This window comes from Urocampus carinirostris, chromosome 1 (genome assembly GCF_059441175.1).
Source record: "Urocampus carinirostris isolate Australia breed hairy pipefish chromosome 1, RoL_Ucar_1.0, whole genome shotgun sequence".
NCBI lineage: Eukaryota > Metazoa > Chordata > Actinopteri > Syngnathiformes > Syngnathidae > Urocampus > Urocampus carinirostris.
This window is the reverse complement of record NC_142349.1, coordinates 14,759,268-14,883,707: the sequence shown is the minus strand read 5'-3', so window position 1 is coordinate 14,883,707 and position 124,440 is coordinate 14,759,268. Positions and strand designations below refer to the sequence as shown.

The window sequence follows — 124,440 nt, the reverse complement described above, 5'->3', positions numbered from 1 at the left end:
TGACAATTGTTATTTTTTCGCTGTACATAAGATACAATTTATTACATTTTCTTCATTCTTGTCCTGTAAAACGAGTCAAAATGTTATATGATCTCTTGTCAAGTTGGTTAACTGAACAATCTGCCATAACTCTTGTACAATTGGACATGAGAGCAGCATATGGTCGGTGGTTTCAACATTAATTTTGCAAAATCAGCAGATATTATCTTCAATTGAAATTGTATATTTCTAATATTACCTATTGTGTAATCTAAGCGTATACGATTAATAAACATCATGAATTAACAGGCATGTAAAGGAAGAAAAACATTTTTATTCACCTTGCCTTCATGTAGGTTTTAGATCAGGCGATGGTGTAATAATAGTCCGTAGTTTGCAATAATATGTGGTCTGTGCTACCCTTTGAGACTCCTTGTGATAAAGGGCTATACAAATAAACATGACTTCACTTGACTTCAATTTCAAAACGTGCTTTTAATAAATATACGTATTATTCATGTTTTTAAAGTGTTTTTCTTTAACTTAAGGGGCTGTATGTTTTTTAAAGATATATTTCTCAATTTATTTATCACATTGTCATCAAATTTATTATGAGTGTAATTTTTGTTTTATTTTCCAGAAAATGTCAATTTTTTTTTAAGCATTGTTTTATGAGGTTACGATGACATTTATTGTCCAGAATTGACATCCCTTGTATACAATTTGGAGGTATGAAGGGGATTATTTGTTGGTATTTCAGACTCTCAGCTTTTAAAGAGATGAACTGCTTTGGAATGGGGCTAAGGCGCAGTTGTCAGAGCGAAAGAGCCACAGATACGGTATGTATTGAAGACCAGATACGACACGCCCCTTTGATTGGCGTGGCTACTGCAAGCCTAAGCTAGTCGGGTCAAACTATTAGACTACTCAGTACATGTGGACGGGGGGAGGGGGAAGAGAATACCGGCTCATTGTGCTGCCTAAACATCCACTCAGTCTTGCACCGTAGAGTCCAAGAAAGCTGAAGTCACCTTTTATACGTGAAAACGTTTTTGGTTCGATTTTTTTTCATTATCTATTCTTGTTAAAAGCTTCAGTAGCACCAGTAGCTCCAGTTCATCTTAGTGGCCCACATTGTTTCAATGTATTAAAAAAAAATAAGGCTGCACCACATCGACAGACTCACTACCCTTGATTTAAAAGGTGGAACCCCCACCAACCCCCTGCCACCCAAAAAAACTGAATATGGTCAGTCACTTCAGTAGACATCAAAACTAGATGAATAACTTTCTTTAACCTCGTGTTTTTCCTTTTTCAATATTTTTCTACATATGTAACCGCGGTGTACGTGTCCCACCAAAGATCCACATTCACGCTGGACTGGATGATGAGGTTTTTATTATTACAGTTTCTGCAAATGGATGAGTCACAACATTAGCTTTTTCTGCTGGGTCTGATCTCTTTGTAGTTCTCTCTGATAAGACTAACAACAAAGCATATCAAAGAGCTTTCTTTTCACTTTACAGAAAATACATTTTAGACTATCACAATACATTTTTACATCTTTACATTTTAACAAGATACTTTTAACAAGAGATCGTATAGTGGATTTTTAACGTTTACAATGAATTCAACATGTTTTTCTTTAGTCTGAATTTTAACCAACATCATCCTTTTTTAATGTATATGAGAAAATAGGAATAAAAACAATAATGAGTATAAAAATGGGTACAATTTACCTGCAAATGGATGAGTCACAACATTAGCTTTTTCTGCTGGGTCTGATCTCTTTGATCTCTACAAGGGGAATTAATATTCAGTAAAACAGAAACAAAACGAAAATAAACGTAAACAGCTTGACAATATCAATCACATTACCCTGGGTCGGACCTCTTTGCTCTGTACACTCTGCACGTTGCACTTGACCTCCTCTGCATTGGGCAGGTCTTCCGCTGCGATACAAGGAGACACATCTGCAATTTTCCTGTTTCTCCTCAGCACCACAACTCTGTCCGTGGGATTAAAGACTTTAACAGGCACCCATCCATCTCCCCAGAGTGGAGTAACAACTCGTCCGACAAGGACTTGTCTGGGCCCAGCCTTTGATTGGGTTGGCTCAACGACCACTGTACTTCCCGCAGACGTCCCGGCCAACTCAGGTAACTTGCCCCAAATAACGTACTCGGTCCGTGGATTCAGCATCACGCAACTCTTGATTTTTACTGTCCCTACCTTGTCTGGAATGCAATCACCTCTCCATCTCTCTGTGTTGGAAAGCATTGACAGGAATTGACTGTGGTTATCGGACAGACCGTTGTCAGGAGTGGAAACTAATCTCCAATAGCCATCAGTACTTTTCAATTGAGTCAAAATATATTTGATGGCATTGCTGCCAAGGATCATCTGTTCTGTCTGGCCTGGCACCACCATTACTGGTATTATCATTTGGCACCCGTAAACTGTGACGTGAATGTCGTACATATCTCTGGGAGAAACTTGGTGTCCACCGCAGCCTACAATGACATAATCATCGGCCGTGTAACTCATCATATCAGGGAATTGCTGCAGGAGGGACTTAGCCGTGTCCTCACTTACTGTACAAGCCATCGACCCACTGTCCAACAGCGCTCTGAAAGTGGGGCCTTCTTGCACAAGTACAGGTGTGTAAAACAGTTCGTCAGTCTCCGCTATTCTCTGAAACCCCTGAAAGATCAGCTTCTTCGATGGAGGTATCTTGTTGCTATACATGTCATAAATTGATTTATTATCTTGCATGTCAGGCTTCACATTAGTGGTGGGAGGTATACTCAGTTGATCTGCACTGTTCTCCCCTAAGCGCAGATCAGTTAGTTTCCCTGAGGCAGCGGGACAACTTTCGTCACTGGACAATCATGTCGAGAATGCCCTGGGGCATGGCAGTGAAAGCAAAGGCTTTTGTCTCGGCAATGAGAGAGAGCACTGTGTTCGACCTCTTTGCAAATGATACATGGCTTGGCAGTGAAACCATTGATTCTGGCTCCAGGTCGCCTGGTTGGAGCTCCCCCTCTCTCTTGAAACTGGTTCGAGGTAACACGTATCAGAACTTTCTCCAACATACTAATAACGTCCGTTAGAAAGACATACTGTGGGCTCGAAGTCTGAGGTGGCTCGTGCACGAGGGTTGGACCATGGTTCACCTCAGCTTTGTGTACTGCAATTTCCGCTCTATTCGCAGGTTGTTGTAGGGAATTTGCTTTGTAGCTCTTCTCAGCGTGGTATTCATTCAGCACCTCTAGTACCTCACATGCTGACCACTTTTCGATGGTTTTTGATCTGTAAGTGAGTGCCAGTTCCTTGCATGGGCAGTTCCTAATAAACATGCGAGTAACCTCTATTTCAGGGTTGTCAAATGTTTTGCCCTGCTCACTCAAGCACTCAGAGGCAAGGTCAGCTGCTCTGTTTAGTCTCAGCCAGTAGTCATAGGGGTCTTCCTGGTCTTTGGGCAAAGTTGAATAAAAGTCAGCTAAAGGGACAGCAGAGTACTTGGTACAGCTAAAGTATTTCCTGAGAAGACTATAAATCATGTCAGGGCGGGTATAGACGTCTATATTACTGTTTCTAATGCCAAACCTAACTACATCTTTAGCTTTTCCTCTCAAATGTATAAGGATTTCCTCTGCTTGCTCTTCAAGTCTCACATTACTCCTTTTAATAAATGTCCTCATTAGATCTTCCCACTCATGTATTGTTATTGAGTCTGAGCCATCCCCAATAAATGACGGCGGTTCCTTAACCTTTCTCTGCGTAACCACCTGACTCAATCTGTTTGCTACATCTTGTGTGGCAGCAGCGTTAGGAGCTACTATATTATGTGACTGAATATTTGAGAATATGCTATCAGCCAATTTATGTCCTATCTCCTGAATAATATTTTTCATCTGATCAGAACCCTTCCCCCTCAGCCCAAAGCAAAGTGGCCACAAATGCTGCAGCAGCTCACATTCTGCTATAACTGCACAGAGCATGAGACAACAGGGTTTGCACCGTTTTACCTAGTGTTTGGTAGGATCCCTCGTCTCCCTGTCGATGTCATGTTTCAACATGCTAATACCAATGATGCTGTTGTCAGCTACTCTGACTTTGTACGCCATCTGAAGAAAGATCTACATGAAGCTGCTCAGATTGTACAGAGGAATACTCTCAGAGAACAGACTCGTCATGCCAAGCTGTACAACCGTAGGGCCAAAGGATCACCCCTCGTCGTGGGAGACCGGGTGTTGATCGCCAACAGAGGTGTCCCGGGGAAACGCAAAGTTGCAGACAAGTGGGAGTCGACCCCGTATGAAGTCATATCACTCAAGCCTGATCTCAATGTCTATAGAGTCAAGGATTGTCTGACGGGCAAAGAAAAGGTAGTTCACAGGAATTTGCTGCTCTCTGTTAGCTTCTTGCCCTTAGAGGATGATCTGGCCAGCGAATCTGAACACTCAGAGTCTGACGCTGCTATGCATGGAAGTGATGTATGCCCTGATTTACCTGACGCGGTTGAAGACACTGATGTCCGTACAGTAAACTGGGTGATACAGGCAGGTGAAGAGCAAGTTCATCCAGAGGTAGAGGATAACTCACTAGACAGCAGATCTGATGCCCAGTCCGACTCTCGCAGTGTTGATACATCCAGTCGAGGAAGTCAGCACATCCCCGAACAAGATGTTGACCATACTTCAAGTGACAATACGGAAAGCCCATCACAGTGCTCTGAAAACATGATCCCTTTGGGTATGGGTCTCCCAGACGAGACCCCATTGAACACTGACCATCTGGACGCAGACTCCCCTGATACTGACTGTTTAGACTTGACTGCCCCAGACCTTCAAGCTCAGGTTATTTGTGCTCAACCTAACCGTTATGGTCTTAGGGTCCGCCAGTCCATCAGGCCTCCTAGTCGTCTTATTTGTCAGATGAATGACCATGTGGTAGGTGACAATCCTCTGTCCGCAATATCTGCAAGTTCCTAGTTTAAGTTCAGTAGAGATGCACTTTCAGTTTGAGTAACAAAGCTTGAGTAAGAAACAAGAATTGTGCCTATGTGAGCACTTACAACTACAGGAACAATGTTTGATATTTCAGAGATGTAACAGGCATCTTTGAGTCTGTGCTTAGTTAGGAGTTTGATCGCCTCCTTTCTTTTCACACTCCTTTTTGGGAGAGTTTTAGAACTGACATGCACTTCAGTTTGTTCCTTGTAATACTGTACCAGTTTTCGTGTCCTCTTTTTCATCAGTATTTGCCTTTTTGGCATGTGATTTTTTTTTCTGTTTAGTGTAGCACTCCCATATTTAGCAGAATTTCAGGGGGGTGTATGTAACGGGTGTAATAATAACTTTTATTTTATTGAAATTCCTGCTAAAATATGTGTATAGTTTTTGGTAAATGTCCTGCAATGCTGAGTCCAACAGTGCCATCTGCTGGTATGGGGTGGGGTTTGGTTTTGGCTTCTAACATGTGACCAGGAGGCGGGGTTTTGTCAGTTTTACCAGAGTACTACAAAGAGATCAAAGAGATCAAACCCAGCAGAAAAAGCTAATGTTGTGACTCATCCATTTGCAGAAACTGTAATAATAAAAACCTCATCATCCAGTCCAGCGTGAATGTGGATCTTTGGTGGGACACGTACACCGCGGTTACATATGCATGGTGAGAGATTTGTCAGCTGGGGTTATAATGTTTAAAATTAACTTCTTTTGTGGAGCACCAAAAGATAGGTCTTACCTTTGTAGTTCTCTCTGATAAGACTAACAACAAACCCCGCCTCCTGGTCACATGTTAGAATCCAAAACCAAACCCCACCCCATACCAGCAGATGGCACTGTTGGACTCAGCATTGCAGGACATTTACCAAAAACTATACCCATATTTCAGCAGGAATTTCAATAAAACAAAAGTTATTATTACACCCGTTACATACACCCTCCTGAAATTCTGCTAAATATGGGAGTGCTACACTAAACAGAAAAAAAAAATCACATGCCAAAAAGGCAAATACTGATGAAAAAGAGGACACGAAAACTGGTACAGTATTACAAGGAACAAACTGAAGTGCATGTCAGTTCTAAAACTCTCCCAAAAAGGAGTGTGAAAAGAAAGGAGGCGATCAAACTCCTAACTAAGCACAGACTCAAAGATGCCTGTTACATCTCTGAAATATCAAACATTGTTCCTGTAGTTGTAAGTGCTCACATAGGCACAATTCTTGTTTCTTACTCAAGCTTTGTTACTCAAACTGAAAGTGCATCTCTAATGAACTTAAACTAGGAACTAGCAGATATTGCAGACAGAGAATTGTCACCTACCAACTGGTCATTCATCTGACAAATAAGACGACTAGGAGGCCTGATGGACTGGCGGACTGTTAGGATTGTATAATTATATTTATCCTACAGTTGATATTTAAAATGTTATATGTGTTCTCAGCCATTTTGAAGAGTTCTCAGCCTGTAAACTACGCTCCAAGGCCATGAGTTGTGTTTTGATATACAGACTGTGTTTTGTTCTCACATACCAACGGATGTACCCTGACCTATGACCTCTTCATGCCATAACTCAAGATTGTTTTTCACCAAAGAGCCGTGAGAAGAAGGAAATGAAGTCTCTCCCAAAACAAAAGGAAACCAGGCTTTCCAAAGAAGACTGATTAACTCTACGTAGCAAAAGTTAGAATACAGTCTCCTTTGTTAGATAGAATCCCCGCCCCTCAGTAAAGAGACTCATGTATTACAGGGCAAAAAACATAATAAAAAGAAGGAGATTCGAAGATTTCTTCAGAGCCCAGCTAGCGAGCAAGCGAGGCGGAGATTCGTAACAGCTCGATCTCCGGGGCTCTCAATATGATGATTAATAAAGTAACGAATTCTAAATAACCGATTCTCTATGTCTTCTTTTATTACAGAGCGTTTTATTATAAATGTTGGAAACGTGAACCTAACATTTAATTGGTCCTTCGAAACCGGATTCCAAGATACCAGACGATTCCAGGACGCGAGAGGAAAATCCAGCAAAGACTGTGGCCACAGCATAAAGACCCTTTTTCCGGGACTGGACCTTCCCTCGCGGGCTGGGATCTGACGGTTGACGGAAAGCCAAGGACTTAGAGAATCGTGAGTAAAATTTATTCATAACATTGTGTAGATAACCGGTAAAAGAAATTGACTCGCGAGCGCGGGGGGTAGATTCTTAAGGTTTAAGGATCCCCCGTCGAAAAGATTAAGAATTCTCTGTAGAAAAGGAAAATCTTAACAGAGACAAAGTTTAAGAATCCTCCGTTGAAAAAGAAATTACGGGGGGCAGATTCTTAACAGAAAAACCCTGACAATTCTAGACTCTATCAGGTAAATAGTTTTCAGACAGTTAAAATTCCGCGGGAGGTGTGGACTCCCCTAACCCAGCGCTTTAAAGTTAGTTAAATTTCACAAGGATGTGCGGAGTCCTCTGTCAACTGAAAATAAGTGGAAAAAGAACAAGGGATGTAAGAACGTGATCACGATAAAAAACAAGACGTCTGTGTGATTGAGAAAGAGCGAATGAAATATAAAGTTGCCCCTGGGCAATTGTATTTTATAAAAAAAATAAATAATAATAATAATAATAATAAATACTCGATGAACTCATAGGTGAAGAGTCATTTATAGGGAAGACACGACCGCAATCGAGCCTCTGTGTTACTGGATAAAAGTGAGAAATTTTGGAAAAATATAAATGAGCTATTTAGATGCGTTAAATCAAAAGAATGCCAGAATAATACCGAAAAAGATAAAATATTCCTGTTTTCGGTTCAAAAAATTGGTAAAAAAGGACTAGGAAGACTAGGAAAAATCTAATTGAGTGAATTGGAATACATTAATTTGAGATAAGGGCATTTTTATACCAAAAAAATATTGGAAAAATTGTTTATAAATACTTTTTTTCAATGAAAATGGAAAAAATTGATTGAGTGGAATTCAAATGAGTAAGATAACTCGTAGATCAATACATGCCATTTTCACATTAAATAGGTGAAGCTAAAATAGTAGATTTAATTGGTTTAAAGAAAAAAAAAAAAAAAAAAAAGGAGAGAGAAACATAAAGGGGAAAGTTAATTAAATATTAAGAGAGATAATTTGGTGAAAATTAAGTGAGACTAACCTTAATACAATAGATTGGAAAAAAAACCTTACTTTTTCAACATTGAACTGTTTTAAATCTAGAGTAAGTAAATGGGTAGAGTGGAGCACATTATAGAGTGCTTTTGAAGATCTTCATTGACTTGAAATGCGTTGTTTAGATGCAAACCATTTGCGATTTATGGCATTACCTTTGTGGAAATACCGTAATGTATCCTAAAAAGGAGGATAACGAATATACAGGGCCATATAGTGAACCGCGTCGATTAATGGCTGCTGCCTCTTTACTGAGGGAGAAAGAGCAGGCACACAGTAATACGCCTCGCTCCACGCCGCCCCCACAATATGCCAGATATCATTCACATGCGCTAACACCCCCCAGGCCATTTACCCGCTTCCGAGGAGAAGCCGGAGCCTGGTCACATAGCATGTCAGGAGAACTAAAGAAGAGAAAAGGGAGTTATTTTTCTGGGTTGAATAATGGTTTTAAATCTAGAAGGGGGATTCACACGTGACACCGAGCAAGCTGTGAATAATTAAAAAAAAAAAAAGAGGTGAATATGAGGACGCAGGAATTAAGTGGACACTAAATTAAGGAAAAGATAAGGTTATAGTTCTAATTGATACAATATTTACACAAAAATATTTGCATGTAAGATGTTACATACAGTTGAGATTTGTGTAAATATGCATTTGGTGAGAAACAGCCACTGTAGTAGTAAAAAAAAAGAAAAAAAAAAAAAAAGGGTTGTCAGCATTGTGCAAAACATGTGACAGTAATTTTATAGATAAGCTATAAAAATAAAAGAGAACTATATAAAGGATGAAAATCTATTTGAAGGCAAATGAACATAGACATAACATATTGTTTTGCTTTAGAACAAGAAATGAGAGAATTGCAAAGTATTACAATAATAAATTCGACTACAAAAATACTGTAGTGATACAAAAACTACACTATTTTGTTGCCATAATGAGAAATATTATAGACTAAAAAAAAAAAAAAAATATATATATATATATATAAGGAAGGAAAAGTTTGATTTTACAGCAAAAGTGTTGCTCTAACGATGTTTTTGAGATTCAGAATTTTGGTTCTTGTCTCATTTGGACTCAACAATCCGCTGAGGAGAAAATGGAAGAACGGTGAGGGGGAAAAAAAGTAGCATTACTAACGATGATGAAGATATTTGAATGGGATGAACGATGGTAAGTGAAAAACCAATTTTTATGATATTAAAGGAATATGTCAACAATAAAGGCGTTACAGGTGGGAACCAGAAAAGTTTTGTGTTCATATTCGGCCGGTATGAACCATAACTATGATAAGTAGATCTCATCTTGTTGGAATCCATCACAGCGATCATCGAGCAGCGATTGGAGGACACCCTGAACTGGTTGCAAGCCAATTGCAGGGCACACAAAGATAGACAATTCACTAGCTCATTCACACATAGGGACAATTTGGACCAGTCAGTCCACTTGAAATGCATGTTTTTTGAAAGAGGAAAGTAAACCGTAACAATGAGAGCATGCAGGCTGGCTTGGAACACACACACCTGTTCCCAGGTCCTTAGTAATGCCGCACACGTGCTGGCCACTGCGCCACCGTGCTGCACACACATATATAATATATATCTCATCTCATCTCAGCAGCTGCACCGCTTATCCTCAGTAGGGTCGCAGGGGTGCTGGAGCCCATCCCAGCAATCATCAGGCAGTGGGCAGGGGACACCCTGGTATATATGATTTTTTTTTTTAAACTGAACTATCAATAATGATAATATGATAGGAATTTTGAATTCCGTGTACTAGGTTGCTAAAAGATTTATAGATCTTGGCAGAACCCCTGAAATTTAGTGATACAAAGATCGAACTTATAAATCGGTGACAAATATAGTAGATATCTGCGTATTCATTCAGTTTTGATCATCGAATTATTAATTTATTTTCTGCATTTGTTGATGGTAATTGCGAATAACAGGCTTGTCTTTTTCCATTTTTCTACTTACTGTACTTTTCTTTAACATCTTAGTACAACATAATTCGTGATATCGATCATCAAAGCAAATGAGCCGTTTGAAAGCAAGCTCTTTTTGATGAATTGAACAAGGAAAAAAGCCGTTTGTCTAATAAAAAGACTGACCTTCGCTCGACAAGAATTACCAACAACAATGACGTAATATCGAAGCGACAAGATCTCATTAGTGAAGATCGGCGTGCAGGAAAATAAAAAAAAAAAACTCGTACAGCAAATTCAAAATAACGACAAAAGCTTGTAATGCGTTAAATCTTTGTTAAAGAGTAAACTAAATGATAATGAAAATTTAAAGGAAAAAAAAAAGTTGCGTACCCAGCATAAATGATGCGTCTTGGACAGGTAAGCGGGAAAATGAAAACACTGAGTGTATAATACAAGATAATTATACAGAATAGTATAAAAAGAAAGAATATTTGAGTGAACAACTAATCATTTTTCGTTGAAAATGCGAATAGCAAAGGGTAATAACTTTAAGACGTGTAGTTTTGCTCTTAATAAAGAAAGGACGATTAAAGCAATGAAGCTGACTAAAAATGGTCCATAATTTTAGTGTCAATCTTCTTGTTCGTAAATGGACAAATTCAAAAGAGGCGTAAGACGTAAAAAGATTATTTCCTTAGTTGTTCTCGTATTACAGAAAAGAAAATTCGAGACTAGAAATAATTAATAACGTAGCTGAAGCTATTTCAGTCAATGAATGAAATGATTCTTTTAAACAAAGGAAAAAAAGAAAGGTATTAATAGTCGGACCAGATCATGTTGATCTGTATAGCCTTGATCACAAGGGATCTCGAAGGGCTGCATAGAACATAGACTAATGCGTAGAAGCAAAGATTGTTGCGCAGAATAAAAGATAATGAATAAACAAAATAAATACACTCAACAAGATGGTTCATGAGTGACGGGTATGTATTGCTGTATATTGAATCAATAACAAAAGATTGATTATGATTACAGAGAGAAGAAAATACAATTAGAAAAGTTATGACATTAAGTTCGATTTGGCATTTTTAGAGATTTTTTAGATCTTTTGAGATTTTTGATGTTTAGATAGTGTGTGGGTTTGGAATTTTGACAAGTTTAGCCCAAAGGACAATTGGGAGGACAATTGATTACACACTGAATTTTTTTTAGAATGAGTGTTACGATTGACAAGTGATAAACAAATGTGTAACAAATACTGACTTATGGTTTGGTTAAGTTAAAAGGAAACGGTTTCTATGGAAGAGAATTTTTAGAAGACAATGAGAAATAGATTGAACAATCTTGAAGAGGTTCATAAGAAATGAAAATAACGGATTAATTGATTTTGAGACATATCATGCTAATTTAAAAATAATTGCATGGGAAATAAATGGGTAGAAATTGATTAAACTAAGATAATGTCTACTAGTACTTAAATTTAGAGAAAAATTTAAGACATAGAGTAATCCGGCCAATTTACTAAAAAAAAAAATCCCACTACGTAAGCACAGTGGAATTAACGAGACTCTCAAGTGCCAGTGAATTCCGCAAAAAGACTCTTTCTAAGTCTCCAAAGGACATATAAATCTGTCAAAAAGAGGCCATGGACTAATTTGCTGAAAGAGCCAAAGACATCAGTCATCCATTGTCTGCGCCGCTTATCAACAGCGAGGCCAAGGGAGTGATATGGAGCACATCCCAGCTACGCTCATAAACAACGAGCTCACGGGAGTGTGGGGGTAACACACACGGCGAGACGTAAAGTGTTGGGCCTGCGGTCGAAAGGTCACATGTCCTTTGAATGTGAAGAAGAAAGCTCTGCTGAGCAACACCAAACAGCGTGACTAGGCCAAGATAGTATTCAGACAAAGTCAAATAGATAGATAGATAGATAGATAGATACTTTGTTCATCCCCGAAGGGAAATTCACATTTCCAGCAGCATCCCTGAGCTGAGAACAAACAATCGAAAATAACACGGGAGCTGCTGGAGTGGCTGCCATTCGTGACGGCGCCGGAAGAAACGATTCAATTTGAATCATGTACAAACAAACAAACAAAATATTATTGCATATGGTAGCAGTTCTTTTATCGAGCAAAATATAGAGTGGTTTTCGAGTGCCCTCTTGGAAACAAATGAAAATCATGGAACTTCAATGGACGCTCAGATGCCAATTTTTGAACGATCATTGCAAATCCTGTTGCGTTTTTGCTTTGGAAAATAATTGTTCATAAGTATGAAACTGATTGTGCTTACTTGAATAATGATTTGTGTTTATGGTAACTGTGTGCACAAAATAATGTATGCCATAGCAGCAGTATTCTTACCTGACCCACTCAAGTCACTGTTTAAACAGCATAACTGGCTTATGGATAGATGCGTACCGCATATCTCGTTGTGCAAAAAGAAGAGCATCAAATGGCAAGACTTGGAAAAATTAGTGTACAAAGGAGAAAGGCTCTTTTCTAGTCGGTGACAGTGCAGTCAGAAGTACACTTAATAGAAGAACAAGAATGACAAATCTTTTTAACCGGAGAGGACGAGGAATTGTTGACCAGATTCCCGAGAAATTATGGTCTCAGGGGCCTACTGACGTGGGCCTTGTAAAAGGGGCATCCCCTGTAGTAGTCAGACCAAAAACAGAGCATCGCCCTAGAATAAAACAATATCCACTCAAGCCAGATGCTATGGCTGGGATACAACCAGTGATTGAAAATTTAATAAAAGCAGGGGTGTTAGTGGAATGTGCCGACTCCCCAGTAAACACGCCACAACATGCACTCTTGGTTAATATTGTGGACCTATAACAACTCTGTGACAGTGACTGTGCCACCAAATGCCACCATTGTGATGTCCATACCGATAACCTCTTTAAAAGGGTTCCAGTGAGGCAGTCTAGGGAGACAGCCAACACATATTACTGGGCAAGGGTGGGAGGAGTACTGGTGGTACGTGTTTGGACACGGAGCGTTCCAAGGGTGGGAGTATTTGGTTATAACGGAAGCAGGGGAGTACTGGACCCCAGGGGACAGCTCTGAGGCCCAGTATTTCAAAAAATCGGGTTAAATTGCAGCATCAAGGAAGCAATTTACAACTGACTATAACCGTTACAAACCAGACAATTCGACCTCCGGGATCAGATTTTTTTTTAACAGCACGTGCTGGGGTTTCACGTTATGGGCCTGGTCCTCGGGCATGGACCCCTTTTTTCCCGGTCGTAGTGTGTGTAAATGACAGTATGAAACCGACTGATCAGCCAAAATTAAGTAACTACTCTGTAACGACAAATATCACATCAGTAAGCATGTCAGTCGAAGACATTGATGGGTGGTTCAAAGTTACCACAGGAATTTCAAGGATAGATAACAACTGGTTGCTAATGGCTGAGCAGGCGGCACATGCTGTCATGACTGATTGTGTTGTGTGTAGTCTGAAGGGTATACAATGTCACCAAATGTTGACAGTCAATATAACATTTAAACCACTCTCCCGGAGTGACATCTGGTGGTGGTGTGGAGAAGACAAGTTGTATGATAGACTACCGTACAATACCACGGGATTGTGTGCATCTGTGTCTCTTATTTTACCTGTGTCTATAACCGCCACCACAATCCCTGAATTGCTAACATCTGTGAAGAGCTTGTTACCACATGCATGGAAAAGTAAAGGTCTACCTATGCCTGGAGTGACAATGATCCTACATACATCGACAGCATCGGTGTTCCAAGAGGCGTACCAGATGAATACAAATTAGCAGATCAAGTAGCAGCGGGTTTTGAATCTTTGATTTGTTATTGGTGTACAATTAATAAAAATGTTGACAGAATAAACTATATCCATTTCAATGTGCAGAAGTTAGGAAACAAAACAGAACAAGGTTTCTCCGCCATACACGAGCAACTCTCTGCTACCTCCCTCATGGCTTTCCAGAACCGGATTGCTGTTGATATGCTACTGGCTGAAAAGGGAGGGGTCTGTTCTATCTTTGGTGACCAATGTTGCACGTTCATACCGAACAACACGGCAGCAGACGGAAGTCTGACAAAGGCCCTGGAAGGCCTCAGGTCACTTAACAACAAGATGAAAGACCACTCAGGAGTTGACACATCAATGTGGGATGGTTTTGGAGATACGTTTGGGAAATATAAAAAATATTAATATATGGCTATAGCCGTTTTTGCGGCAATTCTCACATTGTGTGGATGTTGTTGTATTCCGTGCATAAGAACATTGCTAACGAGACTAATTACAACAGCTCTTGCCCCAATGCAGGCAAAGATGGTACCTTTGTATGCTCTGTTGCCCTCGGACACCGATGCTGATGATGACTCTGGCAATTACCATAAAAATGACGATGGTGAAAATTGTAATGACACAAATGTTGATGATGATTGCCTGTCTCTGCATTTTCATGATTTTTACTCAGATCCTGGTCATTATGACGACAACCTCTAAGTGTAACAACTGTTGTTGTGTTCATGATTTCTCTGTTGAAAATCTTAATGCAAAGTGACAGTTGAATGAAGTATTAATATCACCAGTTGGATAAACAGGAGGGAAATGTTAGGATTGTATAATTATATTTATCCTACAGTTGATATTTAAAATGTTATATGTGTTCTCAGCCATTTTGAAGAGTTCTCAGCCTGTAAACTACGCTCCAAGGCCATGAGTTGTGTTTTGATATACAGACTGTGTTTTGTTCTCACATACCAACGGATGTACCCTGACCTATGACCTCTTCATGCCATAACTCAAGATTGTTTTTCACCAAAGAGCCGTGAGAAGAAGGAAATGAAGTCTCTCCCAAAACAAAAGGAAACCAGGCTTTCCAAAGAAGACTGATTAACTCTACGTAGCAAAAGTTAGAATACAGTCTCCTTTGTTAGATAGAATCCCCGCCCCTCAGTAAAGAGACTCATGTATTACAGGGCAAAAAACATAATAAAAAGAAGGAGATTCGGAGATTTCTTCAGAGCCCAGCTAGCGAGCAAGCGAGGCGGAGATTCGTAACAGCTCGATCTCCGGGGCTCTCAATATGATGATTAATAAAGTAACGAATTCTAAATAACCGATTCTCTATGTCTTCTTTTATTACAGAGCGTTTTATTAAAAATGTTGGGGATATGAACCTAACACGGACCCTAAGACCATAACGGTTGGGTTGAGCACAAATAACCTGAGCTTGAGGGTCTGGGACAGTCAAGTCTAAACAGTCAGTATCAGGGGAGTCTGTGTCCGAATGATCAGTGTTCAATGGGGTCTCGTCTGGGAGGACAGTGTGTGGTGGGCCCATACCCAAAGGGATCATGTTTTCAGAGCACTGTGATGGGCTTTCCGTATTGTCACTTGAAGTATGGTCAACATCCTGTTCAGGGATGTGCTGACTTCCTCGACTGGATGTATCGACTGTGAGAGAGTCAGACTGGGCATCAGATCTGCTGTCTAGTGAGTTATCCTCCACCTCTGGATGAACTTGCTCTTCACCTGCCTGTATCACCCAGTTTACTGTACGGACATCACTGTCTTCAACCGCGTCAGGTAAATCAGGGCATACATCACTTCCATGCATAGCAGCGTCACACCCTGAGTGTTCAGATTCGCTGGCCAGATCATCCTCACAGGGCAAGAAGCTAACAGAGAGCAGCAAATTCCTGTGAACTACCTTCTCTTTGCCCGTCAGGCAATCCTTGACTCTACAGACATTGAGATCAGGCTTGACTGATATGACTTCATACGGGGTCGACTCCCACTTATCTGCAACTTTGCGTTTCCCCGGGACACCTCTGTTGGCGATCAACACCCGATCTCCCACGACGAGGGGTGATCCTTTGGCCCTACGGTTGTACAGCTTGGCATGGCGAGTCTGTTCTCTGAGAGTATTCCTCTGTACAATCTGAGCAGCTTCATGTAGATCTTTCTTCAGATGGCTTACAAAGTCAGAGTAGCTGACAACAGCATCATTGGTATTAGCATGTTGAAACATGACATCGACAGGGAGACGAGGGATCCTACCAAACACTAGGTAAAACGGTGCAAACCCTGTTGTCTCATGCTCTGTGCAGTTATAGCAGAATGTGAGCTGCTGCAGCATTTGTGGCCACTTTGCTTTGGGCTGAGGGGGAAGGGTTCTGATCATATCTCCCAATGTTCGGTTAAATCGTTCTGCGATACCATTTCCCATGGGGTGGTACGGAGTCGTATGGGATTTCTGCACCCCTGCCATCTCTAGAAGCTCTTTGATCAGTTTGCTCTCAAAATTGGCTCCCTGATCAGAGTGGATACGCCGAGGGAAACCATAGACAGGGAAGAAATCCTGCCACAGACGGCGAGCAACTTGTTTGGTGGTTTGATTCCTGCAAGGGAAGGCGTGCGCCATTTTGGAGAAATGATCAGTTACGACCAGGACATCTACAGACTTGTTCTCTTGCTCAGCAGTCCAAAAGTCTATACAGACCAACTCCATAGGCTCAGAGGTGACTATGTTCTTGAGTGGTGCATGGTTGTGTGGTTCCGGTGTTTTCCCTACTACACAACGCTGACAGGATTTGACATAATTCACAACATCACGTTCCATGCCATTCCAGAAGAATCGTTGCCTCACCAGAGACAAAGTACGGTTCTGGCCTTGGTGACCTGCTGAGTCATGTAAATCGTGAAGGACTTTCTGTTTCAATGAATCAGGCACCACAAACTGGAAGATTTTCTTGGCCATGTGAGGATCTTTCCTTATTTTGTACAGCATGCCATTCTGTATGGTGAGTCTGCTCCAATGCTTCAGTAGTTTCATCACACTAGGCGACTCGACAGCTCTCTCACGCCTGGTTGGTCTCTTGTGTCTATGCACAAAGTACATGGTTCTGCTTATTGTGTTGTCCTGTTCTTGTAAACCAACAAGCTGACTCTGTGGGAGTGCCGTTGACTGATCTCCCTTCTGCAGAAGATTGAAGTTGGCATCCGTTCCCAGCACTTGACCCACGCCACCAGTGGACTGAGCACTGAGGACAGCAGCAACTTCTTCTGATGTCACAGAACCATTGGAGCTTGATGGAATTGCCCTTTTTACTGACTCATCTGATGTCCCAGCACTCTCGTCTACAACAGCGTGACAATTGTTGGATACTCTGAACACCTCTTGCACAGTACTGTTGTTCACCCCGTTGACTTGGTCCAAGAGCGAGGTATAGGGCTCGTTAACAAGGCGATGACCCACACATGACCGCACAAATGGCTCATGTCAGGGCGGGTATAGACGTCTATATTACTGTTTCTAATGCCAAACCTAACTACATCTTTAGCTTTTCCTCTCAAATGCATAAGGATTTCCTCTGCTTGCTCTTCAAGTCTCACATTACTCTTTTAAGAAATGTCCGCATTAGATCTTCCCACTCATGTATTTTTATTGAGTCTGAGCCATCCCCAATAAATGACGGCGGTTCCTTAACCTTTCTCTGCGTAACCACCTGAACCTGTGATCCATCTGACACATGACTAGGCTGACTCAATCTGTTTGCTACATCTTGTGTGGCAGCAGCGTTAGGAGCTACTATATTATGTGACTGTATATTTGAGAAAATGCTATCAGCCAATTTATGTCCTATCTCCTGAATAATATTTGTCATGTGATCAGCTAAACCCTCAGAAATTTCACTCGTGGAATTTGGCGTAGATGTGGGTCTGACCTGAGGTGAAGGTAGGCTAGCATGTTGGTCAGCTGCATTATAGGTGCTGACACTGGAAACTGCCTCTACTCTATGTGTAACACCAAGTGGGGTAGAACTATCATCAGAGGGGATGGGGGTAAACATGCCCCTGCCCCTGCCAAAGTGAATAGGTGTGTCAAATTGTGGAGCTAACACATTGCTCTGATTAAACATGTTTCAAATATTAACAGAAAAAAATGTAAATAAGTCAAAATCACAAAATAAATCCGCAGCCTGTGACACTGCACTGCAATGAGCTAAACAATATCGCTCATGTAACTAAAATTTCAAATACTGTAAATTGATGTCGCAGGTAGGACAGTCCTCGGTTCGGCGAGTTTGATAGAAATCCGGGTCACGGCACCAATGTAACCGCGGTGTACGTGTCCCACCAAAGATCCACATTCACGCTGGACTGGATGATGAGGTTTTTATTATTACAGTTTCTGCAAATGGATGAGTCACAACATTAGCTTTTTCTGCTGGGTCTGATCTCTTTGATCTCTTTGTAGTTCTCTCTGATAAGACTAACAACAAAGCATATCAAAGAGCTTTCTTTTCACTTTACAGAAAATACATTTTAGACTATCACAATACATTTTTACATCTTTACATTTTAACAAGATACTTTTAACAAGAGATCGTATAGTGGATTTTTAACGTTTACAATGAATTCAACATGTTTTTCTTTAGTCTGAATTTTAACCAACATCATCCTTTTTTAATGTATATGAGAAAATAGGGGGCAGCACGGCGGCGCAGTGGTTAGCGCTTGTGCGGCACAGTTCATGTCATGGGAACCTGTCGTGGGTTCAAATCCAGCTCCAGACTTTCTGTGCGGAGTTTGTATGTTCTCCCCGTGCTTGCGTGGGTTTCCTCCGGGCACTCCGGTTTCCTCCCACATTCCAAAGACATGCATTTCAGGTGAATTGGCCGGTCCAAATTGTCCCTAGGTGTGAATGAGCGAATGAGTTGTCTGTCCCTGTGTGCCCTGCGATTGGCTGGCAACCAGTTCAGGGTGTCCCCTGCCCACTGCCCGATGATTGCTGGGATGTGCTCCAGCCCCCCCGCGACCCTACTGAGGATAAGCGGTACGGCTAATGAGATGAGATGAGATGAGAAAATAGGAATAAAAACAATAATGAGTATAAAAATGGGTACAATTTACCTGCAAATGGATGAGTCACAACATTAGCTTTTTCTGCTGGGTCTGATCTCTTTGATCTCTACAAGGGGAATTAATATTTAGTAAAACAGAAACAAAACGAAAATAAACGTAAACAGCTTGACAATATCAATCACATTACTATGCATGGTGAGAGATTTGTCAGCTGGGGTTATAATGTTTAAAATTAACTTCTTTTGTGGAGCACCAAAAGATAGGTCTTACCTTTGTAGTTCTCTCTGATAAGACTAACAACAAACCCCGCCTCCTGGTCACATGTTAGAAGCCAAAACCAAACCCCACCCCATACCAGCAGATGGCACTGTTGGACTCAGCATTGCAGGACATTTACCAAAAACTATACCCATATTTCAGCAGGAATTTCAATAAAACAAAAGTTATTATTACACCCGTTACACATACAGTTCAGCATTTTTATTTTTTTAAATTCATTTTTAGCCTAGATTTACAGTAATAATTATTGGCACTGCGGTTTCCTGCCACATTTCAAAAACATGCATGTCAGGTGATTTGGCTAGTCCGAATTTTCCATAGGTATGAGAGTGTATGAATGGTTGTCTGTCTCTGTGTGCCCTGCAATTGGCTGGCCTTTCTCCGTTTCTTTATTTTAAAATTAAATGTCCGTACCCACATGAAAATCGGTTGTAAAATGACCAAGCTATTATTTATTTTCAATGTACATACATTACAATGAAGGGAACGTTGACCCCACCAATGTGGCCGCTACTTGGCGCGCTCGCTAGCGAGCTGCTACGGCGTGCTGACGTCTCTAGTGTTCTATAGATAGCCGTGTAAGCCGCCACACGAGGGCCCCCCATACACCGAATGAGCATGTGTAAGTACCTGGCTTGGGACACAGCATGTGTGCGTCTGTGCAAGCGTGGTTTTGCGGTTGCATGCTGCGTGTGCGTGGTATTGACCCTTTGCACACATGTGACCTAACCACTTGACGACACCATGACGGGCGGCGGCAAACCGCAGGGAATACTGTAGTTGGTGAGGCCAGTAAACAGTAGATGACAACAACAACAACAACAAAAAAGGCAATACTAATCAACACTATTGGCAATGATTGGTCAAAGGAATATTGTGCAGCTGCCACTTTGTCGGAAATTGCAAAAAGCGCTATTAGAAAAACAGAGGATAACATTAGCAATGTTAGCTAGCGAGCGATGCTGTCCTCCTCCTGACATATTTACACATCTAAACAAATTGTCTACTCTGACTTTAGTCCACACCATCTGTAACACAATATTGTAAATGCAGTACCAGTGCTTACCAGTTTTTCGTAGCTGGTACGCGTGACTGTGCTTTGTTTTGATGACAAATGCATTCCCGGCGTTCCCCTGGCGCCAACGTTTCTAAAATGACTTTGACTTTTCTAAATTTTGGTGGAAAGTAATAGAACAGTAAAGCACGGGGCATTTGCACCTTGTATAGAAATCACTTTTGAGCATGTTGAAAATATTTATTTTTGAGAAATGACGTTTCTCTTCTAAATGTTTGTCTATCATTTTATCCTTCGATAATTTGGCAGTTCATTTTGGTGTAATAAGTTTAATTGTATAACTGCTTTCAGTACATGTGATATTTGGAAGATTATTGTCTTTTGAATCCCTGTTTAATCACCAAAGTAGAAGGTAATGGCAACAGCAAGACGCTAACATAGCTAGTTAGCACTAGCTAACCCCATATTTTGAGGGTATTTGGCATGACTTGTGCCTACTTAACATACGATTGCCCTGAAATAAATTCTGAGGTATTGTGTCACAGGTGGATGCAGTAATGTACAACAAAAGAGGAGCAGCTAAAATGGGGCTTACTGGCAAAAATATGCACATGGAGAGCTAACGGAGGCTAACAGCAACGAATAACGATAGGTGGCCGAAGCCTCGGCGGGAAAAAAATGCAATTGCTGGCCGACCAAAAACACACAGTCGGCAGCCAGTCTTGAAATATGGAGCGTCGACCACAAGGGTGTGATAGTGTCATCAAAATGACAAGATGTCCGACATAAATATTTGACAGAAAATATGGAAACAATAGCAAGGATCCTAACATATGCCTGTCTGCAGTAATGGGACAAGTAAAGGAGTTCTCAAAACCCTCAGTGCTGTTCTATAGAATGAAGTATTACACCTATTTAAGAAAATGGCAAAGAAAAAAATAATCACATGATTTTTAGATGAAGAATCCAATATTTAGCTTTACATGTATAATTATTAGTCACTCAGTGTTGACAGGTATGCCTCTAAAATATCTCCTATATCCCCAAATATCTTGTCAATCAATTAACGTAAAGAAGATGTCCTGTACCACTTTGTATAAAATCAAGTAGAATTTTTGTTAGTCCACCACCCTCCGCCAGAGGGCGCCAGTCGGGTTTGGAACTGGTAACAGGTGTGTCCAATCACCATACACCCAGGGTTGGGTGGGGTTACTTTAACTGGATTACTTTCAATTACTTTTGGATTACTCCAATACCAAATATGCTAATAAAAGACAAAAGAAACTAAATATGAGTAAAATGACTAACTTGTGTGCAGGCTTGGGTAGTAACGGAATACATGGAACGGCAAAAATTATGTTGGCAAGCTGTTTGGATTTATTTTCATTTTGTTTCTGTCGCTTTTTATGTTAGTTTTGCCGGGGATCAAAGAGATCAAAGCCAGAAGAGAAAGCTTACCACGTGTTGTGAGTCATCATTTTATTCATATTTAGTTTCTTTTGTCTTTTATTAGCATATTTGGTTGGTATTGGAGTAATCCAAAAGTAATTGAAAGTAATCAAGTTAAAGTAACCCTACCCAACCCTGCATACACCTGTATCTTATTATTCTGACCATTTAAAATGACATTTTTGACAGCACACGTCGTGGGTCATTTTCATTTCCACTGCCATTGCTATAGCTGATTTGTCTTTTGGTTTCTGTTCTAGTTTGGACACTCCATTATTTGTATGGTGCCCACTTGTTGGTTGGTTACTTGGTTCCTTGCATTCTACATTTACGATTTCGGTCTTTGTTTCTGGCTTAGACTTTGTCAGGTTTGATTTTTTTGGGTCCTCTTGTTCGTTTGTTACTTTGTTCCTGGTTTTGTCAATAAATACCATCCTTATTATGAGCACCCCTGCCTCCACCAGGGCTTCCTCATATTTGGTTCCACCCACACCTTTTCCATCAAAATTGAAACCTAATTTATACTTCACACAAATAATTTATGACAATGATAATGGTTCTCAGCGAGGAATTTGTCTCAATCAGGGTGCAGCTCAGCCTCTGCTCTGTGAATGTCATAGCTAACAAAACACCTCTGGCGGTATGCCAAACTCATTTGAAACATATTTTTAAAATGTAGCTGTACGTGTTCAGACTTTTCAGAAGCAATGTGGAACAAATGAGAAACTTTTGTCGCTAACAAACTGGGCATGATTCGGCTTAAAAGTAACAATGCCAGTGGCTTTTTCAAATTCATTAGTTAATGTCGGTATCTACAGTAGGGATTCACTCAAAAAAAAAAAATCAATAAAGATAATGACCACCACCTCAAAACATTTTTATTTATTTTTTATTCATCAAATACACAAGCTTAAGCCTAAAAAACAGTGCAATCAATTATTATTCATACATTAAGCATTAACACTTACATATTCACATCATAAAATATATACATTTATTATTTAATTTAAAAAATGCATTGTCATCAGTCATAACTGTATTGCATTGGTCTTTAGAAAAATCAACAAAAATTCACATTTGTACTGTACAAATTTTGTGTGGAACAGTGCACGTATTGAACACTTCAGCCTTAGAATGCATGGGAACGAGATGCCGACTTGTTTTTACCCATGCTTAATTTGGTTTTCTCATGTATCTTGGTTCATGAACACTCTTTACTGTGCAAGTGTAACTTGTTGATCTTGTCATTAATTAATTAGTGATTATTAGAAGATATACAAAAAAAAACTTCCCCCATTTTTCTCCTTCAGAGTCGGCGGGCTCAAGCTCCAACTACACTCTGATCGCAAACAGTGGCCGTGGTATACTTACTGTGGATCATGTACACCATGGCCTGGCCACAGACTGCTAACAGTCTGCATAAAAAGACTGAATTAAAAAATTGTACATAACATCTTACATTCTTCAAAAAGTTCTGATTTGTACACAAGTAGGTGCATGATATATACTGTAAACAACAGTACACTGTAAAGAGGAGATTCCACAAGCTACCAAAAATGAGTTAAAGCAAATTTCCTCTTTAGAAAGAAGGCAGAGTGAGTACTCAGAAAAAAAGGGTCTGCAGTCATTCTTAATGTATGACTTTGCAGTTACCATTAAGATGACACATTACGCCGTTTAGTACACGGTAACAGTCTGGCAATTAAGCCAATTCAGAATAGTCAAAAGCTCATTGATCTTGCTTTTTACTAGTTTTCTTTTATTAAAGGGCATTTTTTTTTGCAACACAGCTCACCTTAAACAAATTTTGGTGCAGACTGAACATAAGTAGTTTTACTTAAAAATGGTACCAGCACCAGCAACTGCGAAGATTGCTCCCGATGGTAAGTTGTATTGTTATCACTTATTTCTTACTTGTTTTATGCCAGTGTTTCAAGAGAAAGTGTAACCAATCTCCCCAAAAAGTCGTGGCCACAGCTTTACAATAAAAACAAATGAAGAAAGGGATCGACTTATGAGATAACAAACACTTCAACAAGGGCGGCCACAGAATGCATACGGTAAAAAATGGCAAAAGGTAATCCAATGTTGACGATTGCGGCCCAGATGTTGAAGTCGTAGAATTCAGTTTCTGCTGGGTGGTCAAATTGAGGGCGAGCACCAAATGCCGGCATGATCCATAACTGGTGAAATGGACAAAGTTTAATAGTTGGCTTCATAGCACAGGCTTAAGTAGCACAATTTCTTGCAGTAATTTTAAAAACTATGGATGGAAAAATAATTTCCTTCTATAACTACTTTATGTTTTGTATTTAATTACATGCACAGTTGTGTAGCCAAATTATATTCAAAGGATACTCACAATGATGTTGGCCAGCAGCAGAAAGACAGAAACTTCCTTCAAGAGCCTTCTCTTCCATGAGAGTTTACTTGGGTAGTGCACTATATTTCTGTGCTGTATCACTGGAGGGACCTCTAGGTCCGGTTTAAACCTGATTTCCGACCCCTCCAAGTGGTTCACTTCTTTGCTATAGTGTTCCACTGCGTAGATGTTGGTCACTGTGGTTACTGACTCATGGTGCTCCTCGTGAAAAGGCTCCCGGTGGAGACCTTCAACTATGAAGAAGTTCTGTAAGGCGATCTGGAGCACCATCAGAATAGCCCACGTAAGGTTAAGCCTGTTAAGATGGCCTTTGGCCCCGGATGCCACCATGGCGACGATCGTGAAGTAGCTTATAATGAACTGCCCCATGGAAGTTCCCACCAGCAGCCCCACATCCAAGCTACGTGTTGGATTCTTCTCTGAGTCATGCTCCCGACGATCCAGCTTATAGATAGTCACGCCAACCAAAGTGGCCACCAACATCAGGCTTACAATCACAATGTTGATAATAAAGTGGATCATCAGCGCTTGGTCTCTCTTGCTGTGGTCATTTTCTTCATTCTCTTTCATGTCCATTTCGTAGACAATAAAGGTGGCTAGGCCGGCGAAGACCAGGAGCACTCCCACCAGGGGGCCCACCACTGCGTCTCTGAGGTGGAACTTGTGAGCGTGGCCGTGGCTGTGCGGGTCGTGGGCCTCGCCTAGACGGCCCACATTTTTCCACATGACATAGGCCATTGCAGAAGCGAAGAGGCTGTACTCGATGTTGAACGGGTACAGGTAGAAGTAGGCCTCTTTGAACAGGCTGCAGGACGAGTGGCTGCACTTGCAGTCGTCCTCGCCGTAATTTGCTGTGGGTGTTTAAGAGAATGAATCGGGGGTTATCGTCTTGCCTTTTCAAATTGCTTCTTGGTTACCTTTGTTGATGTACATCATCCGTCCCCAAAACTTATGGGAGCTGTTGTCGTGGTGGTCGTCCGTGTCATGTGTGTCGTTGCCGTGGTGGTCACTGCCGTGGTCACCACCGTGGTCACCGCCGTGGTCGTCACCATGTCCACCATCTGGGTGGCCCGTTTGATGGAGGGACTCGTCAGTGACCGCAGCCATCCACAAAACCAGATTGATGGAGAGAGTGAGCATCAGGCCACACCTGCACCATGCACAGGAAATTAATTGTTTTGATTTGATTAAAAATAAACTTTTTGTTCACTGGTCATGCTAACAAACGTTTAACAGCACCCAAGGGTTTAATTAAAACAAAACATTAGATAATCTTTTGTTTCACAAATGTGATGTTTCTGCGTTATCTTGGTCTATCAATAAGGACAGGCAAAACATTTGCATTGTCTTCCGGTATATAGCGGATGTCAGAGGGGTTTTTGTGTACTGAAAAGTATGTGCCTTAACCGGAATTAAATGAGTCTATATGCTACTTCCTGGTTCCAGGGGAACACAAAATAGAAAGATGGTGCCAAGAAATCTGTTGACGTCATCGTGACACAAAAAAGTTTTCTGTGGTTGCCTCAACAGTGCGACCAAAGTGGACCGTATATACAGAATCAACGATTTTTAACCCAATTGCTGAATATCATTAACCGTTATTGAATGGTCGACCTCTCACACAAAACCACAAAAAGGTATATAATTTAATATGTAATTAAAAACATTTAGGCTCTAATCTGATTTCTCCATTTTCCTCACTTAAGGATGACTATATTTAAGGATGACTTCATAAGACCACAACCCAATTTTTTAAAAACCTTTTTGTGTTGCGTTTTGAAAATATAAATAAGAACAGTTTTATTTTAACTTGTTGAACATAATGAACAGCAGAGCTTAAACCTCTGCACTGCAATTTAGCCGTCTGTTCCTCACTGAGAAGATATGTATAATTGGCACTTACACTTGAGCTTTAAACTTCACATAAAGCACATCATGTCAGAGTGAACAATGACATTGGGCAATAGTGATGTAGAATATCCTATATATTATGGAATACATCCAAGTATTTAAATAGTGTTTTTTTGTTTGTTTGACCACATGGTTCTGCTTGGCTAAGATTTGGAGGACTACCGGAATTCGTAGTCACTCTTTTGTCCAAGTAGTTGGAACTTGAGTCTATTTTCAACTTCCCGAGATGATTCAGAGAAAAAAATTCTGGGGAAATTACAGTACAGCAATGGAGTAGCAAAACCAGTTCATAACAACTTTTTTAGCATCTATCTATCTATCTATCTATCTATCTATCTATCTATCTATCTATCTATCTATCTATCTATCTATCTATCTATCTATCTATCTATCTATCTATCTATCTATCTATCTATCTATCTATCTATCTATCTATCTATCTATCTATCTATCTATCTATCTATCTATCTATCTATCTAAGTTTTTTAACCAGAATTTGAGCCCATTTTCTAAGGTCAAAGATTGCAACTTCTTTTACCGTGTAAGGTTCCTTTGGAGCTGTACACAGTCCTTTGCATGGACCCACATGAAATACGTCTGCAAACAAATATACCAGTTTAAAATTTTGACGATATTTAAGAAAAACTTTTGCCCATATATACCTGCACAAAAACGAAAACAAGCTGGATCACGGGAAAAACTATATTAATGGCCGACTCGCATTCTAGGTAGCCGACATAGCTGGCAATCTTGAAAATATCCATGATGATACTGAGGAGGCCAAATAGCACCATTCCTCCTGCAGAGCAAGTGGGTGGACATTGTTAGGACTTATACATAAGGACATTGTCACCCACAACCCCAAGCTACATACCCCTCAGCCACACAGGTCCGGCATGTTGGTCCCTGTAAACCACGGCGTTTTCCATCCTGGCCGTGTAAATGATGTAGTAGATCATCCATATGCAGGTGATGATGACGATGATGACCAGAAAAACTTGGAGATCAGACAAGTTGATGTCGACGTGCTCGTAGGCACTACCGCTCACCAGCGCGATGCCCAGCATCAAGATGTTGATGAAGATGACCCCGGACAGAATCCATCCCCAGTTTCTGTCTCTTTCCTTACTGTGAGGTCCGACTTTGGTGTCGGGATGGTCGGGTTCATCCGTGTTTTCCGCGACGCCGCTTTGCAAGGGGCTGTCGTGGCCCTGTACTTCCCCGTCTTTGCTCATTCTGCAGGGTTCACAGGGGTTTCCGTCCGCTAGGCAGTTGCATCGGTAGCTGGTGTTCAAGCACATAATGGATCCTGACGACAAAATTAAGGTTAAGGCGGTCCTGTGTAATGACGTGACTGGTTTGACAAGCCGGACCACAGTTTGCCATTCCCACAAAAGACCCGCCCAAGTTCAAACTTTTCCGTGAATGCAATAGGCATAATTATCACGTTGACATTGCAAAAAAATGAAGCAGTTGAGTTATTCGGCTAATGGCCCACAGTTTTCACCACTTACCAAACTTGTCATGCTCCTCACACTCCAAACATTGGTTAAATTGAAGATTCAGTTCTTTCATCCAAATTAAAGTTAAAAAATTACAGGCTTCGGATTAGGGTTTTGATTACCAGTGGGAAAAACAACTAAACTTCTATAATAAATTAAAAAGAATAGTGAACTGGAAAAAAATCTAAATAGTTTAAAATTTAGCATCTAAAATATTTTTAATCAAATTTTTTTCAGTTTAAAAGTTTTCATTTTCAACACGACAACATTTTGAAATGTGAACTAACAAGAAAGAAAATGGTCGACAACATGAGAACTACAGATTTCTCGTATATAGATAAAACACAAATGGAAATTTTGTTCTTCCGGTTTTGTTGGGTCATTCTTTGAGATTTCTCAGTCTCCAAATATAAATGAATTGTTCAAACAATTCAAAAAATTGTACTTGGACTGTACTTAACGTTTCATTTTACCTTTGAAAACAGTTTAAGTAGTTTATCTTTCTTAAAACCGATACCTATTATTTAAATTTGTGTGGTTCTCTTAGATATCATTTTCATGAACCTTATTAATTTAATGACATTTGTTTACTCATGCATTTGTGACACCTGTTTTAATCATGCTTATGTATTACTTTTAACTATTCGTACATTTATTTGATCATATATACAGCACATTTTATACAATAATGCTATGGCCTGGGTTATATATTTAGTTTTTCCTACTGTAACAAGTCTATTTGGTAGTAAATGAGTAAATATCCTTTTTTAAATACTGCTTAACAATTAAAAGCTGTCGAAGTAATGACAGTAGCAAATATGTGCATGCTGTTGGTTGGTTCTAAGCAGTGCCATGCACTTGCACTCATTTAAAACAACGGAAATTAAATGTGGTGGGAGGTTGGACCTTACCTGTTGGCTGACCTGGCCGCAAGTGTAAGTTGCAGAGGAGTTCATCCCCCTTTTATAGCATCCCAAACACAGCCGGAGGGGCCATGAATGTTCAATAAATCTGATGTGAGCAGAAAAGCATATTATGGCCAAACAAGGCATGTTTTGCTCAAAATATTCCCTAAAGTTCAACACCTGATCCCTGGTAAGATGTTTTCTCACACATACTAGAGAACACAGAAACCGGTTTCTTCCAAGAACACTTACTATGAATTCTGAAAGTATATATTTGGTAGTAGAGGGCCTACATTTACCTTTAAAATGGCTTTTTATAACAAATGAATGAATATTTCTTTTGCGTGAGTTTATATTCACTTTATATTCACTCATGCTTATGATGCATTGCATACATAAATTGTCCATTTACTGGGGTTTGGTTGCCACATTCACTACTGATAACAATTTAGTGATCCTTGAGATTTGTTTTCCCATATTATTTTAATTGAGAATTACTAGGTCAATAAATTGATGCACGAAGGGTTTTCCGATAGATTTATTATTATATTTTTTTTGCTAAATACAATGCTGCTATATTGTTCATGCTGTTTATGTTTTATGCTCACCAGTCAGTATCCACATTTCGCTATCTTAATAAATCTTTTTTTGGTGGAGGGGGGGATACAGAAGTGATACAACAATACAGGGTACAGGTACTTCATTTTTTATTGTACATATTTTCTTATTCCTATTTATGCGTGCACTTGTGGTGAAGCTCAAATTTCGTTATACTTGTATGATGACAATAAAGCATTCAATTCAATTCAATTTAATTGACCTGTATGTAATATTTTGCAGCTAGCAGGTGAGCGGCAAACCCAAAAATCCAAAGATCTTTGAATTGTGCGGTCTAAATCTCAACACAATGGGGATTTTCCAACAGGCGTGATGGGCAAGTGCGTTTGCTTATCTTTTATTTCCCACCTGAAGGGAATACTTTCGGGGTTTTAAGGTTATTCAAGACCCCAAGAAAGAAATATGTGTCGTGCATATGCGTGTAGCCTGGAGGGTGAGTCGCGTTAACCTGTTGCCCTCCCAAGTCAACATCTTATCCACTCCTTTGTCATGCTGGTTTCAATTGGGCGCCATGTGAGAACAGTAACTTTTTATTTATCTATTATCCTTTAATTAGCTGCTGCGCAAGATGCTTGTTAGGGTGAGGCTCATTTAGGTGCTTTTTAATCATCGCAATGAGATGTACGAAAAAAAACTTTCCTTTTGCACGCCTGAGCTTCAGGTCGGAAGTGAAGTTAATAATAACGATGTAGCGCGCACCAAGCACATGACAAATGCTTTTTCCACCCGTGAGTCTGTTGCAATGAGGAAATCTATCTAAATAGCAGTAAAGGCATTTTCCTTCATTCAATTGTTTCTGAATAGAGGCCAACATTTTCCATCTTAGATTCGATGACTCAGAAAGCATGATTTGCCCATACACATTCTGCTTCTTGAGACACCCTCGCTTGAGCCGCCAAGCAATATATATATCCATCCATCCATTATATGCACTGCTTATCCTCAGTAGGGTCGCGTGGGTGCTGGAGCCCATCCCAGCTATCTTCAGCCAGTGGGCAGGGGACACCCTGAACTAGTTGCCAGCCAGTCGGAGGGCACATAGAGAAAGACAATTCGCTCGCTCATTCACACCTAAGGACAAATTGGACTAGCCAATTTATCTAACATGCATGTTTTTGGAAAGTGGGAAAAAACCGGAGTGCCCGGAGGAAACCCACGCAAGCACGGGGAGAACATGCAAACCCTAAACAGTAGGGTCGCGGGGTGCCGGAGCCCATCCCAGTATCAGCATCATCGGGCAGTAGGCAGGAAACAAACCCAAATGCACAATGTTTTCACACCAACAAACTGGTTGCCAGCCAATCGTAGGGCACACAGGGACAGACAACTCGCTCATTCACACCTATGGACAATTTGGACTGGCCAATCCACCTGAAATGCATATCTTTGGAATGTGGGAGGAAACCGTAGTGCCCGGAACATACAAACTCTGCACAGGAAGTCCGGTAGCTGGATTTGAACCCACACAGGAGGTTCCCAAGACCTTAGAACTGTGCCGCACACACGCTAACCACTGCGCTGCCGTGCGGAGTTTGTATGTCCTCCCCGTGCTTGCGTGGGTTTCCTCCGGGCACTCCGGTTTCCTCCCACATTCCGAAAACATACACTTCAGGTGAATTGGCCGGTCCAAATTGTCCCTAGGTGTGAATGAGCGAATGAGTTGTCTGTCCCTGTGTGCCCTGCGATTGGCTGGCAACCAGTTCAGGGTGTCCCCTGCCCACTGCCCGCAGATGGCTGGGATGGGCTCCAGCCCCCCCGCGACCCTAATGAGGATAAGCGGTACGGCTAATGAGATGAGATGAGATGAGATATATGAGAGAGAGAGATAGCACAGTTCTGAAGTCATGGGATCGAATCCAGCTACCAGCCTTTCTATGCGAAGTTTGCATGTTTTTCCCGTGCTTGCGCGGGTTTCCTCGGGGAACTCCGGTTTCCTCCCACATTCCAAAAACATGCATATCGGCTTAATTGGCCTGTCCAAATCGTCCCTAGGTGTGAATGAGCGAGTGAGTTGTCTTTCACCTGTGTGTGTGTATATATATATATATATATATATATATATATATATATATATATATATATATATATATAACTTCCAGGAAATTCTTAACTGCTCTGAATAAATTCCCGTGTTAATAAACCCAAGATAGTTCACCCTTTTGTTTGTAGAACATATACTAGACTTTGTTTAAGCTATTATTTAAACTATATTATATATTTATCTAAGATTATAAGGCCACAGTCTATCGTAATTACTGTGTATATTTTAAAAACACATCAATGCAGTTTTGAAACTTGTTTGAGAAGTCATTGGTGTTGCAGAATACTACAGGTACTTCTTCTTTTGCTTATCGTATTTTTGCTTCTTTTGTTCTTGTTGGGGTTTTTTATCAATGAAATTGTCTATCATGCCAGTTGTTTTCAACTCGTACAATTTTCATTGAAAATTACTGAAAGAGCCAGAAAATATTAATTTGCCTGCGACTGGCTGGCAACCAGCACCCCCGCGACCCTTCTGAGGATAAGCGGTGCAGATAATAGATGGATGAAAATAAAGAAAAGAAAAAAGACAGAATAAATGAATGAAATGATAAAAAAGGTTAAGAGAGAACAGGGAAAAGGCAAAACTAAAGAAAATAAAGACAAAAAAAGAACAACAGAGGGTATGAAATAAATAAGCGAAGACCGAGGGAAAGGGAAAATGAATAGAAAGAATAAAAAAGACATGCAGTGCATAAACATATGCATACATACACAATACAGATAAAAGAAGAAAAAAGAAGGAAATCAAGCAAACAAGAAGAAAAAATGAATGAAATAAAAGTCAAGGAAAATAAGAAAGTGAAGTCAAGTCACATATATTTGTATGGCCCTTAATCACAAGAAAGAAAGAACAAAATAAATAAATAAATAAAGAAAGAAATAGCAGGAAAAAAGGAACATATAAGAAGACAGTTTTTATGGTTTTTGGTGGGCAGTAAAATGGTGGATAATCATCTAAGTGAGCCTTATGTATAATAATTTGTGTATTTTGGCCAATTATTTCAATCATAATTCTTTTCTTATGAATGACATTTTAGCACTAGAACACACTTTCTTTTCAAATGAAGCCAGTGTTTTTCTGAATATTGTATTCCTGATTGACAATAAATATCAAAATCAATACATGTTTTTTTTAAACCTATTAAAAAGGGGGGAAACCAAAACTCTTAGCATCTTGTTTTGTCTGAAGAATTTTTAAAAACGACATTTGAGAACAGCGGAACATTTTAATTCGAATTTTATTGTGGAAAAAACGGTTTGGCCCAACCTTGTCCACAAACTAGCTCCGGCAGCCCCCAGGTAAATTGAGTTCGAGACCCCTGATGTTGAGGGTCCCCACCGTGTGTGAATTTGTGCTCAGGAGCAAGTCGGCCACGGGGGAGCAGTGTTCAGGCGGCTCCGAGGAACATTGAGCGCGTCGACGCTTCCCTGGATACCAGGGACGCGCATATCCCTCACAAGTCCGGACTCGGGAGCGGGTACACCGAAGCTCCGCCGCGGTGGGTCGGCAATCGCCAATTGGACTTCCGCTATGAGGACAACGACAAGGACTCGCGACGGCGGTAGCGGAGGCGGCGGTACCGGCGGAGTCGATGAAGCCAGACGGACGAGAACGGACTAACGGGGCGCCATGAATGACAGGTACCACAAGGCAGCCCGGGACGGCTACTTGGACCTGCTGAGGGAGGCCACCCGCAAGGACCTGAACGCACCCGATGAAGATGGCATGACACCGACGCTATGGGCGGCCTACCACGGGAATCTGGAGGCTTTGCGGCTCATCGTGGCGAGGGGGTGAGCAAAAAAAAAAAAAAAAGCCACATTTGTGCACTTGAAACTGTTTCTGAATTAGCGAAGCACAGGCATGGCGAACTCAGTTTGGCACTTGGGCAGACTTTATGTTCTCAGGTGGGCCAGATCCATACCTGTCAAGCTCCAGGGCTCCATGCCCTTACAAACTGTCGTATTTTCCCTTACAAAATACAAAATAATCTTACACCATATTTTTTTTTCAAACGTGCTTACTTATGTAGTTTAACATGTTATATTGTACATGTGTTTCGTTTCATCATATATATTGTTGATTAACATTTTGTTGTGAGATACTGAGTTGCTCGACATGAATGAGGTTTATTATAAAAAAGTTCAAAAATTAAGTCACTTGGACGTTCACTGTAGAAAGAAAAAATACATGCAAATATAATTAAGTAGAATAATACATTTTCTTATTCAAATTATGAATTCATTTTCTGCATTAAATTATTGTTGGTAACATACTGATTAAAGGGATAACCACAAACCTTTTTTTTCATTTTCTCCTTTTCTACTTCCTTTTTTTCTTAACTTCTTTGTACAACATAATAATTCCTAATATAATGCATCAAAGCAAGTGAGCCGTTTGAGAGCCGACTCTCTTTAATGAGTTGAACTGAATTGGCCGGTTCTCTAAAAAGAGACGGACTTCCTTTCACTACATCAAATCGCTTACTTCGGTTTGCAACGAAAAAAACATACCGAGATAGAGGTTACCGCGGCGAATTGTTTGACTTGATTGATTTGCAGTTTCGTGATAGTCTGTGTATACCGGAAGGTGCCCATCATTGACAAATTTGCGTTTTTCCGTACAGATTTTCTCGTACGTCGTACACGTCTTAAAATGCATAATAAACGTACTTTGTACGGCAAAAACGTACAGGTTGACAGGTATGCAGATCAGTAAAACAAACGTCAACGCCAAATATTTAAACATTTCAATACTATGTGTCTTGTTTCTAATGGCACATAAAACAACTATGCTTTATCATTTAGCCTTCAATTGTAGCCTATCCTACAATACAGAGATTGGTAACCTATGGCTCCCAATCCACATAATGGCTCTTCTCATGAGTACATCTGGCTCAGAGATAAAATGGAACTTGCACAATTAATGATTGAATTGACTTGTTGGAAATTGATTGTAGCTTGCGGACGACACTAAATATGAATAAGGTTCAGTCCAGATTATATAGGGCACAATCTCAACTACAGTTTACAGTCAATGTGTCACACCAAAACACCCCGTTTTGGTTGTACTTTGCCTAACAATCCGTTATACGGAAGCTCTATAAACAATCCATCTTCACTGTAAAGACACTTTATGATGAGAACCCACAGAAGAAATTGTAAACGGCCAAAAACTTTAGCATAGCACCCTGAGCAATTTGATTAGGTGAGCGGTAGGATTGGGTGGAGCTATACACACAGTAGTTGTTGTGTCTGCAAAAGAGGTGAATACGTTGGTATCACCGTTTGCAGTATTTTTTGACATTTTTTCAGATGAACTTTGCTCGCGCCTTTTTTTGGAACTATTATGTAGGACAAAAATGATGGTTAAAATGAGCCTCAACACTGTGGGAGGGAGACACATTTTAAGTTGTTATATTTATATTGATATGGGACACAGGCTCTGGAATTATTATTATTTAATAGATTTGATCAAACTATCAAAATTCACACTGTGAAATAAAATGTGCTAAAGAATTAGCTTTGGTCTGTAGAGCGGGTTTGGCTATTTTGTCGATTTTTATATTAATGTATGGCTCTTAAAAAAATGAAGAAAATATAAAGTGTAGGGTGGGAATTCCCTCCTCTGTATCAATCTCACAGAAAGAGTCAGAAATGACTCTAGCCACCTCCCACTAGTGCACAGGTGTCAAACAGGCGGGGTGGGGGGTGAAACCTGGCCAAAACTTGTCTTGTTTGGATCCTTCATCTATTGTGACTCACAAAAAGGGTGGTGAGACTTGTTTTTTTCAAGCAATGTCCTGTTAACAGTTGCTATTGATAATCCCAGGTCCTGTCTGTGGTCTACGCTGATGTGTCATTTCTGTCTGCAGCGAGCAATGACGAAAGACATGCTATCGGTTCTTGCTATGATGTGAAGTCAAGTCACATTTATTTATATAGCCCTTAATCACAAAAATCTCTCAAAGGACTGCACAGGATTACAATTACAAAATTGCACAATTACCTGATCTTAAACCAAGGAATAATTGATGTTAACTAATTAAAATGATTTATTTCGTTTGATAATATAGTTCAATGTTGAAATATTTACTAGAATGTTTCCCATCAGGGCAGCATGGCGGCTAAGTAGTTAGTGCGTCCGCGGCACAGTTTTGAGGTCATGGGATCAAACCTTCCTGTGTGGAGTTTGCATGTTCTTCCTGTGCGTGGGTTTAGTCTGCGCACTCCGGTTTCCTCCAACATTGTGGATAAACGGTACAGATAATGGATGGATGCATGTTTCCTATCAAATGTCCATGTTCTATTAAAATTTTGAACCATCCTTTTATTTAAGTATGTATTCATTTATGTATTCATCTATTTATTTATAACTAGCTTTTTAAAAAGAGTAACATTGGCGCCCATCAATGTTAGCCCTTTAAACTACCTTAAAACACAACCGAGGGGGTAACTGCGATGGGCTCCAGCACCCCCGCAAACCTACTGAGGATAAGCGGTGCAGATAATGGATGGATGGAAGGGAAAATGCTTCCTTTTCCTCTCAAATGTGAATGCTTTTCCATTACGTTGTCTTCAATGTTGTTAACTTGTTGATATCAAGAAAAGGGACATTTATGAAAAGAAGCTCCTCACATAGCACCTGAAGTTGTTTTTAGCTAAATCTGGTTTGGTCCCTTATAAACCTTTTCATCCCCCAAATATAGGTTTCTAAATTTGAGCTATGTTTAGCCCACACATTTTAGTCTAAATTTGGGCAAAATTTGTCACTGTTGGCCTTCTAATACCTTTAAAACACGTTGTTGTATTTTTGATCAAATTTCCACAAAATAAAGACATATTTTGGACAGAACTCTGGCATATTTTCAATATATTTGCCAAGACCTTTTAACCAGTCATTGCTGATTGGGTTACTTGTGAGAACTGACAACATATCTTTGAAACTAAGCCATTTTCTCCTTTTGTTAATGATTGCAATTGCCCTTATTTAGCGATAATATAATATAACATATAATACTCTTCCCCTATCCTCTCTTTAAACTCTCTTTCCGTTTCTGCCTTATTCAACTCTGACATTTTCACCTCTTCCATCAGACTCTTATAAGTAGCCCTCCACGAGCCATCTATTCTCAGTTTTCCTTCCACATAAGAATGATCAGACATAGCAATCATTTCGCCTCTGTAAACATGCACATCCAACAATCTACTTTACATCCTTTTCCAAAACCACCACATAATCCATCAGTGCTATGACCACCATTTCCCCACCATCCACTCTGACAAAAGTATACTTATTTACATCCCTCTTTTTAAACAATGTATTTGCAATCACCAACTCATTTTCACGCATAACTCAATCAATTTCTTCCCACTCTCATTTCTTCCTGGTACTCCATATCTACCAAACACATTTTCAACCATTCCATCACCCACTCTAGCATTCAGGTCACCTAATATGACCCCTTTCCAGCCCTCTTTCGCACTTGCCACACATTTGGACAAATCCTTCCAGAACTCCTCTCTCTCCCCAGCACTTCTTTCTGAACCAGGTCATATGCACTTATACACATCCATACTTCTACTCCCCACTTTAACCTCACCCACATCAATCTCGAAGATATCTCTTTTCACTCCACCAGTTTTTCCTTTGCTTTCTCATTCACAAGCACAGCCACTCCTTCTCTAGCATGTCCACCCGAAACTCCACACTTATTATTATTATTGTTGTTGTTGTTGTTGTTGTTGTTGTTGTTGTTATTATTATTATTATTATTATTATTATTATTATTAGTAGTAGTAGTAGTAGTAGCAGTAGTAATTTTTAGTCTTTACTAGAGCATTGACATTCAATTTTGATGCTGTCACTCTTTCACTATAACTTGTACTCAAGCTAATTCAAAGTCTGCTATTCAAAAAAAAGTTGGCTCCACAGAAAGAGAATCTTTCATGTGAATGCTTAAAGATGTAAATGTAGCCCGGAGGGAGATAAAGACAAGTGACTCGAAGCTTTCTAGCTGGCTGCAAATAAACCATTGTGAACAAAATTTTAACAGAACTCCTCATTTGGTCTTTTTAATGGGAGTCTTCATTCTGAGTATTTTATCGTAAAGTGGCTAAACATTTGCAATGATCAAGTTATTATACTTGTAAAGGTATTACTCTCCAGAATTGTCAACAATACTCTTACGTTTAAACTTTAGTAGACACTTAAAGTAAGGCAAGAAGACATCAATGGATTTTGCTTTGCAAGGAGGGCTGGTAGAACAGCTCCCAGATAAGAAAATTTCATTCCTTTCCAAAGCTTTCCTTAAAGCCCCCTCTTATTCATGATATATTCAAGGTTACAAAAAACAGATAAGCCTTTAAGGGTGTGGAAAACTCAAAGAACAGCAGCATGATTGGCCTAGAGTGACACTGACGCAATAGTGAAAACAAAAACGAACAGTGAGTCCAAATAAGAAACTAGCGTCCCATGAAATCTCCTTTGCACTTCTCCAATTGTAACCCACTTATCAGATTCCAACACAGTGTAACAATACCAGTTTGTATACTGTATGCAGTGTCTGAAACTCGTGACAAAAAGTTACCGGACACCAGGGCAGACAACGCTGAAAAGTTGCCTACCCACCCATAAAATTCCCTGCCCCATTTTTGACAACTTGAAACACAATAAGACTACGAATCGCAAAAAAAAAACAAAAACATTGTTGCAAAGTATTAAGGATTGATAATCAGAATATATAACAGAACAACACTTTAAAATTAAGTTTATTATAAATCTACTTATAACATTTATTGCATGTATATGAAATCGCTGTTTTCCATCTGCCATCAGTATGTACCTGTATTTACTCATCTTCATTCATGCAATGTTTGCGTTGCTTCGTCTGCTGCAAGCCACGTGAACTCCTTTTTCCACGATGCTTTTAATGTACGTTTACGTTTTGTAGCATCATAAATTTTGTTAGCTTCTGTTGAATATTTCTTCTGGGGCTGAGGTTTTGACTTGATTCCAGGTAAGGATATGTCAGAGTGTGCAGTTTCCTCAGGCGTGAGAATATAAGCAGGACATTGTGGTTCAGCTTTTAAGCATATTTATTCCTCAACAGCAAGCAAACAACAACACAGCTCCATTCAATACAACATGGCGATCAACAATTTGCCAAACGAAAAATGCATGCGTAATGACGTCACACAATGGAAAACATCTTACCGCAATATCACGAATAAGAGCGCTATTAAATTGACAAATCTTAACAATTCTTAACCACTTATCAATTTTTCTTGTGTTCTCTGTGCGTTTTCTTTATAAAATGATATGCAAATGCGCGACCTTATAACGCTCAGGAAAGTCCGGAAGCACAAAGTTATTTGACGCAGGCTTCTGATCGGCTGCCGAGTATGCAATTTGCTAAACCAACCAAAATTACGAAATTTCCAAACCGATTAAAGATTTTGAAATCGGACTAAAGCAAACGTTTGATTTACAAAAAAAAATTGTCAGCCACTCGGGCGGAGATGTTTTGTAAGTTGAACGTCCGACGTAAAAGATGCACGCCCCGGCGTCTGGGCAGACGTTATTTCAAACACTGCTGTATGCCACACAAACCCCCCAAATAACAATGGCATGTTGTTTTAAAATTTGATCAACATACAGCATTTTTCACTCACGAATTAACATTACTGATAATTTCATACTCTCATTTCTATTTTTTCATTGTAAAATAGACACAAAAGGGACATAACCTGTCCTGGTCTTAAAGTAATAATACTTCAAACTCCGGTTCAGCCAGTAAGTAAAACCAGTACTCGTGTATCCCAATCACACATACAACATTTGCATTTACCTGTTTATTTCATTTTCCTTAATCTGCTGTACAAATGACTTGTTCTTTTATGAAAAAAAACAAAAAACATTTCTGCCCTTGAGCACCAACAAACCTTCCCATCTGCATTATATCAGAATGGTTTATTTTTAAATATGAGCAATTGAAGATGACCAGAAGATAGTTAGTCAATTTTAACGCCTAGCAGGGTGGTTTAATGACAAGTCTGAAATGTCAATACTGCAAGGTCATATGCGAGTTATCCCGTTTCATTAAATGCTCTTCAGCCATGCGTTCCCTCTTCAATATTTTACTGCGCACTCGCCAGAACGTTCACGTTGTGGCCCGTTAATGAGTGAGTTATGACGCCTCTCTTAAATGGCTGCACTGTTATCTGTGCAGTTGCTCTGACACTTTAACAAGAGCCGGTGCCCATCCTTGTGACTTTTACAACGTGGCTGTTATTACAAAAGATCACGCTTAATTAAATAAGAGTTGGATTGTCTGTTACTATATAAAGCAGCGTGGTGCTCCATGTGTCTTTTTTTACATTTGACTTAAAGTTAGCTCCTTTTCAAAGCAACAATTGGCGGCCAGGATGAAAATTAGCACATCCGGGTCCGAGACGATGGTTCTCATCCGGAAAAGGGTGGGATGCTTTATTTTTTGGTTGGGGACAAGATCTTGGGTTGGAGGTCTGGGCTTCCCTTATTATGCTGATACCCCCACTACGAGACCCATGATAAGCGAAAGATAATTAATGAATGGATGGATGGATAAATAGTACCCTAAAAGGTCATGGTGCCAGTGTCCTGATTCAACGAGTTTTACTTCAAGGGATGCCAACACTCCAAAAAGCTGTTTAATAATATACAATTATCCTGCCCATCACTATCCCAACACATGATAGAAACTGCCACTGGCTGCTTTTCTGTTTCCACTCTCTATAGGTAATATTAGAGCTATAGAAGTGCCTCAACTCTATTTGATTTATGAAAGTATGCATAGTTGGGGACAAGATCGACAGTGGCTGATGTTTTTTACCCCCCAATCCCCTATTTAGGCTCTATCGCAAATATTTTGCCATATTTTCGTTTAAAACAAACACAACAAAAAAGCTGTTCTGACTTCTAATCACTGTTCCAACAAATAAAGGCTAAAAAATTGTCAGTTCAGTTAAATTATTCTAACAAGAAAGGAGTGGAGAGGTGTTGTGAAAGGATAGTGGGGTTGTGGACACGTTCTTAAGGATGGGCTGGGCACCCGTATGATGCGGCAGGGGTAAACCAATGAAAGCTGTCGGGCCCTGCTGTTGAACAAAAGAGTGTGTTGTGTCACCCTGACCCGAGTGACATGGCCACTTTCTGGTGTCCCATTTCATCTGGAGGGACGAAAGCATGACCGACTTGGGTGCCGAGGTGCCTAACTTGTTTGGGTGTTTGGGCAATTGGGTTGGCCATGGTCCAAAATTTTGTGTGTGTTTTTTTTGCTATTTATTTCCCTTTTATTTTCTTTGATATTGTATGTGTGTGTCTTGCTGTCGGTCACCCCTCTTGAGGGATATGACCAAGGTAGATAAATAGATAGAGTCTAACAAGATCCCCGTATTAGTGCTGTTTATACAAAACTCTGTCCAGGGAGAGAAAAAGAGGCCATAGCGTGAGTTACTGCTGGGATGGTGAAGAACAAAACAGGCTCAGTGTTAACGGCTGACCTGTTTTCTTGCATGTCTGAAAAATGGGCCCATTATGAAGTTTTTTTTAAAATAAAAGACTGGAAAGTGCAAAAATCAGATAAATAGGCTTTCCACTAGGTCTTTCACATGTACCTAATCTAATCCTAAATTTAATGCAGGTAACCAACCTTTTCAAAGGCAATGATACAACTAGAAGCTAGCAAATTATGTGCTATACTAAACAAAATCCAGCATTTCCCACAGAACCCATGCGAACCTGCCCTTACGTGGTAAGGATATGCCATTCTTCTAATGACACAAGCCTGTCATAAAGGTACTAACATGGACTATAAATAACTGCAACGGAGTGATAATGAGGCTGTGTCACAGGAAGATGCCTGATCTCTGAAAGTCTGTCATTTAAAGCAAACATCCCGTTATATGATAACACTGGAAGGGTAAACGAATGGAAGACCCATGTTTTACATTCAGCGTTTGACAAAGTGATACTGTACATAAATTATCACACTATCATAAGCTTTTTCCCCGCAACATATAAGCTGAGATAGGAACGTCATAAATAACTTTTTGAAAACATTGGTAATTACATGCCATCTTTTGGCATTTATTTATTGCACATTGATAAAGGTTTTGTAATCCATCGGTCAAAATATATCACAACCACTATTTCCAATTTACTCAGGGCATGTCTAAAAGAGACAGACTTATACAATATCACCTGTAGAACACATCTCATACAGAGTGTTATTACGTCCTCAACATTGAATGCAGTTTCCAGGTTATTTGATTTAATTTAGTTTTTAGGTGGTACTTGGTGTTGAAGCTCGCGTTAGGGAATCACTATAATTATGAACGTAAAGCTAAAGCTGTAGAATTTAAAATCTAAAACAACAAGTTCATTTTTGCGACACATTCATAAACTGCCAGGCCCCTGCCCCCAAAACAACTTCACAGAACATTACCCATTCGGCTCTTTGAATTTGTTTGGTTTGAACCATTTTTATTGACACTTTTAACAGCAAATAAACAATGTGAGGTTTGAACAATTTTTATCGACACTTTTAACAGCAATTAAACATTTCATTATATTATTTTCTAACAATATGAGGTTTGAACAATTTTTGTTGACATTTTTAACAGCAATTAAACACGTTTCCTCAATACAACCAACACCAGGGATATGTGGAAAGGCATTCAGGCCATTACCAAATACAAGCCAACCACCGCCCCAGTGCAGGACACTAGCATGGACTTTCTGAATGACCTCAACAAATTCTTTGGAAGGTTCGAGGCACAAAACGGCACCCCTGCAGCAAAAGCGGTTCCAAATCAGGACGAAAGAGCACTCCACCTGGACTCAACCGACGTGAGAAAGACCCTGAGAGGTGTCAACACAAGGAAGGCTCCAGGCCCGGACAACATTCCGGGGCGGGTACTTAGGGAGTGCGCCGATCAGCTGGCTTGTGTACTAACAGACATTTTCAACACCTCGCTAGACCAAGCCAAAGTACCATCATGCTTCAAAATTGCCAACATCATCCCTGTGCCAAAGAAACCCCAGATCTTATCATTCAACGATTACCGGCCCGTTGCACTGACTCCTATCATAATGAAGTGCTTTGAGAGACTGGTTAAAGAGCACATCACCTCCAGTCTCCCCTCCTCATTCGACCCCTTTCAGTTTGCCTACCGGACAAACCGCTCCACCAGGGATGCCATCTCCTCTGCGCTTCACCTGAGCCTGACACACCTAGAGGAGAAGAACACCCATGTGCGGATGCTGTTCCTGGACTTCAGTTCAGCATTCAACACCATCATCCCACAACATCTGGTAGACAAAATGAGACTCCTGGGTTTCAACACCCTTCTGCGGAACTGGCTGCTGGACTTCCTCAGTGACAGACCCCAATCAGTGCGGATAGGTCAGAACATCTCAGATGTCATCTACCTCAGCATGGGCTCCCCCCAAGGCTGTGTCCTGAGCCCCTTGCTGTTCACCTTGATGACACACGACTGCGTCCCTAGGTCTGCCACAAACCACATCGTGAAGTATGCTGACGACACAACAGTGGTGGGCCTCATCAGGGACGACAACGACCTGGCCTACAGAGAGGAGGTGGAGCAGTTGGTGGCCTGGTGCAGGGACAACAGCCTGGTCCTGAATGTTGACAAAACTAAAGAGATCATTGTCGACTTTAGGAAAAACCAGCCCAACCATGCCCCACTTTGCATCAACAACAAGGCTGTGGAGGTTGTCAGCAGTATCAAGTTCCTAGAGGTGCACATTACAAACAAACTCACCTGGTCCGTGAACACTGCATCACTGGTTAAGAGGGCACAGCAGCGCCTGTACTTCCTGCGGAGGATGAGGAGAGCCCACCTGCCCCCACCCTCCCTCATCACATTCTACAGGGGCACCATAGAGAGTATCCTGACCAGCTGTATCTCTGTGTGGTGTGGAGGCTGCAGCGCTACCGACTGGGGTAGTGTGAGGAGGGTAACGAGGACAGCAGAGAAAATAATCGGGACTACACTTCCCTCCATTCAGGACATTGGCCAGAAGCGCTGCCTATCCCATGCTAAGAACATTATCAGGGACCCATCTCACCCCCATCATGGACTGTTCACTCTGCTAGCCTCTGGGAAGAGGTACTGCAGTGTGCGGTGCAGGACCACCAGGTTCCGCAGTAGTCTAGTCCCCCTGGCCATTAGACTGTTAAATGGTCAATCTAACATATAGTTAACCTAAACCTAAACGGCTGCTAATCTGACTTTTTGCACTACTGGCAGTTCTTTATAGCTTGCCACTCCTTGCACATTTGCTCTCTGCACTATTGTACTTACAGCGTTATTGTTACAGTGTTAATGTTACTGTTTACCTGACTTGTTAACCTGAATGCCCATTTTGCACATCTGGTTAGCTACTCCTCTTGCACTATCGGCACTATGGTAAAATACTATACGTAGCCATAATACAATACAACTTTTACTTATATCTGTACATTCGAGGAAACTGTGCGGGTCAGATGTATCGACATTTCGTTCTGTATACACGTGTACTAGAATGACAATAAAGTAGATCTGAATCTGAATCTGAATCTGAATCTGAACTTTCACAATTTCATTATATCATATTCTAACAATATGAGGTTTGAACAATTTTTATCGACATTTTTAACAGCAGTTAACCAGTGTGTAAAGGGCAATACTATTGTGCAGGGGCACAGCTCTGTCTTCTCAAGTGGGGATATACCACACTTTTTACTATAATTGTTTACAATTAATTTTAGTAGTTTTGTAAGATAAGGTGCATCGAACAAGTGTGCTTTTAACTTATGATACAGGATGTGAAACATCTACATCACACCAGTCATGAATAGACTTGAGGAATGTGGCGTGACATCATCCGCCATGCACAATTATACTGTTGGAGCTGAAACCTTTTGAAAGCCCTGACTGTAACAGGAGCCAGGCGGCAAAGCAACAGCAGCGACAAGCCAAAGCTCAAATTACAGCACAGCCTGATCAGCAACTCTGTGACTATCGCGGGGGTGACAAATAAGTTCACTGCCAACAGACAGCCGAGGGTGGCACTGTGTTATGAAAGTTTAGGTTCAAATTTTCTACCTGTCACATTTTTTGCCACCCAAACTCTAGTATTTAGGACCCATTTAGGCTGCAGTCTAAAGACATATAAATGAAAACATTATCATTTTGGTAACTGAGGGTGGTAGGGGGAGCCAGGATGTTTAACTATGCATAAAGTAGACTGCACCTTCTTCTGCATTTCTGCAAATATGACCAGCAAGAACTGTTTTTTCTATCGCGTGAGGGCAAAAGTAAAGCGCGAAACAGAATTATGCCATGCTGTTGGGCAGAAATCTGAGATTCAATCTTGTTGCTGACCATATTCTTGTCTTTCACAGTGGGAACCCTGACAAGTGTGACATATGGGGCAACACGCCACTACACCTAGCTGCTGCCAATGGTCACCACAACTGCCTTTTCTTCCTGGTGTCGTTTGGTGCCAACATATGGTGCCTGGACAATGACTACCACACGCCGCTTGATATGGCTGCCACAAAGAATCACATGGACTGCGTCCGCTACCTGGACTCCATTGCTTCCAAGCAGATGGGCCTTAATCCCAAGCTAGTTAACAAGCTGAAAGAGCGGGCGTTTCGTGACGCTGAACGGCGCATCAAAGAATGCGCCAAATTGCAGAAGAAACACCATAAGCGCATGGAAAAGAAATTCCACAAGGAGATGCCTGAGGCATCTGTTTCAGATGTCATGAGTTTTTCAAGTTACAGCAGCGGCTCTGTTAGCCACAAGGTGCACAACTTCACTGCAGCCGCCGTCAGTGTGCCATATTCCCAGGTCAAAATTTGTTTACTTTTAACAATGACAGTGACAGTGATTTAAACCAAGATCTGTCAATGTGATTGAATGAGTTAAAATGTCAATGGCTATATAAGGCTGAGGGATGAGGACCACACACTATGGAAGGATACATAGGCAGATGTGAAGACAGATGCAATGAAAGAACAACATACAGCTAAGGGCTGAATTTACAAAGAAGACAAAGTAAACATCGATACAAAAATATATGAAGTACATTTGAGCTATAAACAAATGGGTAACAAGGTCAATTAACAGAAAAATCAATAGATTGATACCCAACCACAAATCCAAAAATAGGCCAGATATATGATCATTATTATCGGTGTGTAAGTGCACGCTCCCTCCGGAACTGATGCGGTCTGTTGCTGTTCCCCCACTGTGCGTCTTAAGGTTTCCGAAAGCTTTCTATTTCTTTCGACCCCAAATGCCGACTCTTATGAAGCTGAAGAATTACACTAGCCAGGCAGGAAATTAGACTTAAGTAGAGAGCTATATCTGTTATACAGCGAAGAAAATAAGTATTTGAACACTCTGCATTTTTGCTATTTCTCCCAAGTGGGAGAAATAGCAAATACATATTTTCTTACTTATTGTCTTCACTGTATGTCACATCAAAGCCTTTTGCTAAACAGGTCAATGAGTGACACCTATTGTGGCCAAAGTTCTGGAAATAATATCCACTAGGTGTATCGAGAACAAGAAGAATGCTATTGTTTACAAGTAACATCAACACCTGAGCTGTTCTTTTAAGAGGAGCAAACTATTCCAGCAGAGGCAAATACAGGTAACTAGGGAAAGACTCTTCCTACAAAAATAGATTACAAAACCCACACAACTATTTGTACTTACACATCCATTTTTATAAGGTGTTTTTACAGTTTTAAAATGATGACAAAATAATTATGCGTTTGATTATTGAGTCAAATTTGTAGAAATTTCCCATCCTACCTTGAGATAGTGCAAGGTCTGCCCTACAAAAATACATTATAGCCCACACAAATAGTTATTCTCGGTTTATTAATTGTGAAGTCTATTATACTTTAAAAATACTTAAAATACTGGCTGGCAACTGGCTTAGGGTCCCCTGGCCATTGTCTGAAGATAGCTGGGATGGGCTCCAGCACCCCGCGACCCCTAGTGAAGGTAATCGGTGTCGATAATGGATGGATGAATATTTTATTAACGTTGGCGCAATCACTCAGTGATCTTGTGATGCCCCTTCCCTCCTCCCAGTGTAAGATTTCCAGGCATACGCCGCAAACGCAACATATGCGGTGTGCATGGTCGTCTTGCAGGTTCCACGCAGAAGCTAAATGCATCTGTTACAGCTGGATGTGAATTAGGCGTCAGATTAATAAATAAACAATGAAAAAGTGCGCAGCTCCTGAAACAAAAACAAAGGAGTGACCGTTAAACATGAATAGGACTCAACCAACATTCAAGGTTTACAGACCAACTAAACAGCCGATGGATGGACATACCTGTAGGGAGATACAGGACACAAGGACAGAGACAAACAAACACAGGAAAAAGGACAGTTGACTGACTGAATTATAAAAAGGCATGTAGATAGGCATGTAAGAGTCATTAAGATTCAGTCAAAACATCCTTTGTTTAATGATTTGTTTTGTAAGTAATGAAAGTTTATGTTGTGTTGTGGTCAGGCAACTCTTCATGCCACAAACAGAGGGAAGACAAAGATCCAAAAGAAGTTGGAAAAAAAGAAACAAGGAGACGGGACCTTTAAGATTTATGAGGATGGGAGAAAAAGCGTACGCTCCCTCACAGGACTCCAACTGGGCAACGATGTCATGTTTCTTAAACCTGGCACATACGTCAACCCAAAAGATTACGGCCGCCGCAATATCCGTGACATGTTCCCCAGAGACCACAATGACGACGCCATCTCACGTGCCATTAGTGAGCCGGACCTCCACGGGACCAATGCGGATCACTCAGAGGTCAGTACAGACTCAGGACATGATTCCCTGTTCAATAGGCCAGGTCTGGGTACCATGGTCTTCAGGAGGAACTATGTGAGCGGGGGGATGTTTGACTTGGGTGATCCAGATGGACTGGATGGCTCAGGCAACACGGTGCGTTTACGCAGTAGACTTCACACTCACCGCAGTCTAGATGAAGATAGCATCGGGAGTGCCCGCAGCCTGCAGGAGAGAAACATGGAGGAACTGCCCTGGGAGGAGGTGGAATTGGGTCTGGACGATGATGACGAGGCCCACACTAGCCCTCTGGAGGTTTTCTTAGCCACACAGAGCATGAGCGAGTTTTTCTCCATCTTTAGGAGGGAGAAGATCGACCTTCAAGCACTGCTCCTGTGCTCTGACAATGATCTTAAGAGCATTCACATTCCTTTAGGGCCTAGGAAAAAGATCTTAGATGCCTGTCAAAGACGCCTTGAGACCATTCAGGACCCAGAGTGCATTGATGACACTGAAATGTGAGTTGTTTGTTCATCCTTCCCTTTTTTACGTCGTCTATAACAAGAAAATACCCCGGCTGACTTTAGGCAAATAGTATTTTACACGCTGGACAGATTATGGATGATTAGTTGTGTGGGAACTTGTAGCCGCATCTGCAAGACTTGCGACACCTAGGTTTTGTACAAGGTCATGAAGGATGACAACCTTTAGTGGACTACTGTATACACAAAACTCTGAATAGTGTGTGCTTTGAAATTGATTATTAAAGTAACATCCAGCAGATTTTATCCTCAGGAGGTTGGGCATTTTGTCTTATACCCTCTACGTAATTTGACATCATGGTTGCTCCATAATAATAATAATAATAATAATAATAATAATAATAATACATTGTATTCCGAAACGCCTTTCAATCACTGCTCCCTTTTTTTGTTAAACTTAGCTGTCATTCGTTATTTCCTGATCCTTGAGTATCTGTGCTGTGAGTTGATCGTGAGAGGAAAATGGCCAACCCCTGAGGTGAATAAAAACAAATGGATTTTGTGAAATATTTTGTAATTGAGTTTTAGTAGAATTAGAGTTGCAAAACACTTTTCTATAACTCCACAGTGTTTTGGCTAATTGGTGGTGAAGGATGATGGCATCTATGTTATTTGGGATTCAGCTAATGACCAATTATGGTTCTACTTTAGAATACAGGTGAACAGTGATTGCTTGTTGGCTGACCCCGAGGCAGCACCAATGACATCATTCCTTGACACTAACTCTACAATTGGCAGCACCCAGAACAAATAAGGACAAATTTAAATAGTCAACTCATTTTGTAAAACAACTCTTTTCTTTCATGTGTCTTTGATCCTTGCAAGCCAATCAATGATGTCGTAGCGCTGAAGAACCTGACTTAGTTGTGTTAAAAAATGCTAAATGTGCTAAATGCTGCACCATGGAGAGATTTTTCTTTTTTTAAACAAGATACCGACCTGAGTAAAAAGAATAACTAGATGCATTCTTCTACAGCACCTACTTATATTGAAGTTGAGAGGCTCAAATGTCCATTACTGACCTTTGTACTACAGTTACATCACTGTAAAACCACAAGGCTCTGCGTTAGCATGTACACTAAGAAGCCACTACAATTAACTTCATGTGGACTTTTATTGTATGAAAATGGTAATATGTACATTTTCCATTCTTGTGGCCAGTACAGCTCAACTCAACTCGTTTTGACCGTTTTCACGTTGACTACTTTTAATTCTACATTTTTATGAATTTTGAAAGTTAAAATCAAATGTTTGTTCAATGTTTAAAAAGTTTTAAGACATTTACAGTTGCTAACAAAGTCTTTTTTTTCCCCCCGCCATTATGTTGGACAGATGATTCAAGTTTGGATGGAAGCATCGCTGCAGAGAAAGAAGACATAACCAACTACCTCTAGAAAATCCATGGAAAGATTATTAAGTCACGTGGTTGAACAAACTTGTGTCATGGGACACATTTGCCCCTGTGGGGCTGACCAGGGCTATTATGCCTGTGCATTCAATTTACTACACTAAATGCACCAAAAACGCATTTTTTAAAGCATGCTCTCCCGACGTTGTTCACCGAAAATGGCGTTTGCTTCAACTTTGTGTTACACAAAGTAAGTTTAGGTTCTGCCAAGGCAGGAGATCTGCAGATATGCAGTTGGGATTTACTTCAGTGTATGTGGACACACCACCTTTTGACTTTATAGTACTTGCCTTTTATGGTTTGTTATACTTGCACTGTTGCACATGCTGTATAGTGCATGTTGAGTCAATATAGATAATGTCTGTCGAAATGGTACCTTGGGACATTTACCATCCCCGTGTATATCAGTGCACAAGAACGCAGTGTCAATGTGTTAGTATTTGCTTTATATTATGTAATAAATGCCCTAAACCTCATGTTAGATGATATTTTCTCAGCCTTTGTGTTTTTTTCCCAAAGTGTAGGTATTTCATCATTTTTACGGCATTTAAAAAGGTTGGTTTAACAGATTTTTGGGATTGTTAGTTGCAGCCTTTACACTCAAACGCTGTGTTTTTTTATTTATTTATTTGCAGGCACAAACTGAATTTATATGATACTTACGCTAAAGGATGACATGGTGACGTTTCTGGCAGGTCTCAAGCCAAAGAAAGGCGTGTATCAATAGTCCCACTACGTTATGCTGCTCTGCTGTTGACAACAAATACAAAGGAACTCTCTTTTTGTCTTCGATCTTTGCAATCACCTTTATGTAATTCTCGACAAACAATCATTTGAATTTAAAAATCTGATTCCAACGAAATGATACTACACTCAATAAACACTTTTTTTTCCATAAGTCAAGCACAGTAAAGCAAATGGTGATTTTTCTTGGCACATCAAAAACCAAATATTTTTAATAACAACAAACATTATTCTTATGATTTATTGAAATTATATACAAGGTCCTGTGAAAATCACAAAAATTACATAAGTAAGCCCAGGCATCTTGGATCATGTTGAACCTATAAACAATCGTAAAAACAACAGATATCACCAACAGATAACAGTGAAGGGACAGTGTGTAATATTTTTGCGCCTATTTTTCCGGGTTGGAGTGGGCCCCTTTTTCGACCCGGGAGTTTTCTACCCAAAGCCGGCTTTACTTTTTTCATCATTTGTTTTTTTTCTGACGCTTTTTTATTTTGCTAGCATTTTTCTATTTTTCTTATGTTTTCAACCTGCTTTTTTCCCCTTTTCTCATTTTCCTTTTATTCTTTTGATTCTTCTAGCCTTTTACTTTTTTCTTCCTTTATTGATTCTTCTATCTTCCTCTCTTTTTGCCTTTATTTTCATTTTTCTTTTGTTCTTTCCTTTTTCATTGTATTTTTTTTTTTGCTTCTTTAGTCCCCAAAATTATTTTCTTGCATAATGTTTAAATTTAAATTACTTTGAAAAAGCCTTTGGGAGCCAAAAAAGCTGACTCTATTTATTGAGTCGAGCCGTTTTTTTAGAAAAGAGACAGCATTCCCATCAATACAAGCTTATTCGTGTGTGAGAAGTTGCAGGCGAAGGCAGTTGGCTGCTGGATTCTGCAAACACGTAGCACAACACACACCCAGGGACACACAGATGACTGGTAAAAAGTGCATTCTTTATTAATTTCCTGGCATTTTCAGGTCCATGAAATCTAGCACCTTTTTGCCCCCCATCGTACCAATTCATATCATTTGCGCTGTTCGGTGTTGTCGTTTACCGCTAAAGAAGAGTCTTGGTGGGCCAAACCAACTTTAAATTTGAAAGGGGGCAATTCCCCCTAATGGTAAAACTCACCTCATCAGGTGCGCTGAATGTGGTCAAATAGCTTACCTGTAGATAAATGTGCGAGTAAGGTTAGATAGTGCAAGTGACAGATACATGTTAAAATTATTTTTCTCATCCAGCCAGCCCAAACTCCACCTTGACACGAGTCGACCCTTCGGGAAACTCCTGTTCTTCCTGATTCGTCATTCTGGCATCGCTCCTAGAGGTAAAAAACTTCATTGAAAATAAGCAAAAATCATCTAACCATGTTTTCTTCATACTCGCAGGTCGAGAAATTTACATTTATTTTAAACAATGCGAGTTTCACTTAGAGGGAGCTGCCATGATTCTTTGTCTTGCTGCTACGGGTACCCGAAGACCAAAAACGGGGCAGATCAAAGTTTAAAAAAATGGTTCGGTTTGGTCGCATTGAGTCCCCACAATTTGTACTTTTACTTGTGTTTTTTAGCACTCATTTCCGGTTGCACCACCAAGGGTGTCAATCTCATTTTAGCTTGGGGCCACAAGGTAGAAAAAAAAATACTTTCACCTAGGCTGGGCTATTAGATTAAAGAGAAAGAAAGAGAAATAGAGAGAAATGGGGATTGAGGGGGAAAGGGAGAGGGAAAAAAGAAAAAAAAGAGAGGAACAAAGAGAAAAAGAATAAGAGACAACAAACAGAGAGAGAGAGAAGGTGGCACAAAGAAAGGAAAAGAGACCGAAAGAGAGAGAGAGGCAGAAAGAGAGACAGAGGCAGAGAGAGAGAGGCAGAGACAGAGAGAGAGAGAGAGAGAGAGAGAGAGAGGTGTTGTCTCAAGTCAAGTCATGTTTATTTGTAAAGCCCTCGCTGACCAGATTCTGTTGGGGGGCCTGATCCAGCCACATGTTTGACACCATTGCACGACACAATACAGCAACATCTCGTGGTCAAAAATACACACAGTACCTTTAAGAAAACTTCCAGATTTCTCTTTGAAGCAAAATGAAATTTAAGAAACTTATTTTTCCGGCATGGATCAACACCCACCGCTATTTCCCTTTCTTGACTTCTCTGGAATTTGTGTGTGTGTGGGGGTTTCTTTAGATTAGCGAGGCCAAATCGCGACTCAAAGGCGGAATGTAAAACGAGACAATAATACCTTGGGCGTGGTTTACAAGCATTTCCTTTCAAACTCAGAAGGGACATTTTGAAGTTCACAAGAAAACAAACACAAGTTAACTCAAATGAAGGACGACGACAAACATGGCGAGTGGAAGTAAGAATCAAGAGGATCCTTCGATCGTCCCCTGCGACACGTGCATCGGTGAGCCAGGCCAGGCAGTCAAATCCTGCCTAACCTGCCTGGTATCCTTTTGTGAAGATCACCTGAGGCCTCACCTGGAGAACGCCAAGTTCAGGAGCCATCGTCTGGTGGCGCCTCTCCGCCACGTGGACGCGCGCACGTGCGACGTCCACCGTCTTCCTTTAGACCGTTTCTGCCTGACGGATGGATGCTGCCTCTGCTCCGACTGCTACATTCAGGAGCACCAAAGTCACGCCTCAATGTCTTTGGAGGCGGCGAGGGCACAGATTGAGGTCTCATACTTTGGCATTTAAATAGACCCCTTCCGTGTTTGCTAACAAGTGTGACGTAACCGAGCTGCACGCGCGTTGTTAAGGCAGAATTCTTGCTCAGTGATTGTACAGGTGCTTGAAATCCTTGAATTTTAATGTTGTGTTTTAAAGGGTGCAATAGTGCTTGAATTTTGGGTGAAGTGCTTGTAAATGCTTGAAATAGTCGCCATGTTTCACATACCTGTCAACCTCCACGGCTCCATGCTCTGACAAAATGTCGTATTTACAAAATACAAAATAATCTTACACCAAACGTTTTTCAAACGTGTTTATTTATGTAGTTTAACATCTTATAAGTGTTTCGTTATATCATATATATTGTTAATTAACATTTTGTTCTGAGATACTGAGTTGCTCGACATGAATGAGGTTTATTATAAATAAAGTTCAAAAATTAAGTTGCTTGGACGTTGACTGTAAAAAGAAAAAATACATGCAGATATAATTAAGGAGTAGTTTTCTTATTCAAATTATGAATTCATTTTCTGCATTAAATTATTTTTGGTAATATACTAATTAGGGCAGCACGGCGGCGCAGTGGTTAGCGCTTGTGCGGCACAGTTCATGTCATGGGAACCTGTCGTGGGTTCAAATCCAGCTCCAGACTTTCTGTGCGGAGTTTGTATGTTCTCCCCGTGCTTGCGTGGGTTTCCTCCGGGCACTCCGGTTTCCTCCCACATTCCAAAAAAAACATGCATTTCAGGTGAATTGGCCGGTCCAAATTGTCCCTAGGTGTGAATGAGCGAATGAGTTGTCTGTCCCCGTGTGCCCTGCGACTGGCTGGCAACCAGTTCAGGGTGTCCCCTGCCCACTGCCCGAAGATGGCTGGGATGGGCTCCAGCCCCCCAGCGACCCTAATGAGGATAAGCGGTACGGCTAATGAGATGAGATGAATATACTAATTAAAGGGATAACCACAAACCTGTCTTTTTTCATTTTCTTCTTTTATACTTCCTTTTTTTCTTAACTTATTTATACAACATAATAATTTGTAATAGAATTCATCAAATCAAGTGAGCCGGTTGAGAGCCGGCTCTCTTTAATGAGTTGAGCTGAAAAAGCCGGTTCTCTAAAAAGAGACGGACTTCCTTTCACTACACAACTACCACATGAAATCTGATGTTGAATGATGCATGATGGGAAATTCCCAGGCGGCAGACCCATGCGCACAGTAGCATCAAACCGCTTGCTTCGTTTGCAACGGGAAAAAAACGATGCCGAGATAGCGGCGAACTCGTTTGACTTCATTGATTTGCCGTTTCGTGATAGTCGGTGTATACCGGATGGTACCCATAATTGACAAATTTGCGTTTTTCCGTACAGATTTTCTTATACATCGTACACGTTTTAAAACGCATAATAAACGTACTTTGTACGGCAAAACGTACAGGTTGACAGGTATGTGTTAGGTTAACCCCAACACGTAATAAAAACCTGCACTCAAAGAAGACACAGAGACGTGAATATTACTTTCTTACTTGCAAGGAGAGATGACCATAGTCTGCCTATTGCAGTCTACTAGACACTCTGAAAAAGTCTCTTTGTTCTTGCCTTTTTATTGTGTTCGGAACGCCCTAGTTTACATAAGGTCTCTTCTGCTAAAGGGAGGGGGAGTGACAAAAGTAAACAGTTGAGACCTGTTTACACAACAACATGTTATTGTAAGCATATTCTATAGTTAAGGTAACCAGGCGTGCCTGCGGTCAGAGAGGAGCTGGGTGTCCCTTATCTGGCCGCAGCTAGGTGTCGGCTGTTTAGTGAACATACTGTTTCCTCCTTCTACAAACACAAGCAAGAATGGCACACAGTTGGCAAAGAAAATAAGCAACAGTAGAATAACTTATTTACAGTTTAAATCCATCAGTATGGTTTCACAACAAGTCTGCTTAAAAATGACGTCCACACTGCTCTCTGCTCACTGCTTTGCTTTTACATTACTTCTTCCCTCATGATTTACGGCAGCTGGCATTGGTTTGTATGTTATTGTCCTACAGGTCACCTGCAAGAGGACAGGTGCATTTTACACCTGTATAGGGCACTATGAAATGTGTACAGGTATTAGTGCAAGGATTACGTATCAATTATGAACTTTTATTATGGGCCTTGCAAAAAAATAAGGTAGCGTTTCCCTTCCTACAACTGAAAATGTAAACTACATATTACTGTCATTTTTACCAATCTCCTAAAAGGGGACTGATTTGTCTCAAAAATATTTACACAAGTATTGTTCAGATCCACAAATATATTCACGGTTTCCTCAAGATCTGTACGGTCCTTGTTTGACCAGTGCCAGAGTCTTGTCCGCATTGCCGTTAGTGAATCAGCATCGTTTTCATTGGGAGTTGGACTCCGCCGAAGCTGCCCCTTTGTCGCCAATTCTGTTCATAACTTTTATGGACAGAATTTCTCTGCACAGCTTTGGCGTTGAAGGGGTCCAGTTTAGGGGCAGTTATCTTTAAAATGACAAACAGTAAGTTAGCCTTGTCTAGGTGTCAAAGACACATTGAAATTGCCCCTATAAAGTTCAATTTCAAGGTGTACTCTGTCCTAGGATGAGCTCCAGAGAAAATGTGAGGAGATCAACAGGAGCATTGTGGCTACAGACAAAGCAATGGAGAAACTACGGAGCAACAACGACAACATGAAGGTAATATTAAGCACTGAATAATCGCCTTTCTAAATGCATTTATTGGTGATTAGTTGATATTGCGTTTAGGACTCCTAAAACAAGTGTCCCATTACAATGTGATTGGAACACTCAAGACTGGTCTTGGTTTTGGGGCCACATTTTGGTATTCTGATTGGAGTTTTGTTAATGTTGAAGAGAATTAGCTCTAACCTTGGTCTATTTCTTGTGGCTTGCCTTGTTCTTGTATTTGACTGTGTGACTACTGGGCTCTGTTTTGTAGCTGGGTGCCCAAGCAATCAGTGCTTTAATGGAAATTGTCATTTATCGCAAAGGTAAAGTTCTAGTACAGGGGCCGTCAACCCAAAATGAGGATCTAGCCATATTGGACCCTAAAAAAATAGCCGTTTTTTTTTTATCTGGAGCTGCAAAAAATTGAAAGCCTTCTATGAGTCTTTTAATAAGTGCAACACATGTGTATTGCACATATGTATGTATCTATATAAGCCAAATTAGCCCACTATCAAAATAATTAAGTTGGATGCACTGCATGTGGTGAATGCTTCTCTGTTGTAGTATACCCTCTCTTTTTAACCCAGAGAGCCATAGAGGCAAAAATATTTGGATTTTTTTTAAGCGCCGTAGCATATATTTTAAGACAAAATTCAACAAAACTGCCAAACCTGCTCTCCAGAAAAGCCAATTCTTCAGTGCATTTTATTTTAATGTTTGACGTTTGCTGGTTTAATGAAATCTATGAAATGAGTTAACAATAAATCTGAAGGTGCCTATACTTCATTCACTTTTGGTAAATGTAGCTTTGGCCAGGAGGATTTGATGTCATCAGGGGGTTACTAATATCATCAGGTGTTTCGACCCTGAACTACAACACCCTCCCATTGGCGGGTCAGCAGTGGAGGCCAAGTAACTGCCCATCTCCTCCGCCTGGCTTCCAGCTAAGCTTCTCCCTTCTGCTCCATAACCAGAGAGAGGCTCTTACTGCTGCCTCCCCCATCCTGGAACTGCTATTTTCCTTTCCCTCACTGTCACCCCCATGGCTGTGAGCATCCTCCACACTGACTGGGCGGTGAACCCTCTACAACCGACCTCAACTGGGAACAACCAAGCCTCCCATCCTTTCCCCCTGCAGTCAAGCAAGAGGTCCTGATATTTGGCTCTCTTTTTTTCGGATGCCTCCTCGCATCCCTCTTCACATCGGACTGTCAGGCCTATGAGGATTGCAGTCTTCCCTCCAGGTCTACCTTCATTTCCCATGATCGGGTCTTCTTTAGTCGGTTGCCTGTTGGTGTAATGGTGGTTGTATGGCATTGTCTTCACGTGTAGTAGCTGTTTTTTCATCGCTTCTGCTCCTTCAATTCAGAGGGCGCTGGGCAAAAGTGAAAGATGGTGCCCATCCTGTCCTGTGTATGGCTCTGCCCATTCCTACTGCTCACCCAATCAAATTGCTCTAGGTGCTTTACTAGAGCTTGTAGGTATGTTTGTTTTGGGTTAAAGTTTGTTCTGTGAGTTTTCATCATAAGGTGTCTCAACAGTGAACCTACATTGTTAAACAAGCTTCCATATAAAGAATTATTTTGCGATTTACAACCAAATCTGGGTCTGCTGGTGTGGCACCCTTCTGTAAACTAGTTTGAAATCGTGTCCTATTTATACTGGATAGAACCTCTCGAATATCAGTATTGTCTTAGCCTCGCATGTATGCCCATTGGCTCAGCATGAAGCAATCTAACATAAATTGTGCTTGTCCTCTTTCTCTCCAAGCTAACTGTATTCAGAAAAAGAGCCAAATATGGCTCGCAAGTCATAGGTTCCTGACCCCTGCTCTATACTATATTAATTATTTACGCGATATTTAACTGCTTTGATAAATGTAAAAAATGCAATGACCCCTTATCTGGGCAAAAAAAAGAGTGCAATGAAATGCTGCATGCATTAAAAAAAAGAAAAGCAGCCTTTTGAAAAGGCAAAGTTAATAAAATAAAATTAATCAAGTCTAAGTCTGGGCAGCACGGCGGTGCAGTGGTTCTCCCCGTGCTTGCGTGGGTTTCCTCCGGGCACTCTGTTTTCCTCCCACATTCCAAAGACATGCATTTTAGGTGGATTGGCTGGTCCAAATTGTCCCTAGGTGTGAATGAGCGAGTTGTCTGTCCCTGTGTGCCCTGCGATTGGCTGGCAACCAGTTCAGGGTGTCCCCTGCCCACTGCCTGATGATTGCTGGGATGGGCTCCAGCACCCCTGCGACCCTACTGAGGATAAGCGGTGCAGCTAATGAGATGAGAAGTTTAAGTCTATTAAGTCAGTGCGTTGGTAAAACACAACAATATCATCTTCTCTCTCTCTTTTGATACTAAACCAACACAGCCATCCACGGACCTGAGCAACAAAACACAATAATATCCCTGAGTGTCATTCCAAATATATACTCACATAAACCAGAAGTCACTCAAAAAACAGCTACTTTGTTACTAAATAAGTGCTTATGACAGGATTGTGTTAAATGTGACTTCAGTGTTGAAATTAGGAGTGTAGCAAGAGGTTGAGTGTCATTTTGACTGTGCCCCTTTAAAAGAGGCGGAGTTCGAGTGCACAAAGCTCGGCTCCAAGCCAGGTAAGAAGAAAGAAAATAATCGGAGAAGAAATTCCTCAGAGTTTTGCTTTACAGATATGTTCTGCAGGCAGGAGTTCAAGCCTGAGAGACACCACTTTGTGTCACAATATATGACTTTGTTGCGACATTCTAGATCCCTTTATTTTACAACCCGGCACTCAAACCATCACATCAGTGAACTCGTACCAGCTGATCTTCCCTCTCGTCTTGTAGTTACACCCTTAGTTGAAATGTAATTTTTATTCTACACAATTTTATTGCATTGGAAAATGTTAATTGTGTTTGTGTGATGTCTGTCCTACCATAGAAACCATATTAAAACAAAAATAGAATTCCCTTTCATATCTTTTTCAAATTGTGAATTTTTTGGGGGGAAAAGCTGCTCCTGAGCCACAGGTTGCTGACCCCTTTCTAGTTTATCTCATTTTAGACCATGTTGTATACCTGTCAACCTCCACGGCTCCATGCCCTTACAAATTGTCGTATTTTCCCTTACAAAATACAAAATAATCTTACACCATTTTTTTTCAATCATGTTTATTTATGTAGTTTAACATGTTATAATGTACATGTGTTTCGTCATATCATATATATTGTGAATTAACATTTTGTTGTGAGATACTGAGTTGCTCGATATGAATGAGGTTTATTATAAAAAAAGTTCAAAAATTAATTAGCTTGGACATTCACTGTAGAAGAAAAAATACATGCAAATATAATGAAGTAGAATAATACATTTTCTTATAAAAATTATAAATTCATTTTCTGCATTAAATTATTGTTAGTAATATACTGATTAAAGGGGGCAGCACGGCGGCGCAGTGGTTAGCGCGTGTGCGGCACAGTTCTGAGGTCGTGGGAACCTCCTGCATGGGTTCAAATCCATCTCCCGGCCTTACTGTGTGGAGTTTGTATGTTCTCCCCGTGCTTGCGTGGGTTTCCTCCGGGCACTCCGGTTTCCTCCCACATTCCAAAGACATGCATTTCAGGTGGATTGGCTGGTCCAAATTGTCCCTAGGTGTGACTGAGCGAGTGAGTTGTCTGTCCCTGTGTGCCCTGCGATTGGCTGGCAACCAGTTCATGGTGTCCCCTGCCCACTGCCTGATGACTGCTGGGATGGGCTCCAGCACCCCCGCGACCCTACTGAGGATAAGCGGTGCAGCAGATGAGATGAGATACTGATTAAAGGGATAACCACAAATCTGTCTTTTTTAACTTTCTCCTTTTATACTTGCGTTTTTTTCTTAACTTCTTTATACAACATAATAATTTGTAATATAATGCATCAAAGCAAGTGAGCCGTTTGAGAGCCGGCTGTCTTTAATGAGTTGAGCCGAAAAAGCCGGTTCTCTAAAAAGAGACGGACTTCCTTTCACTACACAACTACCACATGAAATCCGATAAAACGTACAGGTTGACAGGTATTATGTTGTGTCTCGATGGACATTCTAGCCTACAGGCCTGCCTTGCCCCTGCACCTGAAGTGATCAAAAGTATACTGAAAAAAAATAGAAATTGCAATTGCTCAATTATATTTTGTAAAATAGTGTATTGAAAACATTTTTTTCCAGATACATTTTAAGTACATTTTGCACCTACTAAAAATCTGTATTTGAGACCAGACCATTTTTAAGTGTGCAATCAGTAGAAGCAAAACATTTTTGGATATTCAATGTGTCCTTTTTTTGTGAAAGCTGTGCTTGGCGTAAAAACGCATCAACATTTATGTGCCAGGGCCAGTCAATTTCTCATCCTCTTTTATTTATGTTAGAAAACTCAATTGAGATCAAGACTTTTTCATATAAAACTAGGATGACTTGTGAAACTGTAAACTGCATATTAATAATAAAACTTAGTAAAAAAAGTCAATGTGCAGTTACATGGAGAAAGAGCATGTTTGCAGCAACACAAAATCAAAAACACATGCCTTGTTCAAGTGGTGTCATGTTGTTTATCCATCTACATGGCTCTTGTCAAAAGGTTTAATTATCTGTAAGACTTTATCTCAGTATGTAGGGACTTTCAAACTGCAGGGGCAGAAATTTGGAATGATTTTCTCTCTTTCTGAGTGTTTTTTCAGTATGTTAGTGAATTTGGCCGAGTTTCAACATTTTACCGATTGCTCCAGCTGATACTGCACCCCAAGCATATCTTGCAAAATGGTAGCAACATATCAAGTATGTTTTAGATCCCCAAAACAATATGCCGTAATGGGGGCGCAAGTAGCCATACGTCATTTCAGTCGATCTAATCAAAGTGCAGGCAGAACAATGTTGTAGTTTTCGGATGTGTATGGGGGCAGCACAGTGTGGCAGTGGTTAGTGCGTGTGCGGCACAGTTCTGAAGTCATGAGATCGAACCTCCTGTGTGGAGTTTGCATGTTCTCCCCGTGCTTGTGTGGGTTTCCTCTGGGACCTCCGGGTTCCTCCCACATTCCAGAAACATGCATGACAGGTTAATTGGCCGGTCCAAATTGTCCCTAGGTGTGAATGAGCAAGTGACCTGTCTGTCCCTGTGTGGCCTGGGACTGGCTGGCAACCAGTTCACTGCCCGAAGATGGCTGGATGGGCTCCCGCACCCCCGTGACCCTACTGAGAATAAGCGGTGCAGATAATGGATGCATGTGTATGGTCAATGTCATCATAAGTTATTTACCTTAGCGCCCCATTGGTTGTCAGACTGGATGCACTTTGCCCCCACCACATCCATGCAACTGTAAGAAATGTTACAATTTACCCATATAAACCTGTGTTTGGCATTTACATTTTGAACAAAATCCTTCCCTTTACCCTTTCCATGATCTCCAGACCATGGTGCAGCATGTGTCTGCTCAGATGGATCAGCACTTCTCAAAGCTGCAGGAGGCAGTAGTGGAGGCCAGGAAGCAGGCTGCTGAGCGGTTGGAGGCAGAGCAGAAGCGAGTGCTGCGCCAGGCGCAAGGTGTGGAGGCTCACCTGAAGCAGAGGAAAGAGGAACACAGCAACACCTTGGCCAGGATGAACAAAGTAGCGCGAAGCGAGTGTGACGTCTCCTTCCTGCAGGTCAGTGCCAGACGAGTTACATAACTTGGTGGATTAGTGGTTTATGCAATCTCAAGGGGTTGATAGTACACACAGATTTCAGCATTTTGGACCTTAAAGACTCATAGACAAAACACACTTTATTATTATGGTATTACGTTCAGGGTATCCTTGTATTTGTTGTAGGAATACTTGCGATGGAAGGAGGGACCGGTGAATAACTGCCCGTCTAATGTCAGCATGACCCGCTTGGACCATGTGAACTTATACGTCCAGGTTGTAGCAAGTGTCACCCGAGACCTGAGTGACCTCATTCTGACCTCTTACAATGAGAAGCTGAATGCCATTTCTCCAGGTGTGATGCTAAGAGGAAGAGTTAATGTTTCTTTTAGATCCTGCCTCAAGATTAACTTTTGTGTTTTGTACTGTGAACCAGGCACCCAACCTCAGTCGCCACAAGTTCTGTTGCCCGAACCGAAGACCCCAGATGACTTTTTAAAATGTAAAAACGAGTCATCCTTCCTTATTGAAATTATTCAAACTGCCAGTAACTATTATACACCATACAATACACAGCTATAAGATTATCTAGATGATCATATTTAATGGCATTTCTGCCGATTCCTTTCTTGTTCGTACAATACAGACCCAGAATCAGGAATCTTTTTGACTTGAAGAGCCATGAGAGCTAAATATTTTGATTGTTTTAGAACCACGCCATATATTCCAAGACAAAATTTAACAAAAAACACTCTGCAGACAAAAGATAATGTTTCAGCACATTCTATTTCACTGTGTGACGTTTGATGATTTGACAAAGTTGATGAAATAATAATAATGCAGCAGCCTGTGTCACCAAATATACCACTTCATATACTGTACCACTTATATACCACATAAAATGTATGGCTTTCCCACAGTTACTTAAGAACGTTGAGGCTCATTTAGACCGTCATTTTTGTCGTAAATAATGGTTTCAAAACAAGGTGCGAGCAGGGTTCTTTTGAAAAAAAATGTGACAAAATGCTGCAAACGAGAAGGATATGGATGTATTTAGGGGAGTTTACTATATGCAGAGATCTGCCTACGGTTCACCCAAAGAACCTGTTCTGGGTGCTTGGCTTGCGTTTTCACTGTTTGTTCTGTGGATTTTCATCATAAAGTAGCTCCACAGTGAGCATAGAATGTTTAAAAAACTTCCTTACAATGGATTCCTTAGAGAAGTACGGCAAAAATGGTAAGTATAATCTGTAGCTAAATTTTGTCCTATATATTGTGGACCGGAATAATGACTATGCTGCTTCAGCTTCCCACACATTAAAATAGGAATCTAATAGAGAAGATTATTATTGCTCTGATTTATCCCCGAGCCGGATGTAATTATGAAAAGAGCCATATCTGGCTCGCCAGCCATACGTTCCTGACACCTGATATAGACATCACAGATCATCTTATGCTTTCAGGGGATCTGAGTATAGCCTGTACTATTTGTGTTCATTGTTTTCACAGTTTGTTTAATTGTTTCAGATGCAAAGAATTTGACTTTCGACCCAGAAACGGTACATAGTTTCCTCCGCTTGACAGCGGACAACACAAAGGTGACCAACACCAGCCCCTGGCAGCACAGCTACGAGGACCACCCTGACCGCTTTGAGCACTGGCGTCAGGCAATGACGTCTCAGAGCGTTTATGAAGGCCGTCACTACACCGAGGCCGAGCTAAGCGGCGAGGGCGCACACGTAGGCGTGACCTATAAGAGCATCGAGCGCAAGAGCCAAGAAACGTCCGGGTGCATCACGAATAATGACTTTTCCTGGTGTGTCGGTAGTAACAGCCGAGGTTTATCGGCCTGGCACGCCGGTGTGGAAACACCGTTGGAGGCGCAGGGTGCGGCAAGAATCGGAGTTTATCTAGACTTCCATGCCGGACATGTGTCCTTTTACCATGTGAACGACTCGATGACGCTGCTGCATAAGTACGACGCTGATTTCATTGAGCCTTTGTATCTCATTGTGTGGTTGTCAAAAAAGGAGAATGTGGTTTGTCTGGTTAATAAAAAGTGATTCCTCCTGCATGACTTAATCAGTCATGATATAAAAAAGGTGATCAAAATATGATTTCAGTGTCATGCAGTATCTCCCAGTTTCTGTGACTCAGGAGCATTCGTTAATTTTCCAAAAGCCTTATTATCCTCAATAAGGTTGCAGGGGTGCTAGGACACATCCCATCTGACATTGGGCAGTAGGCAGGGAACCCCCTAAATGGATAACCAGCAAATCACAGCGTACGCATTAACATACAACCACTTACACACACATGCATACCGAGGGACAATTTGGAGTTATCAACCTGCCATGAACGTTTTTGGAATGTGGGAGGAAATTGGAGTGGTCGGAAGAAACCCTTACAGGCACAGGGCGAACATGCAAACTCCACATAGGGAGGCTGGTAGCTTAAATTGTACCCGGGACATCTAAACTGTGAGGCGACCGTGTTAAGCAGGTCTTATAGAGTATATATATATATATATATATATATATATATATATATATATGGGCAGCACGGCGGCGCAGTTTGAAGGTCTTGGGAACCTCCTGTGTGGGTTCAAATCCAGCTACCAGACTTCCTGTGCGGAGTTTGTATGTTCTCCCCGCGCTTGCGTGGGTTTCCTCCGAGCAGTCCGGTTTCCTCCCACATTCCAAAGACATGCATTTCAGGTGGATTGGCCGGTCCAAATTGTCCCTAGGTGTGAATGGGCGAGCGAGTTGTCTCTCCCTGTGTGCCCTCTGACTGGCTGGCAACCAGTTCAGGGTGTCCCCTGCCCACTGCCCGATGATTACTGGGATGGGCTCCAGCACCTCCGCGACCCTACTGAGGATAAGCGGTGCAGCTAATGAGATGATATATATATATATATATATATATATATATATATATATATATATATATATATATATATATATATATGTTTTTTAATGACATTTTTATCATATTGAATAACAGAGCTAAAGTCCGGGTGAGTTGGACCAAATCGGTGTTCCCCCCAAAAATTTGGATAAAAACATTGCACTGTTCCGAAACTTTGTTTTATATTCCTGTACACAAAATAAATTTATTTTTATTTTTATTTTCAATAGGTTTTAAGGCTTAATATGAAAATAAAACAATCAATAACATATACATTCATCTAGGGCTGCACTCAATGGGACAGTGTGTATTACCTTACCGCAAAGGAGAGGAAATTATCATCTGCCAACTTGCGGCTATAAATACCCGGAAAAACAAAAACCAGTCTGAAGGCGGGGCCAAATGAAAAAAACAAAACAAAAACGGTGCGATATGGTCTCTTTGAGTTTCGGTGGAAATGTTTTTTGCCTGTTACTTGCAGGACTCATTTTAGGTTGGCCAACACGATACAACAAAATATAACACACTGTCCCTTTAACTTTTATAATAAAGAGGGGGCCTCAAACTCTCATCGTGAGGGATGCATGCTTTAGACCCCTGGTTTAGGTACTGGTTGGTTGGATCCCTTAACGGTTACCACTAGGGTCACAGGAGCACCATTTCCTGTGGTGTGCCTTGTGTTGTACAGCCTGGTGGCACCCATCTCTCTTCAGGGCAACATTCGTGTCCACCCGGTCTCAAACCAGGCACCTTTTGCATGTTAGGTGAATGTGCTAACCACTGCACTACGGAAGCATACTACTGGCACTAAATTATGGAAGTTTGAATCGACACACAAAAAAACAGGTTTTTGTGTCCACTTATTTTTTCTCTTTTCAAGAATCTGCCTGGAAAATAAATGTAGCAGGGTGGAGGGATATAATAACCCATATCAGGTAATTACACCATCAGGTAATGGTGTAATTGTTATCCTGAGCAGTCCTTTGATACATTTTTGTGATTAAAAAAATAAATAAAAAATAATGTGACTTGACTTGACAGACAACAATGCTACAAAAAATGAGGAAAGATCCAGGCAAACCAAAAGCAAGCCATTTGTTTGACCCTTTGGGAAAGGACTGGTATATTGAAATGCTTGATATTGGGCTTTATCAAAACATTTTATTATAGCATTTGTTTGAATTGAATGGGTAAGTTTGAAGCACATTGTAAAGCGCTTAGGGAGGTCTTCATTGACTTGAAAAGCGTTATATAAATGCTTACCATTTACCATTTAAAGCCCCAATGTATATTATTTTACCACTAGATGGCACTGTGTTGTCTGGTATAAGTAAGGGCCAGTAATAAACAGCACAGAGTGGCAAACAAACATGGGGATTCCACAGTGTAACGAAATTGTTTTATTTATTTTTTTTATTTTTATTTTTTACATTGTTTATGTATGTTTGCTTAGTATTCAAATCAATGTTTTTTGACAGGGTCAAAGTTTTGTGCACCACTAGGATGCACTAAATATGACACACTGTCCCTTTAAATGCCTGCCGTGCCTGCAAATATATTTTATAATGTTTGGTATTATTCGAATCTGTGGAATTCCAGCCTTTTTACCATATATAATATTAAAGTTGTTCTGTACAGATTGAATTTCCCTCGGATATGACCCCACTGACCCACGGATTGGCGGAAGAAACGGGAAGTTTCATATTCTGTCAACAGATTGTGTTTTGCTGGAAAAAATCGACCACTTTTAAAGTCAAAGGTTTTACAATGTATGCCAATGTGTAGTGATTCAAAACACTGCTCGACCTAAATAATACGAATAAATACAGTATTAATCAATTAGCATTTAAATAAAATATTTACGGGGTAATCAATCAATATTAAAACAAAGTATTTACAGTTTACACTAGACATTTAAAATGTTTTAATGTGTGCGCAAAATAATTTAAAATAAATATTTGTACTCATGAAATAGCATTTAGAATTTTTAAAATATCATCGTAACAAAAAAGGGAACATTTATGGAGTACAAAGTCGTGAAAACCAGTGACTTTCGTAACATATTTGTTCAACACCGGAAGTAACGTCGCATAATTAATAAATCCAAATCAATATCACCTGGTAGACGTAACGTTGCGTCTCGCGCGCACTATAAAATGCATTTTGCTCATATTTAGCCGTGTATCTCTCTAAAAACCCCTGAAAATCAACAGAACTAAGCTATTTTTAAGTGTGGTCCCCGTGTAACGTTGGGGTTGGGTTTACCGTGAGTTTCCCCTTTTTTGGGAAGGCTGACATTATGAGAACTGTGACACAGAAAATGCTAGGGGCCTGTGGTTGTAACTTCTTGTGCACAAGGTAAGGTAACGAAACAATGGACAGATTTATAAATGCAAACAAGTGGAATACAGCTTTGTCTGAACGATTGGAACTAAAACAATACAAACCTGGATTATTTTTTTGCTAAAGTAATGACTATTTTCACAGACTGGGTTGCTATGGCTTGGATTTTATATGTAGTTATATTAGGTGCATGTTACTAAACGATTTCACCCTAAAGCTCATGTCTGCAACGTGTTCTAGGTTTTCACTTGACTTTGTTAAGTTGGTGCCAGTCAGATCATCTGAGCATCTCAAGATAACAATTTCTCACAAGGGGGGCATATTGACAAAATGTCTGAGCTTCTTTCCCGTCGAAATTCTGTTACATTTCTGTGGAAATACATCGTGGTGTGATTTTATTTTATTTATTTATTATTTAAAGATTGAGGTTTCTGAGGATGCAATGGTAGTAATCATGAACCTTAAAGGTATTCCGAAACTCTTAAACATGCAAAATGTGAGGAAAGAGTAATGTTTTTTGCACAACATCTTCATTTATTTTATCAGTGCATTCTATTTTCCTAAAATGCATTTTGAAGACTGCATTACCCTAAGCTGTAACATAATTGGAGGAAAGCTAATAGCCATATTTTACTTGTTAATTATTTTAAGAGGTTAAGTGTTTTTCAGTGAAGTTTTGGTAGTTTTGTGGAGAAATGCTGTAGAAGGGTGCAGTAATGGTACAACTAAAAGTGAACAGAGAAAAGTGGTTTCACTGTCAAAAAATACACGAAAAGCTCCCAAGGGGGGGCTATTTGCAACCAATTGACAAAAGGCTGTCTTCGTTGTCTTTGGAAAAACGCGAAGATGGTCAACCGGTAAACAGCCAGTTTAACTGAGGACCATCAACATAGCGGCTACGCTGATAAACATGAAACCAATTGTTAAGCCAACAAGCGTCGATGACTTCACAGCTTTTGGGAAACAAGCCAGATGGGTCACCTCTGAGACTAAATTTCTCGAGTCTCCTGGCGTGTGGAATATTTTGCAACATGTTTGCATACTTGTGGGGAGGAACACTACACATTATTTGCCTAATTAGAATAGAATAGAATAGAATATACCTTTATTGTCATTGTTACAAATGGGCTAACATATTGTGACAACGAAATTGGGCATGACACTCCAGTTTTACACATTCATAGTGAGGTATGAGCAAGAAGATAAAGGAACAGAGAAGATAATGTTATAAGACAAGGGGGATAAGGCTATAGTTATATTTTTCATGGTATTTACACAAGAAATGTCGGCATGTGGGATGTTACATACAGGGTTGTCGTGATAACGTTGGTATCGTAACGGTTGTGCAATATTGCATTTGGTGCAAAGTCATCATAGTGCAAAAATAGTCAGCATATGCATTGGTGCAAACATAGACATCATAGTGCAGAAACAGGAAATGGTCAGACATTGTGCAATTTGAGCATTAAACGTAGTGCAGTCGGCATGTGCAAGAACAAGACATGAGTAACATTATATTCGTATGAGGTAGCGTTGGCACGAGTTTTCAGTTTTTTTGTGCGGTGTCTGAGCAGTGAACAAACATAGTGCAGACAGCATGTACGTGAGTACCATTTTACATACGTGTGAGGTAGTTTTTTTTGCAACAGTTTTCAGTTTTTTGTGCGGTGTCTGTTTAGGGTGGTAATGGCTGTGGGGAAGAAACTGTCTGAGTCTGTTCGCTTTTGCTTTGTGTGACCTGTAGCGCTTGCCGGAAGGCAGCAGGTCGAAGAGATGGTGGCCGGGGTGAGAAAAGTCCTTGATGATGTTTTCTGCTCTGCTGAGGTAGCGAGAGCAGGCAATGTCCTCCAGACTGGGCAGAGAGCAGCCGACGATTCTCTGGGCTGTTTTGATGATCCTCTGGAGCTTTTTCCTGTCTGCTGCTGTGCACCCAGCATACCACACCGTGATGCAGTATGTTAGGATGCTCTCCACTGTGGCTTTGTAGAAGGGCAGCTGCTGTTTTAGGTTATTTTTCCTGAGCAATCTCAGGAAGTGCAGTCGCTGCTGGGCCTTCCCTACCACCGCTCTGGTGTTTGCAGACCAGGAGAGGTCGTCGGAGATGTGCACGCCCAGGAATTTGAACGAGTGGCCTCTCTCTACACAGTCTCCCTTTATGATGAGTGGTGCTGGATTCCTGCCATTCCTTCTGAAATCCAGAATCAGTTCTTTTGTTTTTGTGGTGTTCAATATGAGGTGGTTTTCCGAACACCACGTTGAAAGTGACTCAACCTTATCCCTGTATGCCGCCTCGTCCCCTTCAGAGATGAGGCCGATCAAGGTGGTATCGTCAGCGAACTTAATGATAGTGTTTGTGGGGTGGGTCGGTGAGCAGCCGGAGCTGTAGAGGGTGAAAAGCAGGGGGCTCAGTGCACAACCTTGGGGGGAGCCAGTGTTCAGTGTTAGGGTGGGAGAGACGTGGGTACCGAGTTTCACCGACTGTGGGCGGTTGGAGAGGAAGTCCATTATCCAGTGGCAGATGGAGGGAGAGAGTCCAAGGTGTGCAAGTTTCTCCACCAGGATCTCCGGGATAATGGTGTTGAAGGCTGAGCTGAAGTCCAGGAAGAGCATTCTGGCGTAGCTCCCCCGGTGATCCAGGTGTTTCAGCACGGTGTGAAGTGCTGTGTTTATGGCGTCGTCAGTGGAGCGGTTTGCCCTGTAGGCAAACTGGTGGGGGTCCAGTGTGAGTGGCAGGGAGTTTTTGATGTGCCGGGACACTAACCTCTCGAAGCACTTCATGACCACAGGCGTAAGAGCTACAGGCCTGTAGTCGTTGAGGCTTTCCACTGCTGACTTTTTGGGGATGGGAATGATGGTGGAGGTTTTGAGGCAAGGTGGGACGGTCGCCTGTGACAGGGACCGGTTGAAGATGGTGGTGAAGACCCCAGCCAGCGGATTGGAACAGTCCCTGAGTACCCTCCCTGGTACTCCATCCGGGCCAGTTGCCTTCCTGGGGTTTATGGTATTCAGCGCACGCCTAACTTCGTGCTTCTGAAATGTGAGGGAGTTGCTGCTGGTTGTTGGTGGGTGTGATGTGGCTGTTTGTGGCCTACCAGCTTCAAAGCGAGCGAAGAACTGATTAAGGTCCTCAGCTAGTGAAGCCTCAGCCTCAACAGTTGCCAGGTTGTGGCCTCTGAAGTTGGTGATTTGTTGGAGGCCCTGCCACATCCTCCTCGGGTCATTTCCAGCGAAGAGATGCTCGATCCTCCTTGTGTAGGCTGCTTTTGCTTCCTTGATGCCTCTCTTCAGGTCAGCCCTGGCCACCCCGTAAAGAGCCTTGTCTCCAGACCTGAAGGCGGTGTTTGAGGAGGGTGCGCACCTCGCTGGACATCCAGGGTTTTTGGTTTGGGTAGTTTTTGATTTTTTTTATATACTGTGACTTCATCCGTGCAGTAACGGATGTAGGATAAAACAGTGTCAGTGAATTTCTGGAGGTCATGGTGTTCAAATACCTCCCAGCAAGTTTGATCAAAACAGTCCTGCAGCTTGGAGAGGGCTCCCTCAGGCCACGTTTGTATTGTCCTCGTTACAGGTTTTGTTTTCCTTCGGATGGGGGTGTATGGGGGGGTAAGGGATAGGCATAGGTGATCCGAATTTACTAGGTGGGGGAGGGGGGAAGCTTTGTATGTGTTTTTGAGGTTGCTGTAAACGCGGTCCAAAGTTTTTTCACCCCTTGTTGCACAGTTCACATGTTGAGAATTGAAAAAAAAAAAACTGTTTGGGAATACCTTTAGTGTTCTCATGCCTTCTGATTTGAACATACTGCCATGCAGAAATATTTCAAATGGCAAAAGCGAGGCCCATCCATCCAACATCGAAACGGCAGCCCAGCTGGAGAATATCCCGTACTTGCATGAAACCAAGGCAACCAGGCCAAACGTGATCCACAATGACTGCGTAGCTGAGCGCACCAACCACAGCGGCAGCTGGCTCCTGTCTGGAATTCTGTGCCTTAACGTCCTGATCTTGGGCTGTGTGCTGGTCAGCAGCAGCGCCATTGAAAGTGTGCCCGTCACAGCTGTGCACCGTCAGATCTTACTCATCGTCCTTCTTGTCCTCACCATGATCTGGATGCTCTTCTACACCTCAGTCACATATCGCAAGAGCAGAAACCAAATACCTCAGGACAGTCGTGCAGGGCCTGTCTGGCTTAAAGGTAAGGTACTGTCGATCATCAGTTTACCCACTGTAGAGGTAAGATCTTAAACCTGAGCGAGAGACATTTGGGTTACGTCGTGCCTCAAATGTCAATTACTTCAGGTTTGCGACAGGCCTGGCTTTTTTCTCGCTGACTTTTTTTTTTAAAAAAAAGGTATTTTTAAATATTCATGCTTGCCGCACATACGTCATTGTTCTTAGTTTTTTTTCCCCCGAGGATTCGTGAGATGTATTCCATCCCCCCTTTTGCGCAACACATCCCACGTGTGCGCGCTTGGCTCAGCACATCCGCGGGCTTGGTTTGAACCCTGTCTGCGGTTGTGCCTTGCACAAAAAGTGTACGCAATCCATCGTGCGCAGATCTTCCACAAAGGAAATAAACTAGGAACAATAAAGGGTGGATAATTTTTTTTAAAAATCGGCAAAAGAGAAGCCTTCCTCACAAAAGAAATGTCCTCACAAATAAAATGTGTAATTATTTGAAACATGGTCCCGCAAAGCAAATTCAAATTTGCTTTAAGGGATTGGGCAGGTTTGGGCTTCCATACCCACAGGCTGGGTTGGGTCATGCTGGGATTTTTAGGCCGGATCTTACCTCCTAAACCACTTTACAAGGGTATGGTTGATTTGTAACCCAAGGACTTGTAATTGTGTGTCTTTTTAGCTGGACTCGTGCTATTTGGCTTGCTCAGCTTACTCATGGATATCTTCAAAATGGCCAACTACATTGGCTACCTTCACTGCGACTCTGCTGTGAAAGTAGCTTATCCTGCTGTACAAGCAGTGTTCTTATTCACCCAGGTTGTTGAGATTTGTGTTTCAAACTTATGACTTTTTTAATATGGACAAAATGTTTTGTTTCCCTTCAAGATTTCTCACTGCAAGACTCAGTGTTTGGCAACATGAATTTAGCCTACTGTCGCTAATCAAAACAAATTGTTTTGCTTTGTATCATACCTGTATGTCAGGTTATTTTTCTTTTTACAGACTTACTTCCTGTGGTCACACGCCAAGGACTGCACACAGATTCAGACAAATGTGACACGGTGCAAATACCACGCTTACAAGATTTTCTCCAGAAGTGATGTGTTGCCATGTTGATTCTCATTTGTTGCGCTCCCCTCAAAAGATGCGGCCTTATGCTCATGTTCTCCACTAACCTGGTAGTGTGGATGGCAACAGTCACTGAGGAGTCCATTCACCAGACGTCTGCTCCCAATGGGAATGTCAGCATTCCACGCAAGATATACAGAGGTATCTGTTTTTAGCCTGTTAATTCTAAATAGAAACATTTTCAGGAGTTCACAAAAAGGCAAATAAAGTAGTTGTCAATTTCAGGGACAGAAATACAGGACATACCTCTGCAATCATTGTTGGATATTTTGGAGTCTTCTCGTACAGTACTTATTAGTTTTAAATCGTTTTGTCTCTAAAGGAACATTGAGTATTTAGCGTCTCCTGGTGGTAAAGAACAATACATTCACAAAAAAAAATCATAAACGTGAATTTTATTTTTAATCTTTGAAAATTTTGAAAGATGAAGCTGACATGATCGACGCTAACTGGATGCTTTAGGGGTATCATCCCCAAAAACATTTTGTAAAAGGCTGTGCTAAAAAATTCTAAGAAATTGGGCTGTTTTGTTTCTTAGAGTCTCCATAGTTTGTATTCTTGTTTCTTAGCACTTGTTTTTGGTTGCACTACCCAAAACGGTGACATCTAGTGGTCAAATGTTTGTCCCTAATGGTTTTTACAAATGGAAATACAGGATGGTGGTTTTCCTGCTGGGCATTTCTGCCTGACGCGCCTCCTCCGGCGCCTTTGGAATGCTTGTGTGCCCTGAACACTCGGGCCTGACTGGGTCATCAGCTGGGGACCATCGGTCACTGATGTTTCGCTCCTTTAACCCCAGGACATCTCCCGGTGGCGGAGCGATGGCTGGGAAATCTCCCTGCCAACCCCACTGATGCCCTAGGTGTTACTTGAAGGCCCCCAGTTCCTGTCATTCCTCTGCAGCCACAGCCAGAAGCTGCCCTTTTCCGTCCCTTCTGACAGCTCTTTAGTTGCTCTCCGGTTGCCCGCTCCTGTGCATCCAAGAACTCTGAGCAAGCGGGAGGGTGAGGAGCCCACAAAACCTCTGCACCCCACCTCCACTGGGCATACTGTTGTTTTCCAGCCCGCCTCCCTGCACTCGGCTGCCAGGTCTTCATATTTCGCCCGTTTCCTCTCATATGCTGCCTCTATTCCCTCTACCCAAGGGACAGTGAGCTCAACCAGGAGGACCGCCTTGCTGGCTACAGACCACAGGACAATGTCTGGCCGCAATGATGTTTCTGCGATCTCCCTGGGGAACTGCAACTGCCTTTTGAGGTCAACTTTCATTCTCCATTCGCTGGCGGGCGAGAGGAGCCTTCCAAAGTGTAGCGGGCGCAGGGCATTGGTGTTTGTGCGAACGTTGTCGCCAGCCCTTGCAAACTGGATGAGGTGATTTGATGGAGGAGCTGGCTGACTGTTTGCCTTCTGTCAGCAACCTATATTCTTGAAATAAGATACTATACAATTAAGACCGTAGTGACTTTGAAGCGTTTTTACACTTTCGAAGTTATTAAAATACACTTGGTTCCATTTCATTGATAACAGAAACGTCAACAGTCATTCTTTTTCTTGATGTGGTTACACTCGATAGAATAATTTGGATCCGGTTAGAAATATTAAGTCTTTCAAAATCTTTCTGAAATCTAAAAAACGTGCAGCCACTTATATTTTTCAGTTTACATGAGTTCTTGGTGTTGTAGTTATAATACTATAAAAAAAGCAATGCTGCACAATACTGAAAATTATGTTAAAAGATTAGCTGCCCCTGTCTACTACACTACGGCCTTGTTATAGTTTCACCATTTTATCTGTGCCATAGGAATTGTACTCATTCTGCATCTGTTTTTATCCCCTTCAGATAGTTACGACCAAGTAGTCAACTGCAGCTGCAGTCACTCAGCATGCAGCACCTTCAAGGAGGCCTTCTACTACCTGTACATCTTCAACATTGAGTACAGCCTCTTTGCCTTGGCCACGATTTATCTCATGTGGAAAAATGTGGGCCGCCCTGTGGATGATTGTCCCAGCCATTCGGCCAAGTTCCGCCCCAGGGATGTGTTGACGGGCCTTGTTTTGGGTTTCCTGCTTGTGATGGCTGGCCTTGTGACGTTTGTTGTGTATGAGGTGGAAATCGCCTTCGAGGACGAGGCTCTGCGCCGCAACGCTCTGCTCGTCTATTATGTAACAAACATCGTGATTGTCAGCCTCGCGTGCGTTTCCTCCATGGTGGGCTGTGTGGTCCACAGACTGGAGCATCGCCAGCAGCTGTTGGAGAAGAACACTGCCCGCAGCCTGGATGTACGGCTGTTGGTGGGGGCCTCTGTGGGCCAGTTTATCATCAGCTACTTCTCCATCGTAGCGGTGGTGGCGACGGGCACTCAGCACCTGCTGAATGCCCTCAATTTGTCTAGCGCTGTCCTCATGGTGTTGCAGTTATGCTTGCAGAACTACTTGATTATCGAAGGTTTTCGCAGAGAACCCTTCCAAGTCATACCGGACAACACATTCCACACCAACATGCACGTCTACCAGGATGGCATTGAAGCAAGCAGCATTGCCCACAGGCAAAACTCAAGCCGCTGGCTGGTGTTGGCCAGGCGGCCAAACTCAAAGAGAAGAGTGCTAAAGGAAGTGTGCACCTTTCTGATGCTTGCCAATGTCATTGTGAGTATACAACAGTGTTTGATTCAGTCAATTCTATTCCATCATGGGAGGTACTTTCAGAGCCACACTCTGTTATACCTTAAAACTCGAATATTGCTTTTTCGAACAAATTTGTATTCGCCCAAAAATGTAGTAATTTTTTGCTTTGGTATTAAGTGAAAAATCCGAACTGTACTGCATGGCTGACTGATGAATGGCCTTTTGCCCTCTGGTCAGGTAGGCTCATTACGAAAGAAACGGTTAGTGCTACACATATTGAGAAGTTCTTGTCTTTTGCTGATGATAATGGGTCCCAAATGGGATTGTGACAATGGCAAGGTAAATCATTGCGAAATGAGAATTGCGTATGAATGTCGGCCATCTAACCTTTGCTCAAATGTACAGTCAATTAATTAAAATGCACTAAAATAGCTTATGTTTAATCTCTGAATATCATTGTTTGAGTACATTTTAAGTGGTTTTGCATGGTTTGGAATGTGTAATAGGTATGGCAGTAAAAAAAAAAGCCATTGGCATGTTAAAGTGGTAAAACTATTGATTGAGCAGGAATCGGAATATGAAGATTTTATACAAATATGCATAATTGAATTAATATAGAGTAAACAATACTACGTATTTGGGTAGCAAAGAGACATAATTTGAACATAATTTGGTCATTTTTTTTCCAAAAAGCAACACTTCAGCTTTTCTAAATGTCAACAACTGCAACGACAAGCCTTAGGATATTTTTCACATAGGATTTATGTTCGAAATTTCCTCCATCTGTAAAAAGGGATAAACCCATTGCCCACCTCTGTTATAAACCTTTTGAAGTTTAATACTATTTTGTTGGTTTACAGCTGTGGATCATGCCCGTCTTTGGAGCTCGACCTCAATTCGAGCATTCCGTGGAGATCAAGTTTTACAAGTTCACTATGTGGAGCGCCATCGTCAACATCGGGCTCCCTTTCGGAGTCTTCTACCGCTTTCACTCCGTGGCGAGTTTGTTGGAAGTGTTCATTACTTCTTAATTCCTGCCCACGACAACTTTTTATGAATTTGATAAAATAAGGTTTAAAGTTATTTTAGAGGCTATTTTCTCATTTCTGCTGATTAAAAATGTTATTTCCAGAAATGGGTTGTGGATTTTATTTTCTTAACGACTTGTTTGGTGGTTGTCACACACCGATCGGTTTTTCATTCCCGCGTCGCTATGAGTAAATACTTTGTTGGAATGAGTACGACATACGTTTCTGGATATATGTATATATATATATATATATATATATAAGTAAATCTAGTGATAACAAAACATTTAAAAACCTAATGTATTTAATTGTTCAAGACTGTTTAAAAAAAAAAAAACTCTTGCACGTGATTGATAGATGTCCTGTCGGTATCTTCACTTTGAAAGAACTATAAATGGAATACCGTGACTGCTGTTTCTAAAAGAGCCTCTGTTTCATTTTACTGTAAAAGCCTCCCCCCCAGATTAGTCCTTGTTTTGTAGGAGTAACGAGAACACCCCTGTGGCTTTACTTGATACTGCAGATATACAAAATCGATTTATTTTATACATTTTACAAGAGACCGTAAAGGACTACCTTAGTCTAATTGATTAATGACAGAATTATATGAACACCAAATGATTACTATTCGGCCCCCCTTTCCATTAAATACTTTGCATGTATCATTTTTTTCCAAAGTTAACTTATTTCAGAAAACTTTTGCAGCTCCTTAAATATCAAGCTGCTCTAAAGTGGAAATACAGTAGCAATTACGTAAATATGATTCGAAAATAAAGCAAAACGAAAGTTAAGAATGAGCGAATGCTTGTAGAGAAAACATTGGGGAATAAAAAGGAAGAAAACTCATCTTCTGGTCAAAGTATAGTACAACACGTTGAACACGTCACATTATTTTTAATGCATGTCAAAATACGGTACTTTGTTACTGCATTCAATATTGATAACGTTTCACATAGCGCATGTTCAGAAAAGTTTAAAACACGTTTAAACAAGCAACATTATCCAGTCTAAAAGCCATACCGCAATTGCGAAATTCATGGTTCTGAATTTGTGGTTGCTTGACTGAGCCATGAACATTGATTTTTGCAATCCGGAGATGGAATAAGAGCTTGCTCTGTCCACTCCACGCATCGGCTCGGTATTGCAGTACCTCCGGGAACGGTGCATCCACAATGATCGCAGCAAGGCTTTAGGGCTAGGACCTTAGCTTGGCCTTTTGGCTGAGAGTAAGTGTCCCGGCTCCTAGGCTTTGTAGCGTATTATGAACTGACCGATTATGGATAATGAATAACGAAGATAGAACAATAACCCTTAAAAATCCCTCCCTAGTAGTCTGGAGTGTTAAACAGAAATGTACAGGTAAACTTGAAATTATGTCAAAATTAAAACATTCACACAGCTGAGAGCCCACTTCTCCAAAACTCTCACTAGTGATACCTCTACATATGGGCATCTTGATATAAGAGAAAGATACAAGCTGTCTTTCGAACAAAATTATTACTTGACATCCGAGAGAAAATCCAAGATCAGACGTTCCAGACGCAACCACTAGAAGGCCAAATACTTGAGACGGCTCACCTTCAGAATACAGCTCGTACCAGTTAGGGCATACATTTCTCGCCTACCGGATTTGATCCCGTGCACTGGCGCTAAAAATATTCACGCATTGCATATTTCGTGTTTGCGTGACGGGAAGCAATGCCGGAAAAACTATACGACTCCCAAGCACCGGCCAAACTTGTCGTTGACGCCGCGACTATCTCCCTTTACGACACGGGAAGAAACTGCCAGGGGTGGCAGAGAAGGACACGACCCCGTGTCGGAGGTCTATGCCCCGATGCTACCGCCCCACGTTTCCGCATCCTAGCTGACCGCGTTATTCATTCAAGCACACAGCTTTCAGAACCTAAACCCAGGGCCCGGGTACACAACCCAGGAAGTCATACTCAGCTTCAGAGGGGGGTAGCAGAAACTTAGCTCCACTCGTCATACATGGGGACTGTGTGGAAAGAGTCAATTCCTTCAAACTCCTGGGAGTGCACAACTCCGATGACTTCACCTGGCCCATCAGAGTCTCCACTTCCTGAGAGTGCTCAGGAAGACCAACCTGCAACAGAAGCCACTACTGTCTTTCTACAAAGCTACAGTGGAGAGCATTCTGGCACACGACGTCACAGTGTGATATGCTGGGAGCACTGCTGTGGAGAAGAAAAAACAGAGTAATCAACACAGCCCAGAAAATCATTGACTTCTTTCTGCCCAGTCTCAAGGATATTGCCTACTTGCAATACCACAGCAGAGCCACTGCCATTTTAAAGGACTCTTCTAAACTTCTGGTGGACGGTACAGGTCTCAAAACAAGGATTAACCGACAGTTTCTTCCCAAGGGCAATCACCTACCTAAACCAACACGCCAAATTGTGGAAAAATATAAACCTTGAATTTTTGTTGCTGTCAAATGCTACTGCACTACTTTTTATAGCACTTATTGTTCATTCCACTATTACAACTTCAGCTAGACTCTTAACACTACATTGTAAATATTTTTAACTAATCGCCCTGACAGTCTTTTATCTTATTTTTTCTTAAGAACATGTTTAGCATGGAGTGCCATGTCTAATATCGTTTCAAAAACAATGAAAAAATTCAAATCAATTGGGGCTTTAAAGTCATAATTATAATATTTATCTTATTACTGTATTTTTGTGTTCAATTACTATTTGAATGAGTTTTTAGTGATCATGAGGATGTCTTATGTGTACTTGGTGTTAATGTGGATGCTATTGGGAGGCTGAGAACCGATAAACTGGTTTTTAGTTATTTTTTAACAGGAAAGTTCACACAAGATACAAGCAATTCTAGATACAAGCTCGTATGTAGAGGTACAACTGCATGTTGTGTTTTGGAATTGGTTTCGCGGAACTTTGGCATAGCTAAGAATTCCTGTTTGGAATTTATGTAGTGTCAAACAAGCATCATACTTCATTGTCAGCAAAGTGCATTTGAAAATCTGCAACCAGTGCAGCTAGGTGGCATTGGCGAAAACAAAAAAACATTCCTATGAAAATGTCACCCATCGTGTCCGACTTGATAACTTTTTAAAAACAAAAAACTAAAACCAGCAGCGCGAGTCGGAACAATATTCAATGAGTTACCCATGGACAATATTGATTACTGATACGAAATGAATGCTCAGCATGCGTCGAGATTATGAGGCGGCATCAAAGCTCTTATCTTCATCTACATCTTCTGAATCTCAAAGAGGCGCACGTCCGTGTCATACCAGATGGGCGGGTCCACGTTGCTGGGGAACGAAAGGAAGGGAATGACTTTATTATGATTCACCGGTTTCTTGTAAAATCCCATGACTAATGGATTTGTGTTGATTGCCCGGGATCCAATCAACAACTCACCGCAAGTAGACCACGCCCCACATGTAGGTGCGAAACCACATGGCCGTGCCAGCGTTGGCCTGGTACTTCCGGATTAGTATGGGGTGAGGAACAGGCAACAGGCCAACTAATGTTCCGTGTTGCAGAAACTTGAGGATCTCTGATTCATCTGTCAGGCCCCTGCAGTCACATCAGTAATAATCAGGGTTCATAAACCTTTTTAATGGCCAAATTCAAGCACTTTTAAGGACTTTCAAAGCCAATTTTCTAATTTCTCTAGTACCATTAAAAGAAAAAATGTGGTGTGAATCATGTGTGTTGCAGATCCACCAATGTATCTGTGATTTACATTGGCGGCTTTTAATCATTGTTTGCATTTATCAAGATTTTAAGATCATGAGTAAATTACAAATATATTTGTTCTTGAAACAAATCTCTTCCCACTTTTGGTGTTGGGTAAAAATGACTAAAAATTGTGGCTTACATTTTAAGTTCTGCCTATTACAATTTCCAAGTGGGAAATGCTACCTTAATTTTTATTTTTTAATTGAAGTCCATCATTGATACGTAATCCTTGCACTAGTACACATTTCATAGTGTCCTGTTTAGGTGTAGTATGCATGCACTTATCCTTTTCGGCGGAACCAATAAAAGTCAATGATGCTTCATAGGACAATGCCAAAAAACTCATGCCAGCTGCCATTAATCTCAGGGGAAGAAGAAATGTAATGCACTGGACTGCAGCGTTGGCATCATTTTCAAGCACACTTGACTAGAAACATGGCAACAATTTTAAGCATGTACAGGCACTTCACTTAAAATTCAAGACATATCAATCCCTTGAATACTCAACATTAAAATGAAAGAATTTTTAAGTATTTTAAGCACCAATACAAACACTGAAAACATGTTTGTTACAGAGGTAAAGTTGGAAAAAAGCTCTAAATCCAAAAAGTGCGCACTTATCGATGCAGATCTTTTCCACTTGTGGTACCAGCACCTGCAACAAACGCATGATAGTCTGCAATGGGAGTTTACACTTCCAGGACAGGACCTGAAAAGGACAAATAGAGAAAACGGGGTTAGGCAAGAGACTTTTGTTTTGAAGTATCGTAAAATCAGGAATACACTAAAAGCTGCATGCTCAAATTTAAAAACAAAACTCAGTTTTGTCTGAGTACAAGCCTCATCGAATTTTAAGTCACCGTCTTAAAAAAAAAACCCAAACTCATTCATATCCATTTCTAGGGTTTTAAGCCCAGTGCAGAGACACTGTATTATTTGGCCACAATATATCACTGTATTGTGTAGTGCAACCAAAAATGAATGCTACAAAGCACAAGGAAAAATACAAACTACGGAGACTCAAAGTGATCAAACCGCAACATTTTACTTTTCATTTCTCGGACCAGCCTTTCAAAAGGTTTTTGGTTCTTGAAGTTTCAGGTAGCAGCAAAATGACGGATAATCATGTCAGCTACCTCCATGTGAGCCCCTTGTGTGAAATAGAGATATCTCAAACTACGGGTATTTAAAAATCCACGTTTATATAATAGTGCATGCATTTGTGCTATTCATTCAAATCAATATGTATATATATTTTTAAATCAAGTATTTTTAATCACTAGGAGTTGCCAAAACCCAGTTTATAGCTGGCGCCAAACGCTTGGGGAATTTGGCGTCAGCACTTTTGCCTGGAGAACGCCAACGGCGCAGAGCCCCACGCACCTTACGTTCTGCTCTGAGTTCTTCACGTCACATTTTTAGATCATGTTACAATTCAAGAAGGCGAATACAAAGAGGAGCACATATTTAATACTGCGCTGAAACAAAACACAAATGAGCGCTGCATCACGCAACATGTGAGCGTTATATTTCTACAAGACACATCAGAGCAAGTGTACTGTGGAGAATAGTGCCAGACTGCAACACAGACATGTATTTTTGTATTGTCATTGGTGATAGTTGCAGTAACGGACCAAATTGCATTCTCTTGTCATCGTACTTCGAGGTATTAAGGAAACTTCAGCGACCCGATATTGACTCTGATGATATGGTAAGTGTAGCGGTTTTGATACATTACGTCCATTGCTGTTCAATTCAGATGTATAAATTGTGTCTTGCATCTAGAGTGCATGCGTTGTGGAAAAGAGCATTTCGCTATTTTCCTCGGAGCAGCACACACTTAAACAATTTGCAAGTGATTTGCAATTACAGAAGTTGTGATTAATCCTACAATTTATTGGTTTACTGTTGCCTAACAAAAAAAAGAATAATCCAAATCGTATTTAAAGGTATTCCTATACAGTGGAACCTCGGTTCTCAACCATAATCCGTTCCAGAACCCTGTTCAAAAACCGTTTTGGTTGATCATCGAAAATCGTTTTTGCCATTAAAAGTAATGTAAAATCATTTTAATCCGTTCCAAATCCTTGAAGGCTTACCATGAACGTAAACATGAAGCTAACCCAGGCTAATCGTACGTTCGTGTTACATGAACGTGTAAAAATAAAAAAATCAGGTCGTTTACACGTCATTTAGCACCGGGGTCTCCACAACAAGTGGTGAGCGGTTAAAGGATTAAGAAAATATTTATGAATAGGATTTCTACCTTTGTGGTGGTCTGCAGAAACCATGCTCTATTCCCTCGCAAGAAGGGAAACTCGCACATCTTCATATTTTGCTATTATTTCTTTCTTATATGCAATAGTTGTACGCACTACTTTTCTTTTTTCACCTGTAGCAACTTTGCTGCTTGCACCGACCTTCTTCGGAGGCATAATTAAGGGCTAAAACAGAAAGCGAAAAGAAGTGCGTGTGCACGTGATAACAGTTCTTCACGAGGGGTGGGGGCAATCTACACGATCTACACCCGTACGCCGCTCAGCATCGCACCCTGGCGTACCGGCGTTCGAACTCCGATTTTTTGAACAAAAAGCGAAGCAAGAATTTCTCAAAATTTTGGGTCGAGAACCGTTTTTTTCGAACTGAGAGGCGTTCGAAAACCGAGGTTTCACTGTATTCCTAAACATGCAAAATGTGACGAAATAGTACAAGGTATTTGCATAAACGGTATATTCAAATTATTTCCAGACATAATGCATTTAGAAGACAGCATGTCTTTGTCATCCTGAGCTGTGACATCATCGGAGGAACACCATTAAGGTAGCTAGCCTTTTGCCAAATTGTTTTGCGTATTAGTCGTAGAGGAAGTGTTTTAAGTTTTGGTAGTTTTTGTGGAGAATGCTTATGCGTTGCAGGTTGATGCAAGTGTAACGGTACAACAAAGGGACAGCAGCCAACAAGAGGTTAACAGGGACCGATTAACGAAAGGTGGCTGCAGCCTCGGAGCAGCCAGTTCTAACCGGGAACCAACAACGAAAAGCAGCAACAACTGTAGAGACATAGACGAAGCCGACCCGGGATAAACCAAGGAGCACGGCAATGCTGGCGTTCACGCCAGTCTAGCCGGCCAAACCACACACGGCCAAACACAGAATCCCACCGGCAGCCCCGACTCTAACGGGGAGCTATTTGGAAAATGTAAACCAACCGCAACACACGCAGCGAAAACTGCAAACGAAAAGCCACAATCCCCTAAATCCAAGAAGACATGAGCGGTATACTACAATAGCTGTCTGTTTCAGAGGTCGCCTCACATGTGTTAATTTTATTAGTGTTGTGTTTCATCAATGACTTCAGCTCTACAGGAAATCGTCCGGATGGGTCAACTCAGAGACTAAATATCTCGAGTCCCCCAGCAAGTGAAATATTTTGTGTCATATTTGCATCACTGTGAGTAGCAACACTACACATTTAGCTCCTAATTGCAAAAAAAAAAAAAAAAAAAAAAATCATTTTGGGCATACCTTTAAGTCGCAGTGTTTATAATTTAACAAAAAGGTCACGGCTTGAAGTCTGGAGTTAACAATAAAGAAAAAAGTACACAAATATGCTGACCCATTCTGGTGTAGGAGCCCAATGTGATGCTGAGGAAGCACTTGACAAACGTCTTCTCTCCATTTCTGCCTCAGTGTAGAAAACATCCTGTGAGAAATTTGACATTGCACCATTTGTGTGACAAGTCTAGATTAAAACGCCCGAATAGTGACAAAGTCATACTGACTTCACTGTCTTTTCCTGAGTTGGATTCTGTGTCACTGGTCCCACTGGCTGTGATCTTCTCTGAGCGCTCCATTTGTGCGACCGACACCATGGTGCCGTCCTCGGACACCTGAGACTTCTCGGTCAGTTTATCAATGCCTGTGTAGACATGCGTATAAGACCCCAATCCTCTAACCTTTATTGCATTAAATATAAAAGTGGCTGGTTTACCGGGCATGGCGACCAGGCTGGCCTTCAAGGTGCCAGGTTCTGCGGCCACGGCGGGGCGGGAACCTTCCATGGAGACGGTCTCTTGCGAGCTGGTGCGAGAAATGACGTCAGGCGTCTTCCTCTTTCTCTGCAGGGCCTTCTGGATCGTGGCCGGGTCTGACGGAAGGTTCGCCAGCTGGTGGAAGATGTTACGCTTGCGGATGATGGCGTACACCAGATTGCAGTTCCCTGGTGAGAGCAATCGACGAGGTAAAGCTTTGTCTTGGAGGGATGGAAGCAAAATACAAATGTGACTTTGAACCAACTAGTTTGGAGTAATTGGTTTATCCGTTTCTGGCTAATTTGATTCAGTTTTTAATACTGGACCGCCGCAAGGGAGCTTTCACAGGATGCCGGTTCATTATTTTGACTATTATTGCGCACGGTCGTTTGTTGTTTTGACGAGTATGCACTGTTTACATCATTGTCACCATCGACCAACCATATTGCTGTTCTTTGACCTTTTAGTGCAGATCAGCTTTTATAACCTAGAAGTTTTAACAAAAAGAAAGCGCTCATGGGTGGGCTTTTAGAACAGGTTTGAATTTCTTATCTCAGATTTGGACTCTCTCGTCTTCTCTTTAAAATCCATTGATGTTTTCTCTCCTTATATTGAGTGTCTACAAAACTTAAAACTAATCACACACATGTTTCAAACTGCAAAGACTAACTCCAAAATATATATAATTAATTTAATAAATAGGAAGAAAAATCGTCTCTGCAAATAAAACCTCTTGTTCTGTTGGAAAATAATACTTAACAAAAAAAAATATTTAAAAGACGTTATGTGGCAACTTTTTACTCGGGGGGTTTTAGAAATGTCTTTTTTGGGTATATTTTGGAGCCCTTCCTTTAATACCAATATTCAAAAAAAAATTTAATTTAAATATTCTATTTTAATTCTAAAAATGAAGATGATATACAGAAATCAGTTTAAAAAACACATTTAAGTCGAATGTTAAGACTTTTAAACTCATTTAATTTTTAATTTAATGGGTATTTGTCAGAAGATTTAATATCTCATCTCATTAGCTGTACCGCTTATCCTCATTAGGGTCGCGGGGGTGCTGGAGCCCATCCCAGCCATCTCCGGGTAGTGGGCAGGGGACACCCTGAACTGGTTGCCAGCCAATCGCAGGGCACACAGGGACAGACAACTCGCTCGCTCATTCACGCCTAGGGACAATTTGGACCGGCCAATTAACCTGAAATGCAAGTTTTTGAATGTGGGAGGAAACCGGAGTGCCCGGAGGAAACCCACGCAAGCACAAGATTTAATATCTAAATTTGGAAATTGTCTATAATGCAAATATGTCACTTTTTTCACATTTTCAGCTGCGTATGAGAATATTTGTCATAATGTAATACACCTAATTGCAAGTACTCTTCACACACCAATATCAGCAAAAAGCCACCCAAAACCTATAGTCAATATTTAATGTTACATTTTAATGTTGAAAAAGAATTCATTACCTTGTCATTGACAAATGAAGATACAGCATGTTGCCAGAACTAGCAGTTCACATCAATGTGAACTCATGCTGATGAGGCATAGTGGCAAATCATGAAGAATGTGAAAAACATTTGATAATATTTGGACATGCAATATTTCAACCAGGTTTGGCCGTAAAAGTGAACTTCAGTGAGAAACGGTTTATCTTAAAACTGGGCATATTCACATACCTGTCAACCTATACACTCACCCTGTATTTGTTTGATTACTTCAAATTTTGTACACCGTATAACAATTGCTGCACAGGGATTCTTTGTTAAAAGAGACATATCTCTTATTACCCATTTTGGCTACAATCCGGATAGTCTTGGTCACTGGTAGCAGACAACGATGGCATTAAAGATTGTTAATGAGGAAAAAGTCTGTGAAATTCCGAGCCGCTACATATAATTGGACTAATTGTACTGCAAGTGGAGATAGAACTAAGCAAGATGCTGAAATTAATTAATTATTTTGCTTATCTGGTTAATAAAATAAACTTGTTTCCACAATTTACTTTTGTTTTGAATTCTACATAGTCAGTGTTGCTGTGAGTTATTAGGTGCCCCTTTGTGCTTGCAAGGTTTGTTGTCGCTTAATGGAGGGAATTTCTATAATCAATACGGGGAGAAATTTGCTGAGTTTGACAGAAATGGAGTCACGTAAAAAAATATAGTTTCCTTACCGTCAAACTGATACTGGATGATGTTGTTGAATGCTTCCAGGAGGAAAAAGACTAGATGGTGGTTCTGAACAGCAGAGAACAGAAACCAGCTGGTGGAAAAAGCCTCCAGCAGGTGGAGCAGTTTATTGGCTGCTACCATGGACAGGCTCTTCAAATAAGGTGACACTGTGACAAAAATCCTTTTTAGTTGATTCTTTTAACTTGTCTTAAGAGGAATGGAGGGCTCTAAAATACTTAATAAAGAGGAGAATTAATCACCGTTCACAACAATGGTGAGCAGGCAGTCAAAGAGAGGCTGCAAGCGCTGGTGGCCCGTGGTTATAACCTTGTGGAAGACCTGCAAGGCAAACAGAGCGACAGCTGGTTGCCTCTCACGGCGAGATGGAACGCCCGGTTTCTATGGAGACGTGCTCGGGCCACTCACTACAATCAGAAGGTCAGCGTGAGTCCCAGTGAACACTGGGATGTCCATTGGAACATGGAGGGCGAAGGGCTTGTTCAGGCGAACGCCAAAATTCCTCTCGCCGCTCAGCAGAAGCAGGATGAACACGCCGATGTGCATGAGGCCAACACGTGCTGCACATATACATGTCAAAAACATGTTGTTGGGTTGTGGTTCTTGACTCATTGATAAGTTTGATCTGTTGTTAATATTGGACACCTGCAAAGGAAATTGCGTAGGATGCCAGTTTATTATTTTGATTATTATCGTGCACTGATGTTATTTGTTTTGGCTATTAGTGAGTGAAGTAATGCGTTTTGGACAATGTAATACAAACATTTTGGAAAGAAAAGTTTTCCTCCAGTGATTTGGGTCTTAGTATTAGAATTGCCACGCGTTCTTGCCCTTCAATGCTGCGGTCCAGATCATCTCTGAAGTGAAAGATAATGGCAGCTGGATGATGAAGGTACTGTATCGGAGGCAGATCAGGGAGTGTTTCCTGCTCCTGGTAACCATGTGGTGGAGCAGGCCCCTATTCAGACTGTACCTGCCCTAGAGACACCACGAAAAGTGGTGCTCTTACGATATTGGAGGTCAACCCTTTGATTACCACGGGGGGAGCGGCGCCCCCATTTGACAAGTTCTATTTAAATCACTGTAACTCCGTGACCGTTGGGCTAAAAGAGAAAAGTCAAAGGAGAGAAGACGGGCTTTGTATAAAACCCTTGATTTTAATGACCGGAGTAAGTAATACTATTTGTATTTTTGTTTAACTGTTTCACAATTTGGGTAACCTAAGATCTTTTGGCGTGGCCGTTGAATGTAAGTTTTTGTTTTTTTAATCTAATATAGTGCAATGTAACGTAGCCTAGTGTAACACAACATATCTTAACATTATGTTAATGAATGTACATACTTAAAGGGCCACTGTGTAATATTTAGCCACTAGACGACACAGTATTCGTTAGTGAGAATGAAAACGAGTGCTACAAAACACAAGGAAGAATGCGAACTACAGAGACTCAAAGTGACCAAACCGCACCATTTTTTGACCCGTTTTTTTATTTTTTATAGTTTTTTGGGTTTCCAATATCAGACAATTATGTCAGCTCCCTATAGATGAGGCTCCTGTTATGTCACATTAATACAAATTTCTCAACCTACGATTAGTTTAAAACAATGCACATTTACATAATAGTTTGTGTATTTTTGCCTAAGATTTATATCAATATTTTAAACGGAGGCACTACACCATACATACACACCATCCCTAATGTAACATGTTCTGTTATAACAGAACCGAACCAAAACAAAAACAAGAAAAGACTTACACTGGTCAGCTCTGGCATCATTAAGGTAGTAAAGGATGGGTACTAGAATGTCCAGCACATCGCTGCTCTTCAGGACGAAAAAGAGGAATTTCTGGTATGGGAACATATAGACAAGTTGATTTTATTTTGGTTTATCTTTCATAAGTGTTCATTTCCAGTTCCAAATTGGACACCACATTTATGTTAAAGGTCTTCATAACACCACACACAAATGTATATTTTAATCACTGGCCATTTACGCTGTTTTGGGGGGCTGATCCACGTCTGTTGCGTGGCAAATGTAGCAGAAAAAAAGGAATGCTTGTAATAATGAATACTTGTAATAATCTCCTAATTCCTCTACGAAAATTTAAGATTTTTTTTAAATGATGTGAGACATCTTTTTTTTCAGTAATGGGCTCCGAGGGTGCAGGACATCTCTTATGGCCTTAAAATATCTGAATGATCCATCCATCCATTATCTGCACCGCTTATCCTCAGTAGGGTCGCGGGGGTGCTGGAGCCCATCCCAGCTATCTTTGGGCAGTGAGCAGGGGACACCCTGAACTGGTTGCCAGCCACTCGCAGGGCACACAGAGACGGACAGACAACTCACTTGCTCATCACACCTCGAGACAATCTGGATTCGGCCAATCAATCCGACATGCATGTTTTTGGGATGTGGGAGGAAACCAGAGTGCCTGGAGGAAACCCTTGCAAGCACGGGGAGAACATGCAAACTCCACACAGGAAGGTTTGATCTCACGACCTTGGAAACTGTCGCACACACGCCAACCACAGTGCTGCCTTTTTTCAGTCATGTGATTCTGATTATATTTTGTCAACAAACATATATTAAATACTTTCAAATTGTCTATAAGCTTCCTTTCATTCTTCTCCCCGGTTGCGCTTGTTTGAGATGTATGCTTCTATGTTTAAGCATTTAAACAATCACATTTCAGCAATTAGTTGTTGCTTGGCTAAGGCCTAACACAAAACATTCTGAAGGCCCTGAGGCATAATATCAGTCTTCGAAACAAATTGTTGTTTGAGCCAATCCGATTTTGAGTTGACAACATCAAGGCCTAGGGCTAAGGGGTTGTTATGCACCAAAGCAATAACAAGGTTATACACTGGTATGTTGATTTATCAGCAAAAGGTCAGACAACTCCGAGCGAGCAAGCCTTTCGCAAGCGGGAAAAGGTTTTGTAGGCCACTTTCAGCCTAGAGCTAAGATCTTAAGCCCTAGCAAATTTCTGTCCGGTTGGGCCCAAAATGTCAATGTCTGGCAGAGCTGCTCATGCTGCCTTTTTGGGTATTAAATTCCTGTCTTTGTTCTTTTTAAGAGGTATTTTTCAACTTAAAGTTCATTACAAAAGAAAGGCTTTATGTGTTTCAAGTCGTTTGACTCTTTCACTGCTTCAAAATACTGCTTAAGAATGTATCTTTTAGGCCTGGTGGTTTTCTGTGGTAGCTTTCTAGCATGATGTTTGTTGACTACGGTAATCACGCAATGTATGTGTGCGTGCCGACCTTCGTTTTATATCACCAACAAAAGTTCTGTTTGCAACAATTAGGAGTTTCAGTATTCTTGGTTTTACTTGATCATAAAGAAGAAAAAATGACTGGTGTCAGGTCAGACCAAGGTAGGACGTCACAAAAGGGTAGGAAAGTTAGTCGGAAAACCGGTTTGTTTGAAAACGAAACATAACTATTTTAGCTCCAGTGACAGCGTAGTTGTAAGCACGGTCTGCCACTGATTTTGTCAATCCCGGTCTTAAATAGCTGCAATTCTCATAAACAAACAATATTCCGATTCATGTTTTTGATTCATATAAGAAGGTGCATTCATAAGAATGCAGTTTGAAATAAATAGGATAGAATTTAATCTATCATTCACACATTGATCTTCTCCAAACATTAAGTATAAACACAGCTTCTCCGATACCTTATTGAAGTCACAAAATTTCCAGAATAGCACCAGGAGTTCCTGGTGGAACTGGATCTTCTTGGTGGAATTAGGTAGGTATGTTTGAGTCAAGGGATTGGTGAGGAGACGAGCCAACCCTTTCAGAACAAAGTCAAAATCCTGGATGGAACACAAACAGCTTTCAGGGATAAGCTTCTCATTTAACCTCACCCATGTTCTCTGGGCAAGTACCTCCTCTCTATGAATCCTCGATAAATAATTCACAAACAGGTTTTCGGGGCCGGTGGGCTGCATGGGAAGAAGAAATCATTATTCTAGCACATCACTGACACATGAATGTGGTTTCTTGGCGAACCTCTTGTTCCTCCACACTGGACGGGGACGACGGGTGATGGGAAGCCCCCCTGTCGTGTTCCAGGGTGACGATGAGGATCTGTACGGCCTGCTCTACCAGCTGCTCTCGGTAGTCGGAGAAGAGCAGGTGGTTGTACGGGATTCCGTACCCCACCGGGTCGTAGGCGCTCACTACATTAAGTAGTGATGTGAACAGTGGCAAAGCGTGCCTTGGGTGGAAAAATTACGTTGATAAGATTTTTCAGATATAGTGATCCCTTGTGTATCACATGGGTTGGGTTCCAAAATAGGTCAAGTAAAAACCTTTATTTCTTTACAATTATTATACAATTAAGGGCCGAGTGTGAAATATTTGACCACTAGATGGCACTGTAGTGTCTAACGCAAACAAAACCAGTGCCACAGAGCACATCGTAGCAGCAAGTGGCAAGACAAACCTGGCGGCGACCTAAGAAGAAATTCCACTACGTAAAAGAATAACACATTTCTCGACCTATGAAACTTTCTATTAAAAAAACCCCATTGGTATGATAGTTTGGGTATTTTTGCCTAGTACTCAAATAAAAGGTTTTGGGGAATAATTAACTATTTGTACTACTAGTAGGAACAATATATTACACAATTTTCCTTTAAATACTTTAACTACAATTAAAAAATACGAGCATTTTTACAGGCTCAAGCATTTATTTGACAACTAAAAGTGCTGTGTAAACATGTATTTATTTAGGTTTAAACTTTTAGGCATATGTTGATTTCTTAAAATGATGACTCAAAAGTGGGTCGTGGACCCTTCATCAGTGAGTCGCGTACCTTTCCTCTCAATGCTAAAAAGGAAAAAAAAATCGGGTCAACCAAAGGTCAATTACACTCCTGTTCAGTCAATTGGCGCTGTTCCAATTGAGTTAGGGAGGGAGCACATCTCATTTTATTGTGATCTTGTTTGTTTTATTTCCTTTTTTTCTTCCCATAATAAATGGGTTTCAAGAAAGTTAGTGATAAGGGGAAATAAAAATACAATCGTGTAGAAGAAGGAAATTATTACAAAAAACGAATGTTTGCTGTTCATCTTAGAAATTCCCCATTTCACTTAACTGACTTCGGCACATATTTAAGCAATAAACACACTAAAGGCTAAATCTCAATATATCATGCAAACAATTTCACTGGCACATTTCTAGGTGTCACTGCTTCGTTGAATCAGTCACTTCTCAAAGTGAAGCAAGGCACACCAGTGTCAATTGATTTTTTTTTTTTTTTTAATCTTTAAGGGGAAAACCGTAGTTTCTGTGATGGGACTGTATCACCGTAGTGGGTCAAAGAAAACCGCACTCATTACGGCAAAACCGTAGTCCTTGGCAGGTATGCATGAGTAAATACGTTATATTTTTTATGGTTCCCAAGTGTAACACGATAGAACAGATTGTGTACCTTAAGTCCTCATTGAAGCCCCAAGACCCTATGTTTGGCCTACCATTCGCATAGAAAGATCTCTCACACACACACACACACACACACACACACACACACACACACACACAGCGCCTGCGGGCTTACCGATTTTCAGTAGAGCAGAAAAAAGTCACCCAGGGGTTGAGGGTGTGGTTGTCCGTCGAGGCGGGTAGGTACATGACCTCGGAGAAACAGGTGAGCAGCAACCTCAGAAGTTCAGTGCTGACCGGCAACACACGAATAAATAAAATAGGGCGTCTAGAAAAGAATAAGGATGAGTAGGACTCACCGGTTTAAATCATGGATGTAGTTGAGCGGGGGGGACTGCGCAAAGCCCACTCCCGCTTCCCAGATGTATTCACAGCTATCTATGGAGTGCATGCTTTCTACAGAGTCCTGCAATCCAAATTCATGGGCGAATGAAAGACTATAATACTGTTCATTTTTATAGGAAAAGCACTGTCTTTTTTAATGAAGATACCATTAAACTAATTCGAAATACACCCCATATATTGCTTACGTGGTTAAAATGTCTGTTTTTTTTCAATAACTACAAAGGTGTTTAGAGACCCATTTCTAATAACCAGCGCCATGTGATTGCTAATGGCATATGGAGGCTAATGGATGATTAGATCACCCTTGTGAAAGTATCTTAGCATAGCTGAAAACAGTTTCGCTCGTCAGCTCAGCTATATAACTGACCATTAGTACAGTATCTAGAGCATCACATTTGTGGTTGTGATTAAACTTTCAGGATGGGCAGAAAAAGAGAACTTTCATGTCAAACTCAACAATCTTTTCTTGTTCCAAGCAATGAAGGTATTCCATGTGACAAATTGCCAAGATATTGAAGATCTACAACGTTGTGTACTACTAATTTTGGGAAAAAGTACAAACAGGCTCTAATCAGAGTAGAAAGTAAAGTGGGAGTACAATACAGTCTCTAGTTTGAGAACTATATGCCTTATAAGTCCTTAACTATGAGTTTTGTTAAGTAGTACCAGCAAAGTACTTGTGTGAACATCTACATTGAGGAGGTGACTCTGTGATGCTGCCGTTCAAGGAAGAGTGGCAAAGAAAAAGCCATACGTAAGACTGGCAAACAAAAGGAAGCGCTTAATGTGACCAAAATAACACAAATATTTGACTCATTTGATAAATAAAAGTGTGAATTATTTATGGAAAACACTAAATTGTATGGGAAACCACAAACTTTTAACCTTTCACAGAATGGATTAGTTACTGTATATTCAAGTATTATGCAAAATATTTACGTTTGTAAATCCCTGTTGATTTCCCCTGTGTGCAAAAAAAACTTTGCTTACTTACAGATTGCATTTGAGTGGGAATTAATTTAACTTTAAAATAAAGGTGATGATTTTGAATTCAATGAGTGAGCTACAACAATAACGCAGCAAAGTAATACATTTCCACTAAATACAATTGCACACTATGATACGCACTTAGCCCGTAATGTACAGAATCAAAAATGATTACGTTAGAGTCACAGCATTCCTATGAGCTAATTAAGCAACAAAGTTATCTTCCTGTTGTGACTGGCAATGTCATCACGTTGTTTTGATTTTTCAAACCGGCTCGGCTGACAGGTTTAGTGGGGTGGTTTTGCGGCAGGAAGAAGGAAGGGGAAAAGAAAGATAAGAAATACACACAGTAAATAGCCACTGCAAGTGAGTGGAAACTGAGGACTTACAGGGCCTCTTCTGTGGCTGTGCACGGTGAATTCAGGGCAAAAAAGCAAGTCGGCGATGGCAAGGAGTAGCGACTCGGCCAGGGGTCGAGCACCCTCGTCGTCATCCAGATCCTCTGTCTGGGAAAAATACAACCAAGCGGCACATTTTCAAACTCGTTATCCAAAGTATAACCCTCCCATTGTGTTAGACCCGTTTTGGATTTTAAATGTATACAGAAAAACTAAAATTAGATGATTTAGTAAAATCTTTCACTGCACAACTACTATTTAATATCAACAAAAACATAGTGCCAGTAAACATCTGTAAATTATTCATTTGGAAAGAGGGAAATTATAATTTAAGGGGCCGTAGTGAAATTCATAATACCAAAGGTGAGAACCACCAGGAAAAGTATGTGTGTGTCTGTGTGTGGAGTCAAGCTTTGGAACGGATTACAAGACAAGATCATACGTTGTCCAACTATTCACTTGTTCAGGTTTAGATACAAAGGAACATTCCTGGCGGAATACAGAGATGAGGAGGTTGGGGTACGAGTGGTGCGGTAGATTGGGACTAGTGCGTCAAGTTAACTTTGTGTTATTGTTGCTATTCTTATATCAAAACTGTTATTATTAATATCATTACAATTGTTGTTATATCATTGGTATATTTGGTGGGAAAGATGAAGGGGTAGGTAATACAAGCATTTGCTTCGTGCTACCCCTTTTCGAACATATTATGTAAAGTTATTTTGTTGTAGAGTTATTGTTTTTGTTCTGTTTTTATTTTGATGTTCGAATAAAGTTTTCATTCTTTCATTCAAAAATATACACATCTTTATTGCATCAAGCCTTCTTGACTTTGTTTGGATAGTTTATTCCAACAAAATAAAGAAATACAGTTGTCGCTAGGTTGTAAAATGCTCTTATTGAAACGGTTACATTTGTTTTGTTTCAACACAGCTAATAAATCAAAATGATAAAACACTAACTACCACCAAAACTGAAATCATAAGTAGACTAGGGGTGGGATCATATGCTTTGGTCATAATTTGATTGTGATTCTATTTATATCACAATTTTAATATAATTATATAATTCATATAATTGACAATTGTGATTTAATGGCTTTCCTAAAAAAAACAACCAATTTAAATCATACACTTCCGCGACAATAAACACTGTGAATGATATTCAAACAATGCACGTCAGTCAGTGTCAGTCAGTCCGGAAGGTGACATTTATTTTGACCGAGACAATGAGAACATAACATAAACACCGTGCAACAGGTTTACAGCCAAAAAAATGTCATGAACTGGAATTTCGACAGAACACAAATATGGCCCCGAATGATCTTATTTACAGGTAACACTTTAAGGTAATAAAATAAAATAGAACCGTTAAAAGAAAAGAAAAAACAGCACAAGTGAAAGCTATCAAATTAACATCAAGATCCTTCAAATTTAACATATTTCTCTTAAAACCCGGTGCTGCAGGTAAACATTGCTGTCCGAGGTGATGCTTTCAGTCTTAAAGATGTGATTTTAAGGTTCTGTTGGTATTATCCAAAATCATGCATGGACTTGCCCCCTCATAGCTTTCAGATTTAATTTCCCCCTATGTTCCAGTCCAGAACCTTCGCTCTGAAAATGCTGGTCTACTAGTGATCCCAAGAGCCAAGAAGAGAAACGCAGCTTCGAGAGCGTTCTCCATTCGAGCCCCCGTGCTGTGTAATGCTCTGCCCCCTGAGATTCGATCTGCAACCTCAGTGGAACCTCTACTTACAAATGTCTCTACATACAAAAGTTTCAGGTTACAAAGTACCTGAATGGGAAAATATTGCCTCGAGTCACAAAGGCGTTTCAGGATACAAATTCCAAAATACAGTACGGTACGCTCTCAGAGTTCTACCTGGCACCCGGTGCGTATACGTGAACCCCGCCATGCTCTTCGTGTCCTCATCCTGTTCTGTGTGGTACCACTACAAAAAGCTATCATTCACAATGAAGACATGCAGAAAAGTGTACAAGGAGGAAAAAAGAGGAACAGACTTTTTCTGGCCATTGAAACAAAGCAAGAGATAATGGAAAGGTATGAAAACCCACACCGAGTTCAGAGACGACAGGAGGAGGATTCAAACGTCATTCCATCAGCCCAAAAAAAGGCGTTTTGGCAAAATTCCATTAGGTCTCAGAATTTGTAGAAATAAATCACTCAGAAAAAGTGTTGACAGGTCGGGCTATCGCTCATTATGATGACATCTACTTCTCGCATTTCTGACAGTTTGTCAAAAGCCAGCAAAAGCAGATGTCATTGAATCCGTTTTTCAAGGAATGCGAGGCAAAAAACACTGCTGAGGAACAGTTGAAAGGTAAATTAATATTTGTATTACTTACTTTATTCTTTGTTTTTTTTACATTATGTGCCTCTCGTTTTATGTTTATTGTGCGGTATGCTAAATTTAACATGTATTTGTTTCATGTTCTGATGTTCTTTTATGATTTATTAAAAAACATATCCTACTTTTGCGGGGCTTGGAACAGATTAGCGCATTTACACTCAAAAGACGTCTCTATTTACAAATGTTTCAGGTTACAAAGCTACTCCTAGAACATATTAAGTAAGTAGAGATACCACTGTGGGCAGCACGGCGGCGCAGTGGTTAGCGCGTGTGCGGCACTGTTCTGTGGTCGTGGGAACCTCCTGCGTGGGTTCAAATCCAGCTCCAGACTTTCTGTGCGGAGTTTGTATGTTCTCCCCGTGCTTGCGTGGGTTTCCTCCGGGCACTCCGGTTTCCTCCCACATTCCAAAAAAAACATGCATTTCAGGTGAATTGGCCGGTCCAAATTGTCCCTAGGTGTGAGCAAGTGAGTTGTCTGTCCCTGTGTGCCCTGCAATTGGCTGGCAACCAGTTCAGGGTGTCCCCTGCCCACTGCCCGGAGATGGCTGGGATGGGCTCCCCCCCGCGACCCTAATAAGGATAGGCGGTACAGCTGATGAGATAAGATGAGATGAGGTACCACTGTAATGGCAATATGGTCACTCCTATTTCTGGAATGAGTAAACAACGTTCACCACAGGCCGTTTTAAGTCAATGTCAGAGTGTAGCAAACAAAGCATTTCCTTGCATTTATTGAAAAGAATAGAACGCCTTTAATGTCATTAGACAAAGTGTCAATGAAATTCAAAGCTGCCTTATTTAGTGCACATACAGTATACACACAGAATTTAGAGTGACATAGAATTTAAAAAGTATCACTGGCTCACCCCAGCACGGCCGGCACCGGGCACAGTGGACCAGAAGAAACCCCTCCAATCCTGGTCTTCAAAGATGTAGGGCAGGATGCGGGTCAGGATGCGGGTGCAGTTCAGGACCACCTGCTTCTCCCTCTCGCCGGGGCAGCCCGAGTCAGCTCCCTGCACCAATTTCTCCACAGCCTGAGAAGTTCCACAATACAAACATAGTGAGATTCTTACAGAAACTTCTGTTGTTTATTTAGAACAAGGATGTGTCTCGACTCCCGAAACAACATTATAACCTATGATACTGATAGATACTCAATCTTAGCCAATTGCTCCCTTAATTATTGATAAGGATAAGCGGTACAGCTAATCAGATGAGATGAGATGAGATATCAACAGAATTGATACATGCTCTTGTTTGGAATAGTATCTTTCCAAACGATAGCAAAACGCATTTCGACTTCAAACATTTTTAATTCTGTAAGTCGATTCAAGTTAGCATCATTATTTTTTGATTTTAGTCTTGTTCTTGTAGTCAAAAAAAGCAAATTCCTTTAGATAAGCGGGTGTTTTTATTACATTGCGTCAGCAGGCTACATCCAAAGCTACTTGATAAAAGATTAGGAGTAGTCATCGGAATTGAATGTAACTGCTTCAATGTGAAAAGACGTTTTTGGTGAAATCATTGTTTTTGCGATGATATCAGTGTTTTAAAAAAAATCAATTATGAAGTAACTGTAACTTGTTACTTTTTCCCAAGTAAGACGCCCAACATTGATTTTCAATCAATTTTCTGTTGCATCAATTGTATTTATGTTGGGGGTGATCAAGGACCAAAGTCATGGAGTGGAAAGAAGGCAGGAGTTGGGAGGTGACTCACTTCTTTCCACATCCAAGAGCCATTGTCTGGAAGGAAACGGTCTGTGATCGTTTTTAACACTAACATGTTTCCCAATAAGCCAACACAGCTGGCAATCTTACCTTATAGCATAATGTGGCTAAATTGGAAGGCGACTCTTCTCGTAAAGCCCGGATCTCTGCAGCCGGAACTAGTGCAAAAACATCTTGGACTGTGGTGGTGCTGTCCACCCAGAACTGGTCCCAGAATGCGTCATCCGTGGCTTCTACTGGCTGTAAAACAATACAATGAAATATTAAAGTCAAGGATAGGTCAAAACGGATGTGGCACGGCAGTACATTCTAAGCATCACTATTGTGTAACCTCCAAATGAGTGATGACGACTATGTAAACAGCATGCACCTGCCGCATCCATGTCGACACCTTGCAGCTTTGATTGAAACAGGCCATCAGTTTGTGGAAACATCTTAAATATGTATTGCATAATCACTATTCTGTAACACATTTTCATGTCGGTGAACGCGTTTTTAAACACAAAAGGGACAATGTGTTGTCTCGTTATTCGCTCGTCGTAAACATTACCAGAATTAGAGTCTAACCTGCGTTTTGGTGGTCAGCTGAATCACTGCTTTCCTGAAGTTCAGTTTTGAGTCGGTACTGCCCATTGTCAACTATCTATATTTAAATCAAAAATTATTATAAGAGTGGCGGCAATGCCTTGTTAATCTTCTCACCGTCCTTTCCATGGAGTCATTGGAGGAGGGGGCGGGGCTCTGTTTTGGTGTGTTTTCACCCCATTGGTTGCGTACTTGAATGACGTCAGAAAGAGGATTTTCGTTCATGAGCAAGTCATTTGTTATAAATATTACGAATTATTTATATCTAATGAAGTTCCAATTGTATTTTAATATTGATTACCGTAATTTTATATATTTTTCAAAAAGGGAAGAAACGTGATAAATTCAAATTCCACAGACAGTACACAGGATTGTGTAAACAGCGACATCTTTTGGCTTTATTTTTCCTGTCATTTGTAAACTCAACGAATTAAAAATCTGTTATATAGCTGATAATATTATAAAAAAATGGGTTTAAATTATTTTGGAAAGATATCGTACATTGAATATATGACTCAGAGACATATGAGTAGAAGCCAAAATAAATCTTTATTGTGAATCTTATTATCATGCATACAGAGACAGACAAGTCACTCACTTATTTACACCTAGGGACGATTTAGACCGGCCAATTAACCTAACATGCATGTTTTTGGAACGTGGAAGGAAACCAGAGCGTCCGGAGGAAACACACGCAAGCCCGGGGAGAATATGCAAACTCCACACAGGAGGCTCAATCTCATGACCTCAGAACTGTGCCACACACACGCTAACCACTGGGCCGCTGCGCTGCCCCATTGCTTTCCAATGTAAAGTAAAACAATATATTTGATCCTTAAAGCTTTTCCACAACCTGAAGCAGGGGCGATTTTAGGTTCAGAGCATTGGGGGTGCTGAGAACCCAGATCAAGGGTGAGCAACCACGGCTGCAGCTCATCAGGCTTCGTCATCTGACTCGCCACCAAAGATGGTCAAAAGATAATGAAGACATATGTATAATAGTAAATACAGTACTAGTAATAGTAAACTTTTATTATTTGGTGCAAACTTGTCAAAAATGTTCTTTTGCGTGTCTGCAACAAAAAATCTACAAAATTACTTCAAAACTTATGATCAAATTTAGTGTTGGAAAACAGGGACCTAAAATATTGTATTGTCTCCATTCTGATAAGAAAAAAAATACTATAGAAATAATACTACAGTTTTTTATGATACAAAAACATAATTGCAGAAATATTACAATATAAATACTACAAAAATACAAACAAATAGAAAATTACGAAAAAATACTACAAAATACTCGGATGGAAATACTTCAAATAGCTTCTACAGAAATACTATAAAAATACCACTACTGTAATACAATAATACTGCTCCATAAATATTACATTAAAAATACTCCAGCATTTTCCTACAGAAATATCATGACAGCAAAACTACAAAAATAAATCTACAATAATACTAAAAATGCTGAAGACATACTACAAAAACTGCTATGGAAAAAATACAAACATACTACTGTAGAAATACTACAAAATATTTTAAAATAGAAGTACAGTAATATAGTAATAACAATACTACAAAAATCTGGCTGCAGAAATATAACAAAAATACAACTAAATTAACACTACAAAATACTACGGATATACTAAAAAGATTATACTATGGAAATACCACAAAAATACAACTGCAAAAATACTACGGAAAATACTAAAAAAATAAAATTACAGCAATACTAGAGAATCACTGCAACATTATGACTACGGAAATACTACAAAAATACAACTACAGTGTTACAACGGGTATATTACAAAAAAGACTTTCGAAACAATACAAAAAAATAATGCAGAAATACTGCAGACATACTGCAGAAATAATACGATGCTGTGCTAGGAATCAAATGGACCGAACCATTTCAAAGCAGTAGAGAATTTCCAACGCTACGTTGTTCATTTTTTTGTTATTTTTTTTAATCTATATTCTTTTCATCCTATATAAGCCTATCCTGATGTTTATTAAGGAAACAAGTTTTTAAAATGCTATAATTTTGGGGGGTGCTTGGGCCCTTAAACACAAGAGTCTCAAAGGGCTGCACAAACCACAGATTATTGCAAACCACAGACTATTATTACACCATCCCCTGATCTACAACCTACACGAGGGCAAGGAAAAACTCAAAAACCTCAACATGAGGGAAATGAAGAAACCTTGAGAAGGGACCGCACATGAGATAATCACCCTTCCAGGATGACCAGGCTGCAATGGATGTTGTTAAATAATACGCAGATATTGTCAACATAAAATATAGGTTATTCATATGCTATAGAATAGAAATGTGTTTTAGGCCTAGATTTAAACAGTTCCACTAGGGTTGCAGATCGAATCTCAGGGGGAAGAGCATTCCACAGCCCCGGGGCCCGAATGGAGAACGCTCTCGAACCTGTAGATCTCTTCTTGGCTCTTGGGATCACTTGTAGACAGGCATTTTCAGAGCGAAGGTTCTGGACTGATTTTTCGCAACACCAATGTGAAGTTTTGTATATGGAAATGTCAATGCGTTTTTGCAAATAAAGCATTTTTTAAACTCTCAATGTTATACTGCGTCGTTTGTCTTTTTCGAGAAAATGTAGATAGAAAGTATTACAAAAAACACTTTGCTCCTGATATCGCACAATCCATACTGTGCTGAGGCTACACTTTACAATGGTTCATTCATTCCGGGCAACATCCATAAATCAAGACATAATGTAAGGATGTAAAAACAATATTTGATCATTATGAAAATCATTTGTACATAAAAAAAAAATGTTTACTTTTTTTGTCTTGAAAAGCGTCCCTGCAAATCCCGCGCAGGCGCAGTAGCATGTAAACACAAGCGCGTCGGCTGGCGACTGTGAACAAATTGTATTAGCTATTCAATTAAACACGAAAACCTTCTCGTTAATATAAGTTCCTCAGAAGCGATCAGATTGAAACGCCGCGACAAAAGACCTTCCATGTTTGTTTTTAAAGTATCAACTTTAGGCTTTTGAGTTTTTGCCGAAGGCTAACGCTTTTAGCTTGTACGTGACAAACGAGAAAGACGGATTGCTTATTTTGTGACAGACCATTTAGCCATATCGTGATGTAAATTGTTGGCCTACTTTGCTGTATGTGTTTGTGGGCTACTGTATTCTCTGTTGTGGCGATGGCTAATTTCATCACTTAAGACCCAAGCAGACGTCTACGTGGGTAAGCTTTCGATTAGCTGCCAAATGCAAGCTAATTGCTTGCGAGGTGGTGAGACATCGGAGATTCGCGAATAAATTCCTCGTCATCGATGCGTTTTTCGTCAACACATGTTGACTGAAAGCAGGTGAGTGTTTCGATTTGAAACTCGATTAATGGAAATGATTTAAACTCGTCTGCGGTAGCAAGTACGACCAAGTGCGAGAAAACGTGAATGTGTTTTGTTGATAAGGGAGAACGTGAATAGTAATTTCTGCACAGAAACATCCACTCTTTCAAACTTATGCTCAATAACTGGGAACGGGGATCTTTGTAGCTATCGTGTAAAATCTGCCTTTTTAATTTCACTCATTGGGATTGTAAAGCATTTGAATGTACGTTAGATTAATCAATGTAGTCATGATTGTATTATTTGTGTATGCCCTATGTTTATAAAGGAAAAGGCAGCACAGTGGAGGTGATGAGAATGGGCACATGGTACCGCAAGCCAAAAGGCAGAACCAAGCTCACCCCCTGTCCCCTGAGCCAGGAAGGGATGCCTGCGACTACGAGGTAATTAGTATAGTACAGTAATATATATATATATATATATATATATTAGTATAATCTGATAAGAGTAGGGGGACATACAAATAAAATATGCTGTATAGGTAGTAAAGTAAAAAAAAAAAAAATTGTGCCCGGCCCATGGGTATTAAAGCCCAATTCAGCTCGAGCCTGACAAATCCATGTTGGATTTGCGTTGCATATAATGTTTTGCAACATTGGTCAGTGATTTTTTTCCCCGATTAAAGGAGCATTGCACACATAGTTATATCCTGTAAAACACGTATAAGTAGTGAATGGTATACAGATGCTCCCCTACTTAGGACCATTCGACTTGCGTAAAACGGTAGGTAGGAACAATTTTTTCAGGATGTCGAAAAATATCCGGACATTGCTCTTAGCTAGATTTTGTATGGTGTGCACCATTTTCCGAGTACAGGACAGTAGTGCTTCTTTCCGCTGCTACCGGCGTGTGGCGCTGTGGAAGGTCACCCAGCATCCACCCGGGAAAAAAAAAATCCACTTCCTCTTCCTACTTCGTGTCTATACATTGTATACTGTCTATACTATCTCCAGCGGACTAAGAACTTTGAAATTTTTATTGTTTGATATCTCGTGCATCAATTCAATATGGTTGGTGTAAAGTGTAAAGAAGAGGCTAGCCGTCTCTTTTGAAATGAAAGTGGAATAAGAAAGCTTGATGCGGTTGAGAAAATAGTCAGAACACTTTTTACCACGAAGGAGGTCCTCTTGAAGCTTATCTTCCAAAAGTAAGTTATACTTAACTTTATTCATCCATATTGAGCAATTTTTTTCATGAAATGTTTATTTTTTAGTACAAAACAATACAGGTTACTTATCCAAGCCTTAAACATACTTATATATACCTTAAACATACATTCCATACAAAATATAGCTCTGAAGCAACTTACGAACAAATTCAACCTACGAAAGTAGGGCAACGTCTACCTGGTTCTATCTTGTCCACCATGTTTTGCGTTATGTAAGGCGCATTGGGTTATAAGGCTACATTTGAAATTCTGGCCAATATGGGATTTTTAAGTACGCCTTATAGTCCCAAAAATACATTGATGATGTTTGAATTACAACTATAGTGTAAATGCCATATGGTAACCGAGGACTATATTCATTTTGCATGTGTTGGTTATCAATAGCTTAATAGCCACTTCCCTGTGAGATGGATTGTCCGTTTTATTCGCCCACTGCCTGTGAATCTATCAGTAGTTGGGACACCTTTAAATACTCGATTGATAAAATGGTCTTTATTGTTCCAGTGGTCCAACAGCTCCAGCAGCCTCAGCAGTCTGGAGCACGTGACCGCCAGCTCCAGCGGCAGCCGATGCTCGGCGGGCCCCTGCAGCCCGCTCGGTACTGGCGAGCCTTGTGATGCGCCCGCCTCCTACCTGCACATCAACCGCATCTTGAAAGAGGCGCACTTCCAGAGTCTGCACAGTCACTGTCAAGCGAAAGAAACGCATCTGTGACCTAGCGCTACTTCCTGGTCAGGTATCAGGAATAGGAAAAATATCAGCAATAATTTAAGGACTAAGACCAAACTAATGCTAAATTTGGACGGGAGCTGCCAAACGATACAAGTTTAGGACCGGTCGCTTTGACTCGTGTAGGATTTTGGGGTGGTTTTGAAGTCTCAGGGAGGTTGAGCACTTGAACTTTTTTGTCCTTACCCTCTCGTCATTAGGTGCAAAACATTTGACTCAAGATTGCATAAGATGAAAAGTCCCAAATTATTGTGTTTTTCCTCTTAAGATACTCGGTGCAACCTCAATTTTTCTGCGATTGCCCATTCAGGTGTGCACACTGTTCATGTTCATAGCCGCTAGAAAACTCAACATTTCTTCCATACTTGGGTATTGTCTTATTTTTCTTTGACTTAGTTGTTATGAATTAAACATGAGTTTTTACACTGTTTTTGAAATTCATTTCAAATAAAAAATGTTGTTTTTGTTTGGTATTTTAGTCATTTGTGAATTTAACACTCATAACATCATAACATGTAAATCTAAAGTCCATGTATATGTATGAAAATATATATATATATTTTTTTTAACAGTACCAGATACTAATGTTAGAGAAAGGTCAAAGGAATGTTTAAAAATCAGTATAACAATTCGCTTTTCTTTTTCTCACCTCAAACTAACCACTTTAAGTGACGAAGGTTGTTGAATACATTCGGCTATGATTAAAATAATGTATTTCCGACGTAAACTGAACACAAAACTAACCTACAATGTATAATTGAATGTCCTTCAAAGTCCAATTCATCATCAGATACACCAATGAGTTGTTTCACTCTTGTGCTTTTTTGCGTTTATATCATTCAAGACTGCTTTTTATTTTTGTTCCATTCCTTGACTTGATACCATGATTAGAAAAAGCGTGATGAAGACATAAACCTCATGCCTTTTGCGTCTTGTCTATATCCGTAATGGTCTAGTGCAGGGGTCGGGAACCTCTTTGACTCAAAAAACATAATGGCTGTATATACAAATATGTTTGTATACTGTATATATAATCTACTTAAATTTTGAGCGAGCGAGAGAGAGAGACATCCCAAATATTTTAAGGCAAATTTCAGAAAAAAAACGACAACCCACTCTTCGGTTAAAATCTAATTTTCAGCTCATTTTGTTTCACTATGTGACGTTATATGATTTGATAAAATTTATGAAATAAGAATAACGCCTGGGCCTGTGTGCCATATAAACAAATAAATCACCTTAAACTTGTCTCCTCCCACAGTTAAGATCACTGAGGCTACTTTTGACCAAATTTATTTCATTAATAATGGTTTCAAATTAAGATGCAAGCAGAGTTATTTTGTAAAAATGTCACAAAATACTGCAAACGATACTGCTGTATTTAGCTACGGTGCAGACTGTGCCGGGCAGAGAGAAGTGTGCTGTGTGCCGCTCACCCAATCGAATTGCAATGTGTGCTAGGCTAATGTTTCTGGGTGTTTACTTTTTATTCTCTGGGTTTTCATCATTAAGTGTCTCAACAGTGAACCTAAATTGTTTAATAAGCTTCAATATAAAGGATCCCTTAGCAACGTACAGCCGAAATGAGGTCTGTTTGTGTATGACAGCCTGAATGTAGTGGGGAGTATGCTCTTTATATACTGTTTTATTAGTGCTATGCTGGTTATGTGTGCACAAGACTCGACTCGACTTATCAGAATTGAAACACTATAGAAGAAATTTGTGCGAGAATGATTTTATTTCCGAGCCATATCTGGCTCGGAAGCCATAAGATACCGACAACTGCTCTAGTGGATATGATACGACGCTCTCACTGCCATGATTCTGGTATGTATCTCGTTGCATCCAATCGTTGGCAATTGTGATCAGCAATATACAGTATGTCACAAAAGTGAGTATACCCCTCAGATTTCTGCATATATTTCATTATGTTTAATAGAACATCACTGAATAAACATCGCTTTGACACAACTAAAATAGGTCATGGCTTACTGGAAAGATATCCTCTGGTCTGATGAGACAAAGATGAATTCATTTGGCTTGGTTGATCCGAAATGTATGGCGCTAACAAGTTGAATACAAACATGTTTGTCATGCCTATTGTCAAGCATGGTGTTGGGAATGTCATAGTTTTGTTTGCATTAGTGCAACAGGAATGGGGGAGTTGTATTTCATTAATGAAAACAAACTTAAACATGTACTGTAGAATACTGGAGCAGAGAACGATCCCGTTCCTCCAGAAACTGGGTCACAGGGCAATGTTCCAGCCTGACAATGACCCCAAATACACTTTAAAGATGACCAAGGCTTTATTTAAGGGGCTGGGGGTAAAGGGGATGGACTGGCCAAGCATGTCTCCGAACCTAAATCCAATAGTTGGGCATCTTCAAGTGGAAGGTGAAGAAGTACAAGATCTTGAATATCCCCCAGATTAGTCATGGAGGAATGGAAGAGCATTCCAGGGGCAATTTGTGAGGTGCTGGTGAAATCCATCGCCATGAGGATTAAAACGGATCTGCAAAATCATGGCCACACAAAATATTGAACTTTAGAAACTTTTAAGGTGTCCTCACTTTTGTTACCAGGGGTTTTGTTACTAATGACTAAATTTTGAGTTTTCTGTGGGGAAAAATAAATTCACTTTGCTATTTAAGCATTGACTACCTTTCGTTGTGTTAAAGTGATGTTTGTTCAATTAATCATGAAATTAATGCAGATATGTGAGGGGTGTATTCACTTTTGAAACATACTGTATTTTGACTGATCAATAAACACATATGATACATATATGAAAAGTTGGCCCCTTTCTTGATTTCTGTGTTTTTTCCATGTTTGTCACTCGCAAGGTTGCATATCATCAAACTGATTTTAATATCACAACAGACAAGGAAATACAAAATGCACATTTGTTTTTATAAAAAAAATAAAATTATATTTGTAGCACATAAAGCTATACTTAACAGTATCTCTTTATTTGAGAGTAATTAAAACGTATCCCCGTATGAGAGTATTTAGGATGGGTTTTTGAAACGGCATGCAGCTTTTTTCCGCTCCCTAGTGTCTCCCTGGCGCCTTTCCAAAAATGTTTGATAAGGGAAAACCATCTAGTTTCTGTAGGACAAACATGATACAAACATTTTTAACTTTTTCCAATTATATAAATACAGTCTCTCTCTCGATAGAGAGATAGACAGTATGTGTTGCCTTTCTTATAAAAGTGTATATAAAGGTTTGAATTTTTGGAGCTCCATATTTTTTGGGGGGGAAAGTATATCCAAAAGAGCTCTTTCCCTAATTATGTGGCACCTCATTTGATCGAAGATGACTATGATGACTCACCTCTCGCCTGTTTTTTAAATTGGGACATTTTCAGCCATGTAAACTAATCTTGTCCAAAGTAATCTAATGCTTTTTGAGACTGCAAAGACTAAATAGATTTTTCTTTCAGTCTAGTTGTTCTTTTTTTATTTAATGCCATTAAAATGCTTGTTTTTAGGTTTATGCAAGTACTAAGTATAAAAATAATTGTTACTTATACTGACTTAACGCAATTTCTGTTCAACTGTTCTTTACCAAACAAGGCATTCATCACAAAATAATAAGGCCCATATGAACGCCTGACCTGACTGTGGTGTTAATGATGATGCTGTTTCTCCTACAGTAACAGCGTCATGAATCAGAAAGGTCTCACGCTGAATTATCATATAGGTTCATTCGTCATCAACAATTCAATATCAATCATGGGCGAGGCAACCAACGGGGGACTAGCCATGGCGCTGGGGGTAACCATGGTGACCTTAGCCTCACTAATACGAGTGATCTGTTACATGAATGAGACGAGGGCGTGTGGTGGGCCAATTAAAGAGGTCTTGAGGCTGCTGCTGCCTTTTGAACAGGTCTGGGCTTTTTAATTAGGGTCTCAATGCATGACCAGTTATGTATCAAGAGCAACAACACGAGGATTAAGAAAGAAAAGGGATGGTCACGTGAATAAATAATAGGACATGGACACAATATTTACATTTTTTAATCAGTAAGACTGCGAGTAATGTGGTCATGATGTAATACTCACAGACCTGTCTACATGCATCCGTTAATTTTCCTAATCCGCTTTTCCTCACTAGGGTCTCAGGGGTTGCTGAAGCCCATCCCAGTTGACAGTGGGCAGGGGACACCCTAAACTGACAGCCAATCACAGGGCACACATAGACATATAAGCATTCACACACATACTATACTTCGAGTCACCAATCAACCTTCCATGCATGTTTATGGAATGTGGGAGGTGTCTGAAGAAAACCCAAGAAAGTATGGGAAGAACATGCAAACTCGGCAAAGGGTGGCCGGTCTCTGGTATCAATCCAGCACCTCAGAACTGGGAGGCGGACAAGCCAATCACTTCTCCATGCTGCTGCTCAACTTGTGTATGAGAAAATGCGCACCCCCTAAAAGTGTTTTCATATAAAAATGCATAGGATTAAACCCACAGTAGGGGCTAGGATGGCCCAAAAATACAGTGCCATGAAAAAGTATTTGCCCCCTTCCTAAATTCACTCTCTTTTGCATATTTGTTACTTACTTCCATTTATTCCGGCACACAAAAAAACTATTCGTCCCTATATAAAAAAAAGAATTACCAGCCCTTGTTGAATCACAAAATAACTGTAACTAACCGCAGTTTTTGGAAATCTGAGTTTATTTCCACCGGCCACACCCAAAACTGATTTCCACCACCTGTGTTGAATCAAGAAATCACTTCAATTGAATCTGTTGGACAAATTAAGTAGGCTCAGTCGGATGCGGAAATTATAATTCATGCGTTTGTTACCTCCCGTCTCGATTACTGTAATGCACTACTCTCTGGTCTCCCGAAGTCTAGAATCAAGTCTCTTCAGCTGGTACAAAATGCCGCAGCGAAGCTTTTAACTAGGACAAAAAAGTCCGATCACATCACACCGATTTTGGCTAACCTGTATTGGCTCCCAGTTAGCCTTAGATGTGATTTCAAGGTTCTCTTAGTATTATACAAAATCATACATGGACTTGCTCCCTCTTATCTTTCAGATCTGATTTCCCCCTATGTCCCGGTCCGAAGCCTACGTTCTGAGAGTGCCGGTCTTCTGGTGATCCCAAGAGCAAAGAAGTGTTCTGCTGGTTCGAGAGCGTTCTCCATCCGGGCACCGGTGCTGTGGAATGCTCTTCCCCCTGAGATCCGATCTGCAACCTCAGTGGAAATGTTTAAATCTAAGCTTAAAATTCACTTCTACTCTATAGCATAGGAATAACCTACTCTTCTCGTCGGCTCCAGAGCAGGGGAATGTATAATAATATTCTGAAAAATAGTCTGTGTAATATAGTGTAATAATTTGTGAAGCCCTTTGAGACTCTTCGTGATTTAGGGCTATACAAATAAAAATGACTTGACTTGACTACAAAATTTCAAGAACACACTTGACATTCCACGATCCAAAGAAATTCCTGAAAAAATAAAAAAAGTGATTGCAATCTATCAGTCTGCAAAAGGTCACAAATTAATTTCAAAGTCTTTAGGGCTCCAGTGAACCACTGTCATAGCCATTATTCACAAATGGAGAAAGTTGAACAGGGTAAAATCTTCCCTGGAGTGGTCGACCAACTATGATTACTCCATGAGTGCAACGACAGCTCATCCAGGAGGTTACAAAAGTACCCTGAAAAACATCCAAGGAACTGCAGGCCTCCCTGGCCTCGGTTAAGGGCTCTGCTATAAGAAACACGGTGGGCTAAAATCACTTTAAAGGAAACCATAATAGCAATTTTCCATCATTCACTCAAAAATGATTGAAAAAAAAAGTTCAAGGAGAAGTAACGTACAGTAAAAATAAATACACAACAATTTCTGGTGTATAATACACTAACGAATCAAGAACATATCGGAGCAAAAATTCCTTCTCTTATATAGGCCAAATACATGATTTCACTATTATAATTGAAAGGGAAAAAAAGGGCTAACTCTTGACAATAACTCCCCAAAGAAGGGGGGAAACAGGAGCTTTATGCTGTTTTATGAAAATGAACATTAAAAAAAACACCGGAGAAAAACTAAAGATATAGTATTTTTAGAGTTGTCTACTATGGATGTACTTGACAATCTACATTTGGGATCTAGAAGTTGTACTACTTTTTGTAGTCTATTTTTGGGGATGCACTATCTGATTAAAATAGTGCCGTGTACCAAATGTAAAAATGCGTATTGTACACAACTCAGATACATGCAATTGAACCAAAACTATTAAGGAAATGTACGTCTGAAGAGGGACACAACAGGACAAACAGTGCATGAGAAACCCAGCAGAGGGCAGCAGCCTCTGACAACTAGAAACCAATTCCGTGAAATCAGTCTGCGGGTTTTAGAAGAGATTTACTTCTATAATCTGACTTCCTGCAAACGCACGCACATGCTGTGTATCGCTTTCTATTCAGCACAGATTTAAGAAGTTGGTCAGTGATGAATGGCTCAAATCGCTTTGAGTGTAGAAGCAATGATCTGTCCTTGTGCTGAGGTCTATGTATGCGCATACATTGTCACATTTTTACTGCTGCCTGCAGGAAAAAATGCAAACAAACACAATTGGTATTTCTTAATGTTTTCTGTCCTTGCGGCTCCGTTACTCATCTCTTCTTAAAAGGGAGAATGTCCACGTGAAACCAGAATAGTATATCTAGCTTGTCACTTTAAACTCTATCCGCGATCACGCCGAAGCTCTGCAAAGCGTCGCTTTCCCCTTCAAGGTTCCTCACAGATACGTTTTTTGATGGTGGTCATTTGAACTGAAATCCAGAGAAACCTTTCTACTTCCACATTGGTTATTGTTGGTTCACATTTGGATCGCTTGTATTTTAATAATCGCTGAGACTTGGCTCAATCAGAGGATACTTGATGCTAGCTTGCAGCCAGTGTTCCCTCTAAACTGCGCGCGTGCGCTATTGCGCACTGCTCGCACATTCTCTGCGCACAAGAAAATCTAGCCGGCGCACAAAAAGGAGGGCTCAAAATTACTAATTAAGAAGCGACTTAAGTCAAAGTTACAGTGCATGAAAGTAAAAATACAAGGGTTCCCCTGACGTTGTGTCCTAAATGCGGTATTTTGAAGTCGAGTCAGAGTAGAACGAAGTTGAGTAAAGTTAGTAGAATTGGTCGAGAACCGGCTTCTTCAGCTCGGCTCACTAAAAGGAACCGGCTCTTTCGGGTCCTAAACGGCTCTTCAGGTTGTTTTTGCTTCTTTAATCCCAACATGACCAAATATTATGTAAAGCTATGCACAAAATGACTTAAAAGAAGGGGGGAATAGAATAAAAAAGAAAAAAATACCAAAATGAAAAAGATGTGAAAAGTTGAGAAAAAAAGAAACAAAAGGAAGAGGAAAAAAAGAAAGAAAAATTTAGAAAAAAGCCAGAAAAAAAGAAAAGAGAGAAATGTAGGAAAAAAGTAAACAGAGAACAAAAACAAAAAGTAACAGCTCGGAAAAAATAAACACAATGAGATTTGTTTTAAAGGAATTTAAAGACAAGTAGAAAAAAACACGGAAAAAATAAGAAAAAGTTTGTGTTGCATTCAAATAATTTCCAATTATATCAAGTGAATCTTGTTGCCAACATTGAACTTTCACTAAAAAATGTGATTAAGTACAGTTCTGTATCTTACAACCGACTAAAAAAGCCCCAAAATGTTAATATTATTCGACAAAATGTATCAGGAAATAAAAAGAAATGGATATCTTGTGAAAGAATTGTAACGATGTTTGTAGGCCGTACAACCTTTGCTATAGTACATGAGTCAATTCATTCAAAAGAGAAAAATAATTTTACATTGCCGGAAACTCAGCAAAATGTAACGCGATGTCATGTTTTGGACATGTTTGATAATTAATTATCTTGCCACACTTGGGATTATGGTTGTTCATTGTATTTTTAAGCGTCACTCACAGACTTTGTGTGAAAGCTCAGACCCGTGGAAAATTACAGGGAACATTGCTTGCAGCTAGCTAGTCACTCTTTAAATGGTTTTCTTACACTGAAAGGAGAACCCCTCCAATTTCATTGCACTTTTGTATATGGAAGATAATGGCCATTCATTCAGCTACAATTATGTGGTCCTTGTTTTTATTTTATTTATTAGGTCATTACAGTTGTATCCTTTAACTCTGTAAGGGCGTCATCTCGAGGTACATTTGATCCCTGGTGGCCCTTGTGAAGGTGCGATGCTACTTCGCGGATTATCACATTTCGTAAGAGGTTCTGCCCCCCATTATCCGCGATAACTGAGGTAATAATGTATTACGGTCAGGTGTTCCTGCAGATCCTTGAAAAGTTTTAAAAGGTAATGATTTCATTGTTCTAAAATTAAGGCCTTAAATGGCAACAAAATGTCTAAAATCCAATTTTTAAAAGTCATAAACACATTAAAAAGATATACATTTGTTTGAACTAAAATAATTTAGTAACATTTATCAATTGTCTTTTTTAATCACCAATTTATATTCGTGGCAACTTTGCATGACTACATAACGTAACTTTCAAAACGGTGATGTGGTTTCCGTCGGGCCTTTCTGAGCAGGTGCTTGTCGAAGGCCTACCCACAATACACATGGCAACTTTGGACCCTGAGTTTGAAACATGGGAAAGTGTAAATCTAATGTGAAGTGGCTGTTCGACGGACGTTTTTCGCCATGGCTAAAAGCTGTGCCAGGTAATATGTATGAGGTACAATATGATATTTCAGGTTTTTTTGGTTGGTTTGTTTCAATAGTTTTTTTTTTTCGTCGACTTGGTTTGATTTCAAAAGGCATTTTGAATTCTTGAAATAAACTTGTCCTAAAATGTAGGAACCATGGGCAAACGGGATGGAAAGCAGAGGCAAGTTAAATCCTAGCTGCTCTTTGCCAAATTGGGCAGCTGTTGCGTGGCATGACTTGCCCCATGGTCTCAGCGTCCGAGAGTTTTATATGCCAAGCCAAACATTTGCTTTGCTTCAGCCCCGTCACCATTTTTTTGCCTCGCCTTCGCGCGAGAAGGCTAATGTACCACACAAAAATGGTATGATCCTCTGACTGTAGTAGCACTAGCCTTTTGCCTCCTGCGTAGAGGGAGGCGAAGACGGACCATGGGAGTTGTTGAGGGGGAAAAAATGAAGAAACAAGTCGATTTTGAAAGTTTGCGTTTTTCCCATTTATGTGGACTAACGTTGGCTATTCTGCAATGGACTTTAATAATAAGACATAACTTTATAAAATAATGAGTTTATTTGTTTAGCAAGCTTGTTAACAATTGTGTAGCTCCGTTGACTCCAGGGGTGGGTAGAGGAGCCAAAGATTGTACTCAAGTAAAAGTACTGTTACTTCAGAATAATACGACTCAAGTAGAAGTAAAAAGTAGCCTTCTAAGTTAACTTGAGTAGAAGTACATGGTAAAAAAACATATTACCAATGTACTGCTAAAATTTTATTTTGTATTTTTTCAATACCAGTATGACCATTTTTTTCCATAACTCCCACTTGAGTTGATGGTGAGTTAATTCAGGTGTGAAACTACATTCACTTAACAGTTAAAAGAAACCAGTTAACTGATTCAAAGCCAATTATGAAAATTGTTCTTTCCCATTTATTGTAAATAAATAAATTATGCCTTGAAAATATCGCTTTTTCATCCTTGATTATAATACAGTATGTTGGGTAGGCTACTAAAGTAGGCTTAACTATAAAGTATAATACTGAAAAACTACGGTAGGCTAAAAATGATAAATAGACATTCTTTTACTGATTCGGCCCACCTGAGAACAGAAACTGGATCCGCCCCAGAGCCAGAGTTTTTATGGCACCTGGGGGGCGATGACGGGAGGTTTTGCTGTAAGAAGGAACAGAAGTTTTGACTTGTCTTGACTACTGTTCATAACTTGACCTTAAAACTCAACTGCGTCATTAACATTGTCCTTTGTTATCTATTTAATCTCTAACTGTCTTTACTCCCGTGTATGTGTGCGACAAGTACATATCCTTCTTTGTGTCCGTCTCAAGTGCATCAGTGACCAATAACAAAATGTACCGTAAAATACAGCTTTTTTCCCAAGCTTTCGGCCCTGCGGCTCATGCAACGATGCGGTCGATTTATGCATTTTTCTAATGGGCGCCCGAGCAAGAAAGAAGTGTGACGCGTGGAATATATGTGTCCGAGGAAAACGCAAGTTTAATGTAACTTCTCGCTTTGCGCATGAACAGACCATCATCATGGTACGCATGTTGTTCGAAAAAGGGGAGGGCTAACTACCACATAGGGAATAATTTTACGACTCATGTTATTGAATCGAACTGATTAAAAGAAGCAACGTCCAATGAAGCAGAAATGTTAAAGGCGGATTCCCTATTTTATGTGTCAGGATTATCCTGTGTTTTGGAGTAAAAATTTAACACGGTTGGATTCTATGGATTATCTTTGATGTAAATGAAGCCATTTTCGTTGAAGGCGGCCAGGGGTCGTAATGGTGAGTTACGCCGGGTGTAGTTTTTGGGTATCTTGTTTCAGACTGATGTTTCTCCGATAAGTATATTTTGAATTGGTTGTCATATCTTGAATATCAAGAGTTTAAGCTTTCCAATGATATGTGGCATGACATGTTTCAGTGACTGGTGACATCGTATGGACACGTATTTGTTTATCAATAGTCCGGCGGCCCACCGGCGGGGTTAAGGTACCGTATATTATTAAAACACTTTCCGTGTACCGTCTTTTTTTGTAAATTTCTCATGTTTCAACATGGGTACATGCGGCTTATAGTCAGGTGCGGCTTATGTATGTACAAAACTGTTTTTTCCTTTAAAAATGTACTGGGTGCGGCTTATAGTCAGGTGCGGCTTATAGTCGGAATTTTACGGTGCCTACACTGTGGCGAGCACATTCAATGCACATTATACATCATTATCTAGAGCAGGGGTGTCAATGTTGAACGGATAGAAGGGCTTAATGAAAAACTAACCCACAATTAACAAGCTGATCAAACATTGAAACATTTTAAAGTGAGGCATATAGTCTAGTGAACCTGATGAAAGCTACTAAAAAACAAACAAATATATTCCAATGTGATTATTTAGATAAAGCACTATTTTTTTATGGCTCTGTCAGTAATTTTCAATTATGAATAGGCACAGAGGACAGATTTTCGTGATATAAAATTTCCCATTACTTGAACACAAAATGAAAGAAGCTGGTGTTATTCAGCATATATTTTACAATTCAGCAAAAGCGGGCTGAAATTACTTGGAAGAAAAAAATAATGGCAATTTTCTATCATTCACTAGCCAACACTAAAATAAAGTGTAAGGATAAGTAACATACAGTGAAAACAAATACACAACGATTCCTGGTGCATGATACAATAATGAATCAAGATCATCCCAGGGGCCAAAGAAAAAAACTCGGGATGCGGATATGTCACGCAGGGATTGGACTTGGACATACAGTATGTGATGGCGAGAATCAACAGCACCCAAATTACGAATACTCTCGTATGCAAGAGCAAAACAAAAACAAAAAACACAGTATTTTCGAATCTTATTTGAATGCATTGCGCATCATGTTTGAGCAACATTATATATTTCCCTGAAATCCTCAGTTAAATTGAATATGTACCACTAATTTTGTTCCTACTTAAGAAAATGAACACTAATACCAGTGGCGGACTGTACATTTTACACCCAGGCTTTTAGGAGTACTACGTCTAAATCAATATGGCTATAAAACCTTTAATGCAGCCAGAGCTGCGACACATAGACAAAACATCAATAATAACTCACTTATTTTATGCTACCAGGCCTTCAGAACTGAGTGTGAAGGCATCCGGGTATATCTATGACCCTGTCAACGAGTAATGGCTGAAATGTGGTTGATTAAATGCTTGAATATGAAAACACATATCTGGAAACAGCGAAATCAGGGGAGAAGCAAAGCTGACAGACAATTTAGAATCTTTAAGTATTCTTGAACGATATAATTAACATCACATGATTATGATATTTTTAGGCCAGCAGAGAAGGCCTTGCTTGCACTGCTCAATACAACAACACCACTGTTCAATACAACAACAGACTTAAAGACTTCTCTGCATTTTGAACTCATTCCACAGCATAGGGTTAAATTCCCCTAAATATCACTCACATTTGAAGCTCAAGTGGTTTTAAAAGTACTACTTGAGCTATGCAGTACTTCGAGTGTCCAAATCCAACTGGCTTCGTACTGAAACGTTGGAAAAGTGGGACATACGGTGAGGTTGAGAGGGTTGTTAAAATACTTATGAAGGAATGCTTCTTACGACTGGGGTAAAATCTGGAGGACCTTCTTCACTTGTGTACAAGTCTTTATACACAGCCCCCGAATTCTGCTTTGCGGGTGGGAAAGGCTGGCTAATCTCTGCCGAGTGTAGCCTAAAACACACACATCATAAACATAACACACGCTCACTCACTAAGAAAGGAAAAAATCAAAACACTACAGCCAACAACAGTGCCCTGCAAAAGGATAGATCCCACCAAGATTTTCGACATTTTTACATATATCAGACTTCTAAGTTAGTGATAAAAATATTATTATTATATTGGGCTAACAAATATTAAATTGAAAAATAGACCTTGCAAAAATATGTGCCCTCTTTGAGATAATACTTTGTACAACCCATCCACTAGTCTTTATGGGTATGTCTCTTTAAGTATTTCACATCTTGAAACAGAAATATTTAATTTTTCCTTACAAGACAGCACAAGCTCCTTGAGGTCTGATTGTAATTGTTAATGCACAGCATTTTTTAGATCTGTCCATAAATTCTCTATAGGATTGACATCTGGACTTTGGGTTGGCCATTCTAACGCCTTCATATTGTTAGGTTAAAACCATTCGTTCTAGATGTTGCTTTATGTTTGGGTCTTTGTCCTGTTGGAAGGTGAACCTGCGCCCCATTTCAGCACACTTGCTGACCCCTAAAGATTTTCTGCCAAATTTGGCTCCATTTACCTTCCCATCAACTCTGACGAACTACCCAGTCACTGCTGAAAAAACCCAACTCCAGAGCATGATTCTGCCACCACCATATTTGACAGTAGGGATGATGTTTTCAGGGTTATGTGCAATGTTACTCTTACGCCGAATGTAGCGCTCTGCATTCAGCCCGAAAAGTTAAATTTTGGTCTCATCTGACCAGAACACCTGGTTACATATGTTATTTGTGTCTTTCATGTGTCATCTTTCAAACGCCAAACGGGCCTTTCTTCTTGTCACTTTTCCATGAAGGGCGGACTTATGCAGAGTATGACTAATGGTTGTCTTCTGCACAGATCTTCCCACCTCAGGTGTGTATGCCTGCAGGCCATCCAATGTGAGCATGGGTCTCTTTGTTGCTTCCCTTATTAGTTTTCCAGGTCTTGGTAGGTTTGCAGTGGTTCTTTGCTCCCTCCATTTGATATTATTGCTTGCACAGTGCTACGGGAGGTGGGTAAATGTTGTGAAATCTTTTTGTATCCTATTCCTGCTTTGAACTTTTCCACAACTTTCTCCCAGACCTGCGTGGTGTATTCTTTGGTTATCAAAATGCTGTGGCGGAAAGACAGAGAGAACCACGGGCTCTCCAAGCCTCGTGGCTCTGGGGTGCCCATGCCCCACCCTTGGAATTATCGGTCAGCCATCTTAGTCCCGGCCTGTGTGACCCCCCCCCGAGAGGGGGCCTTCTAGCCAGGAGGAACGCTCGTAGAAGAGTGAGAGAAAGCTGTGAGCGCTTCTTCTTTTACAGTGATGACATCACTGTCACCAAAGGCGGGTCCTGTGACTGGTGAGTTCCTGTTGATGCTTTTCAAAATTAGGTTCTCTAATTAGTTGATTATAACTATTATGATAATTGAAATTGTTGATATAGGACTAATTTCATTATCGAGCAAGAAACATGAAACATATCCAAATCATGAATCTTTCAATTAAAACCCCAAAATGTTCATTTGTAAATCTTTTTTTTATACAACTGGAGAGTCCGGTCGCTTCTTGTGAATGAATTGTGAGTCTTTTGAGGTAGAGTTGGCTGAGTTGATGGTTAGAAAAGGTTAGGGTAGATGCCTTGGTGGCAGGGCAGTACCCTACAGCTGTCTGTTCTCTAGTGAGTCCTTTCAGAGACCTCTGAGCCTATCACAGAGCAGGTGCATTTAAATTGAGACTTAATGCACTCTGTTATTGATAGCCATTAAGTTTGACATTGGATCATTCAGAAGTCATCAGGGAACTTTTGGAGTCAGTTGGATGAGAGATAACAGACACAATATTTTCGCAACACCTACTTTTCAGTTTTTTGGTAGTACATATAATGTTAAATGTTGGTTCCTCTTTATGATTGTGTCACACCCGTTATTGATGCTTAGAAAATATATTTAGTTTTTTTAGCTTTAATTTGAAGCCTGGCATGTGTCAAAATGACAACAAGTTCTTGGAGGACAGTAAATTGGCTAGGCATGGTATTTTTTTTTTTCAAAAACAGTTCTGAGATAACCGTCAGGCTCGGTAGGCTTCAGTTAGTGTCTTCGCTTCCACTTTACCGGCACCAATCCCCCCTCTTCCCACTTTCCTCCTCCCATTTAATTTCACACAATGTGCTCCGGAGACAATGTACAGTAGACTGTTTTCATTGCGCAGCCGAGTCACATTCAAGGCCTCTATTGATCATCATAAATGTTCGCCCCCCGAAGCCCGAAAAGAAAGGCTGAGCACGGCCTTTTTGTCCCACACGTCGCAGAATTTTACGGCCGGAGTTGGCTCGTGCCCCTTAAAACGTGACTCATTTTTGGGCTGATGGAGCACAAGTGCACTTCTTCAGATGGGGTGCTCGCATATGACAAATCAGAGCACGTTTGAGAATGTTGGCTCTTGTGTGTGTCAGCGCTTACAAATGGATTGTTGTCTGCGATGATTGTGATCGATAAAGTCCTGCTCGTCACCTTTTTCACTTTGATCTCAAGTTATCTTCACACATGCTGCCAAATGGCCAAATTTAAGCCAGCAAAACCAAATTCTTAACTATGCATCAATCCCTCGGTTATTGCAGTTAATGGGGACAAGAGCCCCTCACGGAAAGTGAAAAGTAGTGTCGTACCTTCATAAAAGACCCCAAGACCTCGAGGTGACGTCTTTTCCCACTGAGAGTATAAGACACTAACAAAAGAAAAGCTAGATCTACAAATAAAACACAAAGCACATATTTGTAGTTGAACAAATGGTCTTCATTGTCATTTCATAAAAAGTAAAACACATTTTAGGGCTTTTGCTTCAGGTGTAAAAAAGCGTTTAGAGAGTAGCTGGCATGTGGCAGTGTCCAAAGAGTTGTAGCTCCAGGTCATCGGTTTCATGGGTAATGGATCAGGGGTGGCTTGTGAGAGTTGTTATGTAGCCTAGCCGCAGCAGTAGGCCGGACCTGCAGCGTTGCTTTTGCCCTCTTTACCGGTGCCTCCTCACTCTCTTCCCGAAACCCGATAATAATTCACGGAGCAACTAGTGGTGAACATAGTTCTTTGCTCCCTTCTGCCCTTTGTCAGGGTCCTATTTACCGTAAATTCCGGAGTATAGAGCGCACCTGATTATAAGCCGCACCCACCACATTTTAGGAGGAAAACCAAATTTTGTATTTATACAAGCCGCACTTGTATATAAGCCGCATGCGCCCACATTAATATATGTAACACAATCACAAAATTAGCCCAAACCCGGCTTTGAGTCTCGCAAATGTGGGGTTTGGGGTTTTTAAGGGTTATTGTTCTATCTTCGTTATTCATTATCCATTATCCGTTATCGGTCAGTTCATTATACGCTACAAAGCCTAGGAGCCGGGACACTTACTCTCAGCCAAAAGGCTAAGCTAAGGTCCTAGCCCTTAAGCCTTGTTGCGATCATTGCGAATGTACCGTTCCCGGAGGTACTGCAATACCGGGCCGATGCGTGGAGTGGACAGAGCAAGCTCTTATTCCATCTCCGGAATGCAAACATAGTTCATAATTCCAGAACCACAATATACATAACTGAATATAAAGTACACAGTCCAAAAACCACAGCCGGTAAAATGAACAGAAAATGATACCGGTACTTAATGTTTGAGGCAGACCTCCAGAGTCCGGGTACCCGTTGAAACTAATCCAAGGAAAAAAAGTCTATATTTCCAAAGGTAAGGGTGGGAAAAATATATATCCGCTATTGTCCGCCGCGATAACAGGTCTCACTCACCTTTACCCCACTTCCCATCAGCCCGCGTTTGCCCCGCCCCTCTTTTTTAATTCGCAAAACATATCAGAATACAGTAAGTGTCTCAAATAAATACAATACAAAAATATACAGGTGCAAATACATATTATACATCGGTTACACATATTTACAAAGAAAGACGGTACACTGAGAGAGTTTTCAAAGCTTCAAGTATAATACTAATATCTTTCATCCCAAACCGTGCCTGTGAAGGGTAGCAAAACACTACTAGCAACACGCTTGCAACACAATAAACGGGTCTGTTAAAAAAACATACCGTATTTATAGAAACCACGGTAAACCGCCTTCATCTTCCTCCTTATAATTGATGTCATCAAAGTCGTCTTCCCCAGCAAGGGGAAAGAGACTTTGTCACATAGACGTCGTCCCACGCTTCCTTAGTCAAAAACACGCTGGCAACACGCTCGCAAAGTGAAGTGTGAGTGCAACAGCTCTGTTTCCTTCTTTATCGGACTACCCTTATCTTGGACTATGCCTTTCTTATTGCAATTTACATGGTGAGGATATGCCTACGCTAATTTAATTTGTGCACAAGCTAAGAAGTTGCAGTCTTCCTCGGCGCATATATTTCACCGGTCTAAATCTTACCTTTTGTACTCGAGCGCCGCTGGTGGCTGTTCGAAAAATTACATAAATTGGCCTGTATAAGCCGCAGGGTTGAAGGTTTGGGAAAAAAGTTGCGGCTTATAGTCCGGAATTTACGGTAATTACACCAGCAAATCACAGTCACACACACAGGCAGCTACGCCCACCACATGATAGCATTTGCTGTGTGCTGTCTGCTGCATAACACACTGCACGATACATTGATATCAATGACAATAAAGATGATTAAATTCATTTCATTTTCCCGGAAGGAGTGAACCAGTGATAATCAAAGCGCAAAATAGTGAGGGATTACTGTGTCTAAAAATAATTTGAAAGAACAGTACTGGATTTCAAATTATGATTTATTTAAAAAAGATGTTCAAAAACATTATAATCTCAATGGCGTAAAGAAATGTTGGTTTTAAGAAAAATAATCCTGTACTTTTTTCTCTTTTTTGGAACGATAAGAGAAAAATACATGACTGATCATATTAAAGTGCGATATCTAGTCCTAGCATGTCAAAGATGTGTGACAACTGAGGCAAGCTTATTTGTATCCGTAGCTCCAACCTGAGTTTGTTTACGTTTGTGATGTTTGTGGTGAGTTGGTTCAGATGTGAAGCTGTATTTACTCGACTGTTAAAATTAACAAATTATTCACAAATTCTTGACATTGAATTTGAAGAGGCAGCACGGCAGCGCAGTGGTTAGAGCGTGTGCGACACAATTCTGGAGTCATGAGCTCGAACCTTCCTGTGTGGAGTTTGCATGTTCTCCCCGTGCTTGCATGGGTTGCCTCTGGGCACTCTGGTTTCCTCCCACATTCTAAAAACATGTGTTTCAGGTTAATTAGCTTGTCCAAATTGTCCCAAGGTGTGAATGAGCGAGTGAGTTGTCTGTCTCTATGTGCTCTGTGACTGGCTGGCAACCGGTTCAGGGTGTCCCTTGCCTACTGCCTGAAGATAGCTGAGATGGGCTCCAGCACCCCCGTGATCCTACTGAGGATATGCGTTGCAGATAATGGATGGATGGATGAATTTGAAGAAAAAAGGTTTTCCATTGTTTGTGAAAAAATCTGTTGTGCTTAGAGAAGAACCAATATCATCTGTTGTTATAATTGTTTGGGTTAAGCTACAAATGTTGGCTGAATGATAAAAACGAACTAAAACCAAAGCATTACCACCCCTCTAAGCTTCACAGAAAGCGTATAACTGCTTCCGGGACTTAATCTAGGTGATGCCATGACACATATCAACACCAGCCATATTAGTAGGCTACCACAGAATCTGTGACATCACTTTGTTGGAAGATACTTCCCCTCAACATGGCATTTTTTGATGAATTGAACTCATTCTCAAAACTCTCAACAGTTAGTTCTCACTGCGTAAGTCCCCCTAATATGAATGCCATCAACAGGAAATTGGGTTAGGTTGTTCTATTTTGGTTTCAAAACAATGAAAGACTCAAGGATTAAGTCTGGTCGATGCAGACTTTCTTGAACATTTTAAAAATGAGTCAAGCTAAAAATCAATGTATGTTAACCCGGCATTGGACAGTGGTAGAGACCACAAACCTGTTAGAGAGGAGCGAGGATCAGCGCGGCTCGCTGTCACCGAGGTGCAATTTGTTGCGTTTGGACTATAACTGTCAGGGAGAGATACTCTCCCACTTAAATAGCTGCCCATATCCCCGTAATATCCCGATTGAACCCATGGGCGGCCAGGGCCCATCAATAGCTGAGCTCATCTTAAATTAATAAAACATGGGCCCTCACCAAATCCAAGCTATTTGGAACCACCAGAAGAGAATGTTTAGTCGCCGCCAAAGAAATGAAGGAACAATAAAGTGTTGGTTATGTGCTGTGGAGAAGTGATGACTTATCATGGCTCCCTACATCCAAACCTTGCAAATGAGTACTAAAAGCATAATTAGAAACAGCTATTCAGTGGCGCTTGGTAGTAATTTTGTACGGACAGTCATGTAGCCAGGGCATGTATTACCAATAGTATTCCCTATGTCTTAAAGGAGATAAAGAGACCTCTCGCGACTTTAAGCTTTATTTATTGCTGGTTTACTGGCTTGCAGATCCATTGAATTTAATTGTGTATTTTAATTCACGTGTCCTATGTTTTTCAGGGAGTATGTGTTTTACATAGGAAATATAAAGTTTATTAGTGTAGTCCATAGTTTATTTGTTGTTCCACTGAAACGTTAACATTGTTAATTAACATTCTGTTGTATGTTTTTCAGAAATTCCGAGTTGCTTTACATTAAAGTTTAGTATTTGATTAGTATACAAAAGTTCAAAGTTTAAATGAGTTGAAAGTTTAAGGTAGAGTGAAAATATAAATGATAATTTATTACAATAATATATTTTAAACTTTGGTGCATTGCCACCACTCTAGCTGAAGTTTGCTTATGCCTGCAAGAAGGCCTTGGTGTCGCCAATTCCAAATCTCGTTGGCTAAACCAACAATTTCCTCATTACTTGTTATGTCACAAGAGGGCTTGCAGATCTGCTTATGAAGGCCTCCGGGCAGATTTCTGACATTTGCAACAATAATGGCTGAAATGTGATGTGTGGTTATATGTTTGATACGAAAGTATGCCTCCGGAAGCACTCTGGGGAGAAAGCAATGACAGTAAGGTGAAAGACAATCTGGAATTATCAAGTAAATATTCAAGGACAAAATATGATTACATCACATGGTTGAGATACTTTTTAGGCCAGCAGAGAAGGCCTTGCAGACTCTGACGAGCCACGACTGCACACCAAAGTTATTTGCCAGATCGTTTTGCAAATCTTTGTCAAGATGTTTATAGTTAGTTCACCACCATTTCATATGATTTCTGACGGGATGTTGTCAATTCCTGGGAATTTCAGTTCTTCAGTGAGTTAATTGAAGTCAAGGGGTTGATCCATGGATGTACATTGCGGGCTTTTATTGGCTGTCGTAGGGGAGGTGTAGGGTTTTTCAAACAATGCATATATTCTTACGCAATCTAGAGACGATAAAAGCAATGGTCATCATCATAAGACCTCCATCTTAATAACAGCAATTCCGTCAGGGCCCGAAAAAGCAGTGAGAGGTTATTAAAGACATCTATCAGGTCCAGAGTGCCGATGAGCACCCCTTTGCTGAACGTGAAAGTGAAATGATGGCAACCAAACCCTTCCATTTCTTTTTTGACTACACCAGCTCTTTGATAAAAACAGGTTTAATGTTCAGAGACTTTCAAAAGGAAAGTAAAAAGTCCCATTTCCCTCAGGGGGGAGAACTTATCTGGATCACGAGTTTACCTCAAAGATTTTAGTCCATTCATGTACAATAAATGCTCAAACAAAAAAGCAAAATTACTGGAAGGAGCCTGAGTGCTTTGACCTTTTGATGAGCTATCGGAAAATAATGGCAGGGCACATGAGGTGGAAGATGATGGAGTCACACAGTTGCAAATAGGGAGCCAAAAGAAGAAAGCATAGAAGTCACTCTTTTTCTGACCATATTGTATTTTCATTGTGAGATTTTTTTTTAAAGGGACACTGTGATGTTTGACCCCTAGATGTCACTGTACTGTATATTGAAGGGGTCTCAAACTCACTGCCCGGGGGTCAAGGTTAAAGGGACAGTGTTTATTGTTTTCCCCACTAGATGTCGCTGCATTCTGTTGTAAGAAGACAAACTACGAAGACTCAAAATGACAAAAACGCACCTTAATACTTTTAAAAAGAGGAGGAATAAGAAGACAAAAAGAAAATTAAAATAAATAACAAAGAAATAAGAAAAAGTAAAACTCGAGAAAAAAAGGAAAATAAACAAACTAAAGAGGTAAAAAAGAGAAAATTTCTAAAATGAGAAGGAAAAAGAGAAAATTTCATTTACTTTTGCTTAGCACTGTAATCTCATTTTTGTAATCGCTATATGTATATCATCTCCATCCGTTATCTGCACTGCTTATCCTCAGTAGGGTCACGGAGTAGCTGGAGCACATCCCAGCCATCTTCGGGCAGTGGGCAGGGGACACCCTGAACTGCTTGCCAGCCAGTCGCAGGGCACACAGATACAAAACAACTCATTCACACTTCGGGACAATTTGGACCGGTCAATTAACCTGTTATGCATGTTTTTGGAATGTGAGAGAAACTGGAGTGACCGGAGGAAACCCACGCAAGCACCCGGAGAACACGCATACTGTGCACAGGAAAGCTGGTAGCTGGATTTGAACCTATGACCTTAGACATGTGCCGCAGACGCATTAACCGCTCAGTTGCCGTAAACTTGCCGTGTAGATTGTGGTGGAGATATTCCCCAAAGGCTCGATTAAATATTACATTTACAGTATATGGAAAATAGAAATCAGTTGTGGTTCATATGAATCACAACAGCAAGAACAACTGAATTAGTGCAGAAAGAAAGCCACGGTGCTATTTTGCACTAATAGCATCAGGCGCAGAGGCCATGTGCGCCACACGTGTTTTTGCTAACGCTAACATTAGGATCAATCGCGTCGCTGTTATGAGCGTCTGGTGTGATGTAACAAAGCGTAATGTCAACTTTCATTACTGAAAGAGGAGATCACGCTCAAGTGTTGAAAGTCGCCGTGTTGATTAACATAAAATAAAAATGGGCCTTCACTCAGCGCTATTGTCGCCGGCCGTAAAAAGTGGAGCCGAAAGGACATTAAAGGGATTTACGGCCGGGGTATATTCGAGAGGAGTCTCGCTAACGCTCACAAAGTCTCCCTTTCGCTTTCTCGGACATGCTTCGGCGCTTTCCTCCCTGTTGCTTCAGAGTTCCTACCATTTCCCCAGTTTTATTTTCATTGGCTTTTAAAGATGCAGGCTCTACAGTTTGCCTTTCAGCGAACGCACGGCGCATGAGAACACGCACAAAGAAAGCCGAGAGGCGTTCAAAGGGGAGAAAAAAAATCTGCTTTTTCCTGCTCAATGGCGGTCCGTCGTCGCGCACGGCAGGCGTTAAAGCGTTTTTCGCTGTTGGCGCGCGCCATTGTTGTCGCGGGGAGGGGCATTAATCGATTGTCCGCTTCCCTTTGGTGAGCCGGCTTTATGAAGGTTGCTGAGATACAAAGCATTCTTCTAGCCTGCTAGAGCAGAGCACCGTTGTAGATCAGTGGCCTTCACCACTAGAGCTGGAAATTGCTCCCACGCGTTTCAATCCACCATTCAAACACTTTACGGCTTATACGTCTCATCAGCTTTTACAGGCCGGCGTCGCACAAAAGATCACTCTCCTAGTTTAAAAAATGAAAAATATTTCAATCAAATTTCTCATTTTAGTTATTGAATTATACGGCATGCACTATGATGTCAAGGTAATGGAAGAGTAAGTGCAGCTTTAAAAGGCTCTGTGGCGTGAACCTATTTGCAACTTTCAAGTAGACATTTATTGGAGTACAATACAAGCTATTTTTTGACGATTTCTATCAGTGTTTTTGAAAAGATTTTTCTTTTTTTTCATTCTTTCTTCCTGGGGTTTCAACTAGTTATTTACCTACCCAAAATAATCGTATGCAACCATCCCATGGGATTTGGCAACAAATTGAAGGATTTGATAATTAAAGGGACACTGTGTCACAT

At 40.5% G+C, this 124,440-nt stretch overlaps 6 protein-coding genes, 1 long non-coding RNA gene and 2 pseudogenes across 12 annotated transcripts; 5 read left to right on the top strand and 4 right to left on the bottom strand.

Moving 5' to 3' along the window:
* Nucleotides 1-22,551: 22,551 nt before the first annotated feature.
* On the bottom strand, nt 22,552-28,489 carry LOC148373661 (proton channel OTOP2-like). The gene is made up of 7 exons (XM_088353623.1): nt 28,396-28,489; nt 26,857-27,291; nt 26,645-26,781; nt 26,521-26,579; nt 24,989-25,221; nt 24,051-24,922; nt 22,552-23,871 (listed from the first exon to the last, which is right to left on the bottom strand). The coding sequence occupies exons 2-7, from the start codon at nt 27,281-27,283 to the stop codon at nt 23,701-23,703; spliced, it is 1,899 nt and encodes a 632-aa protein (XP_088209749.1). The 5' UTR covers nt 27,284-27,291; nt 28,396-28,489; the 3' UTR covers nt 22,552-23,700.
* Nucleotides 28,490-32,410: 3,921 nt separating this feature from the next.
* On the top strand, nt 32,411-49,345 carry ush1ga (Usher syndrome 1Ga (autosomal recessive)). 3 transcript variants are annotated; one of them, XM_088327820.1, is made up of 4 exons: nt 32,411-32,844; nt 44,502-44,910; nt 46,644-47,437; nt 48,794-49,345. In XM_088327820.1, exons 1-4 carry the CDS (start codon nt 32,681-32,683, stop codon nt 48,795-48,797), a joined length of 1,371 nt encoding a protein of 456 aa, XP_088183946.1. In that variant the 5' UTR covers nt 32,411-32,680; the 3' UTR covers nt 48,798-49,345. The 3 variants fall into 3 exon arrangements, with proteins under 3 accessions (XP_088183946.1, XP_088183934.1, XP_088183939.1); XM_088327808.1 differs by having other exon boundaries at nt 44,502-44,955; XM_088327813.1 differs by lacking the exon at nt 48,794-49,345 and having other exon boundaries at nt 44,502-44,955; nt 46,644-47,441.
* Nucleotides 49,346-49,840: 495 nt separating this feature from the next.
* LOC148373659 (uncharacterized) lies at nt 49,841-52,388 on the bottom strand. Of its 2 annotated transcripts, XR_015849627.1 has the most exons (4): nt 52,090-52,388; nt 50,868-50,931; nt 50,742-50,777; nt 49,841-49,933 (listed from the first exon to the last, which is right to left on the bottom strand). It is a non-coding gene; the product is annotated as an uncharacterized LOC148373659 (long non-coding RNA). The 2 variants fall into 2 exon arrangements; XR_015849628.1 differs by lacking the exon at nt 50,742-50,777.
* On the top strand, nt 51,572-62,678 carry LOC148373658 (E3 ubiquitin-protein ligase TRIM16-like). Of its 2 annotated transcripts, XM_088327799.1 has the most exons (6): nt 51,575-52,287; nt 54,878-54,973; nt 60,389-60,622; nt 60,788-60,956; nt 61,038-61,103; nt 62,129-62,678. In XM_088327799.1, the coding sequence occupies exons 1-6, from the start codon at nt 51,955-51,957 to the stop codon at nt 62,662-62,664; spliced, it is 1,434 nt and encodes a 477-aa protein (XP_088183925.1). In that variant the 5' UTR covers nt 51,575-51,954; the 3' UTR covers nt 62,665-62,678. The 2 variants fall into 2 exon arrangements, with proteins under 2 accessions (XP_088183917.1, XP_088183925.1); XM_088327791.1 differs by having other exon boundaries at nt 51,572-52,287; nt 60,788-61,103.
* Nucleotides 62,679-65,604: 2,926 nt separating this feature from the next.
* On the top strand, nt 65,605-74,930 carry LOC148373657 (proton channel OTOP2-like). Its single transcript, XM_088327779.1, has 7 exons — nt 65,605-65,866; nt 69,664-70,046; nt 70,713-70,849; nt 71,036-71,094; nt 71,178-71,302; nt 73,002-73,807; nt 74,647-74,930. The coding sequence occupies exons 1-7, from the start codon at nt 65,808-65,810 to the stop codon at nt 74,815-74,817; spliced, it is 1,740 nt and encodes a 579-aa protein (XP_088183905.1). The 5' UTR covers nt 65,605-65,807; the 3' UTR covers nt 74,818-74,930.
* Nucleotides 74,931-75,688: 758 nt separating this feature from the next.
* On the bottom strand, nt 75,689-96,795 carry hid1a (HID1 domain containing a). 2 transcript variants are annotated; one of them, XM_088327762.1, is made up of 19 exons: nt 96,634-96,795; nt 96,157-96,306; nt 95,200-95,370; nt 91,954-92,070; nt 90,532-90,638; nt 90,348-90,464; nt 88,795-89,002; nt 88,671-88,727; nt 88,458-88,598; nt 86,531-86,621; nt 85,182-85,333; nt 85,016-85,094; nt 84,758-84,922; nt 82,542-82,769; nt 82,333-82,469; nt 82,167-82,253; nt 79,169-79,260; nt 78,228-78,386; nt 75,689-78,118 (listed from the first exon to the last, which is right to left on the bottom strand). In XM_088327762.1, exons 1-19 carry the CDS (start codon nt 96,697-96,699, stop codon nt 78,055-78,057), a joined length of 2,388 nt encoding a protein of 795 aa, XP_088183888.1. In that variant the 5' UTR covers nt 96,700-96,795; the 3' UTR covers nt 75,689-78,054. The 2 variants fall into 2 exon arrangements, with proteins under 2 accessions (XP_088183888.1, XP_088183893.1); XM_088327767.1 differs by lacking the exons at nt 90,532-90,638; nt 96,157-96,306; nt 96,634-96,795 and having other exon boundaries at nt 90,348-90,500; nt 95,200-95,350.
* On the top strand, nt 75,825-75,986 carry LOC148373656 (U2 spliceosomal RNA; annotated as a pseudogene).
* A 2,713-nt stretch (nt 96,796-99,508) lies between the features above and the next one.
* LOC148373654 (uncharacterized) lies at nt 99,509-102,416 on the top strand. The gene is made up of 3 exons (XM_088353611.1): nt 99,509-100,006; nt 100,317-100,431; nt 101,721-102,416. Exons 1-3 carry the CDS (start codon nt 99,990-99,992, stop codon nt 101,928-101,930), a joined length of 342 nt encoding a protein of 113 aa, XP_088209737.1. The 5' UTR covers nt 99,509-99,989; the 3' UTR covers nt 101,931-102,416.
* A 15,474-nt stretch (nt 102,417-117,890) lies between these two features.
* On the bottom strand, nt 117,891-118,030 carry LOC148373653 (U2 spliceosomal RNA; annotated as a pseudogene).
* Nucleotides 118,031-124,440: the final 6,410 nt, after the last annotated feature.

What these genes read in the sequence shown, in the direction of transcription:
- LOC148373661 (XM_088353623.1), bottom strand. Translation starts at nt 27,283, where the DNA reads ATGTGCTTGAACACCAGCTACCGATGCAACTGCCTAGCGGACGGAAAC. An exon ending in CTCCAAAGGAACCTTACACG is followed by an intron (nt 25,222 to 26,520) that starts GTAAAAGAAGTT and finishes TGCATGGTGCAG; the next exon opens with GTGTGGCCTGATGCTCACTC. An exon ending in GATGATGTACATCAACAAAG is followed by an intron (nt 24,923 to 24,988) that starts GTAACCAAGAAG and finishes AAACACCCACAG; the next exon opens with CAAATTACGGCGAGGACGAC.
- ush1ga (XM_088327808.1), top strand. Translation starts at nt 32,681, where the DNA reads ATGAATGACAGGTACCACAAGGCAGCCCGGGACGGCTACTTGGACCTG. An exon ending in CGGCTCATCGTGGCGAGGGG is followed by an intron (nt 32,845 to 44,501) that starts GTGAGCAAAAAA and finishes TGTCTTTCACAG; the next exon opens with TGGGAACCCTGACAAGTGTG. An exon ending in TCAGTGTGCCATATTCCCAG is followed by an intron (nt 44,956 to 46,643) that starts GTCAAAATTTGT and finishes TGTTGTGGTCAG; the next exon opens with GCAACTCTTCATGCCACAAA.
- LOC148373658 (XM_088327791.1), top strand. Translation starts at nt 51,955, where the DNA reads ATGGCGAGTGGAAGTAAGAATCAAGAGGATCCTTCGATCGTCCCCTGC. An exon ending in CGGCGAGGGCACAGATTGAG is followed by an intron (nt 52,288 to 54,877) that starts GTCTCATACTTT and finishes ACTCTGTCCTAG; the next exon opens with GATGAGCTCCAGAGAAAATG. An exon ending in CCCAGATGACTTTTTAAAAT is followed by an intron (nt 61,104 to 62,128) that starts GTAAAAACGAGT and finishes TAATTGTTTCAG; the next exon opens with ATGCAAAGAATTTGACTTTC.
- LOC148373657 (XM_088327779.1), top strand. Translation starts at nt 65,808, where the DNA reads ATGAGAACTGTGACACAGAAAATGCTAGGGGCCTGTGGTTGTAACTTC. An exon ending in CAGTGTTCTTATTCACCCAG is followed by an intron (nt 70,850 to 71,035) that starts GTTGTTGAGATT and finishes TTCTTTTTACAG; the next exon opens with ACTTACTTCCTGTGGTCACA. An exon ending in TCCACGCAAGATATACAGAG is followed by an intron (nt 71,303 to 73,001) that starts GTATCTGTTTTT and finishes TATCCCCTTCAG; the next exon opens with ATAGTTACGACCAAGTAGTC.
- hid1a (XM_088327762.1), bottom strand. Translation starts at nt 96,699, where the DNA reads ATGGGCAGTACCGACTCAAAACTGAACTTCAGGAAAGCAGTGATTCAG. An exon ending in CATCCAGTATCAGTTTGACG is followed by an intron (nt 82,770 to 84,757) that starts GTAAGGAAACTA and finishes TGCTCTCACCAG; the next exon opens with GGAACTGCAATCTGGTGTAC. An exon ending in GGGCTCCTACACCAGAATGG is followed by an intron (nt 79,261 to 82,166) that starts GTCAGCATATTT and finishes TGTCCTTTTCAG; the next exon opens with GTCCTGTCCTGGAAGTGTAA.
- LOC148373654 (XM_088353611.1), top strand. An exon ending in GGGATGCCTGCGACTACGAG is followed by an intron (nt 100,432 to 101,720) that starts GTAATTAGTATA and finishes TTATTGTTCCAG; the next exon opens with TGGTCCAACAGCTCCAGCAG.